This window comes from Corella eumyota, chromosome 1 (assembly GCF_963082875.1).
Source record: "Corella eumyota chromosome 1, kaCorEumy4.1, whole genome shotgun sequence".
Taxonomy (NCBI): Eukaryota; Metazoa; Chordata; class Ascidiacea; order Phlebobranchia; family Corellidae; genus Corella; species Corella eumyota.
In genome coordinates, this window is record NC_137490.1 from 832,456 (window position 1) to 964,840 (window position 132,385).

Below are 132,385 nucleotides of genomic sequence, written 5' to 3' on the forward strand. Positions count from 1 at the left end.
TTATAAAACTAGAATTATTTAGGTTTTTGAATGTTAAACGGCAAACTTAAAAGTACTTTTAGCAACATTATTTTTAACTTACAAAAAATAGTTTTTACCTTCAAAGTATGATTACACGACTTAATGTAAACGGGATCTTCCCATTTTCCATTTTCATCACAAAATCTATTTCCATAAAAATCTCCTCCTTAGTATAAAATAAAATCAATAAGTTTACCTCCGGTAAATAATATTTAAATGACACATCACATACTATCTCAAGCTTGTATAATTTACTTACCTTTTATGGTTTGTAATGGACAAGTTTGAACTGTATTTGCGCGGTAACCAGCTAATGTATTAGGAAATGTAAGAGTTATATTTTCTTCTCCATCAACGAAGGTTTGGTTGAATTGTTCACAGATATCTAAAAAGTTATTTTTAAATGTTACTTGTTTATATTATAATGTAAGAATAAGCATGGTTGTTATTTAAAAATAAATAATTTTGATTTTGCATAGCTAACTATAACTCCCTGTTGTAAACTTAAATTTAAAATTTTAAAACTAGTTACTTAGTTCACATCCATAAGTAGTTTGTATGTGGTCTGGTTTACAAAAACACAAACAGGTTTCGTTATCTTGTGCTTCACAAGGTTTAGTACAGCTTTCATTTTTGCATAAGTATTCACTATCGCAAAATTCAGCTTCTATTGTCGAGTTTTCAGGTTCCTGAAATAATTATTGTAATAATTATTAATTAGAACACTTGTTTTGCTCTTAGCTATCAAAACAATTTTAAGGTTTTCAATGTTTAAACGCTAACTTTAAAATACTTTTAGCAACAATATAAATATCTTAAAAGAAATCATTTTTACCTCCAAAGAATTGTTACAAGATTTAATGTAAACAGGATCTTCCCATTTTCCATTTTCATTACAAGATCTGTTTCCATAAGCAATTCCCCCTTAGTAAAAAATAAAAAGAAATAAGTTTACCTCCAATAAATAATGTGTAGTTGATACAATACTTAATATCTTAAGCTCGTATAATATACTTACCTTTTTCGGTTTTTAAAGGACAAGTTTGAATTGTATTTGCACTGTAACCAGCCAATGTATCAGGAAATGTTAAAACTAGATTTTCTTCTCCATCAACAAAGGTTTGGTTGAATTCTTCACAAATATCTAAACAGTTAATTACAATTTTTACTTATTTATAATATAATGTAAGAATAAGCATGGTTGTTATTTAAAAAAAATTTTGTTATTACAAAGCTGCAATTAACAGTTCTTTGTAAACTTAAATTTTAAATTTAAAACTAGTTACTTAATTCGCATCCATAAGTAGTTTGTATGTAGTCTGGTTTACAAAAACACAAACAGGTTTCGTCATCTTGTACTTCGCAAGGTTTAGTACAGCTACCATTTCTGCATAGGTATTCACTATTGCAAAATTCTAAAAAAAACATATTTTGTTACATTGTATAATGATTCAAAACATGATATCAATGTTAATCTTTAGTTAAAATACTCAATAAATTGTCGATAAATAAAGGGCTTAATTGCACGTTATTTTATTAATTAACTAGCGTTTTTAATTTACAGTTTAGACTTTTAATATAAAATAGTCGAAAGAAATGTACTAAACAAGTTTGACCTAGTTTTTGGCAGATATAACCCTTTATTCTAGCGTCACTTGGCCTTCCAATCCAACTACCAAATGGAACCTTTTGCCCATTATAAACCAACTTATTGGTTGCTAAAATTGCAAAATAAACTGTTTTGTTATGAGGTTCGGTGATGTACAAGTTCTCATAATTTGTTTCGGTCCCGCTTCCAGGTTTTGGTATAGGTTTGTCATCACTCCAGATATAGGTTGAGTCACCACTTGCACCGAGCCAATAACTGTTGTACCATTGCCCTACTGTCTTTCTTTCCCATTTCCACAGTTGGGCTTCAACAACTTGTTGGGTTAAGTTGTCTTTGATCATAAGAAGTGTGCCTTCCTCTTTTTGACATTTTATTTCAGCTTCAGGTTGGGTTAAACGAGGTGTATTGGAATGGAAACTGATCTCATATCCATTATGAGCAATCACACTTTCTTTGTAGGTATCTGCAAAAAAAAGTTTAAGAAATTTTGATTGCTTAAGTTTAAAAATCAATATCTTAAAATTTTATTAATAACCTTCAAATTATGTAAAAAAAACTTGGTATTAATAGGTCATTTATAAATAATAATGATGTTGCTATACATTCTATTATTACTTTGCTAATATTTAAACGCTTAACTTTAAGATATAACAAATGAAATCCCACCTTCCCGAGCTGCAAAATTCGTAATTAGGATAATTACAGGCAAACTTATAAACTTCCAAATCATTTTGTAAACTTAAGCTATAGAAATTTAAGTTAACTTTAATATATATCAATTAATTAAAAATATATATATATAGTAAGATGTATTAGGTAATATATCTTTGTAACACAAGCTAAAAAAAACGGCTGGAAAACTTAAACTTATATTCTATCTATATTAACCTAATATATTTATATTCTTTAGTCTACACGTTTTCTTTATCATGCCTAATTAAAAAAAAACGAAATTTACTTTCAGGTCATGATTAATTTACTTTTTATTTGCGACCTATTGAAATTATTAATTATAGCAAATTCTCTTTCTTTACGTAAATGCGTAAAACAACTTTTTGAATTAAATGCAAATAAAATTATTTTGATAAAACAGCCTTAATTTTTTAGAATTTTGATAAAACAGCCTTAATTTTTTAGAATAACTTCTAAGCAGGTTAATTTACCTAATTCACATCCTTTGGTAGTTTGTATGTAGCCTTGTTTACAAAAACACAAACAGGTTTTGTCATCTTGTACTTCACAAGGTTTAGTACAGCTCTTATTTTCTGCGAAATTATAAGATCTAATTTTAAAAAAATCATTATTTTAAACATTAAAAACAATACTAATTTGATTAAATTTTATTTTTTTTCTTAAATAAAACTATAACATTTTGATCGAGAATATTAACATAGAAATTTACTTCGATGTTGTATAAAACAAATATATTTATCAGTTACGATTTGTGTGTTAAAAACATTCAAATTAAAATATTAAACCGAAATACATAAATATAATCAACTTGTTTTTGGAAAATATATTTTACTGAAATCATTGATCTACATTTTTAACTTTTTAAAACTTTGAGCAAAATATGGCGGTTTACAAAATTAAATTTAGGCGTCGCTAGTATTGCTAAAGATATCGCGTTTTGTCTGATAGTGTGATTAAGCGGTCATAGTATCCTTCTACGGACGAAAAGGTTTCGGGTTCGAGTCGCACCAATGCCACACAGTTAGTACACCTTCACCAATAGTACAAACACATTAAAACAGCACACTTTTTTAAATAAGTACAGAACATATCACCTTAAAGTGAGTTATGGCATTCCTTCCCGTATTTCCGACCATGTAGTGTTAAAATAACGCCAGCACTAATGAGTATGCACTTGCTTCTGTCTTATTTTCCATTTCCATAGTTAAGCTAACAACCTGCTGAGTTTTTTGGTCTTTTGTTTTAGCAGTTTAACATAAAATTAACAGGTTTGCTGTTATAAATTATAAATGCATATCTTATACCAATAACTACTGAATTAGCGTTTTTTATCGTTGTCCTTAACCCATTTAGTTTTACTATTTGAACCACTACTTGTTTATGATTTTACGTCTACTTAAGAAAGTGATTTTTTTAAGTTAACTACATGCTTTTTACGCTACAAAAATGTCAAATCGCCGTCAAATCAAAAGCCTCTTGCGCCCTTGGCATGTTTAGAAAAGTAGACAAATTTTCAAGTGAGTTAGTGACGTCATTAATTTCAAAAAAACAGCTTTAATTAAAAAAAAGCCAGGGGTATATTTAATAATAAAGGCTACTCAAGTTGATATTTACTTTAATTTAAAGATATAAAATCTGTAATTTTTAAAAGCTCATTAAATTGTTTAGCAAATCAAGACTGGTTGAACTGTTTTTTGTTATAAACTAACAATTACTTAATAACTATTTCAATCAGTACAATAAATTCACAACACAAAAAACTACTATTTATTCAAATAGTACTAGAATAAAATTTAGACATGAAATTAAAAAATTTAATGGAAAGTAATAATATCACAAAAACAGTTTGACAATGAGAGTAAAAGTATGTAAACATGTTAAAATGGTTGATAAAGAATCAATTTTAAAACCAATCAGATATTTTTAGTGACAGAATTGTTTTTTTTATTTATTGAAGGTCATAGGACCTCGCGTACGAATAAATCACAAATTAAATACGTACGAGACAAGATTATAATTAGTTACGTTAATGAGTTAAAAGTCAGGATTTCAATAATCAATCTGACTACAACTATTAAAGGATTTTCCAATAGCATATATTAAGTACCTAGGACGACTTTTACTGCAGATATGCAGAAATTATTGCATTAAGAATTGTTATTAGCGTTAACGACCGCCAAGCGAACTTCGTTGTTTCTTATTGCCAACTTGATTTCGTTTCTTATTTCGGCATCACGAACAAAACGTAGCAGAAAGATCAGGAAACCTGAAATAAAAGTTTGGTGATTACTTTCGGGTAATTTCTTTATTATCTTTTATGTATCACTATTTAGTAATAGGTTTTTGTTTTTTTGTTAAAAAGGTGTGCTGTTGAGACATGTTTGAAGGGCGAGTTATGTAGCATTGGTGCGATTCGAACCCGAAACCTTCTGGCTTCAAGGTTTCGCCATTTGTGATGCGCGGATAAAAGTTGCAAGTTACAACTAAAATGCCGACCATTGGGTAGGCTATTTTGATTATTTAAACCAATGTTTTACCGTAATACACTTAAAACATTTATCCTAAAATCTAGCTGAGATAAAAGTAAAAGTGTTACCGAGCCTAGCTTTATACTTAAATTATACTAAGCAATAATCTACAATAATTAAATTTACTACAGCGGAGTTACAGTTATTAATAAACTTAATATAACAATAACTTACCCTGAAGTGAAATGAATACGGCAAATATAATCGCAAACACTAACCCTCCTTTTGTCACACAGAACCCTAATATCCAGGAGATTCCCAAGCTAACAAACAGCGTCAAAGAGAACCAGGCATCTCTTGTTCGGTTCTTCTTTACCTTAACCCAACAAAATGCATTTGAAATTTAAACTTTAAGCTACATATAAGTTATTAAGTAATGTTATGTTGTTTACAATTTAAGTGAACTTGATTGAAAAATAAAATTTTGATTTACCATAGCATTTCTGTTTCGTTTCCAGACATACTTATAGATAATTGCCAGATATAAGAACAAGTTGATGCCGATGTAAATAGCAGTAGGAATAATCACAAAGTACTTGACATATTCATGTTTTAGCCAGCATCTAAAATACATATCATATGTATTGAGTAAATAATACTTACGCCAGTTACAGTTAATTTGGTTCTGTACTTACACCAAATCTTTTCTCAAGTATTTTTTTCTACCGAAAATAAGGGGCAATGTTACCAAAGCAGGTACAAACCAAGCCCAAATCATAGAACTAACGTACAGTTTTTTGCAATTCAGTTTCACTTTCACGAAGACGGGCTAAAAATAAAATAATTTTAAAAATATTTTAAAATAAAATTTCAAAGTGATCTGTTTTTTTATAGCTTTTTAATATAAAGTATCTTCAAATACATTTAAATACAAAGCAACAGTTACTTACAAAGTAAATGGCCATAAATACCATAACTGCTTCTACCACCATCCAACTAAAGCTACTAAGAAGTGAATAGTAAATCAGAATCGCAAAGGCCGAGCAACCTGGAGCCGATGTTGTTACAATGTCTTGCTCACTTACAATTAAACTTGTGTTCAAGAGTATTAGGGATATGGAAAGATTTATGGAAATAAAAGTGCCGCGTCTTTTGCTCTTCTGTTTAGGGCCCCTAGAAATAGTACTTAACATTTTATACAGTTTAGATGCTGTATGTAAATAACAAAGAATTTAACTATGTTATATTAAGGAAGTTCAGCTTTTGCCCGCATAGAACTATGGATCAGCATATGACCATACATATAGAAGTATAGATGATGTTAGTTCTTTGGTTAAAAAAAGTTAAGACAAAGTTTGGGTTTAAAAAAACTTTACTAATAGTAAAACACTTACTTTAAACAGATGTTGGCTAATATTGCCAGCAAAAGACCAACAATGGAGACACATGATCCAACCAAGCTAATCGTTGAAAGAATTGGGTTTTCATGTAACATGTCATCAGTGTCGGAGTAATACTGAAATAAACAATGTCTTAATTTCGCATCAAACCTTGCTATAGATTTTATTAACATAGTAATATATACATAGCTTACAAAACGTATTCTTTAAATAGAAAATACCCAAAAAACACTTACAAATAAAGTAGCAAACTTGGTTAAATGCTGAAACGAACATTCGATATATTCTAGAGTTTGAGAAATAACTTCTGAGCCCTCTGAAGACCATTCGTTGATGGTTTCATCACAAAATACACATTGGGTGACAATTTTTATGTCTGCTGACAAGCTCTATAGAAATAAATCGAAATAGAGTTTTACAAAAACAAAAAAAATTAACACAAACTATATTGTTATAACAAAAAATATTGAAACTGTACATTTAATATTAAAAAAATAATATAATACCTGATTAAGATCAAATTTCAATAAAACAGGTTCCTTTAAACTTTGATTTCCAATCAATGTTGCAGAAAGAACAACGTGAGAGTTCAATTCTCCATTTAAACTTGGTTCAATAAACAATTTGTTGTTCAACATCGAATAAAAACTCACTCTAACATCTGAACGGAAAGAAGCAGTTTTTTTGCAATTTTCTTAATTAGTAACAGATAACACATATTAATAAAACTAAAACAAACCGGTAATAAGTTGAATGTACGTGTTTAAACTTGAATTTCCACGAAATACATTTACTTGGTCGCTTCTAAAGCCGCTTTTAGTCATTATCGGATCCCAATTCCCTTTCAAACCAATGTACGTTGCATTTTCTGATTAAAAGTTTATAATTTTACTAAAAGTTTTGTTTAAAAAATTCCTCGCCTTTAAGTAATGTCTCTTGCACTGCTTTATAAGGTTCTCTGATGGTTTTAAGATTTTCTGAGCATGTTTTTGCGATTGTTGTGTACATGAGTTGTTCACCACAACTGCTAGTTGAAAGTGCGACCGATGGTCTACTTTCGTTGCCATTTTTTGCCTAACTAATTACCATAATTCTAAGACTTTAGTTTAATTACCAAAGCATGTCGGTTATTTTAAATTTTCTGCAATAACTTAATCAAACCTGTTTTATTTGGTTGATAGACAGCTAAGGCAAGGTTGCTTCCAACTTGTTCAAATGTTTCTCCTTCTTTGAGTTCCACTTTTTCACCAACCTTGGTCAGTGTTTCTATAATGCTAAAAAAATTATTTTACGTTATGTTTTGTTTGTTTAAAGTTTTTTTTAATAATTAAATTAAGTTTACTTCATGAATATAATTAGTAAATAAAATTAAAATTAATTTAACAAAATTTTTAACAAATTCTGTCCAAAACATTGCATTATTAATACATTTACTGACCTTTGGGCAGAGTTACTTTTGGTTATTTCCTCTTCAGAAACTTTCAACAAGTTGTTTAAAGTCAGAACCAATAAATTTGTTACCTTTACAATAAGTTTAATTTATTACGCTTTATTTTATTTTTATACTATTTAGGCATCATAAAAGTTATTCAATACTTGTGTAGTAAAAACAAGGACTGTAACACAATAATTGTTATTAATAAAACAAATATCTTACATTTGTAGATAAAGATGAAGTGTTCACGATATTCTCCAAAACCCCAACAGCTGACGTCACATTTTCTGCTTGAATGTTTTCTGGGTTAGAAGTTAAAACCTGAACATTGTTAGCAACTTCTACGCGTTGTGATTCAGTTGCTATCGGCTGGTTTTCAAGATTCTAAAAAAAAAAATTTCTGTAAATTTTTTTACTTGTTTAATGAATTTCTGGTATTTTGTGCTAATTAAACTTTAATAAACAAAAGCTATAAAATACTATAAGTTTACCTTGAAAGAATGATCACAGGATTTAATGTAGACAGAATTTTTCCAATTTCCATTTTCATCACAAAATCCATTCCCATAAGGAATTTCCGCTTAATATAAAATAAAATTAATTATATTTATAATAGTATGTCTTATATCATATAAAATAAAAGGTGAACAATGAAAAATGATTTTTTTTCAATATTTGCTTGATTTTCTTACCATTCGTTGTATTTAAAGGACAAGTTTGAAGTGTATTTGTGCGGTAACCAGCTAATGTATCAGGAAATGTAAGAGTTAGATTAGTTTCTCCGTAGGCGAAGGTTTGGTTGAATTCTTCACAAAAAACTTAAACAAAAAAATTAGATTTATAAAAATCACAATCAATTCTGAAGGCTATTTAAATAAATATTACTCTTATGTTATATAGATATAAGCGACATCAAATATTAATTTACTTAGTTCACACCCTTCAGTAGTTTGTATGTAGTCAGGCTTACAAAAACACAAACAGGTTTCGTCATCTTGTACTTCACAAGGTTTAGTACAGCTTTCATTTCTGCATAAGTATTCGCTATTGCATATTTCTAAAATAAAATATTTTGGTAAAATTCACCAAATTTAAATATTGGAACAAAAATAAATCTATTATTTAAAAAAATAATAATTGTGAGCTGGTAGTACGAACAACGTTTATATTTTAATGTAAGTCAGTTTTAACAAATATTTTTGTAGATATTATAATAAAAATAGTTTAACTCATATTTACGTCTTTGGCAGATATAATTTGATTTCATAGTTAAAGAATACCAATAAAACCAATCTCCACATGCCCAGCCCGATAATTTATCTGTTTCTAATATTCTAAGATAACCTGAAATAGAATTGGATTTTCCTGAACCCCAATTTTCATAATTCCCAATAGGACTAAGACCACGTTGTGGTACTGGTGTACCATCGAACCATGTCCAGTTATATGGTGAGGAGTAACCACTTGCACCAAGCCAATAACTTTCAGACCCAAAACCCTCTGTCTCGCTTCCCCATTTCCAAAGTTGAGTCTCAACGACTTGTTGAGTTTGTGGGTCTTTGATCATGAGCAAAGTTCCCCCTATTTCCTGGCATTTAAGTTCAGCTTCAGTTGGGACTAAGAGAGGCGCGTTTTTATAGAACCTGATCTCATATCCATTGTGGATTATCACTGCATCTGCGTTGGTTGCTGTAAATAAAATTTATATTTAAAAAAAAATTAAATAGGTAAATAAGTTAGATTTTAGTTAAATTTAATACAGAGATTTATATATATTTAAAGTTGTGACCATGCTATGCAATAATGTACATTCATGTATAAATAATATTTATTATTTTGGGATGTTTTACACAGCATCATCGTTATTGATAGAGTGGAAAATTTTTATAATATATCTTTTTCATTGGTGCGTGAAGTTAAAAATTGCAGTTGGCATTTTTTAAAGAATAACTAGCAAACTACATGATAATGACAGTTGTTATAATTAATAACACAAACATTAACAATGTCTTACCTTTACATGGTCTTAAAGCAAAAACTAAAACGAAGAAACTTAAACAAATAAATTTTCTAATCATTTTTGCATTAAATGTAATTTTTAACCACCAGTCTATTTCTATAAACTTACTAACAAAAGCATTACATAAATTATTTGTCTTTAAAACCAATATCTAGTAAGTTTTAAAACAGTAACTGTTGTATTTGTAGAAGGTTTTCTTACTTATAACTTTTTTATAAATGAGGTGACAGCTTAATTAGAACTAGCTTTCGCCTATTTAAAAGCCTAATAATTACCTTAAAAAGAAACAGAAGTATATTGTTCAGTTGAAACACCTGATGTATTAGGCTAAAAAAAGAATTAAGTTCATTATAACAGTTTTAACTTTTACTTTTAAAGTAATTAGGGAAAATTATAACAAAAGGGCTACATCGTTTTTTCCAATGAATAAAAACAAAATTAAATGTTACGACCATGATTAAAAATCACTTTTCGTTTGTTTACCAAGAAAACAAAATTATAAACAAAACCACTTGGTGAATTATATTTAACTACATAACGATTCAGTCAAATTATAGTTTATCTATGTATATTTATATATTTTTGTATAATCTTTATCCTCGATGTGGAAAATCGAATGCGCGACCTAAACATAGAGTAACATCAGTTACCCCGACCCAGTCTCTAGTTGCCTGTGGCAGTTTGGGATATTATAGATTATAATTGCCCGACAATTTTGCTGCTGATTAATTGCTGGCTCAGCAGGAGTTCATATCGCATGAGATTTTTTTTATCGCCTTACTCAAGGGCGCTAAAGCATGAGATCAGTAGGGAATAAACTCACGACCTTATGTATGGTGTAGCAAGTATTCTTACCACTACACCACGCTGCCGGTCTGAAAATTACTTCACAAAAATATATGTTTTTATTTATTTTGCTTTTATATACGAAATGTATAAACTTTAAAAATGGTTAAAATATTCATTAGTTAAAATTTTACTATGTTTAAATCCTAAGTTTAGAATTTAAAAATATGTTATATAAACAACATTGACGTTCTTACCTATTTAGTGGTTCCTTGTTGCTTAGTAACTGCGTGACGTAAAGTGATTCCAGACTTTCACGTTTACATAATTTTAATTTTAAACTAAGCATTATCTTTTAAATAAAAATATTTAAAAAAAAAATTGATAAAAGTAAAAATCAACTTTTGAAGTATGCTGAAATACTTTGTACATAAACTTGTGCTTTTGCAACGCTGTGGCAAGATTAACAAATAAATGCATTTATTTAAATTGTCACTCCATATAACAATAACAGCTAAACTTTAAACTTGTCTAAAATCACATTTGCATATTTAAACTTATTTTAAAACTGTTGCTTTTCAACTAAACATACAATTTAACCACTACAAGTATTCTAACCTTATGAAGCTAGTTTGCTTTAATTTTATATCTTTATTTAAACTTAAAACTTAAGCTTAGAAGTTTACACAAAATTGCTTGCTAGAAAAATAAAGCCACTTACGCCTTTGGCATATTTAGGCAAAAGTAGGGCGGCGTATTTAACGTATAGTGACGTCATTAACACATTCCCGACTGACACATTTTAAACAATCTACATTAATTTACAACACAGAAAACTATAATTTATTTTAAAAACTACTGGAAAATGTATAAGCATAAAATGGTAAAATAAATTAAAAGAAATTAATATTCCATTAAGTTGAAATAGAGTAAACATGTTTTAAAATGATCAATGTTTATAAACTACCGAATTAAATTAATTAGATCTTAAAAAATAACAGAAATATTTTTTACTTTTGTTTAACGAAAGCGACGGTGAACCCGGTGTGCCAAATTAATAAAGATTATAACTTAAAACATAACCGCATACAAGGCAAGATTATGATCAGTTAATATAAGGTACGTTAAAAAGGCAAAATTCCAATCGTAAAGCTGCAACCATCCAACATCTTGTTGAATACAACACATAAAAAGGAAATCATCAAATAGTAAATAATAAACAACTAAGACGACTTTTACTACAAAGATGCGATCATATTACGTAAATATTAGAAATTAGCATTATTTTAACCATTACCAAAGTACCTGTCACAATTAATGCCAGAATTCAGCAAAATAAAACTATAGTTCATACATTTAAGTCCTAAATTTGAAAAAAAGTCAACTCAAAGAATAAATAACAAACTAGTCCTTCGTTAAGTTAATGCAATTTAAATACAAGGAACAATACTGAATACGATACAGTTATAGAGTGTGTTACGTAAATGGAAATACAATGCAAGTAATTAATGTTGAATATAAATGTGGGCACAAAACCTCTAAATCATAAATAAACAAAATAGAAATAATTATATAGACTTCGGTTTAAGTTAGATTTTAAAATCATTATCGGACTATCTTTTGTTTTATCGTGCTTTTGTGAATATAAGTGCGTGAATTTAATCTTTGCATAAAGCACAATAAAAAAATTGGCATTTTTTCAACCGAAATTTGTAACTGACTTTTGGCCCCTGGTAAACAACAGTTTGACAAAAAAAGTTTAACGTTTATAGATGGGTTCCATGGTAGAAATGTGCCCTACATTGTTTACCAAGAAGCTAAAACTACCAATAGTTGACTCAAAAAAGGTAAAATTAAGTTAATATTTATATAGTTAAAGCAATCAGGGTCGTAGTTTAAGTAAATAGTAGTGGTGGCAAAATAGACAGTGTGCGCTTATACAAATTTCGTGTTTAAATTAAATATTGCCTTTAACTGTTATCCACAATGTTACATGGTCTTTAATTAACCCAAATAACAAGAAATGAAGGTAACGCATTGTTTAATGTGTTATCATTTAGGATGAACGGTGCCTATATATATAATAATAAAGGTTACATCAGACATTAAATAGTAAACAATTAGGACGACTTTAGACAAAATTAAATGTTTTATGGAATATCAACGACTAGCATTAGACTTGGTATCATTAACAGCTTATCTTGTGTTACTTATTTCTTGCTTTATCTCGTTTCGTATTTCTCCATCACGAACAATACGTAGTAAAAATATCAAGAAACCTAAAAATTATATTTAAAGTTAATTTAACTTGATAATACGTTAGTTATTTAAAAATCTATGTTCATAAGGCAATACATATTAAATGTTATTTAAGTAAGTTATAAAACGAAAGTATAACGAAAGTAAGCTTTAAACTGGCTGTTAATTTATGTTAAAATTTGCCATCTAAAAGAAGTTTGATCAGCTTAGGAGAACTATAACTTACCCTGAAGTGAAATAAATACAGCAAATATGATCGCAAACACCAACCCTCCCTTTGTCACACAGAACCCTAATATCCAGCAGATTCCCAAGCTAACAAACAGCGTCAAAGAGAACCAGGCATCTCTTGTTCGGTTCTTCTTCACCTTAACCCAACAAAATGCATTTAGAATTTTACTTTAGGCTACTTATAATTGATTAGATAATGTACATTTATGTTGTTAACAAATAAAGTTTGTTTTAAAGTATAATTTTAAATTTTACCAGATCAGTTCTATTTCGTTTCCAGACATACTTGTAAATGATTGCCAGATATAAGATCAAGTTGATACCATTGTAAATAGCAATAGGAACAAACACAAAGTGCATGACATATTCATGTTTTATCCAACATCTTAAATGTACAACATTCGCATCAAATAATAAGTAAACAAATTACAGTTAATTTGATCCTGTACTTACACCATATCTGATCTCAGGTAATCTTTTCTGCCAAAACCAAGAAACAAAGTTATCACAGCAGGTACACACCAAGCCCAAATCATCGAACAAACAACCACTTTTTTGGTATTTAGTTTCACTCTTACGTAAAACGGCTAAAGACAAAAATCTCATTTAGTTATTTAAACATAAAACACTTTTTATCTTATAAATTTTCTGTACACCCAATTTATATATAAAGATATAAAATTTAACAGTAAGTTGATTTGTAAAAAAACTACGTTTAAAGTAACAGCTACTTACAAAGTAAATTGCCATAAACACCATAACTGCTTCGACCACCATCCAACTAAGGCTACTAAGAAGTGAATAGTAAATCAAAATGGCAAAGGCCAAGCAACCTGGAGCCGATGTTGTTATAATATCTTGCTGACTTACAATTAAACTTGTGTCCAAGAGTATTAAGGATATGGAAAGATTTATGGAAAGGAAAGTGCCGCGTCTTTTGCATTGCTTCCGAGGTGTTCTAAACAATTATTTTTAATATAAACCAAATGACAACAACTTAAATATATCAAAAAGGCCTGACATGGGCTTTATTTTAGCTGTAATGAACTAAGGCAACGTTTTAGACCACGTATAAGTAGTTTTAGACTACAGAAAACGCTTACTTTAAACAGATGTTGGCTAATATTGCCAGCAAAAGACCAACAATGGAGACACATGATCCAACCAAGCTAATCCTTGAAAGAATTGGGTTTTCATGTAACATGTCTTCAGTGTCGGAGTAATACTGAAATAAACAATGTTTTAATTTGGCCTCAAACCTTGCTAAAAATTCTAAAAACTTAAATATATATATATATATTCTTAAAAATGTAATAATTTAACACAAATCACGTAATAATAAACTTACAAATAAAGTTGCAAAGTTGGTTAAATGCTGAAACGAACATTCGATATATTCTAGAGTTTGAGAAATAACTTCTGATCCCTCTGAAGACCATTCGTTGTTGTTTTCATCCCAAAATACACATTGGGTGTTCTTTTTTAAATTTTTCTAAAAAAATCAATTATATTTATTTTTCTATAGAAAGAATATTGCAAATTGATACCCAAATTATAGAAAAAAAACAGTATTTAAACTTGTTAACAAATACTTAACAACAAAACCTATTTTATTCTATTTTTTTTCAAAACCTTAATTTTGCAATGAATTTTCTTTGTTTTATCAATTTATTACGTAGTTATAAGTAATATATTAGTCCAAAATAATACACCTGGTTTAGATCAAATTTCATTAAAACAGGTTCCTTTAAACTTTGATTTCCAATCAATGTTGCAGAAAGCACAACGTGAGAATTTACTTCTCCATTTAAACTTGGATTTTTAAACACTTTGTTGTTTAATATTGAATAAAAACTCACTCTAACATCTGAAACAATATAAGTTATCTCTAATTTATATTTTTGCCATATAAGCGTAAAGTTAAACCATTTTAAATTTAATTTAAACCAAAAATAAAACAAACCAGTTAAAAGTCGAATGTATGAGTTCCAAGTTGAATAACCATGAAATATTTTAACTAAGTTCCCTGTGAAACCTTTTTTAGGAGTTGTTGGATCCCAATTTACCTCCAAGCCAATGTAAGTTGCATTTTCTGATAAAAAGTCAATAATTTTATTGAAAGTTGCATTTTAAAACCAAAAAATAACTTTCTTACTATTGTTAAATGTTAATTTATTAAAAGTATATTAAATAAGTCTGATCGATGCTTTTCGTCTAATTACCAAACCTAGTGGTTTATTTAGCTAACCTGTTTTATTTGGTTGATAAACAGCTAAAGCAAGGTTGCTTCCAACTTGTTCAAATGTTTCTCCTTCTTTGAGTTCAACTTTTTCACCAACCTTGGTCAATGTTTCAAGAATACTAAATAATAAATCATGTAAATTAATATTTTATTCAGTTTGTAATTTTTTTTTGATTATAAAAAATTAACACTATTTTATTAAATTAAATAAAACATTGTATCATAAATATAATGACCTTTGCGTTGAGTTACTTTCGGTTATTTCCTTTTCAGAAACTTCCAACAAGTTGCTTAATGTCAAAACAACTGAATTTGTCACCTTTAATGTAACTTTATTTAAAAAAGATATTAACGTGTTGAAAAAATAAATAAAATTGTTACATACAGTCACTTTTAACAAAACTAAATAAATAGCTCACGTTAGTTGTTAAAGAGGAAGTGTTTACGATATTCTCCAAAACCCTAACAGCTGAGGTCACATTTTCTGCTCGAATGTTTTCTGGGTTAGAAGTTAAAACCTGGACATTGTTAGCAACTTCTACACGTTGAAAATCATTTGTTATCGGCAGGTTTTCTAGATTCTAAAATATTAATTGTTATATGTTATGAAAATCAGTATTTGCTTTACTTGAAATTATAAAACGAGATGTTTTAAATTGTTCAATAGTTGGTTAAATTATTAAACCTGGTTAAAAAACAATTTTGCATTTAAAATTCCTAATAAACTAAAACTAAAGTAAATTATTTTTACCTCCAATATATTATCACAAGATTTAATGTAAACGGGATCTTTCCATTTTCCATTTTCATCGCAAAATCTATTTCCATAAGGAGTTTTTGCTTAAAAGTAAACTTGTGCATTAAAAATAAGTTTTCAAAAAAAATGTGCTATTTAATTCATTAACAAATCATACATTAATTAATGTTTACATTTTACGATTCATATTAGCCACTTACTAGTGTTATTTTCTACGGGACAAGTTTGAACTGTGTATGCACTGTAACCAGCCAATGTATCAGGAAATGTAAGAATTAGATTTTGTTCTCCATCTTCGAAGGTTTGGTTGGATTCTTTGCAGATATCTGGAAAAATAATTTTTAAATAAGTTTGTGTTACGAATTATTGCGGTTTTATGAGTTTAGTATATTGAATATTTTTAAGTAATTGTTTACTAACATTTATAACCTTACCAAATTTAAATATTAACTTACTTAATTCACACCCATTAGTAGTTTGTATGTAGTCTGGTTTACAAAAACACAAACAAGTTTCGTTATCTTGTGCTTTACAAGGTTTAGTACAACTTTCATTTCTGCATAGGTATTCACTATCGCAAATTTCTAATAACAAAACAATTTTTTTAATCTACAATGTGGAAAAATCCTAAAAACGTTGTTAAACCCAAGTTAGACCAAGTTAAAAAAAATAGTAATAATTATTTTTTTGTTTAATAATGTAAGTGCTGCATTTATACAACTGTAAAATACTAAATTTTATAATAAAATAAGTAAATATTTTAAAAAATGTATTACAGGCATTTAAAAAAAATACTAAACAAAAAATTTTACTTTTCTGGCAGATATAATTTCTAACATAAAAACTTCTTTCTTCGTCATACCAATCTCCAAAAAAAAGGCCTTTTAGCTTATCCGTTGCTAGGATTCTAACATAACTTGGATTAGCATGGGGACGATTTCTTTGCCAATTTTCATAATTTTCGTTAGTACCAGAACCACGTTGTGGTATAGGAGTACCATCAAACCAAGTTAAGTTATATGGTTTGGAGTAACCACTTGCACCAATCCAAAATCCATACCACTTCCCACCCGTCTCACGTTCCCATTTCCGAAGTTGAGTCTCAACAACTTGTTGGTTCGAGTAGTCTTTAATCATGAGCAAAGTCCCCCCTATTTCCTGGCATTTTAGTTCAGCTTCAGGTTGTTTTAAAAGAATGTTTGTATAGAAACTGATTTTATATCCATTGTGAATTATTACAGCAGATGCGTTCGTTGCTGCAAAAAATCTTTTTTTTTACAAATAAATTAATTTAAAAAAAAAATCATAGTTTTTTTAAAATCTTGTATGAATTTAAATCATTGTTACAAGAGAAAGTGATCATGCCATATTCTATGAAATTAAAAACAAATATTTAATTATTCTGACATGTTTTAAATCTTAAAATTATTTTATTATTATTTTTCCACCGCACTAAATTTATTTTATTTAAAAACTTTTTTGTCACATTTAAGTAAAATTTAAATAAAAGAACAAACAAAAAAATTAAGTAATTTCTCACCTTTACATGGTGTAATAACAAAAACTAAAACGAAAAAACTTAAGCAAATCAACTTTCTAATCATTTTTGCATTTCAAAAATTTAACCACCAGTCTATTTTTATAAACTTACTAACAAAAGCATTACATAAATTATTTGTCTTTAAAACCAATATCTAGTAAGTTTTAAAACAGTAACTGTTGTATTTGTAGAAGGTTTTCTTACTTATAGCTTTTTTATAAATGAGGCGACAGCTCAATTAGAACAAGCTTTCGCTTAGTTAAAAGCCTAATAATTACCTTAAAAAGAAACAGGAGTATATTGTTCAGTTGAAACACCTGATGTATTAGGCTAAAAAAAAATGAGGTTCATTATAGCAGTCTTAACTTTTACTTTTAGAATAATTAATTAAAATTATAACAACAGAGCTACAACGTAATTTCCATTGAATAAAAACAAAATTTAAAGTCATATATTAGCGATATTTTTATACTTAAAAATTAATAAAGTTGGTGTCACCGAACACAAAAAAAAATTAAAATTAATTAAAAAAAAGAAAAGAGAAGCCCTGTTTGTGATGACGTAGAAAGTACTAGCGTGTATACATTCACTACGCTACTTAGTACTTCCTACGTCACACAAAAAGATGGTAACCTGGTTTTTTATGTTAGTCATTTTTCAGTAATTTTGAAAATTAAATTGTAAGTACCACAGACATTTCTTAAAGTTTCTAAATGCATTTTATAATTTATTGTCAACCATACTAACGTGCTTTATACATCACTTACAAAATTGCAAAACTATGTAAAATAACACTTTAATGTTATGACCATGATTAAAAATCACTTTCGTTTGTTTACCAAGAAAACAAAATCATAAACAAAACCACTTGGTGGATTATATTTAACTACATAACGATTCAGTCAAATTATAGTTTATCTATATATATATATATATATTTTTGTACATATCTTTATCCTCGATGTGGGAAAATCGAATGCGCGACTGAAACATAGAGTAACATCAGTTACTCCGACCCAGTCTCGAGTTGCTGCGGCAGTTTGGGATATTATAGAGACTATAATTGCCCCATAATTATGCTGCTGATTAAGTGCTGACTCAGCAGGAGTTTATACCGTTTATAGCGCCTTACTCAAGGACGCTACAGCATGAGATCGGTTGGGAATAAACTCACGACCTTATGTATGGTGTAGCAAGTATTCTTACCACTACACCACGCTGCCGGTCTGAAAATTACTTTACAAAAATATATGTTTTTATTTATTTTGCTTTTATATACGAAATGTATAAACTATAAAAATGGTTAAAATATTTATTAGTTAAAATTTTACTTAGTTTAAATCCTAAGTTTAAAATTTAAAAATATGTTATATAAACAACATTGACGTTCTTACCTATTTAGTGGTTCCTTGTTGCTTAGTAACAGCGTGACGTAATAAAAAATAATTCCACACTTTCACGTTCACATTAATGTAATTTTAAACTAAGCATTATCTTTTAAATAAAAATATTTAAAAAAAAAATTGATAAAAGTAAAAATCAACTTTTGAAGTATGCTAAAATACTTTGTACATAAACTTGTGCTTTTGCAACGCTATGGCAAGATTAACAAATAAATGCATTTATTTATATTGCCACTCAATATAACAATAACAGCTAAACTTTTAACTTGTCTAAAATCACATTTGCATATTTAAATTAATCTTGAAACTTTTGCTTTTTAACTAAACAAACAATTTACCCACTACAAGTATTCTAACCTTACGAAACTAGTTTGCTTGAATTTTATATCTTCATTTAAACTTAAAACTTAAGCTTAGAAGTTTACACAAAATTGCTTGCTAGAAAAATAAAGCCACTTACGCCTTTGGCATATTTAGGCAAAAGTAAGGCGGCGTATTTAACGTATAGTGACGTCATTAACACTGAAACGCAAGTTCGATTCCCGACTGACACATTTTAAACAATCTACATTAATTTACAACACAGAAAACTATAATTTATTTTAAACACTACTGGAAAATGTATAAGCATAAAATGGTAAAATTAATTAAAAGAAATTAATATTTCATTAAGTTGAAATAGAGTAAACATGTTTTAAAATGATCAATGTTTATAAACTACCGAATTAAATTAATTAGATCTTAAAAAATAACAGAAATATTTTTTACTTTTGTTTAACGAAAGCGACGTTAAACCCTGTGTGCCAAATTAATAAAGATTATAACTTAAAACATAACCGCATACAAGGCAAGATTATGATCAGTTAATATAAGGTACGTTAAAAAGGCAAAATTTCAATCGTAAAGCTGCAACCATCCAACATCTTGTTGAATACAACACATAAAAAGGAAATCATCAAATAGTAAATAATAAACAACTAAGACGACTTTTACTACAAAGATGCGATCATATTACGTAAATATTAGAAATTAGCATTATTTTAACCATTACCAAAGTATCTGTCACAATCAATGCCAGAATTCAGCAAAATAAAATTTTAGTTCATACATTTAAGTCCTAAATTTGAAAAAAAGTCAACTCAAAGAATAAATAACAAACTAGTCCTTCGTTAAGTTAATGCAATTTAAATACAAGGAACAATACTGAATACGATACAGTTATAGAGTGTGTTACGTAAATGGAAATACAATGCAAGTAATTAATGTTGAATATAAATGTGGGCACAAAACCTCTAATTCATAAATAAACAAAATAGAAATAATTATATAGACTTCGGTTTAAGTTAGATTTTAAAATCATTATCGGACTATCTTTTGTTTTATCGTGCTTTTGTGAATATAAGTGCGTGAATTTAATCTTTGCATAAAGCACAATAAAAAAATTGGCATTTTTTCAACCGAAATTTGTAACTGACTTTTGGCCCCTGGTAAACAACAGTTTGACAAAAAGGTTAACGTTTATAGATGGGTTCCATGGTATAAATGTGCCCTACATTGTTTACCAAGAAGCTAACTACCAATATTTGACACAAAAAAAGTAAAATTAAGTTAATTTTTATATAGTTAAGGCAAGCAGGGTCGTATTTTAAATAAATAGTAGTGGTGGCAAAATAGACAGTGTGCGCTTATACAAATTTCGTGTTTAAATTAAATATTGCCCTTAACTGTTATCCACAATGTTACATGGTCTTTAATTAACCCAAATAACAAGAAGTGAAGGTAACGCATTGTTTAATGTGTTATCGTTTAGGGTAAACGGTGCCTATATATATAACAATAAAGGTTACATCAGACATTAAATAGTAAACACCTATGACAACTTTAGACAAAATGAAACGTTTTATGGAATATCAACAACTAGCATTAGACTTGGTATCATTAACAGCTTATCTTGTGTTACTTATTTCTTGCTTTATCTCGTTTCGTATTTCTCCATCACGAACAATACGTAGTAAAAATATCAAGAAACCTAAAAATTATATTTAAAGTTAATTTAACTTGATAATACGTTAGTTATTTAAAAATCTATGTTCATAAGGCAATACATATTAAATGTTATTTAAGTAAGTTATAAAACGAAAGTATAACGAAAGTAAGCTTTAAACTGGCTGTTAATTTATGTTAAAATTTGCCATCTAAAAGAAGTTTGATCAGCTTAAGAGAACTATAACTTACCCTGAAGTGAAATGAATACGGCAAATATGATCGCAAACACCAACCCTCCCTTTGTCACACAGAACCCCAATATCCAGGAGATTCCCAAGCTAACAAACAGCGTCAAAGAGAACCAGACATCTCTTGTTCGGTTCTTCTTCACCTTAACCCAACAAAGTGCATTTAGAATTTTACTTTAGGCTACTTATAATTGATTAGATAATGTACATTTATATTGTTAACAAATAAAGTTTGTTTAAAATTATAATTTTAAATTTTACCAGATCAGTTCTGTTTCGTTTCCAGACATAATTGTAAATGATTGCCAGATATAAGATCAAGTTGATACCGTTGTAAATAGCAATAGGAACAAACACAAAGTGCATGACATATTCATGTTTTATCCAACACCTTAAATGTACAACATTCGTATCAAATAATAAGTAAACAAATTACAGTTAATTTGATCCTGTACTTACACCATATCTGATCTCAGGTAATCTTTTCTGCCAAAACCAAGAAACAAAGTTATCACAGCAGGTACACACCAAGCCCAGATCATCGAACAAACAACCACTTTTTTGGTATTTAGTTTCACTCTTACGTAAAACGGCTAAAAGTAAAAACCTCATTTAGTTATTTAAACATAAAATACTTTTTACCTTATAAATATTCTGTACACCCAATTTATATATAAAAATATAAAATTTAACAGTAAGTTGATTTGTTAAAAAACTACGTTTAAAGTAACAGCTACTTACAAAGTAAATGGCCATAAACACCATAACTGCTTCGACCACCATCCAACTAAGGCTACTAAGAAGTGAATAGTAAATCAAAATGGCAAAGGCCAAGCAACCTGGAGCCGATGTTGTTATAATGTCTTGCTCACTGACAATTAAACTTGTGTTCAAGAGTATTAAGGATATGGAAAGATTTATGGAAAGAAAAGTGCCGCGTCTTTTGCATTGCTTTCGAGGTGTTCTAAACAATTATTTTTAATATAAACCAAATGACAACAACTTAAATATATCAAAAAGGCCTAACATGGGCTATATTTTAGCTGTAATGAACTAAGGCAACGTTTTAAACTACGTATAAGTAGATTTAAGCAACAGAAAACGCTTACTTTAAACAGACGTTGGCTAATATTGCCAGCAAAAGACCAACAATGGAGACACATGATCCAACCAAGCTAATCGTTGAAAGAATTGGGTTTTCGTGTAACATGTCTTCAGTGTCGGAGTAATACTGAAATAAACAATGTTTTAATTTGGTCTCAAACCTTGCTAAAGATTCTAAAAACTTAAATACTTATATATATATATATCCTTAAAAATGTAATAATTTAATAAAAATCACGTAATAATAAACTTACAAATAAAGTTGCAAAGTTGGTTAAATGCTGAAACGAGCATTCGATATATTCTAGAGATTGAGAAATAACTTCTGAGCCCTCTGAAGACCATTTGTTGCTGTTTTCATCCCAAAATACACATTGGGTGTTCTTTTTTAAATTTTTCTAAAAAAATCAATTATATCTATTTTTCTATAGAAAGAATATTGCAAATTGATACCCAAATTATAGAAAAGTATTTGAACCAAGTATTTGAACTTGTTAACAAATACTCAACAACAAAACCTATTATAATTTTGTAATGAATTTACTTTGTTTTATCAATTTATTACGTAGTTATAAGTAATATATTAGTCCAAAATAATACACCTGATTTAGATCAAATTTCATTAAAACTGATTCCTTTAAACTTTGATTACCAATCAATGTTGCAGAAAGCACAACGTGAGAATTTACTTCTCCATTTAAACTTGGATTTTTAAACACTTTGTTGTTTAATAATGCATAAAAACTCACTCTAACATCTAAAACAATATAAGTTATCTCTAATTTATATTTTTGCCATATAAGCGTAAAGTTAAACCATTTTAAATTTAATTTAAACCAAAAATAAAACAAACCAGTTAAAAGTCGAATGTATGAGTTCCAAGTTGAATAACCAGTAAATATTCTAACTAAGTTCCCTATGAAACCTTCTTTAGAAGTTGTTGGAACCCAGTTTACCTCCAAGCCAATGTATGTTGCATTTTCTAATAAAAAGTCAATAATTTTATTGAAAGTTGCATTTTAAAACCAAAAAATATCTTTCTTACTATTGTTCAATGTTGATTTATTAAGAGTATATTAAATAAGTCTGATCGATGCTTTTGGTCTAATTACCAAACCTAGTGGTTTATTTAGCTAACCTGTTTTATTTGGTTGATAAACAGCTAAAGCAAGGTTGCTTCCAACTTGTTCAAATGTTTCTCCTTCTTTGAGTTCAACTTTTTCACCAACCTTGGTCAATGTTTCAAGAATACTAAATAATAAATCATGTAAATTAATATTTTATTCAGTTTGTAATTTTTTTTTGATTATAAAAAATTAACACTATTTTATTAAATTAAATAAAACATTGTATCATAAATATAATGACCTTTGCGTTGAGTTACTTTCGGTTATTTCCTTTTCAGAAACTTCCAACAAGTTGCTTAATGTCAAAACAACTGAATTTGTCACCTTTAATGTAACTTTATTTAAAAAAGATATTAACGTGTTGAAAAAATAAATAAAATTGTTACATACAGTCACTTTTAACAAAACTAAATAAATAGCTCACGTTAGTTGTTAAAGAGGAAGTGTTTACGATATTCTCCAAAACCCTAACAGCTGAGGTCACATTTTCTGCTCGAATGTTTTCTGGGTTAGAAGTTAAAACCTGGACATTGTTAGCAACTTCTACACGTTGAAAATCATTTGTTATTGGCAGGTTTTTAAGATTCTAAAATATTAATTGTTATATGTTATGAAAATCAGTATTTGCTTTACTTGAAATTATAAAACGAGATGTTTTAAATTGTTCAATAGTTGGTTAAATTATTAAACCTGGTTAAAAAACAATTTTGCATTTAAAATTCCTAATAAACTAAAACTAAAGTAAATTATTTTACCTCCAATATATTATCACAAGATTTAATGTAAACGGGATCTTCCCATTTTCCATTTTCATCGCAAAATCTATTTCCATAAGGAGTTTTTGCTTAAAAGTAAACTTGTGCATTAAAAAAAAGTTTTCAAAAAAAATGTGCTATTTCATTCATTAACAAATCATACATTAATTAATGTTTACATTTTACGAATAATATTAGTTACTTACTAGTGTTATTTTCTACGGGACAAGTTTGAACTGTGTATGCACTGTAACCAGCCAATGTATCAGGAAATGTAAGTGTTAGATTTTGTTCTTCATCAACAAAGGTTTGGTTGGACTCTTTACACATATCTAAGAAGTTATATTTAGACAAGTAAGTGTTACAAGTTATTATAGTTTTAAAATTTTAGTATACCTAAATTTATTAACATTTAAAACTGCTATTTACGAAATATTTAAATATAATTTTGCTTACTTAATTCGCATCCATTAGTAGTTTGTATGTAGTCTGGTTTACAAAAACACAAACAGGTTTCATTATCTTGTGCTTCACATGGTTTAGTACAGCTTTCATTTCTGCATAGGTCTTCACTTTTGCATATCTCTGATAACAAGACATAAAATACATTTTAATTTTATACACTTAAAATTTTTTGAGATTTTTATTCTACAATGTTAAAAAATCTTTAAAATTTAATAAAAACATGTTAAAAAATATTATTAGCGCTGCATTGAAACAGACATTAAAAAATTTGATACTGTAATAAAATAGGTAAATTTTTATTAAAAAAGAGCCTGTTTACAAAGATTTTAATTAAAAAAAGTATTTTATACAAAAATTTGACCTTTTTGGCAGATATAAGTGTCAACGCAACCTATGTTTCCGTCATACCATTCTCCAAGTACCCAGCCACCTCTCAATTTATTTGTTGCTAGCATCCTAAGATAACCTGTGCTTCTTACGGGATGATCTTTATGCCAATTTTCATAATTTTCATCAGTACCATTACCACGTTGTGGTATAGGAGTACCATCGGACCATGTCCAGTTATATGGCGATTTAGTACCCTTTGCACCGAGAAAATAACCGAACCATTGTCCACTTGTCTGGTTTTCCCATTTCCAAAGTTGAGTCACAACAGCTTGTTGGGTCGAGTTGTCTTTGATCATAATCAAAGTCTCCCCTATTTCCTGGCATTTTTGTTCAGCTTCAGGATGACTAAAACAGGGACTTCTTTTATAGAAACTAATCTGGTATTCAATATGGTATATTACAGCATCAGCATCGGTTCCTGTAAAAATTTCTATATTTACAAAACTACTCACTTTAAATCCCAAGACCATTATTTGGCTTTATATTCTCAGTTGATTATAAGAAAACCTATTTTAATAAATTATAGATGAATATGTAAAGCTTAGTGATTATGGCATAAACTGTGAAATTATGTGTAAATAATTAAGATTTCTGTAGAATCATCTTATTTTTTCCAACTCACCAGTATATCTATAATACTATATTTCGTGGTTTTCTTTTTTTTGATGCGTAAAATTCATAGTATAAAAAAATTAATTAGTGTTATAATAGCAGAAAAGTAACTAAACATAAATAGTGGCAGTTGTTTAATAGATAACACAAACAATTTTAATTTCTTACCTCTACATGGTGTTGAAACAAAAACCAAAATCAATAAACTTAAACAAGTTAATTTTGAAATAAAATTCATTTTTGCAAATTTTAAACTTTTATTCACTTTTTTACGGCAGCTTACTAAGAAAAGCAAAACATTAGTTTGTTAATTGTTTATTAAAACTTATATCTAGTTAGTTTTAAAACAGAAAATGCCGTCGTTGTAAAAAAAATTTTTATTCATAGCATTTTTATTAATAAAGATGACAGCTTAGTTAGAACAAGTTTTCGCTTAGATGAAAAATAAATCAATTTAAAAATAAACAAAAAAAGTTTAAACGTAAAACTAAAACACCTGATGTATTAAACAAAAAGTAAAAAGATTAAGTTTATTGTAAAAGTTTTAACTTTTAGTTTGAAGCAATTAATAAAAATTATAACAAAAGGACTAAGACGAAACTTACTTTGAATAAAAACAAAATTTAATGTTAAGACCATGATTAAAAATCAGTTTTCGTTTGTTAAAAGCTTTACTAAGAAAAACAAAAATTAAAAACAAAACCAGGCTACTTGGTAAAAATTTTCAAACTACTACGACACGATTTGGAATTAAAAATATGAATATAAGATTGGGTTTAACAAAAGTAAATAAAAAACTTTAACTATAGTTTAGTTAAAAAGCAACATTACAAAACATATATCTTATTTTTCTTTTATACGAAAAAAAATTTATTAAATAAAATTTTTATGATGTTTAAATCCCAAAAAATCAAAATTTAAAAATATGTTATATAAACAACATTGGCATTTTTACTTATTTAGTGATTCTTTGTTGCTTGGTAACAGCGTGACGTAATAAAAATGATTATAGCTAATCAAGTTTTGATGTAATTTCTAAACTGAAAGCATCATTTTGTAATAACCGAGTACTAAGTTCTTAATATTAATTCACAATTTTACAATATTCAACAGTTTCTCAATTTAATAACGGTAAACCCTTATTCGAATAGAATCCATTAATATTTACATAAACCAAATCATAATTAATCTAAAGCGACCTCAAATCTCAAGTCAACACTTTAACTAACATAAGAAGTGGCGGTAAGCTAAAAAAGGAAGTGACGTAAGGGTGAAGGCGTCAGAACAGAAAGATAATAGCGAGGATAATAAAACACAATACGTTACAATGCCCCTCCCCCGATAACAGTATTCTCCAAATACGATTCTAGCATACACAGAAAATAACAAAAACATAGTATTTACAACTGAAAATATACACGATAAATGAAATTGTTAACGATATCTTAATGGGCGGCGAATAGAACGTCCACCACGAGAATGTGAAGGCATATTTGTTTCTGGGTCAGATATATCAGATTCGTATAAATTAATAATATTATTATCACTTTGGTCAAACACATTATTACTAATATTGTTATTATTATTATGATAATTTTCATTAGAAATATCAGAATTAAACAAATTGGGCAAGTTTTGGCCACTGTAACGCCACAACCTGTTGCGATTTACAACCTTTTGGTTTGTTTTTACGAGATTTTTGTATACGATACACTAAGTCATTTATACGTTTTGTAATGACAAACGACTCTTTCCATGGCAGGGACAGTTTTAAACTCTTTCCCTTTTTTCTTTGAGGGCAAAAAAGCCACACAGCCTGACCCACCCCAAAAATGTCTTTAGCTGAATTCCAATCGTAGTATTTTTTCATTCGTTTTTCTGTAAAGTTTAGCCTTTTTCTTGCAAACTTATGTACATTATCCAATGTTTTTTGGTTCTTCTTTACGTAATCAATCGGTGAATATGTTGTTTTCTCAGGGCGACCAAACAAAAAGTCTGTCGGTAAATTCATTTCTCGGCCAAAAATAATCATGGCCGGGGTTAATTCAGTGCTGTCATGCACTGCGGTTCGATAAGCCATCAAAAGGTAAGGTAGTTGTAGATCCCAGTCTTGTTGATATTCGTTTATAAACATCAACAATTGTGCTAATATAGTTCTCTTAAACCTTTCGACCATACCATCGCTTTGTGGGTAATATGGTGTTGTATGGGTTTTTGTTATACCTTTACATGGTGTAATAACAAAAACTAAAACGAAAAAACTTAAGCAAATCAACTTTCAAATCATTTTTGCATTTCATAAAAATTTAACCACCAGTCTATTTCTATAAACTTACTAACAAAAGCATTACATAAGTTATTTGTCTTTAAAACCAATATCTAGTAAGTTTTAAAACAGTAACTGTTGTATTTGTAGAAGGTTTTCTTACTTATAGCTTTTTTATAAATGAGGTGACAGCTTAATTAGAACAAGCTTTCGCTTAGTTTAAAGCCTAATAATTACCTTAAAAAGAAACAGGAGTATATTGTTCAGTTGAAACACCTGATGTATTAGGCTAAAAAAATGAGGTTCATTATAACAGTCTTAACTTTTACTTTTAGAATAATTAATTAAAATTATAACAACAGAGCTACAACGTAATTTCCATTGAATAAAAACAAAATTTAAAGTCATATATTAGCGATATTTTTATACTTAAAAATTAATAAAGTTGGTGTCACCGAACACAAAAAAAAATTAAAATTAATTAAAAAAAAGAAAAGAGAAGCCCTGTTTGTGATGACGTAGAAAGTACTAGCGTGTATACATTCACTACGCTACTTAGTACTTCCTACGTCACATAAAAAGATGGTAACCTGGTTTTTTATGTTAATCATTTTTCAGTAATTTTGAAAATTAAATTGTAAGTACCACAGACATTTCTTAAAGTTTCTAAATGCATTTTATAATTTATTGTCAACCATACTAACGTGCTTTATACATCACTTACAAAATTGCAAAACTATGTAAAATAACACTTTAATGTTATGACCATGATTAAAAATCACTTTCGTTTGTTTACCAAGAAAACAAAATCATAAACAAAACCACTTGGTGGATTATATTTAACTACATAACGATTCAGTCAAATTATAGTTTATCTATATATATATATATATATTTTTGTACATATCTTTATCCTCGATGTGGGAAAATCGAATGCGCGACTGAAACATAGAGTAACATCAGTTACTCCGACCCAGTCTCGAGTTGCTGCGGCAGTTTGGGATATTATAGAGACTATAATTGCCCCATAATTATGCTGCTGATTAAGTGCTGACTCAGCAGGAGTTTATACTGTTTATAGCGCCTTACTCAAGGACGCTACAGCATGAGATCGGTTGGGAATAAACTCACGACCTTATGTATGGTGTAGCAAGTATTCTTACCACTACACCACGCTGCCGGTCTGAAAATTACTTTACAAAAATATATGTTTTTATTTATTTTGCTTTTATATACGAAATGTATAAACTATAAAAATGGTTAAAATATTTATTAGTTAAAATTTTACTTAGTTTAAATCCTAAGTTTAAAATTTAAAAATATGTTATATAAACAACATTGACGTTCTTACCTATTTAGTGGTTCCTTGTTGCTTAGTAACAGCGTGAAATAATTCCACACTTTCACGTTCACATTAATGTAATTTTAAACTAAGCATTATCTTTTAAATAAAAATATTTAAAAAAAAAATTGATAAAAGTAAAAATCAACTTTTGAAGTATGCTGAAATACTTTGTACATAAACTTGTGCTTTTGCAACGCTATGGCAAGATTAACAAATAAATGCATTTATTTATATTGCCACTCAATATAACAATAACAGCTAAACTTTAAACTTGTCTAAAATCACATTTGCATATTTAAATTAATCTTGAAACTTTTGCTTTTTAACTAAACAAACAATTTACCCACTACAAGTATTCTAACCTTACGAAACTAGTTTGCTTGAATTTTATATCTTCATTTAAACTTAAAACTTAAGCTTAGAAGTTTACACAAAATTGCTTGCTAGAAAAATAAAGCCACTTACGCCTTTGGCATATTTAGGCAAAAGTAGGGCGGCGTATCTAACGTATAGTGACGTCATTAACACTGAAACGCAAGTTCGATTCCCGACTGACACATTTTAAACAATCTACATTAATTTACAACACAAAAAACTATAATTTATTTTAAAAACTACTAGAAAATGTATAAGCATAAAATGGTAAAATTAATTAAAAGAAATTAATATTTCATTAAGTTGAAATAGAGTAAACATGTTTTAAAATGATCAATGTTTATAAACTACCGAATTAAATTAATTAGAAAAAAAATAACAGAAAACTTAAAAAATAACAGAAATATTTTTTACTTTCGTTTAACAAACGCGACGGTGTACCCTGTGTGCCAAATTAATAAAGATCATAACTTAAAACATAACCGCATACAAGGCAAGATTATGATCAGTTAATATAAGGTACGTTAAAAAGGCAAAATTTCAATCGTAAAGCTGCAACCATCCAACATCTTGTTGAATACAACACATAAAAAGGAAATCATCAAATAGTAAATAATAAACAACTAAGACGACTTTTACTACAAAGATGCGATCATATTACGTAAATATTAGAAATTAGCATTATTTTAACCATTACCAAAGTACCTGTCACAATTAATGCCAGAATTCAGCAAAATAAAACTATAGTTCATACATTTAAGTCCTAAATTTGAAAAAAAGTCAACTCAAAGAATAAATAACAAACTAGTCCTTCGTTAAGTTAATGCAATTTAAATACAAGGAACAATACTGAATACGATACAGTTATAAAGGTTGTTACGTAAATGGAAATATAATGCAAATAATTAATGTTGAATATAAATGCGGGCACCAAACCTCTAATTCGTAAATAAACAAAATATAAATAATTATATAGACTTCGGTTTAAGTTAGATTTTAAAATCATTATCGGACTATCTTTTGTTTTATCGTGCTTTTGTGAATATAAGTGCGTGAATTTAATCTTTGCATAAAAAACAATAAAAAAATTGGCATTTTTTCAACCGAAATTTGTAACTGACTTTTAGCCTCTGTTAAACAACAGTTTGACAAAAAAAGGTTAACGTTTATAGACGGGTCCCATGGTAGAAATGTGCCCTGCATTGTTTACCAAGACGTTAATTACCAATAGTTGACTCAAAAAAGGTAAATTTAAGTTAATATTAATATAGATAGGGCAATCAGGGTCGTAGTTTAAGTAAATAGTAGTGGTGGCAAAATAGACAGTGTGCGCTTATACAAATTTCGTGTTTAAATTAAATATTGCCCTTAACTGTTATCCACAATGTTACATGGTCTTTAATTATCCCAAATAACAAAAAGTGAAGTTAACGCATTGTTTAATGTGTTAACATTTAGGGTAAACGGTATCTATATATATAATAATAAAGGTTACATCAGACATTAAATAGTAAACACCTATGACGACTTTAAACAAAATGAAATGTTTTATGGAATATCAACAACTAGCATTAGACTTGGTATCATTAACAGCTTATCTTGTGTTACTTATTTCTTGCTTTATCTCGTTTCGTATTTCTCCATCACGAACAATACGTAGTAAAAATATCAAGAAACCTAAAAATTATATTTAAAGTTAATTTAACTTGATAATACGTTGGTTATTTAAAAATCTATGTTAATAAGGCAATACATATTAAATGTTATACAAGTAAGTAAGTTATGAAACGAAAGCATAACGAAAGTAATCTTTAAACTGGCAGTAAATTTACGGTAAACTTTGCCATCTAAAAGAAGTTTGATCAGCTTAGGAGAACTATAACTTACCCTGAAGTGAAATGAATACGGCAAATATGATCGCAAATACCAATCCTCCTTTTGTCACACAGAAACCTAATATCCAGAAGATTCCCAAGCTAACAAACAGCGTCAAAGAGAACCAGGCATCTCTTGTTCGGTTCTTCTTCACCTTAACCCAACAAAGTGCATTTAGAATTTTACTTTAGGCTACTTATAATTGATTAGATAATGTACATTTATATTGTTAACAAATAAAGTTTGTTTAAAATTATAATTTTAAATTTTACCAGATCAGTTCTGTTTCGTTTCCAAACATACTTGTAGATGATTGCCAGATATAAGATCAAGTTGATACCGTTGTAAATAGCAATAGGAACAAACACAAAGAACTTGACATATTCATGTTTTATCCAACACCTTAAATGTACAACATTCGTATCAAATAATAAGTAAACAAATTACAGTTAATTTGATCCTGTACTTACACCATATCTGATCTCAGGTAATCTTTTCTGCCAAAACCAAGAAACAAAGTTATCACAGCAGGTACACACCAAGCCCAGATCATCGAACAAACAACCACTTTTTTGGTATTTAGTTTAACTCTTACGTAAAACGGCTAAAAGTAAAAACCTCATTTAGTTATTTAAACATAAAACACTTTTTACCTTATAAATATTCTGTACACCCAATTTATATATAAAGATATAAAATTTAACAGTAAGTTGATTTGTTAAAAAACTACGTTTAAAGTAATAGCTACTTACAAAGTAAATTGCCATAAACACCATAACTGCTTCGACCACCATCCAACTAAGGCTACTAAGAAGTGAATAGTAAATCAAAATGGCAAAGGCCAAGCAACCTGGAGCCGATGTTGTTACAATGTCTTGCTCACTTACAATCAAACTTGTGTTCAAGAGTATTAAGGATATGGAAAGATTTATGGAAAGGAAAGTGCCGCGTCTTTTGCATTGCTTTCGAGGTGTTCTAAACAATTATTTTTAATATAAACCAAATGACAACAACTTAAATATATCAAAAAGGCCTAACATGGGTTATATTTTAGCTGTAATGAACTCAGGCAACGTTTTAGACCACGTATAAGTAGTTTTAGACTACAGAAAACACTTACTTTAAACAGATGTTGGCTAATATTGCCAGCAAAAGACCAACAATGGAGACACATGATCCAACCAAGCTAATCCTTGAAAGAATTGGGTTTTCATGTAACATGTCTTCAGTGTCGGAGTAATACTGAGATAAACAATGTTTTAATTTGGCCTCAAACCTTGCATTGATTTTAAAAACTAAGGAATATAAATATACCGTATGAAACGTATTAATTGAATACAAATCTTGTAATAATAAACTTACAAATAAAGTTGCAAAGTTGGTTAAATGCTTAAACGAGCATTCGATATATTCTAGAGTTTGAGAAATAATTTCTGAGCCCTCTGAAGACCATTTGTTGATGTTTTCATCCCAATATACACATTGCGTTCCATTTTCCATGCCTGTTGTCAAGTTCTGAAAAATAACAAGATAAAACATCACTAAAATCTAAAGCACCAAGACACATATATTGCTATTGTGTTACAAAGTTAAAACTGAAAAATAATAAATTACCTGGTTTATTTCAAATTTCATTAAAACAGGTTCCTTTAAACTTTGATCGCCAATTAATGTTGCAGAAAGAACAACGTGAGAGTTCAATTCTCCATTTAAACTTGGTTCAACAAACAATTTGTTGTTCAACATTGCATAAAAACTCACTCTTACATCTAGAATAAAAATCCTTATTTAGTTTGCAAACTTTAGTTTTACTGAAGTGTCATTGAAATCAAAACTAATACAAACCTGCAAAAAGTTGAATGTACGAATTTGAACTTGAATTGCCACGAAATGTTTTTGCTTGGTCGCTTCTGAAACCTTTTTCTGCAACTAATTGATTCCAAATAACTTGCAAACCAATGAGTTTTACAGTCTCTAAATAAAAATTGAATAAAGACATCTAACTAAGAAATGCATTCTAAACTTCTTTGGATCACTTGTACTTTTTGTTTTTCAAAATTTAAACCTTGAAAATAGGATCGTTAAAGCTCTTAAATACGAGTGATCCCATTTTTTTTACTTTTGTTTGGTGTATTAAAAGTGTTTTAATTTTTTTCTTGAGATTTTGGTCTCATAACTAAAACTTGACGGTTGATTTGATTTTCTACAATTACTTACAAAAAGACTACGTTAAAATTTATAGCTGCAATTACATGAACAAACCTTTTATATTTGGTTGATAAACAGCTAAGGCAAGGTTGCTTCCAACTTGTTCAAATGTTTCTCCTTCTTTGAGTTCAACTTTTTCACTAACCTTGGTCAATGTTTCCAGAATTCTAAATAATAAATCATCTAAATTAATATTTTTTTCGGTTTGTAAAAGACTTTGTCGATAATAAAAGTAATTTTATCACTTACACTAATTATTAAAGAATTAAGACTATTATCTAAATTTATTTTCCTAAAGTTTAAACATATTTAGTTTAAAACATTGTATTATAAATATAATAACCTCTGCGTTGAGTTACTTTTGATTATTTCCTCTTCAGAAACTTCTAACAAGTTGCTTAACGTCAAAACAACTGAATTTGTCACCTTTAATATATTTTTTATTAAAAAAAATATAAGTGTGTTGAACAAAATAAACAAGACTGTTATATTCAGTTACTCCTAACAAAAGAGAAAAAATATTTTACATTTGTTGATAAAGATGAAGTGTTCACGATATTCTCCAAAACCCCAACAGCTGACGTCACACTTTCTGCTTGAATGTTTTCTGGGTTAGAAGTTAAAACCTGGACATTGTTAGCAACTTCTACACGTTGTGATTCATTTGCAATCATCTGGTTTTCAAGATTCTAAAAAAAGTTTAATAATTTTCAAAAATTTGTTCCAATTTCACTTTGTTAAACAAGGGCAATAATATAAAATAAAAGTGATTTACCCCCAACATGTTTTCACAAAATTTAATGTAGACAGGATCTTTCCAATTTCCATCTTTATCACAAAATTTGTTTCCATAAGGAATACCCGCTTAATATAAAATAAAGATATTAATTAAATTATGTTTATCTGCCATATTTAAAAAAGTTAAACATAAAAAAGTGAAATTTAATTAATATATGACTGATTAGCTCACCATTCGCTGTATTTAAAGGACAAGTTTGAAGTGTATTTGCGCGGTAACCAGCTAATGTATTGGGAAATGTAAGAGTTAGATTTTCTTTTACATCTTCGAAGGTTTGGTTGGATTCTTTACACATATCTAAAAAGTTGTATTTAAACAAGTTAGTGTTACAAATTATTATGGTTATATAAGTTTAGTATATTTAATATTTTTAAGTAATTGTTTATAAACATTTTTTATTTACCAAATTTCTGAATATAAATTAACTCACTTAGTTCACATCCATTAGTAGTTTGTATGTAGTCCGGTTTACAAAAACACAAACAGGTTTCGTTATCTTGTACTTCACAAGGTTTGGTACAGCTTTCATTTCTGCATAAGTATTCACTATTGCAAAATTCTACAATAAAATATTAGCATTATTTTTTAAAAATTTAAACATAAAAATAAACATTAAGTGATACATCAAAAGGCTATATAATTAAAAACAGTTAGTACGTACATCATTTTTATTTTTATTTATTTTTTATGTAGGTTAATAATAGAAAAAATTTCTGTAGATATTAAAATAAATTAAGTATAATTGATAATTACGTCTCTGGCAAATATAATTTGGTTCTGTATCTTCTTCGTATAAATCATACCAATCTCCAAGTGCAAATTTCGAAACATTTGTTGCTACTATTGCAAGATAACCTGGATTTGTAATAGGACCACCTCCAAGCCAATTCTCATAATTCTTATCAGTACCATTACCACGTTGTGGTATAGGTGTACCATCAAACCAAGTCCAGTTATATGGGGAGGAGTTACCATTTGCACCAAGCCAATACCACTTCCAACCACTGATCTCACTTTCCCATTTCCAAAGTTGAGTCTCAACAACTTGTTGAGTTTGTAGGTCTTTGATTATAAGCAAAGTTCCCCCTATGTCCTGGCATTTTTGTTCAGCTTGATGTTGGTATGAATAATGTGTTTTGTTGTAGAAACTGATCTCATATCCATTGTGGATTATCACTGCATCGGCTTTGGTTGCTGTAAAAAAAAATAGTTTTTACAAAGTGATTGCAAAATATTTTATTACAATAATAAATATTTATATTCGACACAAGGACTCGTAGAAATTGCTGTACATGGCAGCGTAATTCAAATGTGTGATCAGATTGTTTATTGCAAGCAATCAAAAATATACTTAAAAACTGCTAAACTCAAGGGCGAATATTGTGGCTTTGATGCGGCTTAAACATAAAACGTTTTTGGGTCATAGTCTGCTGCCATGGCTGGCCTACCACGGTACTGGGCTTAATCTTTCTAATTTTTTATTAATAATTTTTTGTTGTAAATCGTTAATCGAGGGGCAAATATTTTGAGCCATTTTTCAATTAATATAATTTATTTTCGATAATCTTTTAACCACACCTAATTGTTAATACTTCTATTTTAACCTTACGTAACTTATTTTTCATTTAAGGTTTGATCTTTTAATTTAGATTTTCCGCAATTTTTTTTTATATATTTTAACACTTTAGATTGTTAAATATTTTTTATTTGTTAGGTTACAATTAAATCGTTTGTCGTACGGTACTCAAACTAATAAGACTATAGCTCGTCGTAATTTGTTTACAAACGGAATTTTATCACTAATACAAGCTAGACATGCATTCATACTTAGATATATATATATATATATTGTCCATTAAGTTATTTAAAAATTATATAATAAATAAATTTAACATATGGATTATTGTTTTAATAAATAACAATTATTAACAATTTCTTACCTCTACATGGTGCTAGAACAACAACCAAAATTGGGATACTTAAACAAATAACTTTCCGAATCATTTTTGCATTTTATTAATTTATAACAACTTTTTTCTGCAAATTTACTAAAAAAGCATTACACAAAGATAGTTAGGTAATAGTTTTTTTAAAATCAGTATCTAGGAAGTTTATTAAAAATAAATGCTGTATTTGAAAAAAGTTTTCTTATTTATAGCTTTTTTAATAAAGAAGATGGAAGCTTAGTTAGAAAATACTTTCGCTTAGATAAAAAATAAATTACCTTAAAAAGAAACAAAAAAAGTTTAAACGTAAAACTGAAACACCTGATGTATTAAACAAAAAGTAAAAAGATTAAGTTTATTGTAAAAGTTTTAACTTTTAGTTTGAAGCAATTAATAAAAATTATAACAAAACGACTAAGACGAAACTTACTTTGAATAAAAACAAAATTTAATTTAAAATTTAGGATTAAAAATCACTTTTCGTTTGTTAAAAGACAAACAAAAATTAAAAACAAAATTAGGCTACTTGGTAAAAATTTTCAAACTACTACGACACGATTTGGAATTAAAGATATGAATATAAGATTGGGTTTAATAAAAGTAAATAAAAAACTGTAGCGGCCCCTTAGGGACACGTGATTTTGCCTGATAAGAAGTCTGGGCTACAGTCTTATCTTTTGCCTTTTCTGTATTATGTTGTGTTTTATAAACCGACTACCAATTCATTACTTACTTAACTGTTTTTGCTTAACTGAATAATAAATTATATTGTTACAATTTATATACGCTAAATTGGTGACCCCGACGTTTTAAAACGAAAATTTTAAAACAATATGACGCAAGAAAATGCTGTAGCGGTTAAACTGCCAACCTTTTGGTCGCAACATGCCAAAATTTGGTTTAACCAAGCAGAAGCCCAATTTACTCTGCGAAATATAACAATCGACGAAACGAAATACTGCCATGTTATCGCAGCACTAGACCAGGATACAGCAAAACGCGTAATCGATTTTATGGAAAATCCACCAACAAAAGGAAAATATATTGCTATCAAAGAACGACTTTTAAAAACGTTTGAGCTTTCCGAGGAAGAACGAGCCCAAAGAATAATTGAAATGCCAGAACTTGGAGATAGAAAACCTTCTGCTGTGATGGACGAAATGCTGGCATTGATGGGAAATCACGGATCGTGTTTTCTCTTTAAACATATGTTTTTGCAACTACTGCCCGAGGAAGTGAGAGTTGGTTTAGCTACCGAAGAAACAACAGACATGAGAGAATTGGCTTTAAAAGCAGATAAATTATGCTTAGCTAAACCCCAATTTTCTGGGTTAGTTTCTAAAGTTTATAGATCCCATGAAACTGATTGGAAGTATAATAAACGTCAACCAAATAAAAAAAATCTATGTTTTTATCATCAACGTTTCGGAAATAAAGCCAGGCAGTGCTGTCCACCTTGCAGTTTTTCGGAAAACGAATATGCCGGTCGTCAATAACGATGAGGGCGGCCGGCAGCACGTTTAATTTATACTTCGTTAAAGACAAGTGTTCAAAACAAAACTTTTTAGTTGATACTGGAGCTGAAATAAGCGTATACCCACCAAGAAGAATTGATCGATATAATGGCTCTAACCAGAAAAAGCTTCGAGCCGCCAACGGAAGCGAGATTAAGACGTACGGCCAACGCCTATTACATTTGGATTTACCGTTTGGTAAATTTAAATGGATTTTCACAATCGCAGAAGTATCTCAACCACTGCTCGGGGCAGATTTTCTTCGAGCCAATTCGCTTTTGGTAGACATAAAAAACAAAACATTAATTAGCGCTAAATTAAACACAAACTGTTCGATTGAGTTGTTAGATGTCTCAGCCCCCAGAATAAATGCAATTGGTTTACATCAAAACCAATATGCTGCTTTACTCGCACAATTTCCACTGATAACAACTCCAAATTTCCAGCAAAAGCAAACCAAACACAAGGTGGAACATTTTCTTATAACAAACGGGCGACCGATTAGCGCCCGTGCACGTAGACTGCCACCAGACAAACTGGTACAAGCCAAGCGTGAATTCAACAAGATGGAAAGCATGGGTATTGTCAGAAGATCAGCCAGCCCGTGGGCATCTCCATTGCACATGGTTAAGAAATCCAACGGTGATTGGAGACCATGTGGAGATTACAGACGACTAAATGCTGTTACCACGCCCGATAGATACCCCATACCACATATTCAAGATTTTTCTGCGAATTTAGAAAACGCAAACATATTTTCAAAAATAGACCTTGTTAGAGGCTACCACCAAGTATCTGTAGCAACAGAAGATATTCCAAAAACTGCAGTCATTACTCCTTTTGGCTTATTTGAGTACATAAGAATGCCCTTTGGATTAAAAAATGCAGCACAAACTTTTCAAAGACTGATGGATTGTGTGTGCCGGAATCTTAATTTTGTTTTCGTGTACTTAGATGATATTTTGGTAGCAAGCAAGTCAAAAAGCGAACATTACCAGCATCTCAAAGAATTGTTTACGCGTCTGAACGAAAACGGTCTAATAATAAACGCGACTAAATGTCAATTCGGACAAACAAGTATTGAATTTTTAGGCCACCGCATTGACCACGAAGGAGCCAAGCCTTTACCAAATAAAGTGGAGGTAATAAACAATTTTCCACGACCAACCTCATTTCAAGAACTGCAACGGTTTGCTGGCATGATCAATTTTTATCATCGTTTTCTACCAAGAGTGGCTAACATCATGAGACCGATTTACGAAGAAATTAAAAAAAAAATCTAAACCTCTACTGTGGAGTGATCAACTAAATAACGCATTTGTTAAAGCTAAAAACATTTTAGTTAATGCCACTATGCTTTCCCATCCACAAGTAGGAGCGCCAACTGCGTTAACTGTGGATGCTTCCGATATAGCTGTTGGGGGAGTACTACAGCAAAATATATATGGTTTGTGGAAACCATTGGCCTTCTTTAGCAAACATCTACGGCCACCTGAAATAAAATACAGTGCGTTCGACCGTGAACTTCTAGCATTACATCTTGCTATTCGTCATTTTAGGTACTTCTTGGAAGGACGGCACTTTGTAGCTTTTACCGATCACAAACCACTTACTTATGCATTAACTAAAACTACTTCACCATGGTCAGCTCGCCAACAACGACAACTTAGCGCTATTTCGGAATACACTACGGATATCCGCCATATAGAAGGAAAAAAGAATTTTGTTGCTGACGCATTATCAAGACCTGGAATAAATGTCATACAGGCATCTTTAGGAATCAATTTTTCAGATATGGCCTTAGATCAAGAAAGAGATAAAGAAATTATAAATGAATTGAAAGCCAACTCTAGTTTAAAAATTGAAAAATTTTCTTGCGACAAAAACCAGACTTCGCTTTTATGTGACACAACAACTGGATCACCGCGACCGCTTGTTCCGGAATGTTGGCGTCGAAAAATATTTGATTTAGTTCATGGTTTATCGCATCCATCGATACGAAGCACAAAGAAACTAATTGCTGAAAAATTTGTTTGGAAAGGACTTAAAAAACAAATTGGCGAATGGGCAAAACAATGTGTTTATTGCCAAAAAGCTAAGGTCCACAAACGCACAAGAGCCCCACTGCACCACTATTCATTGCCTGTAAAACGATTTGATCATTTAAATATTGACCTTGTGGGACCTTTGCCGCCATCTCAAGGTTTTAGATATTTGCTTACTGTAGTTGACCGGTTCACAAGGTGGCCAGAGGCGTACCCACTGCAAGAAACATCGACGACATCATGTGCAAAAGTTTTTATTCAACAATGGATATCTCGTTTTGGAATACCGTCAACATTGTCGTCAGACCGAGGAGCACAGTTTACATCAAAACTATGGTCAGATATTGCTAAGTTTATGGGCACTTCTTTGCAATTTACCACAGCATTTCACCCACAGGCCAACGGCCTGGTGGAGCGATTCCATAGACAACTTAAGGCATCGTTGATGTCGCGACTTAAAGACAACAATTGGGTTGACGAACTGCCTTGGGTTCTACTCGGAATTAGAACCACACCCAAAGAAGATTTAGGATGTTCCTCAGCAGAAATGGTGTATGGAGCACCACTCACCATTCCAGGCCCTTTTGTGGAGGCTACCGACCACAACAACGCACCTGGAGATTTTTTACAAAAGCTCCGCCACGTTATAAAACAAGAAGCGCCTCAAACCTCGTGGCATTGTAAACCAAATAGCTACATACCTTCTGATTTAAAGAACAGCAGCTTTGTTTTTATTAAGAAAGTGGGATACAAGGCGCCACTTTGCACCCCATATGAAGGTCCATATAAAGTTATTAAGCACGGATTAAAAACTTTTAAGATTGATATCGGCGGACGTACAGAAATCATTTCGATTGACCGCATAAAACCTGCGTATCTGGATCGCAATATGCCTGTACAACTAGCCCAACCAAAGTTACGAGGCAGACCTCGTAAGCAAGTAATTCTAGAAGAAACGAACGTAAAAACCCATATAGAGACGAAAACAAACTGTCGAAGAGATGGTAACAAGCGTCAAATTAAACCACCACAACGGTTTACCCATTTAACGTAAATGAACAATTTTCCGCTTCTGGAGGGGGGTAATGTAGCGGCCCCTTAGGGACACGTGATTTTGCCTGATAAGAAGTCTGGGCTACAGTCTTATCTTTTGCCTTTTTTGTATTATGTTGTGTTTTATAAACCGACTACCAATTCATTACTTACTTAACTGTTTTTGCTTAACTGAATAATAAATTATATTGTTACAATTTATATACGCTAAAAAACTTTAATTATAGTTTATATTGAAAGCAACATTACAAAAACGTATATTTTATTTTATATTTTAAACGAAAAAAAACTTATTAAATAAAATTTAATTTTGTTTAAATCCCAAATTTCAGAATTTAAAAATATGTTATATAAACAACATTTGCGTTTACACCTATTTAGTGGTTCCTTGTTGCTTAGTAACAGCGTGGCGTAATAAAAAATGATTTCAGCCAATCAAGTTTACATTGATGTAATTTCTAAACTGAAAGCATTTTAAATAAAAAGTTGAGTTAAAAACATAAAGGTAAGATTTACAAATAGATTTATTTATCTATTGCTACTTAGTATAACAATTTTGTAAAAACCAAACTTTAAATTTCTCCAAATTGTGATTTGTATATTTAGATCTACACTTAAACTGCTGTTTTTTAACTTAGCATAAAATTAACTAATGCACATACTTTAACTTTATAACGTTTGGTATACTTAAATACTATATTTTAACTTGAACTTAAAACTTGAGCTTAAAAGTATGAAAAAAAGCAAAACTTTTCAAGTTTTTGGCATATTTAAGTTTAATTAAGGCGTAATTAACGTAGCGAAAAACACTGGAACGCAAGTTAGATTCTCGACTAAGGGCCCGTTCGCACGGCGTACACAACGCAAGGTAACGTAATGCAAGATTTTGCAATTATTTAAAATGAACAGAGCCGTTCACACGTACGAAAGTTTGCGAAAGTTAGGTGAGGTTTCGTAAAGTTTTGTGGCTGAAGCGAAAGTTACGCAAGATTTTGTAAGCGGTATATTTTTATTAGGTATTGTTTATTAAAATTTTAAAAAGAAATCCCTAGAACTCGTAAAGTTACGTAACGCAACGTAACGCAACGCTTCGGTACCTCGTCGTGTGAACAGGCCTTAACGCATATGCAAAAATCTTTAGTTATGTAAATAATTCAGCATTTTGTTGCATAATATTAAAAAATAGACATAGTTTTTGGCAGGCAAATTATATTGTAGTAGTATATGTTTGTAAACTAACCAAGTAAATTCTTAAAATAGAAAATATTAACAAAATAAAAAACTCCTTATTATTTTAATAACACTACTGATTAATTTAACAACCTAAATGTTGAATTTATTAAAAAATAATATCACAAAAGTATTTCTACAACTAAAATTAAGCAGTGTAAACATGTGCTTTTAATGCTGAGGATAAAACAGTAAAAAAAGTTTGCAAACAATTGAGAATGTTTGCGAACTTCAAAAAAAATCGTGAAACCAGAAATTTTCATTTTTATTTGTTGATAAACTTAATTAACAATTAAATGAAGCACAGAGTAAAATTTGTATTTAAAGTTTTAGGATTTTTATCAGAACAAAAATTTAATAACTTAAAACCTAAATTTTTGTTAGATACACCAATCTAATTGACTTAACTAAGCAACAAATTGAGGAAAATGGCTTTTACAGGATTCGGAAATAAAACTACAGCAACTACTGCAAGTGCTTTTAGCTTTGGGTACGTTTTTATAATAAAATTTTTTTAGACCACATTTATTTTGTAAACAAAAGTTTTAACCTTGTGACTAAATGGACTGACAGAAAATATGGATCTCTATTAGTTACGCACGCCCTACATAAACAGGGCGTGTAACCAAAATGCGGCACATGTAATTAAACAAAGAGGTTGCATAAATTAAACCCTTACCCTAACCCTCACATATTCAGTTTACCCATTAACACATCTGCCTCGTAAAGTGGACTTAGTTATACTCATTAAAACATATTTCAACTAATTTTTAATGTCTGGTTGAACAATTGCCATACTTAGGTTATAACGCCTTGTTAAATTCGGCCGTGCGAAAGTAATAGAGATCCGAAAATATTAACTAGTTAATTAATGAAGTTTATAGAAGGGTTTAAAAATAAAGCACTGGCAGCATGGTGTAGTCGTTAAAAAACTTTGCTCATTTATTTTATTTATTTTTTTGGGTAGTACTAAAATACGGGATGCGGGAAGTTGCGCGGTGCGGGAAATACTGAGGCCGTATGTAAACGTTAACAAAAAAACGCTGAATGCGGAAAAGGACGGAATTTTTATATCCTTCCCCAATCTCCCCTTGTGCTTTGTATTAAATTTCGCATTATTTCTTGGTTCCTAAAATCAATCCCTCATCACCCCTTGGCCTTTTAAATAAATATAGCAATCATCCCGCAAAAAAGTAAAAAATTCCGTTCCGTCCTGCATTCTGCGAATTTGTGTTAACGTTTACGTACGGTCCCGCACTATCCCGCATCCCGTACTTTAGTAGTGTCCATTTTTTTTGTATATATCTTTATCTTCGATGTGGGAAAGTCGAATGCGCGACTTAAACCTAGAGTAGCATCAGTTACCCTGTCCCAGTCTCGAATTGACTGTGGCAGTTTGGGATATTATAGATTATAATTGCTCGATAATTAAGCTGCTGATTAAGTGCTGGGTCAGCAGGAGTTCATACCGTTTATAGGGCCTTACTTAATGGTGCTACAGCATGAGAGCAGTGGGGATCAAACCCAGAACCTCATGTGTGGTATAGCAAGTGTTCTTACCATTACACCACGCTGCTGGTGAATTTAATTAGGTTCAGGGTTTGTTTCCCGCCCTCATGTTGTAGCAACCTCAAGTTACCACTTTGGTGTTATAAAATTAAATAAACTCTCGCTAAACTGAGCAATCGTGCAATTATTGTCTATGATATTTCAAGCTGTCAAAGGCAACTCGAGACTGGGTCGGGGTAATCTTTGTTACTCTATGTTTAGGTCATGAAGTCGACTTTTTTACATCAAGGATAAATAAATATATAAGGCTTTTTTAAACTTAGCAAAATAAAAACTTTGGTTTATTGAAGTGATATTAGCTTGTTTTAAAATTTAAATATGATTTTGTTCTTTTTTTGCTATGGATTGTATTACATAATAATATTCTCGTTCATTAATACATAAAAGCTTTAAAAAAATAATCGCATTTTGGTTACAACCCTTACTTAACATTTTAAGTAAAAATTACGTTAAGTTCAGTCTGTATGTAAGCTGTCCTACAAATATGCTAAATTTTTCTGAATAATTTTTTAGTTCAGGATCAAAACCAGCAGCTTCAGCATCTGGATTTTCGTTTGGTAATACTTCGAAACCTGCTGTGGGAGTTGTAGCACCAACTTTAACTAACACATCAGGTTAGCCGGGATTTATTTATTGATTCTTTTTGTATATTTTTATTCTCGATGTGACAAGGTCGAATGCGCGATCTAAACATAAAGTAACAACTTTTACCCTACCAAGTCTCGAGTTGCCTTTAACAGTTTGGGATATTATAGATTATGATTGCCCGATAATTCGGATACTGATTAAGTACTGGGTCAGCAGGAGTTCATACCATTTATAGCGCCCAACTCCAGGGCGCTACAGCATGAAAGCAGTGAGGGTTTAACCCATGACCTTATATGGTGTAGTAAGTGTTCTTACTAATTATATAATCTAGTATCAATTGTTTATTATGTCGGCTACTTTTATTGGGTAAGGTTTTGATTATGCTTAAACAGTCAAAAAATGTTTGTTTAAAAAAACATATATGACATCCTTTTATTTATTATTTTAAACTAGTGGTGTAATGGTTATAACACTTGGTATCTGCTTTCATGCCGTAGTGCCTTTAAGTGATGTAATAAGCAGTAAGAAGCCAACACTCTATTAACATTTAAAAATGGGTTGGTTTACATATGTTACTACATGTTAAGGCTGGTAAATTGGCCTTTAAAGAAAAAAATTATGTGATAAAATCAAGAAGTGGTCACCACGCTTATTTTCAGTTTTCTAATCAGTAATACAAACATTTTTTACGAAGGTATTTCTTTCAGTGGGGTTGGTAACCCAGCAACAACAAGTAACTTGGGAGGTTTAAACTTTGGGAAAACAACGACTACAACTAGTAGTGGATTTGCTCTTAATTTTGGTAACATCTTTTTAGGTCCTACTTATTACTACACAGAACCACCCAAAACGCATTGACTGTTTATTCTTCTAGAAAATGCCCTTAGTTGCCCATAAAGACAAAAATACAGTCTCCGCAATTTCTGCATTTTATTTATTTTTGTCAAGTGTGGGAAACGTTTTGTCCTTTTTGGGCTGTGTGGTAATTACAATGACCGATCTTTTTAACTTATCAGAAACTTTCAAAATTCTAAGTATTTTTCCTATTATATATCCAGTTTTTTTGTAATAATTGCATGATATGAAAACTGATTTACACACTCAATTAAAATAAATATTTATTTAAAAAAAATTCAGGTAGCTCAAATACAACAACCAGCAATCTACTTTCAACCCAACCTGAAAGCAAACCAACATTTACTGGGTTGGGAGGAAAGGATTTAAGTTCAACCAACGCTAATGCTGATAATGGAAACAAAAGTACGGGAATAAGTCAAGCTGTTAAAGATCAGGTTGTGCCAGATGAGATTGGGAAATATGTCAACTTGTTTGAGTAGGTTTCACTTTATTTTTTTAATCAAAATTTTAGTTAGTAAAATATATCTTTATCCTCTAAATGAAAAAGTCGACTTGCCAACCTAAACATAGAGTAATATTTGTTACCCTGACCCCGTCTAAAGTTGCCTTCGGCAGTTTAGGATATTGTTAAATATAGTTGTTCGATAATTATGCTGCTGATTAATTGCTGGCTTAGCACGAGTTCATACCTTACTTTAGGGCGCTACAGCATGAGAGCAGTGGGAATCGAACCCACCACCTTATGTAGTGTAACAAGTGTTCTGACTACTACACCATGCACACAGTTATTTACACAGTAAATTTGTATAATCTGTGTATGCTGGCACATTTTTGTCTACAATTATAAAATATTTTAGTTAATTACAATTTATAATACAACATTGAGATTTAACTGTATATATTTATTTTTAATTTTTGTATTAATTTTTAATGCCTGAATCACTATAACTATTACCTAAATTATCTAGTTCTGTTATTTTATTAATGACAAAGTTTAAGAAATAATATTTTTTTTAGAGAATATGTGAAGAAACAACGCGAAAACAGTAACGAAGTTGGAAAGTTTAGCGTTCACTCGTTAACCAAAATTAAAAGCGAAATCACGAGTTTAACAACTTCTCTTAATATTATATCATCAGCTGTGGAACGGTGAGTGGTACATTACATTTTATTTGTTCAATTAATCGATAGCCTGTCATTTAGACTGCATTTTTATTGTCATAATATGGTCACAAGTCTTAACTAATATTTGCCTGTGATAATCCACAAATGGCAGTTTTATTTTTTTTGTAGGCCTATAAATTGGACATATATGTATATCCACCTACTCAGATTAAATATATTAAAAATGTTGTTCGTTTTATGTATTTAAAAATTTAATTAATTGTATATTGTATTTCAAATGGCATTTGATTGTGTTATAATGATAAGATAAAATTTATTATTTTTTAACAGAAAAATTTTTTATTTTTTTAAACAACTTTGTGTTTTTATAGAAATAAAGTAGCAGTAGGAAAACTGAAATTAGAATTTGAAGAACAAATTAAAAACTCTGAGATGGCTCAACGAACACAAGATACCCCATCAGCTCTTCAACATGATAACATAGCCCCAATTCAGTAAATATTTATTTATATTTTTAAAATTTGTGTATTTTAGTACTTTGGGTTTGTAAGTTCAAACCCCAATGCTGGCATATTTTTTACTTTCAGTCTATGCTTTAGATCCTGGGTTCTTTTGATCATTTTTGTCCTCGGTTTGTTGATGTCGACTTTATGACCTAAACTTAGAGTAACATTTAATATTCTAACCCAGTCTTAAGTTGACTTTGCCAGTTTGGGATATTATCAATTAATATTGCTCGATAATTAATCTGCTATTTAGTTTGTGACTTAGCGTGACCTTGTTGCAATTACAGCCCCTTGCTCAAGGACACAATAGCATAAAAGTAGTTGGAATCAAAACTACAACCTTGTGTAGTAACGCTAGCCATTTTCTTCTAAATTCCCCCTATTTTTGTATAGCCTATATCTTTAACCTCAATGTGGAAAAGTTAAATGCGCGACTTAAACATAAAGTAACATCTGTTATTCCGACCCATTCTCGAGTTGCCTTTGATAGTTTGGGATAATATATAGATTATAATTGCCCGGTAATTATGCTGCTGATTAAGTGCTAGCTTAGCAGGAGTTTATACCGTTTATAGCACCTTACTCAAGGGTGCTACAGCATGGGAGCAGTGGGGATTGAACTCACAATCTCATGTGTGGTGGAGCAAGTGTTCTTACCACTACACCACAATCCTTACAACACTGCCAGTAAAAAATTGTTAACTTTGTCATGTTTAGATAAAGATTATGTATTAGGTTTGATGTTAGTGTAAAAAGATTATATACACATCTTAGTTACTTATATTAAAGTTACTTTTATATTCAGGTATTTTATCACTCTTGCGACAGAGTTTGGTAGCAGCATGCAAGTATGCAGACATCAGATTGAGGAGTTAGAAAATCATCTGCACGGCCTTCTACAACCTTCCTCAATAAATCCACAAGGTAATAGATTACTTATTTCCAATATAACAACTCTGACTTAACAACCTACTTCAGCCTGGTCCCAAATTGCTTTTGTTTTTTTTAAATTTAATTATTCCATTTTTAACTTATATTAATTCCTGATAATTTACCAGGGCACCACAAATGGCAGTTTTTTATTCTGTTGGCTTATAATTGGACATATATATAGTTTTTTAATATATAGATAGATTTGCTTGTTCGTTTTTTGTGATTTTTTACTTAAATTCTGAACTTATTTTAACAACTGAACTTAACATTACATAGACTTGCTAAGAGTGGGGATCAAACTTAGGACTTATTGTGCTATTTTTTTTTTGTATATATCTTTATCCTCGATGTAGGAAAGTCGAATGCACGACTTAAACATAGAGTAACATCAGTTACTCCAACCCAGGCTCGAGTTGCCTTTGGCAGTTTAAGATATTATAGAATAAAATTAACCGGTAATTAAGTTACTGATTAAGTGCTGGCTCAGCAGAGGTTTATCAAGGGCGCTACAGCATGAGATCAGTGAGGATTGAACCCACGATCTTATATGTGGTGTAGCAAGTGTTCTTACCACTACCCCACACTGAATTTAAGTAAATTAACCACTATTAGATGATAAGTTTAATTTGAACAAAATTGTGTAAAATTAAAAAAAAAATTCTTTTAAGTTTAAATAAACTCCAAAATTATTTATTTTTTTTGTGTAATTTTTTATTACTTTCATATTTGTAAACTTGATATAGAACTAAAATTTATTTTATTTTTTTACAAACCCTTTTTTTTGAATTGTTTACTTTTTTCAGATATATCAATTGCTTTATGCAATATGCAAGATAGTTTCATTAATTTAGCTTCAAACCTTCACTCTGTTCACCACAATATTAAGGTTGGTACTTTGTGTAAATAATATCAAAACATGATCATTAACATTTGGGGCAACTAAGATATAAAGAACATTTAAATATTGTAGTTTAATCTTATATGTTCCAGATTTTTTTAAGTTTTCCAGAGAGTAAACTATTTTTAAACAAATTTTTTCCTATATTTTGTTTTATTCTTGATGTGAAAAGGTTGACTTTACGACTTAAACTTAGAGTAACATTTGTTACTCCGACCCAGTCTCGAGTTTCCTTTGCCAGTTTTGAATATTATAGATTTTAATTCCCTGATAATTAATCTACTAATTGGCGTTGTAATATTAAAATTAAGGAAACCTAATTTTAATTATTTTGTGTACAAAATTCTTGTTGTTAAACAAATAAATTTAAAAATTTTTTTTTTAATATTTTGTATATTGTCCTCTAGGCTCAATTTTGAAGGTTAGCCTTATTTATTATTTTTATGTTTACAGCAATTGAAAGATCAATATTTAAACTATAGAAGACTTGTGATTGGAGATAGTTCTGATATATTTTTATCAACTAAGGAAAATCATATAGAAAGTATTTTTGTTTTAAGAATTTTATTTTAAATTTTCTTTATTTTTTAAAAGTTTTTTTAAAAAGTTTTTTTTAAATAAACTAAAGTTAAAAATACGTTGTAATTAAATCATGTTAAAACATATTTAAATTTAAATATAAATTATTTTTTTAATATAATTTTTTTTACCCCCCCCCCCCAAGAATCACCCCCTAAACAGACGGGACCCCCTCCATTTAGCAATATAAGCAAGGTGGCCGCACTAGCGATGGCTTCAATGATTCAACCCCAAACCACGGCACCTCCTCAACAATCTTTCCTTAAGCCGGGGTTCACTGGTTCAAACACCGGTATTTGCAACTTTTTTGTTTTTCCCTAATTTTATATTGTGTTCATTATTCTAGGTTTTTATAAACTCTTTTACTTTACAGTTTATTCTATTTTTCACTTGTACTTTATGATCCTCGTTAATTCTCTCTTGTACTTTACAGTCCTCGCTAATTCTCTCTTGTACTTTAAGATCCTCACTAATTCTCTCTTGTACTTTACAGTCCTCACTAATTCTCTCTCGTACTTTACAGTCCTAAGATTTTCTGAGAATGATAAAGTACAAGTGATCTATTAATATTTTAACTTGGTTAATCAAAACAAAGTAGAAATGTTAATAGATTTGTTAATCAATTTGTTAATTTTACTTTGTTAATCATTCTACTTAATTTTCTAATATTTTTCAGGAACTGGAAATATATTCGGAAACACTGCTGGTACTGGTTTATTTGGTTCTTCAACAACCAACAAACAACCAACAAATACTGGTCTTTTTGGGACCAGTAAACCAGCCACCACCACATCCGGTTTTGGTTCAAGTTTCAGTGGTTTTGGTTCTTCCAACACTGTTCTAAAACCAGCACTTAGTGCAGGTCAGTAAATTTGTGTAGTTAGCTTTATTCTGCCATTTGTTTTTAAATTAATTTATCCTCATGGTGGGAAGGCCAAGCTTACAATACAAACATAGAATAACATCAGTTACCCCAGCGTAGTTTCGAGTTGCTTTTGCCAGTTTGGGATATAATAGATTAAAATTGCCAGATATTTTATCTGCTGCAAGATTTTTGGCTGGAAAAGAGTTTATATCATTTATAGTGCCCTTTCCAGTCGCTACAGCTTTAAAGCGGTAGGGATCGAAGCTAGGGCCAAATGTGGTGAATCCAAGTGTTCTAACCAAACCGGAAGCATGGTGTAGTGGTAAGAACACTTGCTGTACCACACATGAGGTTGTGGGTTCAATCCCCACTGCTCTCACACTGTAGTGCCCTTGAGTAAGGGGCTATAAACGGTATAAACTTCTGCTGAGTCAGCCATTTATCAGCTCAGCAGCAATCAGTTAATTACTGGGCAATTATAATCTATAATATTCCGAACTGACAAAGACAATTCGAGACTGGGTTGGAGTAACAGTTGTTACTCTATGTTTAGGTCGTGCATTCGACCTTCCCACATCGAGGATAAAAATATATACAAAAAAAACACTTTTTCCTAGTTATTGTCAGACTGACTAAATTAGAAATTTGTCAATAAAATAAAAAAATACAGTAACTACAATGTAACACCATTTTAAACATTTAACCAACTAGACAATAACATTATTCAATTTTTAATTTTCTAGGTTACAATAAATCCACAAGTGGAAATACTTTTTTTGGCAACACAACTTTTAACTCCAGTGCAGGAGTAACTTTTGGTGGATCTGCTCTTAAACCTTTCGATCTTAAAACTCCTCTCAAAAGAAACAAAAAATAAAAATTTCTTAAAAACTTTTAAATTTTCTTGGATCTGAAAAAGTTCTTTTAAACTAAAAATCATTTTTTACGTGGCCTTGCAAGTAAATTGATCATTTTAAATTTTAAAAGATTTATCGAAAAAACAAAAGTTTTGTCGATTTTAGGGCAATAAAAATGTCAGCGCTTAATAATTAGATCATTAGACTTTAAATAAGGTTTTGGGTTTGATTCCCACTGCTTACATATTATGTCTGCTTCTAGACACTTTGTCTATTACTAGCAGAGATTAGTATTCTCAGACAATATCAATAAGCCAGTAATTAAAACAAGCAACCGGCAGCGTGGTGTAGTGGTAAGAATACCTGTTACACCACACATGAGGTCGTGGGTTCAATCCCCACTGATCTCATGCTGCAGCACCCTTGAGTAAGGCACTATAAACGGTATAAACTCCTGCTGAGCCAGCACTTAATCAGCAGCATAATTATCAGGCAATTATAATCTATAATATTCCAAACTGCCACAGGCAACTTGAGACTGGGTCGGGTAACAAATGGTACCTAATGTTTAAGTCGCGCATTCAACTCTCCCATATCGAGGATAAAAATATATAAAAAAAAACAATGGCAACTTGAGACCGGGTTGATAATTGTACTGTTAACCCCAAACTTTACCACATCCAGAATAAATTGAAATACGCCAAAAAATCCTGTTTTTAAATAGGGAATTTTTCACTTGATAAACACACGAATGTTTTAATTGATTTTATTAGTTTTAAACACAGTAAATTGACCACATTACAGCAGATAAAATGCGGTGGAAAGTTTATTAAATTTTGATTTTAAACACAAAGTGCGGAGACCTTCAAGTTAAAGAAAAAATTCAATCAAAAAAATGTACAACGACGATTAAATTTCAAGAAAATACTGTTTTTTTGCAAAAAGTAAACTTTCAACTAAAATGAAGTTCGATTTGTTTTTGTAACTACAAAACTCTAAGAAATTACTGCAAAAAATTAAATTTTATATTCTAATTTACAAAGATTTTTATATAAAACTTAATTGACAATGGAAAAATGTGCGTAAAAAACAGAAAAATAGAAATGTACATAAAACAAAAATAAAGAAAAAAAATAAACCAAACAATGTTGCATTTGGGACTTAATCAATACCCAAAAAAGTCTTTAAATTTAAATTTCCCAATTACGGTTCTATTTAAAATGTTGAGTTTTTGATAAACTTATATTTTTAACGTTCCTAAAATATTAAAGTATATAATTCGTTATTAGGTTTATAAATTAAATTTTGCAAGTGTTTGAATAGATGTTTATATCAAACAATATCCTTAACATATTTAAAGCTTTGTTGTAGGCTTAGTAGCCTTAAGAGGTTTGTAAATTATTATCGGACGATTATTAGAGATTGCAATAAAGTTAAACGATGGCACAACATAGATGACATCCACTTTCAACAACTTTTTCCCGAGTTTGCTTTTCTATAAATTAAAAATATTTGATTAAAATTAACATAAGTTACCTAACATGTAAATCAGGTATAAACCATGGGTAGTTAGAATAAAAGGGAAACTTAATCTTCAGGTATTTATTCAGTAAACCAATACTATTAATAATAATAAAAACAACTAAATATATACATATACTTTATTTAAAATGGCTTGGGCATTTTTAATTTAAGGAATCTTTAATCTAATAAGTCTTCAGGTATTTATTAGTATAAAAATTGGGCTATACTAAATTAATTTTAATAAAATAGTTAAAATTGCTTTGTCATCTTTAAGTTAAAAAATACCCAGTTTAAACTTTTTGATGAATAAATAGTAAACAATGTTACATCACAGTTAAATATTAACCAAGTTTTAAAGCAAATAAATACACAAGACAATTTTTTTACATATATATATATATAGATATGAATAAGTAAAAGTGTATATATACATTAATATGTGTTTTTGTTTTTATTTTATAACTAAAACATATATACTGGTCAGCTAAGAATGAATAATACAATGGTTTTGTTGATGATGCTTTTTTAAAAGCAATTTTGCTTATTTTTAGTAAATATGCTTTGTTGTATTACAATATATGAAACTGGATATATTACATTATTGTCTATATTTAAAAAAATGTTTCAAAAATTACACAGACAATGATATTGGTGGGTCAACAATTATTATGCCAGCATTATTACGTATTATAAGGAAATAAAATTCACTCAATGACAAAGTTGACCTTTTCACGCAAGTGACTAAGACTAGAAATTAATATTTTACCTTGTGAGTGTTGTTCTGGCAGAGTTTCTCGGGACACCATATGCATGACTGTGATTTTGCCTATCGGAATTTTTAAAGCTAAAAAGAATAAATATTAAAATCTTAAAACAAAAAATCTTAAATTAAGACGTCCACAAAGGAAATGTAAATATTTAAGAAATAAATAAATTGTCTCATAATATATCACAAAAATGTCATAATTTTATTCAATAAATCAAAAATAGATTAATTATATTATATCCCGCAAACTTTGATAAAGAATTGGCCGATATTAAATAATTTTTTTTTATTTTCTTACCACCAAGAGTAGCGTTGCCGTGTAAAAAACGGCCTTGATAAATTAATCGTAAAACTTCAGCGTTGTCAGCTAATTCCTCGTCCCATTCTAAAAATATTTAATATAAACATAAAGTTATATTTACAATAAATATGAAGCATAACAAGCTATCTTAAAGAGCCCAAAACAACAACAAAAATCGCGATTAAAACGTTCTAAAAAAAACTAATACACCTCTGCTTACCCTTACCCTTTTTATTAACTAGAAAACTTAGTGAGATCAATAATATTACACTTTAGTACAACTTAACAAAGCTCTAATAATAAACACATGAAATAATTAACAAACTACTGCATATAAAAAAAATAAGAAGGAATTAGTTGAACCTTCGGGCCAGTTTTGATAAACATGTTTAGCGACGTCAGAGGCTGAATCTTGGGGTAGAAAATAAAAAGTTGCAGTTTTTCCGCTGACTCTCATTAATTTTAAGCCAATCTGCGTGGAAAGTTTATTTCAACAGTTGTAGTGACAACTTAAACAATACATTTATCATTATTAAAATTAAATTGTCCTTAAGAATTTTAATTAAGTTGAATTTATAATTTAAAACATGTCACAATATTTTAAGGTTACTGATAAAGTTGGTCAATAAACAATTTAAAAGTTTAAAATGTTTACATAGGAGTTTCTAGTTTAAATTATTTAGTATAGTTTGTTTGTTTAAGTTACTAAAATAAAACATTTCAATATAATTACAAAAAAAAATAAAGTAAAGAATTGTTATTATTTTTTAGTCAATGCAGAGTAAAGATTTAAAGAAATTTTTTCTGGGTCATAAACTGTAAATAATAATTTTAAAATCTTAACTTTTTAAATTTATTTTAACCTTGTTTTTGTGGCGAGACTCTAAGTTTTTATTCGGTGATTTTGAAGGTGAAGCCATCTTCCTTACGAGTTCTGTAAAAACAATAAATTTATTAAATCCCATGATAAAACAACTAATAAAACTCCATTCTAAATTTACATACTTAAAGATAATATAGAATGAAGAACTAGCAATGTAAGTCATTACTGGAAAAACAATAAAATGTTAAACTTTGAAAGTACAAAATATTTATAACTTGTTAGTGTAAGGTGAATATAAATAAAAAAGCAACATGTTTATTACCTAAATAAAATCGAAATAATTGAAAATATTCCTTTTTTCTGAACTAAAGTGTCAACCTAGCCGACAGCTTTCATTTTTAATAACAGAATGAACTAATTAAATTATAAACCTATAAAACAGAACACCAGCTACATAAACTTATAAATATTAATATATTAACAAAGATTAAGTTCTAGTAGTAACACCACCAAATGCAGTGACCTAATTGGAAAAAAATCAATAAATATAATTAAAATCAAACAGTAAATACACTAAAAATATTATCTAAAATAAAAAATTGCCTTTTAAAAATATGATATTTTATATAATAAAACACAACAATTAATATACAGATATAGCTGTACTTTATTAGTTAAAAACAATTTTAAGAAAACTTAAAAAATATAAAAAAAAGACATAATTAGTAACATGTTTTGGTTTTTTTTTTTACTTTTTTATGTAAATTAACAGCTTTGTTTTAAAAAGTTTATTATTAATTCTTTATAATTTAAGTTTTTTTTTTTATTTTACTTAAACATAAACAGATTAAATTTATTTTTAGTCATTCTAACAATGGCTTTATATAAGTAAAAAACAGACTAAAATGGTGACAAAAACTAAAATAACAATTAAACTACTATTATATTACTTAATTCTACCGCTACAGTTTCATAAATACACCTTTTTATAACACATTTGTAATTAAACATTCAATAACTTTTAACCTAAATAATTTTACGTATTTTTCTAACAAAAGAGTAAAAAAACCATTAACTAATTATCGATGTTGCCAAAATTTTTTCTGGTATTAGCAAAATGTTTGTGGTGCACCACATTTTGTTTTGTGCATTGTTTTAAGTTTATAGTAAAATATTTTGGGGTTTGGATTATTTAAAAAAAAAATAATTTCAGTAATTAAAAAAAAATAATTTAGGTAATCAGAAATAGTTTAATAAACGAAATTAAACTAAACGTAAAAGTTACACATTTAAACCCGTATTATTAATTTTTAAATTAAACTATTAAAAAATTAGTTTTAAAATTTGAAAAAATAAAATTATAAAAATATGTTTTGTAATAAAAATTTAGAAAATAAAATAAAAACAATATGTTTGTGTCCGGTAGGTGTCGTAACATGACGTAATGTGCAGCTGAAAAATATTGGGTCTTTTACTTAATGAGAGTTTTCATGTGAGTTTCATTGCTAAGAAATCTTTTTAAATCGATCTTTAGGCTAATTAATATATTAAAAACTTAATTAAATAATTAAAACTATAACAAATTGAAGCATATAAACATAACATATTCCAAAGAAAGTCTTTAAAAAAGTTTTAATAGTAAGATTAAAGCCGCCAAAGTTAGACAGATTGTAAAACAATTTATTTTGTTTTCAAGAGAGCGCAATAATGGCTCCACGTAAAGCCAAAGCCGAGAAAACCGAAGAAGTCGTCCAACTAGGACCTCAGGTGCCCGAAGGTGAAAATGTTTTCGGAGTTGCGCATATTTATGCCTCGTTCAATGATACTTTTGTTCACGTGACAGATTTGTCAGGAAAGTAAGTTAAACTAATAAATTAAAGTTTCATATTTAATTAAAAACTGCCATTTTATTTGTTATAACCTTTTCCCTAATCTTCTCTTGTACATTCCGCCTTTTCTGCACTTATTTTAGGACTACCAATTTAAATCTGCGGACAGCGCTAGTAGAGCTTCAATGTTTTCTATTTTTAAGTTAAATTAAACATACGGTCAACATCGAAGCCAGATATCTGTCTGACACGAGATATTCTGGTCATAATTCGACCAAAAATAAATTGTCTTGTGACGGTCGCTAACTCAAATTTTTCACTTGTTTTGGCATCACAATCCGGGCATACAAAATCAATGCAGAAGTTGAAAATAAATTTATATATATATTAGGGATGGGCTGAAATCCAAATTACTCGGATTCGACGAGCCCGAGTATTTTGTCGCGATACTCGGCCGAGTCCGAGTACTCGGTTATGACGTCATTTAAACGTATATAACTGTTCACGAGAATCTTTCCCGCATAATTTTAAAACTGCAAAATTTGCCAAAAAACACGTATTTATGGATTATAAAAGGTTTAACGTTGGCAAAACTAGTTACCGCTGATAGCAATATCATTTTAAGTCCAAACGAAAATGTTTAAGTCTCAAATTTATTATAAAATTTAGTAAAAAAGTGTAGTAAAAAGTGTATTAGTTGCGCAATTGTTGCTTAAATAACGTAATATAATTGAGAGTAGATTATAAATTATTAGAAAAAGGCAAACCCCGTGTTTTTTTATGTTTAGTAAATCGTATACCATCTTAAATGACAAATTATTACTCGGCGTCCGAGTACTAAAAAATGCTCGACGAGCACGAGTATTAAAATATGCTTAATACTCGGGCCGAGTACTCAAACTCGGATTCGATTGGCCCATCCCTAATATATATATACACTAAATCATTTTTTGTTAACAATTTTAAAAATGTATATATACTTGTTATAGTTTCTATTGCAGCACATAATTGTTTAGTACATATGTTGGATTATTTTTATCTATCTGTAGCCAATACTGTAGTGCTCTAAATTTATACACTAGAGATTTATGTCAGTGAAAATTTTAGAGGATTTTATGCCAAGTCACACATTTAAGTCATAACTTTAAAGTTTCACGAAAAATTATGTCATATTTAGTGTTACTTAAGCTACATATACATGATAATGCTAAGAGTTCTGCAAACAGATCTATGTAAAACCATATAAAAATAATCTTTATTTTTTTCTTTTCTCCAGAGAAACAATTGTTCGGATTACAGGAGGAATGAAAGTGAAAGCTGACAGAGATGAAGCTTCTCCTTATGCTGCTATGTTGGCTGCTCAAGATGTTGCTGTCAGGTACAAATTGATGTTTTTAAGTTGTTGTTTTTTGACCATCATGATGTATCAGAATATTAGTTTAATAGAGGGTACATATACTGAATCAAATGGATGGAATATATCAAATGATTAAAAAAAAAAAACTTTTAACCATGCAAAATATACTTAATACATAATTCATATTATATATATACATCAATATATTTATAGTTTATATTAAAATGCACTTTCTTAAATTAGAACTACCCTGTTTTGTTGTTTACTTGTTTTATAATAAATTTAAAACGGTCAACATCGAAGCCAGATATCTGTCTGACACGAGATATTCTGGTCATAATTCGACCAAAAATAAATTGTCTTGTGACGGTCGCTAACTCATTTTTTTTTCACTTGTTTTGGCATCACAATCCGGGCATACAAAATATTAATTTAAAAATCTAATTATATACATTTAAAAAAAGTGTTTTATAGTAGGCATTATATATAAATAATAAATCTTTGTTTTAATAATATAATTATGGAGTCAAAGAATGTACTTTAAAATTTCTTATAGAATGTTTTATTTAAACATAATTTAATAATAATCTTTTGTTTTAAAAAACATTTTATATATATATATACTATTTGTTTTTGTAGGCTATATATATTTTTTTAATAAAACCTTAATTTTTTTTCCTTAATTTTTTATATAAATTTTAATTATTAAAACTTAATTTTATCCAGATGTAAGGAAATTGGAATTAACGCGATTCATGTTAAACTTCGAGCGACCGGAGGAACCAGGACTAAAACTCCGGGTCCCGGTGCCCAAAGTGCTCTTCGAGCTCTTGCAAGATCTGGGATGAAGATTGGAAGAATCGGTAAATTTTTGTAGTTGTTTTAATAGTAACTTGGCCATAGCAGTTTAACCTTTTCACCATTTAAATAATGTTGATATGCTATGTTACAACAACCCAATATTTTGGTTTAAATATGATCTTTTTTGTTAAATTATTGTCAGACAAAATCATGAAATGGTCACCCAATTTTGGGCATTTATTTTTAGCAATTATCAATTAAATTTAATATTTTTTCTTTACCAAAAATTAATTTTAGCTTATGTTTTTAAAACTGTTTTAAATCAAATTATTTTAACTGTTCAAAATTAACAAAAAAGCAGTCAAGTAAAAAATAGTGTTTGTAAATAAAACTTAAACGTACGGTCAACATCGAAGCCAGATATCTGTCTGACACGAGATATTCTGGTCATAATTCGACCAAAAATAAATTGTCTTGTGACGGTCGCTAAATCAATTTTTATCAACTTGTTTTGGCATCACAATCCGGGCATACAAAATAATATAAATTTTACCTAATTCTAATATGTAGTTATTTGGTCATTATAAAACACTTACAAAAAAGCTTACTTTTTAACTTTTGTGTTTATTTATTCTTGGTGTGGATAGGTTGACTTTATGACCTAAACATAGAGTAACATTAGTTACCTTGACCTAGTCTAAGTTGACCTTGGCAGTTTGGGATATTATAGATTATAATTCCCCTAATAATTATAACTGCCTATTAAATGTTGGCTTAGCAGGAGATCACATAGTTTATAGCACCTGACTAGTTTTAATTTAAAAAAACACTTTTATCAAAAAAGTTTATAACTTTTAGCAAACATAATTTCTAATTAAACTGTATTTAATCCATCACTCTGTTATATATTACAGAGGATGTTACTCCAATTCCATCTGACAGTACAAGGCGAAAGGGAGGTCGAAGAGGAAGACGTTTGTAGATGAATAAAATCTTGAAAACTTATAATTTGTGTTCTACTATTATTTATTAGACAGGTTAAGCAGTTTATACTTACATGGAAAAAAAAGAGTTTTTAAATTTTTTTTGGTTGTTTTTTAAGGTCTATTTACCATACATGTTAGGGTTCAATTACAAATGCTGGCATGATGTAACATCCCAATTTTAAGGGTCTGACAATTGTTATCTATTTTTGTTTACTGAAAATACAATTTACTCTAGTAGTTTGGTATAGTGATTATGGCATCACACTGCGAGCCGAAAGGTTTGGGGTTCGAGTCGCACCAATGCCACATTATTCGCCGTTGAAATCGGGTGTTTACAGAATGCTTCAACGTGTCACAACAGCACACTATTTTCCAATAAAAATGTAAAACCTATTATGCTTAGGTAAAAAATCACAATTTAGCGTTAACTGTTCCTGTTACATTTAACTATAATTGAAACTTAAAATTCAAGTATTTTTATTTACAATATTCAACATTTAATATTTATAAAAAACGAGAAAAATATTTTAACATCACGATAAGCAAACCACCACCTCTTAAAGAAAAAGTTTTTAAAGTTAAATAAATAATTTGAACTACAAAAGCTCGTCGTCTGTCGATTGATTCGTTGAAGAAACGGATACTAAAGAACAATTCGAAATTTGGGAATCCATTTTTTCTAAAAACAAAAATAAAATTGAATATTATAAAGTTAAATAAAGGTTGTAACATTATCTGTAAGTTAGACTCTAGTGCTTTATGGTTTTTACTTTACCAGTGTTACATTGGTGCGACTTATAGTAAAGACCATTTGACCTTATGCCATTTTAGTTGAAATAACACAAATAGTGTAATCTGGTAAAAGTTTTGTCTTTTTCCCTATCTTAAAACTGCCAGTTTTAGGTAATATTATTAATCACCTAGATTTTGACTTGTTTTGTTTGTTATAACTTGGGTCATATTATATTTTTATTAACATGGTTTTTATGTTTTTATTGGAAGAAAATGTGCTGTTGTGACGTTTTTAATCTATTTGTAAACACCGGGCTAAAGGGCGAATAACGTGGCATTAGTGTGGCTCGAACCCGAAACCTTTTGGCCCTTAAAAAGTGTGCTGTTGTGACGTGTTTTTAAGCTATTGTACGGGCAAATATTGTGGCACTGGTGCGAATAGAACCCGGGACCTTTGTAATTATTATATATATATATTTTTTTGTATATATCTCTATCCTCAATGTGGGAAAGTCGAATGCGCAACTTAAACATAGAGTAACAACAGTTACTCCGACCCAGTCTCGAGTTGCATGTGGCAGTTTGGAATATTATATAGATTATAATTGCCCGATAATTATGCTGCTGATTAAGTGCTGGTTCAGCAGAAGTTCATACCGTTTATAGCGCCTTACTTAAGAGCGCTATAGCATAAGATCAGTGGGAATTAAACCCACGACCTCATGTGTGGTGTAGCAAGAGTACTTACCACTACACCACGCCACCACGCTGCCGGTTTATATTGTATAGTTAAGAACATTAAATACAAAATAGTTTAACTCACCAAGTCGTTTCTTCTCCGCTCTTCTTTGCTTTCCAGACTGCACCGTTGCACCGGGAATTATGGGTAAGTTGGTGGGCGGAGTTGAAGATAATGGAGATTGACGACATTCAAGTAGAAAGTGGCGATTGTACATTATACGACGGGTTCCTAAAATTTAGGTTTTTTGAGTGAAATATTCTTTTTATTAATCCAAAAATTTGAATATTAAAATTTGAGGTTTTTAATAAAATAAAGACATTTGAATAAGATGGGTTTTAAATTAGGCATAGCACTAGAAATGTGACTTTACTTTTATTTTTTAATTGCCAAATTAACACCATTATAAACGTGCTACTTTTAAAGTGAAATTAAGGCTCTAGATCTAGAGTTTGAATCCTAATAACCGAATTTTATAGCGCACTTTGCCATTACTTTACTCCCAGTTTTAATTTTAATATTTTATTGTATTAGAACATTATTCGATTAAGTCTTAAAATTCATTAGCAGTTTAATTATATGGCAATTATAATTATGCAGCGTGATGTAGTGGTAAGAACACTTGCTACACCACCGTAAGGTCGTGGGTTCAATCCCCACTGATCTCATGCTGTAGCAACCTTGAGTAAGCCGCTATAAACGTATAAACTTCTGCTGAGCCAACACTTAATCAAGAGCTTAATTCAAGCAATTATAATTTATAATATCCCAAACTGCCACAGTTAACTTGAGGGTCATGGTATGTTACTCTATGTTTAGGTCGTGAAGTCGACCTTTCCACATCGAGGATAAATTAATGCAAAAATATATTCTAGAATAATTAAATTTAATATTTACCCCCAGGTGAGAGACGACTAATTCCTACGCTGTTTACCCTCGTTAGTTCTTGTTTCTCGCGCCCTTTATGACGTAGGGGAATCTTTATCGGGACGGAGGTCGTCCGGTGAAGGGTTTCGTGTTTGCGGAACAAAGTTGTGGCGTTTACCGATTTACCTGAAAAAAAATGTAACATTTTTCTGGTAAACGGTTAGAACAGAATAACCTTTTTTGGTACAACAAGGTTTATTATGAAAATAAATTAAAGTTTTGAGTGATATTGAAATAATAATTTTTATTAATTTAAATGACAACAAAGAATGTAACGTCAAAACTACCAAAAATAGTAAAAAAACAACTAAATTTGTAACAGTTTTAAATATTATTATGGTCAAGTAAGAAATAAATCCTGGACAACTTTAATTTAGTCAAACCAATCTAATAACACTAGATTTTTGTTTATTTTAATCAAAAAAATCTTGAGTTGAACTATATTTAAATACAGTTGACCTGGCTAAAATATTAGAACCTATTTTTTAATTGTACAACTTGAGGCTGGTTTTAGCCAAGCAAATGGTTTATACCGATTATAGATAGCGCCTTACTTAAAAGTACTACAACGTAGAAGAAGTGGGAATCAAACCGTAAACCTCATGTAGTGGGAAGCTTGTTTTAAATACACCCCCTTTTTTACCCTTTTTTTACCCTTTTTTTTATTTATTTCAACCAAATTCTTGGCCAAGTTGTCATTAGGTTGAGTTATATTTACAATTTACCAGCATCATTATTAGAACTTATTTATATTAAAAATTAATAATAATTAAACTAATTAAAACCTGTGTTCGTTGGTTTTTGATGATTTTTGTTATTCTTCTGATTCGATCCTTTTCTATGCAAACCAACCTTCGTCCAATTTTGTTTATTTTGAATTTCATTTATTTCTAAGTTTTGAATTTCTTTCGTTATCTCGTCTGTGTTGACTTCGTTTGAAAGTTTTGTAACTTTCGTTAAGGTAACTTGACTATTTTTCATTCTCAATATTTTAATAAATTATTTTTTTTATGATTTCTGCAAGAAAAAAATCCCAAAATATATTTTTTTGACTTTAATATCAATATTTAAGTTTTTTAAATTTTATTTTAGTTATCTTCAATTTTTTTAACAACAACTAATTTTGATTAAAAACAATGAGCATTATTCTAAAGATAATAAACTATTATCTTTTATATGAATTGCTTGTTATTAGTTAACATTGTTATTCTAACTCTCACGTGCACTATTACGTCATAACGTTAGAAGAATATACCATTGTCTATATTTCTTATAATCAACAAAATTAATTGAGAAAATTCTTGAACTGTTTTTTAACTTTTTACTATATCATTGTTACGTCATACTTAACTATAATTAATCCATTGTTCATAACAATTGTATTGTCTAAACCAACAAAATATATCTTGCATCAGGTATAACACTTTAGCTTTATGACGTAATAAAGGCCACGTTATAACAATTGTTGATATAGTTAAACGTGTGATAATATCCATGTGTTACGTGGTGTTCGGTAAACAATAGGAATTATTGAAGATAATATTTGCAAATAATGAATAACAAATAAACAATCATCAACAATTAAACATTTAAAATTAATTTTTTTTTGTTAGAAATATTAATTTTATTATTTTTATGGTTTTTTTTAGTTATTTTATGAATTTTTTAAATATTTTCTACGTCAAAAAATTTTTTTAATGATTTTTTTTAACTGAAGTCATTGCAAGTTTGGCCTAAATAATCCACCGTTGGGTGGGGCTACAGAACTACTCTAATTTAAATTGCTTAAAATAGTTTTAGTGCAATAGCGTTGTGAAATAGTCATGGCGTCGAACTACGACTCGGAAGGTTTGGGGTTTAAGGCCCACTAATGTCACACTATTTACCCTTGAACCCAGCGTTTAATAGCTCAAACACGTCACAATAGCACAGTTTTCCCAATTAAATATAAAAATCTATCACCTTAAGGTAATATGGAAAAACGCTTAAATTTATTTTAAATAAATTCTACAAATTTTTAAAACAAATTTTTAATAAATCATTATTAACAAACCGGCATTGATGACGTCATAAATAAAAATTACGATAATTACCCTAAGAAACGAAACATGACTTAAATCCACTTTAATGTAGTAATTAATAATCGTTTGGTTTAACAAACATAATTGAGATAAACATGCGCTAATTACTGGGATAAAGTGAATTAATTGTGTAAACAAATCTTAATGAATTATATTTTAAATGTGTATTCTGTTTTCTCACGGCAATTAAACACTAAACCTCCTAATAAGTGTTAAAAACATTAATATAAAAGTAATATGTTATTAAATTTATAAACAAGGTTTTTTGTATTGCTGGATATATTATTTTAACCCAGTCCCAAGTTGTACAAGTTTAAGATTTTATTGACCTCATGATATTACCCCAACCCAGTCCCAAGTTGTACAAGTTTAAGATATTATTGACCTCATAATATAACCCCAACCCAGTCCCAAGTTGTACAAATTTAAGATATTATTAACCTCATGATATTACCCCAACCCAGTCTCAAGTTGTACGAGTTTAAGATATTTTTAACTTTATAATATAACCCCAACCTAGACTTGAGTTATACAAGTTTAAAATATTAACACCGTTTAATTAAACTGTCTTTAATTTTTTTAAACCAATTTTTTGTATTTTTTAAAACTGTTAAAATTTATTATTTAAAATTGTTTATTTTCAATTTAGTTTATTGGATTATCGACTTGTCTAAGGTGGATTTATATTTTAATATTTTTGACAGATTTTGTCAAACAATATTTATTATTTATGAAGTTTATATTGATCATACAATAATCAATTGATTTTTAAAGTCATATGTTGTAAATAAGTGATTGACAGGGAATTCACTTTTTTTGATTGTCGTGAAATAATGAAGTAATTGTTTGTCTTATTGTGAAGATTTATGACGTCAGAAATTAAAGCTGTTTGTTAGAAAACGGAGAAGTTGCTGCAAAATTAAGATCATAAATTTTAGAATTTTTTAGTTTTTTTTTACAATTTAACTTTTACCCTAAATTTGAATAGGATAAAAAAAGTAAAATTATTTTTTTTTTGGTATTTAAAATTTTTAAATATATAATATTAAGTTATTCAAAATTATTTTTTACTTATTTTTTTGCAAATTTTAAATTTAAAAAAATTTTATTTTTAAATTTTTTTTTTATTTTTACAAAAATATATTTTCGTAATAAACATAAATATGCAAATTAAGTTAAAATTTACAACAAAAACTTTGGAATAAACAAATACAAAATTTCAAGGAAAACGCATTAAGTTTACGTTGCTCGATTATGACGTAGTTATTACGTAGACAATTAACCCGAGGCCATTTTCTTAGATAGCTACAACGTCGCTCGCGAAAGCCATCAACAATAAAAAGTAATTAAATTTATGAAATTCGCAGAAGATTTTTTCTCAGCAGGTATAGAAAAATTTTAAAGATTTTTTTTAAGTTTCTGCTTGAGTTACCTCGGTTAGGGCATATCATAAGATCGTTTAAAAGATTTTAATTATTCTGTCCGTTTTACATCGTTTTAAATGACCGGTCAAGGCTATAAATCACAGAATTAAAGTTAGGTTGTTAAGTTTATAGCTACATTAAGCACATAGTTATTTTAAACTGTCAAATTTTGTCGACGTTTTGACATCTTTTTACTGTTACTTAAAGGTCTTATTATGGTTTATTATATGATGTGTAGTCAGACTATGTCGTCATAATAATCTTTAGTGTCGTGCACAAGGAAGATTTTTTTAAGATAAAGTTGCATTGTTAGATTGAGTAAAGGAGAGTTAGGTTTTACAAAACCAGTTTACAAAGCCAGGATAGTATTAAAAGTTGTTTAAAAACTACCTACTAGTTTAAAATATGCAAAAATTGTGCAAACTAGTAATTAAACACAAAATTCAACCAGCATAAATAAAGATTAGGTTAATTTTTATCCATTATGCGGTAAAGAATGATTAACAATTCTATAAATCACAAAATTATGAGGTAATAATGTAAAGGACAAAGTTAAGATATAGTTTAAAACATTTTAAAATAGGTTATTCACTAATTTTTCTTTGTTATTATACCCTAAATAACGTGGTTAAAATATATATATTGAGAATATTATATCCTTTATCTGTAATTATATTATTTATCTGTAGTATTAACATTTTTATATTATTTTAAACATAATTTGTCGGTAAGAATGCTAAATTTCATTTAATATTTAAGTTTAGAAAACTTCTTTTTTACGGAAGCAAATTGCAAGTCATTAATATTTTATAAACAATTAAAAATATAGGAAAGAAATAAAGGTTATTTTCGAATTAGAGTTAGATTTAATTCTACGTTCTAAACATCTTAGCAACTGGCTTTTTAAAATTAAATTAAATAAAATTAAATTTGGGTTATATAATTGGAATTTAAGTAGATTTTAAGTAGTTTGAAATTGCTGTGTTTTTGTGTATTCTAGTTTTTATTTAATTATTAAGTTTTTTAAAATTAAATAATTAGATTTTTAATTCTCAATTTTTTTTAAATTTTTTAATTATTTTTCGGAAATTTTGGTTGTAAAGTTTTATTTGTTGACCTGTGGTATTATGTCGTAATAGTTAAGCTATATGACGTCACAGTTAATTAACAGGTTAAGTTGTTGTAATTATTTTATTTTTATTATAATTAGTTCCTGCAAAATTGTTAAATTTTTTATTTTTATTTTATTTTATTGTTTTTTAAATTGATTGAAGGGTTTTTAAATTGGTTAAAAACGATTTTGCAATTTGCTTTAAGCGAATTTGTCAATTAAGTTTAACGAAATTGGGTTTTAATTTAAAAGAAATTTTATTTAAATTTCAACTAAAACCTAACTGGCATTTTCAAGTTTTGAACTTATTTCAACTTAATCTGTGACGTCATAACTGTCTTTATTAATACTGAATGGTTTGATAATAAAGATTGGAATTGTTTATTTAAACAAAGGGTTGTATGATGTCATAATAATAAAATAAAAACCAGTTTTTACATTTTAAAAAAATTTTTTTTTAAGAAATTTTTAAATATTTAAACAAAACACGTTGAAAACTGCACGGTTTTGTCACGTGACCTGACCGCCTATTCTAAATATTTTAAAACATGTGGAAACTCTATCTAAAATATTTAGTCCTATAATTTATATTTGATTATTCATAATTTATAAAACTTTGACAAATAAAAAATAAAAATGGATGACAATTATTATTTCGATTAATAATATTGATTTTTATTGATAAACAAAATCACAATTTAATAACTATAATAAAAAATCGTTAAAAAATAATTTAAAAAATAATCGATATATGTTCATTGAGCAAAGTTTAGATTTAATGAATTTTCTTTTTAAAACATAATTTACAACCGATTTTTTTATCGTTCATTCGAGTATTGCTTTAAATTCGTGATTGGATTTAAATGTCCCTCGAGACCACGTGGTTATTACGTTTGTACCGTTGTCTAAACTCCTATATTAAAGTTGCTAAAGGTATTAAAAGGGAATAGATGCTTTAAAAGAAAAGAAAAAGGGATTTGAAAGAATATAAAATGTTGTTTGATTTAGATATAATTTAGTTAAAGATATTTTAAATTTGCAATCAACTTGTAATAAAGATTTAGTCTGTAAGTAAGTTTAACAACTATGTAGAAACGCAGAGTAAGGGTTATAATTGTTTGGTTTATTTCGTATTTGTTTTTTTATGTATTTTAAATGGGTCTAAAAAGCATTTTTAAAAAGGGTAAAATGATTTGGTTAAAAATGTAAAAGTTTAATAAATTACTGTAATCAAAAGCAGTTAAATAAACATAATTTGTTAATTATAATACTTTTTGAATTTAAGATATTGCTATATTTTACTGCTGTAAATAGCATTTTTGGGGCTATAAATCTGTAAAACAATGTTTTGTGCGTTAGAATAATAAATTAAACAGTTGCAATAAAAAGTTAAATGTTTGAATTTAATTAACTTAACTTAATTTATATTTAAGCTAAATGTTTATTGAGTTTTATAACTTAAAAAAAACAGCAACACAGTTTTCCCTATCAGCAAATTTATATCGACTTTTAAGAAAGGGTTTTTTGCATTTTATAACTTGAAATAACTAAACAAAAAGTAGTAAAAACTTAACATTCTTTTAAAAGGTCGATTTCAGTTTTATTTATATTTCTAACCTGACAATTAACGTTTGTTCGTATATATTAAGCAGGTGTGTTAGCGGTTACTCTTAAATTGGTTGTGGTTTTAATAAGTAGATCGAATCAGATTAAAAGCAAGATATGAGAAGATGTATATTCGTGTATCTAATATATTAAATTCTAAGTAAGATCAGTAGCTAATTTAATACTTTAAATTTTTTCTCATAAAACTGGTATTTTTGCTCTGCTAGAAATAAGTTTAATTGTATATTATTAGAAATGTTCTTGAAACTCTGACATTTATATTAAAACACGTTATATAATTATGTAAATTAAACAGCATTTAAATTCATTTTGTATTAGTTTTTTAACTTTATTACAAGATTTAAGCACAAATTAATTGCTTTTGAGAAAAATTGTTAAGGAAAATGTCTTTAATTAATTTTTTTTTAATTTTTTTTTTTTTTTTTTAATTTTTTTTTTTAATTAATTTTTTTTAACCTTTTAACATTATTTTTGCCTTTTTTTATATATGATATTCTTAGTAAATTAGAATTATAACTTTTTTTATTTATGTTTAGATACAGAATTGTTTAAATTATCAGATATCGATATATCAGGATAATATGCCAACAATAATGGAAACAGGACAAAAACATCGAAAAAAGGAGAAAAGGATTGAAGAAAATGAAGATTCAGAAGATTCGAAAAAGATTCGAAATCTTGACTTAATGTTGACTCAGTTGTGTACCTTAGATCTTGCTTTAAAGAAAAACAGCAAACTAAAACGAGAGAGAGATAAAGGAGAGAAGACGAAAAAAGTGCGTAAGAAAAAGGACGACACCCGGGAGAAATCGCATCATCTAGCGGACGGTAAACACCGCCATGGTAAACCGCATGTGACAAAACATGAAATGTCACGTCCTAAATCGAAGAGCCCACGGCCCAACGCGGTTTTAAATTTCGAAGATCTGTGCACAGTTTGTGATAACAACGATAATATCAAAGCGCTCGACGCTAAAGTTTCAACTAAGAGAAATAAAGAAGTTAAAACCAAGGATGCCCGGGGCAGTGATCAGTTATCAAAGACTAAGGGGGATGTCGTTCTAACCGATTTGGATCAAGTTCAATTATCCGCAACCGAGCAATTTGCATCAAATTCTCCGCGTTCTGTTTCCCCGAACTCGTCACTGGAAAAACGGGCAAAAAAATCGAATAAAACAAGAACTAAAAAGAAGAAAATGGAGCCAGTCGTGCAAGATTACAGCAACGAAGATATATTAAGGGACCAGGTCAGTGTTATAAGCATTGGGAACGACGATGAATACGATTTAATTAAGAAAGCGTTTACACAGATTAACTCTGAAAATATGAACGATAATATCAACAAAAAGTCCTCAAAAAAATCCAAAAAACATAAAACTCAGACGGAGGAGAATAATTCCGACTCACCTGACTTAAATGGATTGCCTGAAGGGCTCCAATTATCCCAAATTAGGCTCAAGTCGCAGAGCAATTCGAAATCGGATCTGACTGACATTCAACCTTCCCACAGAGCTAGTTTTGAGATAATTCAAAGCATTTCAAACGGAGCTGACGTTGGCAAAGAAAGCTGTCATGATTTAAACACTATTGGACAACCTGAGAACGATGCTGAAGTTAAGAAAAGTGAAGATTCTGAGTTAAATACGATCGAGAACTTGGAACCGTTTCGAGTAATTAAGATAAAATCCTCGAAAATCCGGCTCGACGAAAATCGAAAAAATTCGCGCAAGAAAAAAATGTCGACTCGACAGCGAACTGAACCCGCGAGCAATCTAACAAATAAAAATAAACAGACAACTCGACCTTCTGCTATCGTGAAACAATCAACTAACGATGCCACGCTTAAAGCTCAACAATTTGAGATAAGTAAAAGAAAACAAGCCCTACCCTTAGCTATAGGGACCAGCAAGACGATTCATAAAGAACGTGAAAAATATTCAGCAACGAAAAAGAAGAATTTTGAGCAGAATAGAAACCAGGATATTAACAAATACGATAATTATCATAACTCAGCGAAAGTTTCTTCGGATATTTCGTATAAAATGCATCAAAGAAAAGAAAATAAAACAAATTCGGATGAAAATAGTTATTCTAGAAATCACGACCGACTACGTCATCACAGAAACAATGAAACTCGACAGGATTCGCAGGATTTCGGTGTCGAGGGCTTTAGGTACGAATCCCGTCGCCGCGCTGAGAAACCCGACAAACATGTGACGTCACAGAAGGCGCGAAAATCGACGAAAAACGAATCCCGAACTAAAACCCCAGCTCTCAAGATCGACCGCGTCATAAATGTTGCAAACCACAACAATCGTAATTATCAACATTCCAAACCTGTGACGTCATCAAAACGTAACGGGTTGACGGACACTTTGAGTTGGCACCAGAAAGCCAATGACGCACCAAGTGGAAACATGACGTCACGACCTGAGAGACGGAGCAACAAAACAACGAAGTACCGAAGTGAGAATCAGCGATCGTTGTCGAACTCGACGACCTCGACTTCTTTCTCGTCTGTGAGTTACTCGTCACAGTCATCGGGTTCGAATACCGGCTCCAGCAACTCGTCGGAGAATAATTATTCACCTGAGAGAAGGGATAAGAAATATAGACCAACAAAAACCCGGCAGAAGTCCTCTAGTGACAGCACAACTAAGAACGAACCACGAAGTTTGAACGAGAAAAAGAAGTTGGAAGCCCCCAAGTATAAGAGATCTAACTCAAGTTCTTCAAGTTTTTATCCCCACTCGATCACGGTCGAAGAAACCAAGCACAAAAAGGAGAATTCAAAGAAACACGAGGTTCTAAAATCGCGTCAACAGCGGCGAATAATCGACGAAAACTCAGCTCAAGAAAAACCGAGCGAGTTAAAGTTCGGAGCTCGCAGAAAACCAAGGTCAAAAGGTTCGATAAAAGGAGAAGGCGAAGACGGGCAATCACTATGGCAACATCAACAGCTCGTCGTCGTGTCACAGAAGCCTGATGTCACAAAAAGTGATCGTGACTTCACAAAGGGTCAAGCAGCAAAGCAAGCTTACAAACCAGCGTCGTCGTTTAACGCGAACAGTGATAAGAGATCGCTAACAATACGGGATTTATATTCCTTGCATAATGTTTTGTCGGACACTCAGAATGGAACGGTAAGACTTAAGTTTTTGATGATTACAACTTTTGTTTAATTTTGGGTAAAACACTTCTCTAAATTTACATAACCTACAGTTAATATAAATGCTTTAGAATTTCTAACACAAGGGTGTTAGGCTTAAGTATTACTAACGCCACTTAAAATCGTGAACCCCAGGCTAAACGGCAAAAAAATGTGGCATTGGCGCGGCTTAAACCCAAAACCTCATGGCTTATAGTCCATTGACATGATCTGTATAACACAATACCGGAAGATTTGATTTATGCAATTTGATTATAAATTTATTTTTTCAATAAAAATAAAAGCTTTAACAATTTTTGTTTTTTCAGGTGATCTCAGGTTATCGAAGGAACGATGGAATGAGGGTTGCCATTAAAAGAATCTCAAAAGTTGGCACCACTAGATGGGGTTGGTTGGGCGGGAAAGTCGTTCCGCTTGAGTTGGCACTTCTTTGTCAAGTTAACGAGGTAGAAAAAAATATTAAAATTAAAAAAAATATTTTTGGTTTCCCCACTAAAAATAAAAACTTTTTTTTATTAAAGTTTTAAAAAATGTTAAATTTTTAAACAATTTTTTTAGTTAAATACTTGGTCATTTTTTTTTAACTCTTTTATCACAAAATTATATAGTTATACATTAAATTTAAAGCTTATTTTAATTTATGTCACAAGCTTAAGTATTAGCTGTCAAAAATGTTTATTTAAAAACATAAAAATATTAAAAACCAGATACCCAAATTTTTCGTAAATTGTGGTTTAAAATCTCATGGTATTATGTGGTTTAAAAGTAATTAATAGAACTATAAACAAATAAATAAATAAAGGTCGTAAAGTTTTGAATAGCGAAAACTTTTTTTTTTATAATTATAATTAATATAATAATTAAATTAAATAACGAATTTGCATAATTTAAAAATTGTTTTTCTTATATAAATATGCATGACTACACAATTCTTTATTATGACGTAAACAATCCTCAGGCGAAGTTCACTTAAGAGTTATGTTGCGGTAATCGTGATAAGTTAATAAGAGTCAACCAAGTTTAAGTTTCAAAACCACTTAAATTCTTAATTTCTGGTTCTTCAGTTACATAAGGCAATAACAAAGCAATTTAAAAAACAATATTGATTGTTCTTATAACAATGCATAATACAATTAGTAATATAAAAAACAAATAAACAATGCAATTTGTTTTAAACAAACAATGGCCGTTTGTTACTAAGTAAATAAAATAAGTATTATTAAAATATTAATTTTTTGCAAATTTTAGTTTTCAATTTGAGCTTCACTATCTAAAATTTCGAAATTTAAATTTAAATTTTAGCAAAAAATTACAAAATTAATTTTTTTTTGTCAGATTAAAATTCAAATTGTAGAAATTTATGAAAGTTTTTTTTTTCCAGATTCGCTGTAGCGGAGTTGTTGAAATTGTGGAATGGCATGAAACCAGTGAAGCGTTTCTTCTCGTCATGGTACGGCCCCACCCAGCGGTCGATTTGTACGATTACGTGAGCAAACATAAGAGAGTAAAAGAATCTTTAGCAAGGTTTGAAATATTTGTGTTTAAATGTTGGGTTTTAATCAAAGGGTCTTGGGTTCGAATTTCACCAATTGTACATATTTATAATTTGATTTCCATGACAAAATAATAACAAAAAATAATTTTTTTAGTTTACACATTTTTTCTTTTTAAATTAAAAGTTATACATTCATATTTAACCAACTTGGGAAAATAACCACTTAAATTATATTTAATAAATAATAAATTGTCAAAAAAATAAATACGCAAAAAAAATTTGAATACTATAAAAGTTTTTTTTTAACTTAAATTGTCATTAAATATATAATTTAATAATAATAAAACGCCTAAAAACGGCAAAAAAATTCACCAAGTTTAAATAAAATTCACCTAAATTTTGTCATAATATTATAAACTATTAAATTAAACCGACCACAAATTGGAAATTATAAATTACTATAATGCAACCAATTGAATAGTTTGAAAAATTGGAGCTAATTTTATTCATGACGTTATAATTCTTACCTCATAATGTCATCATATTTCGTCATAATGTCATTTTTTCAGAAATGTTTTTTTAAGTAATTTGCAAATTGCTTCGATCTTATCAAAAAAATTTAAAGTTTTTGATTTTTTGATAAAAACTAAATTTTTCAATATTTAATGTTGAACTTATATTTGTTTTTACACCTTTTTTAATCGTGTATCTTTGATAAAAAGTTTATAAATTGCGTATTTGCCTATTTATTACAATAATAAATATTAATTTTTAACATAAAATTGAAAAAAAAAAATTAACTGGATGTAACATAATTTACATGTTAAACTATTTAAAAAATTAAAAACCTAAAAAACAAAATTTTTAGAGTTTCTTAAATTTAAAGTTTTTGTTAAATTCTCAAATTAATTTTTTTGTTAATAGTTTTTTGTTTAATTCTTTAAAAAAATAATGTAAAACATAACCCACTATCTCATATGTTTTTTCTTTAGATTCCCGTTTTTTAGTTCAATTTGTCTTTAAAAAAAACTTAACTTAGTATTACGTATTTTATGTTAAAATATTTAGAGTTAAAATAATTAAAAAAACTTTTATAATTTTGAAATTCTTTTCTTAAATTCTTAAATTTAAATTTTTCCAGTTTTTTTTTTTAATTTTTTTCTTAGATTCTTATTTTTTGGCCTTTATATTTAAATTGCCCTATTTATGTTTTAGACACATTATACGCAAAGTAGTGGAAGCTCTACTTCATTGCATCACCCGCGGTGTTCTACACAGAGATGTGAAATTAGAGAACGTTTTATTTAACCCCGAGTCCTTGGATATAACTTTGATCGACTTTGGTTGTGGTGATTACGTCAGAAATGGTCCTTACAAAGGTAAGCACTTTATTTTGTAATCTAAAAAGTTACTACTCTTTTGTATGTCTACCTGCATTTATAATTTTTTTGTATATACCTTTTTCCCCGATGTGGAAAAGTCAAATGTGCGACTTAAACATAGAGTAACATCAGTTACTTCGACCCAGTCTCGAGTTGCCTGTGGCAGTTTTGGATATTATAGATTATAATTTCCCGGTAATTAAGCTGCTAATTAAGTACTGGCTCAGCAAGAGTTCATTCCGTTTATAGCGCCTTACTCAAGGGCGCTACAACATGGGAGCAGCAGGGATTGAACATACGACCTCATGTGTGGTGTTAAAAACAATTTTACCCAAAGGATTTGCTTGTACACTTTTTCCACTCTTTTAATAAAAATATAAAAACTTATTACTTTAGGTTGATATGTAATAAAAGATAGTTTCCAATATAAGTTAACTGTTTTAGGCATAATAATAATATTAGTAAAGTTTTTTTTGAATTTAAATTTTTTTTTGTTATTAATATTCAACTAACGCAGACATTTTTGTGTTTTATCAAGTTTTGAAAAATAAAAAAATGAAACATTTTTGACCTTTAAAATTAACAAATTCATATTCTAAATAACTTGCGTACAAGCAAATTTCAGTGCATTTTAACTAATCTAATCTTTAAGGTTAACCTTTATGTTAGTTAGGTTTTATTGCATGCTTAAACCTGTAAAGGTCATCAGGGATTACTTGGTACCGGTAACTCTTAAAAAAAACGTTATAACTATTTATAAAATTTGCATTTTATTGTTGTTTTATTGTTTTATTTATCGCTTGTTTAAATTTAATTTTAGAGCACACAAATAGTATTGTAAGTTTATACACAAATATGTGTATTAAATATAGGAAAGTTTTATATAAATTTGTTTTTAATTATATCAAGTTTTAAAAATTCCATAAACTAAAAATAGCTTTAAAAGTTTTTGGAGTTATTTAAAAACATTCTCCTAACTTTAAATATATTTTTCTGGATAAACAACTTAATCTGAAAATAAACAAATTTAATATATGACTTCATAATTATTATTTTTTTTTAGAATTTGCGGGAACTCCCGAATATTACGCCCCCGAGTGGTTCACAAGAAAGCAGTACAACGGTGAAGCCATGACGGTTTGGAGCGTCGGAATTCTGTTATATTCTCTGCTCTGCGGTTCGCTTCCATTCCGTTCCTCCAAAGATATCACAGAAAAGTAAAAACTTTTATTTACATTTTTTTATTTTATCCTCGATGTTGGAAAGTTGACTTCACGACCTAAACATTGAGTAACATCAGTTACTCCGACCCAGTTTTAAGTTGACTTTGGCAGTTTGAGATATTATAGATTATAATTGCCCTATAGTTATGCTGCTGATTAAGTGCTGGCTCAGCAGGGGTTTTTGTTACCCCATCTTAGTCTTGATATTAAAAATTGATTGATTATATTTGCTCGATATTTAACGCAACACTTTTGTTTAATTTTTTTAAACTTTAATTTAAAATTTTATGTTATTTTTAACTTTTGCTTAAGCAATATGATTTAAAGCTCAAAAAATACTTCTCATATTTTGTTATATAATTTTAAACACTTTTTTAAAAATCCTTTTTTTAATGCCAGGATAAAATGTTTATCTTTTGTGGTTTCTGACACTTTGTATCCAGTCGTTTAGGGGAAGTTTAACGTCGCCATGAAAGCTTAAAATCTTATAAGTTTTTGTTGACAAAATAAAGTTTAAGATTTGGACCTCACGCATTGAGTTAATTTAACAAAAAAATTTGTACATAATTAAAAAAATAAATTAGATACAAAAACATTAAAAAAAACGGTTTTGAAATTAAAATATTTGCGAGTTCGACCCATTTTTTATAATTTTAAATTTGTGTTATTTTTACTGGATCATTTTACATAAATTAAAATATTTTAAAACATTTTCTCGACCGTCAACTTTCTAAAATGCAACAAATTTTAAAAGTTTTTAAACAAAGTTGACCAAATTACAACCATGCCAAATTTAATATAAACTCGCATGAACAAATTAACTGAGGTAGCCCCGCCATTAAAGTTTAATATTACCGCATTTCAAACCGGTTTTTGGATTGAATTTCTGCGATAAAATAAATGTTAAGCCAGAGATTTTCGGTGTGGACATTCTAGAATACTTTTTCTTGGAAATATTTAGCAAAAAATATGAAAAATTTTATTTGAAAAACTTGTTTTATTTTATATATTTTATTTAAACAAAATTTAATTATTTTTACTCAGTTTTTTTATGATTTTTTAACAAAATTTAAATTTTGAAGTTGATGTTTATGATTTCTTTATTTTAGAGAAATCTTGAAATTTCCTAGTGACGTCACTCAGGGCTCACGTGACCTGATATCCGAAATGTTAACCAAAAATCCAAAAGAACGAATTCAACTAAACTCTGTTTTATCGCATTACTGGTTTCACAAAATGAAAAAAAGATCGACTTAAGCAAAAATATTTTCATTTGCGCAAAATTGTTAAATCTTCATTTTCAAAATATTATTATTTTTTTACTTTTTTTATAGAATAATAATAATTCTTGCCTGTATTTTATGTGTTTTGAAATTATATTTGTTTAATTAGGTAATCTACAAATGCACTGGCTGCAAAAATTGTTTTAAATGTTTTGTTAAAGGTATACAAACATTCGTGATTAAAAAATTGTATTTCTGACTATTTATAACCCTTAAAAAATGTCAAAGCCATTTCAAAATGTCGTTAAAATGATTTCTCATTCAAAGTGTTAAAGCAATAAACAAATTTCTTATCGATTTGTGCTTTCTTGGAAAGTGTTGTTTTTATAATGTACTGAACATTAGTCGTATAATTTGCGCAGTAAAAATTTAAAAAATATACTTTTGAAAACATAAAAAATGTTGTTGATTATAAATGCATTGGTTTTATTTCGAGAAAATATACGTTTTTTTGTTTTTAAATAAAATAAATTAGACTTTTTTGTTTTTAAATAAAATAAATTAAATAAATTGACAAATTTGTGCGTTTATTGTTAGAAAAATCAAAATATTATTACATTTAAAAATATATTAAAGTTACAAATGAAATAAATTTAACTACAAAAATTTCTATTTAAAAGCAAAAAATATTTTTATTTTTAAAAATAGCTGACGTATTGATAAAATAAAATAGCGCCACTAGCGTTAGTAAACAGATTACAACTTCATGTGGCAACTGGTCACGTTTTTGTTAATTTAATCAAGTTTTCGTCAATTTTTAAGACGTTTTTAGTTCCTAAAACAAGATTTAAGGACTATTTTATTTAGGTCTATTATAAATATATTTACCAAAGTGTTAATGTTTGTGTTATTGTAATAGTAGAAGTTAATATTTAAATCTTAAGACTTCAAAATTTGTAAATATCTAAAATATATAGCTTTTAAGTTAAACACTATAAATCGTTTTTGTTTGTCAGTTTGTTAAGATATTAAGTTTTCCAGTCTGTCAGTTTGTTATAAATTTATATTTAAGTTTTTTAAAATATAACCCATTTTGTTTACAGATAATATCTTATTCAAAATTTAAAAATCAAGTTTTTTTCAAAAATGTCGTCATCAGCTAAGGAAAATGAAGACTTGAAGGCAGGTCACGCTCCAGCAGTTAAAGCCGGAGGAATGAGGATAAAGGGAGCAAGAGTTCACGAGGAGAAGATCTCGAAGGAGGATGCAGAATCGCCGTGGGAATCTGAGGTTAAAAATTTTTTATAAGTACGCGCACCAATAAACCAGTCTGGAAAGTAGGGCAGCGTGCACACACGAGATTTTTTTCATTAAAAAAAATGCACGCTTGGAATTAGCGTCGTTGAAAACTGCCCTACTTTCCAGACTGGCCAATAACAAGGAATATTTTACAATACATAATACAATAATGCTACAGAAAAAATAAGAAATCAATTCCATAATTTAAAACATATCATAAGTATTAATGTTAACATAAAGATTTTTTAGTTTGACTTGGTCACCCCTTCTAAATATAGTTGCTTGGTTTGTATATTTATATGTAAAAGACGATTGCCTGCTCCATAGGTTGCAAAAAGTGCTTCGTATGTAGATATAATGATTGTATATATATGTTTAAAAAAAATACAAATAGCGCATTGGCAGCATGGTGTATTGATTAAAACACTTGGCTTCATCATAGCAGGTTCTGGGTCCGATTCTAACTATTTTGATGCTGAAGTGTCTATATAAATAATGCTATGAACTCTTGCCAAACCAAACCCAATCAAAAAACTAATTATTAGGCAATTTTGGGCAATATAATTTATTATCTATCTAAATTATTATTTACCCCTTCTTTCACTTTTCAGGTCCCGAAACCGGCAACCCAGAATGTGGTGATATCAGGGGTACTTACCCACGGGGATAAAGATTTTACCCCTGCTTCGGTGAAGGTGGCTCATGAGAAACCTCAACCAACGCACATCAAACCAGTCATGAACAAACAAATCAACCGACAAATTCAACAACCACGATAGACTGGAAAAAATTCGAGCTAAAAATTAATAATTTGAGTTTTTGGCTCTGATAGACTACTTGGACTTATTGTAATCTCTGGACTTTGTAAATAACTGGCTTTGGTGTTGTTATTAAATTTGGGGTTACTTTGGGTATGGTTTATGTATTTGGTTGAATAATATTTTAATTTGGAAAACTTTAAAAGATTAAAGTTAAAATTGCTTAAGGTTTAAACATTGAATTTGGTCAAGCTTTTTTTAGTTTTTAAACCCTAGAAAAAAGTGAATTTAAAATACAAGAAAGGAATCTAAAAATTAATTTTATTTTTAACCAAAACATATTTGTACCTTGAAAAGTACCATTTTAATGATAATAATTGGTGTTTGGTTGCAAAAATGGTGAAAATTTGGTGTTTAAAAACCTGATTCTTAAAGTTCCAATAAGTTTTTTAATTTTTTTTGTTGCAATAATTGCTGTTAAATTCCCAAAAATTTTGACCAATTTTTTTTATTATTTTAATGTTTTCATAATCATGATTTTAATGTCATAGTACATACAAAAAAATTCAATATTTAAACCGAACAATATTAGTAAAAAGAGGTCCCAAAACTTTTGGTAAATTGTACATTTTTCTTAGTTAATACTTCGTAATTATTTGTCTTCTGAATTTAATATTTTCTGTGATATAATCTTAGTTGAATGTAGCAGTTGGCATTAAATCTAATTCAAAAGTTGTTAAATTTTATGCCTATCTTATTTGGTAATCGTGGTTTAATTTTAAAAATTCCTTCTTTAGATATTTTAGGATTTTATTTAAAAATATGGCTGAACTTGAAACTGCAGCGGACAGAAATGTTGAAATTTGGAAAATTAAAAAACTTATTAAAAGTTTGGAAGCTGCAAGAGGGTAAATAACTTTTAATTAATTTTATAAAATTTAAGTTTTTTAAAAGTTTACTTTGTGTTTAACATTTATTTATGACTGATGTTTATTATTAGGGATTTATAAACAGTACGAATTTCTTCCTAATTAAGTACCAATCCGTGATTAATTATCGAACAATTATATCATTAGTAATAGCCCATCAAAGTCAATATAAGACTGGGTCAGTTTGATGTTACTTTTTGTTTAGGTCATGCAGTCGACCTTTCCACATCGCGTACAAATACAACTTAAAATAATTATGTAGTTATACCATAAGCATCTTACTAATGATGCCACAAACTGCAGTAGTTGGAAATTAAACCTAACCTTTAAATGGTGATTTTTAGTGCTCAAAATCACCAACATCACAAAGCAACCATTTTTAAATCTTGTTAATATTTATCACAGTAATGGAACCAGCATGATCTCCTTAATCATCCCACCAAAGGATCAAGTATCGAGAGTTGCTAAGATGTTGGCGGATGAATACGGGACAGCATCAAACATTAAAAGTAGAGTGAATAGGTTGTCAGTGTTAGGAGCTATCACCTCTGTACAACAAAGACTGAAACTTTATAACAAAGGTATTTTATTTTAAAATTATTTCTGTAGTTAAGTTATTGTATTTTATGTAATAAATGTTGCCTTTAAAAACTTATAATAATAGTGATTATCTTATAATATAACTCGAATAAAGGTATATATATATAATGTTTTACTTATGTTATAAATATCGTATAAAGTTTAATGTATATATATATACTTTTTTTTTTGTTACATTTATATTTTTTTCTAACATAAATTTATTTTTTGATTTTACACATTAAATCAAATGTAGATTTTCTTGTAAACAAAGACTTTATTATTATTTATACATGATTCACAAAAAATATGTCACTAGAACATGAATAAGCTATTCATAACACTAGGTTTAAAGTAAATATTTCTGTATACATAAGTTGTCAATTTTTAACACTTGGCTCAAGGACTTTTTGTGGGGCTACCTATGTTTGAGTTTTCGTTAACTTAATAAAATTCCATGCCAACCACAATTAACCTATGCTTACACATTAGAATTTAACTAAATAATATGATTATTGTTGTTAGTTCCATCCAATGGGTTAGTTGTTTATTGTGGAACAATTGTAACTGATGAGGGAAAGGAGAAAAAAGTAAACATTGATTTTGAGCCATTTAAACCAATCAACACTTCACTTTATCTGTGTGATAACAAGTTTCATACAGAGGTAAGTGAAAACTTTAGATTAAATTTATAAACAAATTCTCCTAAAGTATTAAATTTTTAACATTTTTGTTAATTACAAATCTATATTAGGTTTTTCTACTGCATTAATTTTTCAAGTTTTCATTCTTTTACAAATTAGTAATGAATTGGTAGCATACATATATATAAAAATAGCCTAATAAATTTAAAAAATTTAAATATAAGAAAACACCTAAATTTTATTGTAAAAGCAACATTGTTTTTAAAAGTAGGAAGATGTATTGATGATTAATTATAATTGGTTTTTAAGCTAAATTACTGTGTGGTTATTAATAAATGTCCAACAATTAAATTTAATCTGCTGCTACAGCAAATTTTAATTTCCTATGCTAGCATTTATTTTATTAAACCCATATAAGTTTAAAATTAGCTAAATAATGAATATGTTGTATCTTAATTTGTTTTACTTTAAAGCTTTTAAAACCTAGTTAATACTACAATATTATATATTAAATGCGTTAATGTGGCTTTTAGTTGATTAGTTATTTTTCTGTATATATATTATATATATTACTTTAAAAAAATAAAAATTTAAATTTCAGGCTCTGACAGCATTGTTATCAGACGACAACAAGTTTGGATTTATAATCATGGATGGAAATGGGGCCTTGTTTGGGACCTTGCAGGGAAATACAAGGGAGGTTCTACATAAGTTTAATGTGGATCTACCCAAGAAACATGGTGAGTTATATTGTATTACAATTAAATAAAAACTATGACATGTTTTGAACCATGAAATTGTTTTTTATTTTTTGGCATCATTATTTGTCTATTTGTATCTTTTAAATTGGTACCACTAAAATATAGGATGTTTTGGTGTTAAATTTCCAAAGTGTTTTTGTAGTAAATGGTATTTGTGTTTTCTATTATGTTTGTTTACAAGTTTGATTGATTTTTGTAAAACTGATAAATAAACTACACTTTATTTGTTTTTAATTAATCACAATCTGTGTCGAAAACAAAACATAAAAAATTGTTTTAATATTTTTTTTTCTCAAACCACTTTTACCCCTTTTAAGTCACTTTTAACTTTTTTAATTTTTACATTATGTTTTTATTTTAGTTTAAATATAAATTATTTAGTTATCTTTTGCTATTTTACTTTTATATATAATTAATATTGGCCTTAATTTTTAGCATTAAATTTTCTACTAACTATATTTTTATAATTCAAAGTTTTGAAATTTAAAGATTTAAATTTTTTTTAAATATTTGCCAAATTTAACCTTATAGGAAGGGGAGGTCAGTCTGCACTTCGATTTGCCCGACTTAGAATGGAAAAACGTCATAATTATGTCCGCAAGGTGGCAGAGACGGCCGTCACATTTTTTATCACAAACGATCGTCCGAATGTGACTGGCCTGATCTTGGCTGGCTCGGCAGATTTTAAGACAGAACTTTCACAATCTGACATGTTTGATCAGGTAAAAAACTTAAAAATTTTAAGAAAAAGTTTTTGTTGGTTGTTGAATCAATCTTATACTTTATACAACAATAAAAGTATTAAATTTTTATACTCCTTTTATAATGTGTTTAATTTAACAATATTTGATCTTTGTAACTATTTGTTAGAATTCTAAAATTGTAGTTTTTAAATTACAATATGATTCGGTAATTTCATCTTTATATTCCTTCAAATTTTTTTTCAACAAAACCAAAACTTTGTTTTATTTCCAGCGTTTACAAGCAAAGATAATAAAGTTGGTTGATGTTAGTTACGGAGGAGAGAATGGTTTCAATCAAGCCATTGAGTTGTCAGCTGAAGTGCTTTCTAACGTCAAGTTTATACAAGAAAAAAAACTAATCGGTAAGTTGACAAAAAATTTAAATATTAAAACAGTTGTTTCTGTTAAACTTCTAATTTTGTTTTAAACTTTATTAAATATTAAAAATGCATGAAATATGGAAAATACATTATGTTTAAAAATTGTCAAAAGCTATAAAATAGGTTAAATTAATGTACCAACTTACAAAATATTAAAAATGTCAAAAATTTAAATTTAAAACCTTTTTTTAACTAAAATTTTATAACCATGTAAAAAATAAGCTAATTATTATATTTTCTAAACAAAAAAAAATTTAATTTCAATGATCTAAATAAATACTTCAATAAAATCAAGCTAAACAAGTATTCGCCAATACAAAAAAAAAATTTTTTTTACAAAACAAATAATTTTTAGGTCGATATTTTGATGAAATCTCACAGGACACCGGAAAGTTTTGTTTTGGGGTCGTCGACACTTTAAAAGCACTCGAAATGGGGGCGGTAGAGATCCTGGTGGTTTGGGAAAATTTGGACACCATGAGATATGTGCTTAAGAACCATGCAACTGATGGTAAGTTGGTGTTTTTATGTTAACCATTTATGGTGGTTGGTGTTTTTATGTTAACCATTTATTGTGGTTGGTATTTTTTACCATTTATAATATTTTGGTGTTTGATTTTTACTATCTTGGATTGTATTTTTTTTTAATTTTTACCAATCATAGCATGTTAAAGTTTAAACTTTACCATTTTTGGTATGTTGGTGTTTTTATTTGTAACCATTCATGGTATGTTGGTGTTTTTATTTTAACCATTGATCGTAAGTTTATATTAACCAGGTTTGGTATGTTGGTTATTTTATTTTTACAATTCTTGGTTTGTTGGTGCATAAATTATTACCATTTATGGTATGTTGGTGTTTATGTTTTTACCATTTATGGTACGTTGGTGTTTTTATTTTTACCATTTATGGTACGTTGGTGTTTTTTATTTTAACAATTTATAGCATGTTCGTTTTTTAATTTTGTATTTAGGCTACTATGGTTTAATGGTGTTTTTATTTTTACCATTTATAAAATGTTGGTGTTTTCAACTTCAATGTATACAGTATTAGGTTGTCTTATTTTTGTGTTATTTTAAAAGGTTATAAAATTTACCAACTTTATTATTTTTTCCTAGTCCTTAAAGTAACTGTTTTCATCACAAACATAAAACATTTGAAAAAACACATATTATTTTATATGTTGTGTGCTTCTATTTACACTGTACTTACATTTTTACATAAAAGTATGAGGGTATGCAAAAAGTGACATATTTTATTATTTTTACAGAGGAAAAGATTTTATATTTGAGGCCTGATCAAGAAAAAGATAAAACTCATTTTACTGATCAAGATGTAAGTAAAAAAACAATCTTTTAATGATTTGATTTTTTTATTTATTTTTTTTTTGTATACATATATCTTTATCCTCGGTGTGGTAAAGTCGAATGTGCATCAGTTACTCCGACACAGTCTCTAGTTGCCTGTGGCAGTTTGGGATATTATAGATTATAATTGCCCAGTAATTATACTGCTGATTAAGTGCTGGCTCAGCAGAAGTTTATACCGTTTATAGCGCCTTGCTCAAGGGCACTACAGCATGAGAGTAGTGGGAATTGAACCCACGACCTCATGTGTGGTGTAGCAAGTGTTCTTACCACTACACCACGCTGCGGGTTATTTTATTTAAATAGAGGTAAACTAAAGTGAAGTTAAATTTTATTGCAAAAATTTATAAATTTTTAACATTAAAAAAAAACATAAAAAAATTTACAAAAACTTTGTTTCTAATAAAAAGTGTTCCCACAGACCCAGGTTGAAATGGAGATGACTGAGAGTTGCCCCTTGCTTGAATGGTTTGCCAACAATTACAAGAAATTCGGGGCAACGCTGGAAATTGTGACAGATCGGTCACAAGAGGGCAGTCAGTTTGTGAAAGGATTTGGTGGAATTGGAGGTCAGAATTTTAATTGTTAAAATAGTTTTTGATGTAATAATATTAACTTATCATTTTACATTTTGTGGGTTGTGCGAGTTTTTTTAATATCAAACTAATGTTATTACATAATGTTTATGATCTTTGGTCTATTTCAATGAAGCTACAACATTCTTAAACCCAGAATTTTTTTCTATATTTAACCATAGGGCATATCATCTTTAGCTTTTAATCCTATCTCAAATTTACAAGCCTCTTTTTTAAAATTTTTACCCGTTTTCAACTTTTTTAGGTATGTTGCAAAAAAAGTTGTGCAAGTTTACTTTATTATTAACCTGATGTTTTTACCTTATTTTTAACTTGCATATAAAGTTAAATCTTGTTCTACAAAGCAACAACATTTGCAAATAAACCCAGAAAATCCCCCTGTATACAGCCATAGTGAATATCGTCTTAAGCTACTACCCCAACCCTAATTCACCCCCTTTATAAAAAAATATTTACCCAATTTCCATATCTTTTTATGTTGTCCTAAACAATAACCACAAACACAAAGCTAAAAACCCACTTATTTAAAATATTTTATATTTAATTATCGAAGAATTTAAACTACCCTATCTTAAACTGCTATTCCAACCCCAATTTTACGAACCCCCTTTTCTAGAATTTTTATCCAATTTTCAATTTTTTTCTAGGTATGTTGCGTTACCGAATTGACTTCCAAAGTTTGGAATTTAACGAGGATGACGATTATTTTAACGACTATTGACTTCTACTCAAGCGTGCAGTCACGTGGCCAGTTTTCCGGTGTCTCCCGCCGAGCGTATTAAAGTGGTTTTAATGTTAATAAAGATTTTGTATTATTTCGTGGTTTGGAAATAAATTGAACATTTCATGGTTTTGCTTTCAACGAAATGTTTTTAATTTTTAAATAAATATTCAGATTCTGTTGAAAAATTTGTTAAGGTTTTGACAACAAAATGTCGTTACGGGGTGGTTTAAATATACAATAATTAATTTTTTTGGTAAATTGACTAAAATGTTGTTTTGGGGGTTAAAAGAAATCGATTTGTTTACATTTTGTAAGATGAACGTAAGATTGTGACGTCATTGACGTATTTGCCCTCAATCGAGTAATTTTGATTTCGTTTCCTTTGTAACTTAATTTTGACAGACGTTAGATAATTAAGTACAGTTAAACATAGTAAACAAATGTGACTACTAAGGGTAAACTGTTGACATAAAAAAAACTGTTAAATTAAACATGCTAAACTATTCTAAAAAATAGTCACCTTATGCTTAGTTTTAAAACATTTTTAATCATTCGAAATGTTTATAAAAACCTGGTGTAAGTTAAAGATTTATTGGATTTATAGTCAAGTGAGATCAAACATGAAAATAAGAAGTAATTAGCGAGTGAGTAAAGTTATAATAATATATATATATATATATATTTAAATGTCGTGATAGTAAATTTAAAATTAATTTGTGTTTATTTGTTTATGATTAGTTTCTAAAAAATACAAAGGTTATAATATATTTTTTTAAATTACGAAATTTCAAAACCTAAAATCAAAAAATTTACAGAATCGCATTAATCTAATTAACATTTCACTAAATCAAAAGTTTTAGCTAATATTTTTTGGGGAGTTCATTTATGTCACGTGATATTTTTGGACAATGATATTGCATACAAATTTTTCTGAAAAAAAATAAAAAATTTTAGTCAAAAAATAATTGTTTTGTTAAAACCGCGCAGGTCTAATTATAATGTTTACAAAATATTATTTTTTAATTTTAATATTCATAAAAGTTATGACACTTTTAATAAAAATTTATAAAACTTTAAAACTTGAAATAACATATTTTTAGACGCGTTTTGACCTAACTAATATTTAAAATAAAACATTTCAAAAATATTCAGTAGAACAAAGGTTTGAGGTAATTTTTATTTTGGGTTTAATTAGGTCACGTGATATTTTTGGTCAATAATATTGCATACAAATTTAAAAAAAAATTAAAATTTTAAATCGAAAAATAATTATTCTATGAAAACTGTGATATTTTTGGCCAATGATATTGCATACAATTTTTTTTTCAAATTAAAAATTTTACATCGAAAAATAATTGTTTTGTTGGAACCGCACAGGTCCAATTACCGTGTTTACAAAATATTTTTGAAAATATTAATATTCAAAAAGTTATGATACTTTTATGAAAAATTTATGAAATCTCAAAACCTAAAATTTTGTATTTTATTATACGCGTATTGACATAACTGACATCAAGATAAAATAGTTCGCGAATATAATCAGTAGAACAAAAGTTTGAGATAATTTTTATTTTGGGTTTAATTAGGTCACGTGATATTTTTGGCCAATGATATTGCATACAAATTTTTTGAAAAAAAATAAAAAAAATTTAAATCAAAAAATAATTTTTGTGTTAGAACGGCACAGGTCCAATTACCGTGTTTACAAAATATTTTTCGAAAATATTAATATTCATAAAAGTTATGAAACTTTTACTAAAAATTTATGAAATCTCAAAACCTAAAATTTTGTTTTTTATTAGACGCGCATTGGCCTAACTAACATTCAAGATAAAACATTTTGCGAAAATTTTCAGTAAAACAAAAGTTTGAGGTAATTTTTATTTTGGGTTTAATTAGGTCACGTGATATTTTTGGCCAATGATATTGCATACAAATTTTTTTTTTTAAAATAAAAAATTTTAAATCGAAAAATAATTGTTGTGTTAGAACCGCACAGGTCCAATTATCGTGTTTACAAAATATTTTTCGAAAATATTAATATTCATAAAAGTTATGAAACTTTTATTAAAAATTTATGAAATCTCAAAACCTAAAATTTTGTTTTTTATTAGACGCACATTGGCCTAACTAACATTCAAGATAAAACATTTCGCGAAAATTTTCAGTAAAACAAAAGTTTGAGGTAATTTTTATTTTTGGTTTAATTAGGTCACGTGATATTTTTGGCCAATGATATTGCATACAAATTTTTTTTAAAAAAATAAAAAAATTTAAATCGAAAAATAATTGTTGTGTTAAAACCGCACAGGTCCAATTACCGTGTTTACAAAATATTTTTCGAAAATATTAATATTCATAAAAGTTATGAAACTTTTATTAAAAATTTATGAAATCTCAAAACCTAAAATTTTGTATTTTATTAGACGCACATTGGCCTAACTAACATTCAAGATAAAACATTTCGCGAAAATTTTCAGTAAAACAAAAGTTTGAGGTAATTTTTATTTTGGGTTTAATTAGGTCACGTGATATTTTTGGCCAATGATATTGCATACAAATTTTTTGAAAAAAAATAAAAAATTTTAAATCGAAAAATAATTGTTGTGTTAGAACCCCAGAGGTCCAATTAACGTGTTTACAAAATATTTTTCGAAAATATTAATATTCATAAAAGTTAGGAAACTTTTATTAAAAATTTATGAAATTTCAAAACCTAAAATTTTGTTTTTTATTAGACGCGCATTGGCCTAACTAACATTCAAGATAAAACATTTCGCGAAAATTTTCAGTAAAACAAAAGTTTGAGATAATTTTTATTTTGGGTTTAATTAGGTCACGTGATATTTTTGGCCAATGATATTGCATACAAATTTAAAAAAAAAAATAAAAAATTTTAAATCAAAAAATAATTTTTGTGTTAAAACCGCACAGGTCCAATTACCGTGTTTACAAAATATTTTTCGAAAATATTAATATTCATAAAAGTTATGAAACTTTTATTAAAACTTTATAAAATCTCAAAACCTAAAATTTTGTTTTTTATTAGACGCGCATTGGCCTAACTAACATTCAAGATAAAACATTTCGCGAAAATTTTCAGTAAAACAAAAGTTTGAGGTAATTTTTATTTTGGGTTTAATTAGGTCACGTGATATTTTTGGCCAATGATACTTGCATACAAATTTTTTAAAAAAAAATAAAATATTTTAAATCAAAAAATAATTGTTCTGTTAAAACCGCACAAGTCCAATTACCGTGTTTACAAAATATTTTTCGAAAATATTAATATTCATAAAAGTTATGAAACTTTTATTAAAAATTTATGAAATTTCAAAACCTAAAATTTTGTTTTTTATTAGACGCGCATTGGCCTAACTAACATTCAAGATAAAACATTTCGCGAAAATTTTCAGTAAAACAAATGTTTGAGATAATTTTTATTTTGGGTTTAATTAGGTCACGTGATATTTTTGGCCAATGATATTGCATACAAATTTAAAAAAAAAAATAAAAACTTTTAAATCAAAAAATAATTTTTGTGTTAAAACCGCGCAGGTCCAATTACCGTGTTTACAAAATATTTTTCGAAAATATTAATATTCATTAAAGTTATGAAACTTTTATTAAAAATTTATGAAATCTCAAAACCTAAAATTTTGTTTTTTATTAGACGCGCATTGGCCTAACTAACATTCAAGATAAAACATTTCGCAAAAATTTTCAGTAAAACAAAAGTTTGAGGTAATTTTTATTTTGGGTTTAATTAGGTCACGTGATATTTTTGGCCAATGATATTGCATACAAATTTTTTTTAAAAAAATAAAAAATTTTAAATCGAAAAATAATTGTTGTGTTAAAACCGCACAGGTCCAATTACCGTGTTTACAAAATATTTTTCGAAAATATTAATATTCATAAAAGTTATGAAACTTTTATTAAAAATTTATGAAATCTCAAAACCTAAAATTTTGTATTTTATTAGACGCACATTGGCCTAACTAACATTCAAGATAAAACATTTCGCGAAAATTTTCAGTAAAACAAAAGTTTGAGGTAATTTTTATTTTGGGTTTAATTAGGTCACGTGATATTTTTGGCCAATGATATTGCATACAAATTTTTTGAAAAAAAATAAAAAATTTTAAATCAAAAAATAATTTTTGTGTTAAAACCGCACAGGTCCAATTACCGTGTTTACAAAATATTTTTCGAAAATATTAATATTCATTAAAGTTATGAAACTTTTATTAAAAATTTATGAAATCTCAAAACCTAAAATTTTGTTTTTTATTAGACGCGCATTGGCCTAATTAACATTCAAGATAAAACATTTCGCGAAAATTTTCAATAAAACAAAGTTTGAGATAATTTTTATTTTGGGTTTAATTAGGTCACGTGATATTTTTGGCCAATGATATTGCATACAAATTTTTTGAAAAAAAATAAAAAATTTTAAATCAAAAAATAATTGTTGTGTTAGAACCCCACAGGTCCAATTAACGTGTTTACAAAATATTTTTCGAAAATATTAATATTCATAAAAGTTATGAAACTTTTATTAAAAATTTATGAAATTTCAAAACCTAAAATTTTGTTTTTTATTAGACGCGCATTGGCCTAACTAACATTCAAGATAAAACATTTCGCGAAAATTTTCAGTAAAACAAAAGTTTGAGATAATTTTTATTTTGGGTTTAATTAGGTCACGTGATATTTTTGGCCAATGATATTGCATACAAATTTAAAAAAAAAAATAAAAAATTTTAAATCAAAAAATAATTTTTGTGTTAAAACCGCACAGGTCCAATTACCGTGTTTACAAAATATTTTTCGAAAATATTAATATTCATTAAAGTTATGAAACTTTTATTAAAAATTTATGAAATCTCAAAACCTAAAATTTTGTTTTTTATTAGACGCGCATTGGCCTAACTAACATTCAAGATAAAACATTTCGCGAAAATTTTCAGTAAAACAAAAGTTTGAGGTAATTTTTATTTTGGGTTTAATTAGGTCACGTGATATTTTTGGCCAATGATATTGCATACAAATTTTTTGTAAAAAAATAAAAAATTTTAAATCGAAAAATAATTGTTGTGTTAAAACCGCACAGGTCCAATTACCGTGTTTACAAAATATTTTTCGAAAATATTAATATTCATAAAAGTTATGAAACTTTTATTAAAAATTTATGAAATCTCAAAACCTAAAATTTTGTATTTTATTAGACGCACATTGGCCTAACTAACATTCAAGATAAAACATTTCGCGAAAATTTTCAGTAAAACAAAAGTTTGAGGTAATTTTTATTTTGGGTTTAATTAGGTCACGTGATATTTTTGGCCAATGATATTGCATACAAATTTTTTGAAAAAAAATAAAAAATTTTAAATCGAAAAATAATTGTTGTGTTAGAACCCCACAGGTCCAATTAACGTGTTTACAAAATATTTTTCGAAAATATTAATATTCATAAAAGTTATGAAACTTTTATTAAAAATTTATGAAATTTCAAAACCTAAAATTTTGTTTTTTATTAGACGCGCATTGGCCTAACTAACATTCAAGATAAAACATTTCGCGAAAATTTTCAGTAAAACAAAAGTTTGAGATAATTTTTATTTTGGGTTTAATTAGGTCACGTGATATTTTTGGCCAATGATATTGCATACAAATTTTTTGAAATAAAATATAAAGTTTTAAATCAAAAAATAATTTTTGTGTTAGAACCGCACAGGTCCAATTACCGTGTTTACAAAATATTTTTCGAAAATATTAATATTCATAAAAGTTATAAAACTTTTATTAAAAATTTATGAAATCTCAAAACCTAAAATTTTGTTTTTTATTAGACGCGCATTGGCCTAACTAACATTCAAGATAAAACATTTTGCGAAAATTTTCAGTAAAACAAAAGTTTGAGATAATTTTTATTTTGGGTTTAATTAGGTCACGTGATATTTTTGGCCAATGATATTGCATACAAATTTAAAAAAAAAAATAAAAAATTTTAAATCAAAAAATAATTTTTGTGTTAAAACCGCACAGGTCCAATTACCGTGTTTACAAAATATTTTTCGAAAATATTAATATTCATAAAAGTTATGAAACTTTTATTAAAACTTTATGAAATCTCAAAACCTAAAATTTTGTTTTTTATTAGACGCGCATTGGCCTAACTAACATTCAAGATAAAACATTTTCGCGTGTTAAAACCGCACAGGTCCAATTACCGTGTTTACAAAGTATTTTTCGAAAATATTAACATTCATTAAAGTTATGAAACTTTTATTAAAAATTTATGAAATCTCAAAACCTAAAATTTTGTTTTTTATTAGACGCGCATTGGCCTAACTAACATTCAAGATAAAACATTTCGCGATAATTTTCAGTAAAACAAAAGTTTGAGATAATTTTTATTTTTGGTTTAATTAGGTCACGTGATATTTTTGGCCAATGATATTGCATACAAATTTTTTTTAAAAAAATAAAAAATTTTAAATCGAAAAATAATCGTTGTGTTAAAACCGCACAGGTCCAATTACCGTGTTTACAAAATATTTTTCAAAAATATTAATATTCATAAAAGTTATGAAACTTTTATTAAAAATTTATGAAATCTCAAAACCTAAAATTTTGTTTTTTATTAGACGCACATTGGCCTAACTAACATTCAAGATAAAACATTTCGCGAAAATTTTCAGTAAAACAAAAGTTTGAGGTAATTTTTATTTTGGGTTTAATTAGGTCACGTGATATTTTTGGCCAATGATATTGCATACAAATTTTTTGAAAAAAAATAAAAAATTTTAAATCGAAAAATAATTGTTGTGTTAGAACCCCACAGGTCCAATTAACGTGTTTACAAAATATTTTTCGAAAATATTAATATTCATTAAAGTTATGAAACTTTTATTAAAAATTTATGAAATCTCAAAACCTAAAATTTTGTTTTTTATTAGACGCGCATTGGCCTAACTAACATTCAAGATAAAACATTTCGCGAAAATTTTCAGTAAAACAAAAGTTTGAGGTAATTTTTATTTTTGGTTTAATTAGGTCACGTGATATTTTTGGCCAATGATATTGCATACAAATTTTTTTTAAAAAAAATAAAAAATTTTAAATCGAAAAATAATCGTTGTGTTAAAACCGCACAGGTCCAATTGCCGTGTTTACAAAATATTTTTCGAAAATATTAATATTCATAAAAGTTATGAAACTTTTATTAAAAATTTATGAAATCTCAAAACCTAAAATTTTGTTTTTTATTAGACGCGCATTGGCCTAACTAACATTCAAGATAAAACATTTCGCGAAAATTTTCAGTAAAACAAAAGTTTGAGGTAATTTTTATTTTGGGTTTAATTAGGTCACGTGATATTTTTGGCCAATGATATTGCATACAAATTTTTGGAAAAAAATAAAAAATTTTAAATCGAAAAATAATTGTTGTGTTAGAACTGCACAGGCCCAAATACCGTGTTTACAAAATATTTTTCGAAAATATTAATATTCATAAAAGTTATGAAACTTTTATTAAAAATTTATGAAATCTTAAAACCTAAAATTTTGTTTTTTATTAGACGCGCATTGGCCTAACTAACATTCAAGATAAAACATTTCGCGAAAATTTTCAGTAAAACAAAAGTTTGAGATAATTTTTATTTTGGGTTTAATTAGGTCACGTGATATTTTTGGCCAATGATATTGCATACAAATTTAAAAAAAAAAATAAAAAATTTTAAATCAAAAAATAATTTTTGTGTTAAAACCGCACAGGTCCAATTACCGTGTTTACAAAATATTTTTCGAAAGAATTAATATTCATAAAAGTTATGAAACTTTTATTAAAACTTTATGAAATCTCAAAACCTAAAATTTTGTTTTTTATTAGACGCGCATTGGCCTAACTAACATTCAAGATAAAACATTTCGCGAAAATTTTCAGTAAAACAAAAGTTTGAGGTAATTTTTATTTTGGGTTTAATTAGGTCACGTGATATTTTTGGCCAATGATACTTGCATACAAATTTTTTAAAAAAAAATAAAATATTTTAAATCAAAAAATAATTGTTCTGTTAAAACCGCACAAGTCCAATTACCGTGTTTACAAAATATTTTTCGAAAATATTAATATTCATAAAAGTTATGAAACTTTTATTAAAATTTTACGAAATCTCAAAACCTAAAATTTTGTATTTTATTAGACGCGCATTGGCCTAACTAACATTCAAGATAAAACATTTTGCGAAAATTTTCAGTAAAACAAAAGTTTGAGATAATTTTTATTTTGGGTTTAATTAGGTCACGTGATATTTTTGGCCAATGATATTGCATACAAATTTTTTGAATAAAAATAAAAAATTTTAAATCAAAAAATAATTGTTGCGTTAGAACCGCACAGGTCCAATTACCGTGTTTACAAAATATTTTTCGAAAATATTAATATTCATAAAAGTTATGAAACTTTTATTAAAAATTTATGAAATCTCAAAACCTAAAATTTTGTATTTTATTAGACGCGCATTGGCCTAACTAACATTCAAGATAAAACATTTCGCGAAAATTTTCAGTAAAACAAAAGTTTGAGATAATTTTTATTTTGGGTTTAATTAGGTCACGTGATATTTTTGGCCAATGATATTGCATACAAATTTTTGGAAAAAAATAAAAATTTTTAAATCGAAAAATAATTGTTGTGTTAGAACTGCACAGGTCCAAATACCGTGTTTACAAAATATTTTTCGAAAATATTAATATTCATAAAAGTTATGAAACTTTTATTAAAAATTTATGAAATCTCAAAACCTAAAATTTTGTTTTTTATTAGACGCGCATTGGCCTAATTAACATTCAAGATAAAACATTTCGCGAAAATTTTCAGTAAAACAAAGTTTGAGATAATTTTTATTTTGGGTTTAATTAGGTCACGTGATATTTTTGGCCAATGATATTGCATACAAATTTTTAAAAAAAAATAAAAAATTTTAAATCAAAAAATAATTTTTGTGTTAAAACCGCACAGGTCCAATTACCGTGTTTACAAAATATTTTTCGAAAATATTAATATTCATAAAAGTTATGAAACTTTTATTAAAAATTTATGAAATCTCAAAACCTAAAATTTTGTTTTTTATTAGACGCGCATTGGCCTAATTAACATTCAAGATAAAACATTTCGCGAAAATTTTCAATAAAACAAAGTTTGAGATAATTTTTATTTTGGGTTTAATTAGGTCACGTGATATTTTTGGCCAATGATATTGCATACAAATTTTTTGAAAAAAAATAAAAAATTTTAAATCAAAAAATAATTGTTGTGTTAGAACCCCACAGGTCCAATTAACGTGTTTACAAAATATTTTTCGAAAATATTAATATTCATAAAAGTTATGAAACTTTTATTAAAAATTTATGAAATTTCAAAACCTAAAATTTTGTTTTTTATTAGACGCGCATTGGCCTAACTAACATTCAAGATAAAACATTTCGCGAAAATTTTCAGTAAAACAAAAGTTTGAGATAATTTTTATTTTGGGTTTAATTAGGTCACGTGATATTTTTGGCCAATGATATTGCATACAAATTTAAAAAAAAAAATAAAAAATTTTAAATCAAAAAATAATTTTTGTGTTAAAACCGCACAGGTCCAATTACCGTGTTTACAAAATATTTTTCGAAAATATTAATATTCATTAAAGTTATGAAACTTTTATTAAAAATTTATGAAATCTCAAAACCTAAAATTTTGTTTTTTATTAGACGCGCATTGGCCTAACTAACATTCAAGATAAAACATTTCGCGAAAATTTTCAGTAAAACAAAAGTTTGAGGTAATTTTTATTTTGGGTTTAATTAGGTCACGTGATATTTTTGGCCAATGATATTGCATACAAATTTTTTGTAAAAAAATAAAAAATTTTAAATCGAAAAATAATTGTTGTGTTAAAACCGCACAGGTCCAATTACCGTGTTTACAAAATATTTTTCGAAAATATTAATATTCATAAAAGTTATGAAACTTTTATTAAAAATTTATGAAATCTCAAAACCTAAAATTTTGTATTTTATTAGACGCACATTGGCCTAACTAACATTCAAGATAAAACATTTCGCGAAAATTTTCAGTAAAACAAAAGTTTGAGGTAATTTTTATTTTGGGTTTAATTAGGTCACGTGATATTTTTGGCCAATGATATTGCATACAAATTTTTTGAAAAAAAATAAAAAATTTTAAATCGAAAAATAATTGTTGTGTTAGAACCCCACAGGTCCAATTAACGTGTTTACAAAATATTTTTCGAAAATATTAATATTCATAAAAGTTATGAAACTTTTATTAAAAATTTATGAAATTTCAAAACCTAAAATTTTGTTTTTTATTAGACGCGCATTGGCCTAACTAACATTCAAGATAAAACATTTCGCGAAAATTTTCAGTAAAACAAAAGTTTGAGATAATTTTTATTTTGGGTTTAATTAGGTCACGTGATATTTTTGGCCAATGATATTGCATACAAATTTTTTGAAATAAAATATAAAGTTTTAAATCAAAAAATAATTTTTGTGTTAGAACCGCACAGGTCCAATTACCGTGTTTACAAAATATTTTTCGAAAATATTAATATTCATAAAAGTTATAAAACTTTTATTAAAAATTTATGAAATCTCAAAACCTAAAATTTTGTTTTTTATTAGACGCGCATTGGCCTAACTAACATTCAAGATAAAACATTTTGCGAAAATTTTCAGTAAAACAAAAGTTTGAGATAATTTTTATTTTGGGTTTAATTAGGTCACGTGATATTTTTGGCCAATGATATTGCATACAAATTTAAAAAAAAAAATAAAAAATTTTAAATCAAAAAATAATTTTTGTGTTAAAACCGCACAGGTCCAATTACCGTGTTTACAAAATATTTTTCGAAAATATTAATATTCATAAAAGTTATGAAACTTTTATTAAAACTTTATGAAATCTCAAAACCTAAAATTTTGTTTTTTATTAGACGCGCATTGGCCTAACTAACATTCAAGATAAAACATTTTCGCGTGTTAAAACCGCACAGGTCCAATTACCGTGTTTACAAAGTATTTTTCGAAAATATTAACATTCATTAAAGTTATGAAACTTTTATTAAAAATTTATGAAATCTCAAAACCTAAAATTTTGTTTTTTATTAGACGCGCATTGGCCTAACTAACATTCAAGATAAAACATTTCGCGATAATTTTCAGTAAAACAAAAGTTTGAGATAATTTTTATTTTTGGTTTAATTAGGTCACGTGATATTTTTGGCCAATGATATTGCATACAAATTTTTTTTAAAAAAATAAAAAATTTTAAATCGAAAAATAATCGTTGTGTTAAAACCGCACAGGTCCAATTACCGTGTTTACAAAATATTTTTCAAAAATATTAATATTCATAAAAGTTATGAAACTTTTATTAAAAATTTATGAAATCTCAAAACCTAAAATTTTGTTTTTTATTAGACGCACATTGGCCTAACTAACATTCAAGATAAAACATTTCGCGAAAATTTTCAGTAAAACAAAAGTTTGAGGTAATTTTTATTTTGGGTTTAATTAGGTCACGTGATATTTTTGGCCAATGATATTGCATACAAATTTTTTGAAAAAAAATAAAAAATTTTAAATCGAAAAATAATTGTTGTGTTAGAACCCCACAGGTCCAATTAACGTGTTTACAAAATATTTTTCGAAAATATTAATATTCATTAAAGTTATGAAACTTTTATTAAAAATTTATGAAATCTCAAAACCTAAAATTTTGTTTTTTATTAGACGCGCATTGGCCTAACTAACATTCAAGATAAAACATTTCGCGAAAATTTTCAGTAAAACAAAAGTTTGAGGTAATTTTTATTTTTGGTTTAATTAGGTCACGTGATATTTTTGGCCAATGATATTGCATACACATTTTTTTTAAAAAAAATAAAAAATTTTAAATCGAAAAATAATCGTTGTGTTAAAACCGCACAGGTCCAATTGCCGTGTTTACAAAATATTTTTCGAAAATATTAATATTCATAAAAGTTATGAAACTTTTATTAAAAATTTATGAAATCTCAAAACCTAAAATTTTGTTTTTTATTAGACGCGCATTGGCCTAACTAACATTCAAGATAAAACATTTCGCGAAAATTTTCAGTAAAACAAAAGTTTGAGGTAATTTTTATTTTGGGTTTAATTAGGTCACGTGATATTTTTGGCCAATGATATTGCATACAAATTTTTGGAAAAAAATAAAAAATTTTAAATCGAAAAATAATTGTTGTGTTAGAACTGCACAGGCCCAAATACCGTGTTTACAAAATATTTTTCGAAAATATTAATATTCATAAAAGTTATGAAACTTTTATTAAAAATTTATGAAATCTTAAAACCTAAAATTTTGTTTTTTATTAGACGCGCATTGGCCTAACTAACATTCAAGATAAAACATTTCGCGAAAATTTTCAGTAAAACAAAAGTTTGAGATAATTTTTATTTTGGGTTTAATTAGGTCACGTGATATTTTTGGCCAATGATATTGCATACAAATTTAAAAAAAAAAATAAAAAATTTTAAATCAAAAAATAATTTTTGTGTTAAAACCGCACAGGTCCAATTACCGTGTTTACAAAATATTTTTCGAAAGAATTAATATTCATAAAAGTTATGAAACTTTTATTAAAACTTTATGAAATCTCAAAACCTAAAATTTTGTTTTTTATTAGACGCGCATTGGCCTAACTAACATTCAAGATAAAACATTTCGCGAAAATTTTCAGTAAAACAAAAGTTTGAGGTAATTTTTATTTTGGGTTTAATTAGGTCACGTGATATTTTTGGCCAATGATACTTGCATACAAATTTTTTAAAAAAAAATAAAATATTTTAAATCAAAAAATAATTGTTCTGTTAAAACCGCACAAGTCCAATTACCGTGTTTACAAAATATTTTTCGAAAATATTAATATTCATAAAAGTTATGAAACTTTTATTAAAATTTTACGAAATCTCAAAACCTAAAATTTTGTATTTTATTAGACGCGCATTGGCCTAACTAACATTCAAGATAAAACATTTTGCGAAAATTTTCAGTAAAACAAAAGTTTGAGATAATTTTTATTTTGGGTTTAATTAGGTCACGTGATATTTTTGGCCAATGATATTGCATACAAATTTTTTGAATAAAAATAAAAAATTTTAAATCAAAAAATAATTGTTGCGTTAGAACCGCACAGGTCCAATTACCGTGTTTACAAAATATTTTTCGAAAATATTAATATTCATAAAAGTTATGAAACTTTTATTAAAAATTTATGAAATCTCAAAACCTAAAATTTTGTATTTTATTAGACGCGCATTGGCCTAACTAACATTCAAGATAAAACATTTCGCGAAAATTTTCAGTAAAACAAAAGTTTGAGATAATTTTTATTTTGGGTTTAATTAGGTCACGTGATATTTTTGGCCAATGATATTGCATACAAATTTTTGGAAAAAAATAAAAATTTTTAAATCGAAAAATAATTGTTGTGTTAGAACTGCACAGGTCCAAATACCGTGTTTACAAAATATTTTTCGAAAATATTAATATTCATAAAAGTTATGAAACTTTTATTAAAAATTTATGAAATCTCAAAACCTAAAATTTTGTTTTTTATTAGACGCGCATTGGCCTAATTAACATTCAAGATAAAACATTTCGCGAAAATTTTCAGTAAAACAAAGTTTGAGATAATTTTTATTTTGGGTTTAATTAGGTCACGTGATATTTTTGGCCAATGATATTGCATACAAATTTTTAAAAAAAAATAAAAAATTTTAAATCAAAAAATAATTTTTGTGTTAAAACCGCACAGGTCCAATTACCGTGTTTACAAAATATTTTTCGAAAATATTAATATTCATAAAAGTTATGAAACTTTTATTAAAAATTTATGAAATCTCAAAACCTAAAATTTTGTTTTTTATTAGACGCGCATTGGCCTAACTAACATTCAAGATGAAACATTTCGCGAAAATTTTCAGTAAAACAAAAGTTTGAGGTAATTTTTATTTTGGGTTTAATTAGGTCACGTGATATTTTTGGCCAATGATATTGCATACAAATTTTTTGAAAAAAAATAAAAAATTTTAAATCGAAAAATAATTGTTGTGTTAGAACCCAACAGGTCCAATTAACGTGTTTACAAAATATTTTTCAAAAATATTAATATTCATAAAAGTTATGAAACTTTTATTAAAAATTTATGAAATTTCAAAACCTAAAATTTTGTTTTTTATTAGACGCGCATTGGCCTAACTAACATTCAAGATAAAACATTTCGCGAAAATTTTCAGTAAAACAAAAGTTTGAGATAATTTTTATTTTGGGTTTAATTAGGTCACGTGATATTTTTGGCCAATGATATTGCATACAAATTTAAAAAAAAAAATAAAAAATTTTAAATCAAAAAATAATTTTTGTGTTAAAACCGCACAGGTCCAATTACCGTGTTTACAAAATATTTTTCGAAAATATTAATATTCATTAAAGTTATGAAACTTTTATTAAAAATTTATGAAATCTCAAAACCTAAAATTTTGTTTTTTATTAGACGCGCATTGGCCTAACTAACATTCAAGATAAAACATTTCGCGAAAATTTTCAGTAAAACAAAAGTTTGAGGTAATTTTTATTTTGGGTTTAATTAGGTCACGTGATATTTTTGGCCAATGATATTGCATACAAATTTTTTTTAAAAAAATAAAAAATTTTAAATCGAAAAATAATTGTTGTGTTAAAACCGCACAGGTCCAATTAACGTGTTTACAAAATATTTTTCGAAAATATTAATATTCATAAAAGTTATGAAACTTTTATTAAAAATTTATGAAATTTCAAAACCTAAAATTTTGTTTTTTATTAGACGCGCATTGGCCTAACTAACATTCAAGATAAAACATTTCGCGAAAATTTTCAGTAAAACAAAAGTTTGAGATAATTTTTATTTTGGGTTTAATTAGGTCACGTGATATTTTTGGCCAATGATATTGCATACAAATTTTTTGAAATAAAATATAAAGTTTTAAATCAAAAAATAATTTTTGTGTTAGAACCGCACAGGTCCAATTACCGTGTTTACAAAATATTTTTCGAAAATATTAATATTCATAAAAGTTATAAAACTTTTATTAAAAATTTATGAAATCTCAAAACCTAAAATTTTGTTTTTTATTAGACGCGCATTGGCCTAACTAACATTCAAGATAAAACATTTTGCGAAAATTTTCAGTAAAACAAAAGTTTGAGGTAATTTTTATTTTGGGTTTAATTAGGTCACGTGATATTTTTGGCCAATGATATTGCATACAAATTTTTCGAAAAAAAATAAAAAATTTTAAATCAAAAAATAATTGTTGTGTTAGAACCGCACAGGTCCAATTAACGTGTTTACAAAATATTTTTCGAAAATATTAATATTCATAAAAGTTAGGAAACTTTTATTAAAAATTTATGAAATTTCAAAACCTAAAATTTTGTTTTTTATTAAACGCGCATTGGCCTAACTAACATTCAAGATGAAACATTTCGCGAAAATTTTCAGTAAAACAAAAGTTTGAGGTAATTTTTATTTTGGGTTTAATTAGGTCACGTGATATTTTTGGCCAATGATATTGCATACAAATTTTTTAAAAAAAAAAAATTTTTAAATCAAAAAATAATTTTTGTGTTAGAACCGCACAGGCCCAATTACCGTGTTTACAAAATATTTTTCGAAAATATTAATATTCACTAAAGTTATGAAACTTTTATTAAAAATTTATGAAATCTCAAAACCTAAAATTTTGTTTTTTATTAGACGCGCATTGGCCTAACTAACATTCAAGATAAAACATTTCGCAAAAATTTTCAGTAAAACAAAAGTTTGAGGTAATTTTTATTTTGGATTTAATTAGGTCACGTGATATTTTTGGCCAATGATATTGCATACAAATTTTTTTTTAAAAAATAAAAAATTTTAAATCGAAAAATAATTGTTGTGTTAGAACCGCACAGGTCCAATTTCCGTGTTTACAAAATATTTTTCGAAAATATTAATATTCATAAAAGTTATGAAACTTTTATTAAAAATTTATGAAATCTCAAAACCTAAAATTTTGTTTTTTATTAGACGCGCATTGGCCTAACTAACATTCAAGATAAAACATTTCGCGAAAATTTTCAGTAAAACAAAAGTTTGAGATAATTTTTATTTTGGGTTTAATTAGGTCACGTGATATTTTTGGCCAATGATATTGCATACAAATTTTTTGAAAAAAAATAAAAATTTTTAAATCAAAAAATAATTTTTGTGTTAAAACCGCACAGGTTCAACTACCGTGTTTACAAAATATTTTTCGAAAATATTAATATTCATAAAAGTTATGAAATTTTTATTAAAAATTTACGAAATCTCAAAACCTAAAATTTTGTATTTTATTAGACGCGCATTGGCCTAACTAACATTCAAGATAAAACATTTCGCGAAAATTTTCAGTAAAACAAAAGTTTGAGGTAATTTTTATTTTGAGTTTAATTAGGTCACGTAATATTTTTGGTCAATGATATTGCATACAAATTTTTGGAATAAAATAGAAAATTTTAAATCGAAAAATAATTGTTGTGTTAGAACTGCACAGGTCCAAATACCGTGTTTACAAAATATTTTTCGAAAATATTAATATTCATAAAAGTTATGAAACTTTTATTAAAAATTTATGAAATCTCAAAACCTAGAATTTTGTTTTTTATTAGACGCGCATTGGCCTAACTAACATTCAAGATAAAACATTTCGCGAAAATTTTCAGTAAAACAAAAGTTTGAGGTAATTTTTATTTTGGATTTAATTAGGTCACGTGATATTTTTGGCCAATGATATTGCATACAAATTTTTTTTTAAAAAATAAAAAATTTTAAATCGAAAAATAATTGTTGTGTTAGAACCGCACAGGTCCAATTTCCGTGTTTACAAAATATTTTTCGAAAATATTAATATTCATAAAAGTTATGAAACTTTTATTAAAAATTTATGAAATCTCAAAACCTAAAATTTTGTTTTTTATTAGACGCGCATTGGCCTAACTAACATTCAAGATAAAACATTTCGCGAAAATTTTCAGTAAAACAAAAGTTTGAGGTAATTTTTATTTTGGGTTTAATTAGGTCACGTGATATTTTTGGCCAATGATATTGCATACAAATTTTTTGAAAAAAAATATAAAGTTTTAAATCAAAAAATAATTTTTGTGTTATAACCGCACAGGTTCAACTACCGTGTTTACAAAATATTTTTCGAAAATATTAATATTCATAAAAGTTATGAAACTTTTATTAAAATTTTACGAAATCTCAAAACCTAAAATTTTGTATTTTATTAGACGCGCATTGGCCTAACTAACATTCAAGATAAAACATTTTGCGAAAATTTTCAGTAAAACAAAAGTTTGAGATAATTTTTATTTTGGGTTTAATTAGGTCACGTGATATTTTTGGCCAATGATATTGCATACAAATTTTTTGAATAAAAATAAAAAATTTTAAATCAAAAAATAATTGTTGCGTTAGAACCGCACAGGTTCAATTACCGTGTTTACAAAATATTTTTCGAAAATATTAATATTCATAAAAGTTATGAAACTTTTATTAAAAATTTATGAAATCTCAAAACCTAAAATTTTGTATTTTATTAGACGCGCATTGGCCTAACTAACATTCAAGATAAAACATTTCGCGAAAATTTTCAGTAAAACAAAAGTTTGAGATAATTTTTATTTTGGGTTTAATTAGGTCACGTGATATTTTTGGCCAATGATATTGCATACAAATTTTTGGAAAAAAATAAAAATCTTTAAATCGAAAAATAATTGTTGTGTTAGAACTGCACAGGTCCAAATACCGTGTTTACAAAATATTTTTCGAAAATATTAATATTCATAAAAGTTATGAAACTTTTATTAAAAATTTATGAAATCTTAAAACCTAAAATTTTGTTTTTTATTAGACGCGCATTGGCCTAACTAACATTCAAGATAAAACATTTCGCGAAAATTTTCAGTAAAACAAAAGTTTGAGGTAATTTTTATTTTGGGTTTAATTAGGTCACGTAATATTTTTGGCCAATGATATTGCATACAAATTTTTGGAATAAAATAAAAAATTTTAAATCGAAAAATAATTGTTGTGTTAGAACTGCACAGGTCCAAATACCGTGTTTACAAAATATTTTTCGAAAATATTAATATTCATAAAAGTTATGAAACTTTTATTAAAAATTTATGAAATCTCAAAACCTAGAATTTTGTTTTTTATTAGACGCGCATTGGCCTAACTAACATTCAAGATAAAACATTTCGCAAAAATTTTCAGTAAAACAAAAGTTTGAGGTAATTTTTATTTTGGATTTAATTAGGTCACGTGATATTTTTGGCCAATGATATTGCATACAAATTTTTTTTTAAAAAATAAAAAATTTTAAATCGAAAAATAATTGTTGTGTTAGAACCGCACAGGTCCAATTACCGTGTTTACAAAATATTTTTCGAAAATATTAATATTCATAAAAGTTATGAAACTTTTATTAAAAATTTACGAAATCTCAAAACCTAAAATTTTGTATTTTATTAGACGCGCATTGGCCTAACTAACATTCAAGATAAAACATTTCGCGAAAATTTTCAGTAAAACAAAAGTTTGAGGTAATTTTTATTTTGAGTTTAATTAGGTCACGTAATATTTTTGGCCAATGATATTGCATACAAATTTTTGGAATAAAATAAAAAATTTTAAATCGAAAAATAATTGTTGTGTTAGAACTGCACAGGTCCAAATACCGTGTTTACAAAATATTTTTCGAAAATATTAATATTCATAAAAGTTATGAAACTTTTATTAAAAATTTATGAAATCTCAAAACCTAGAATTTTGTTTTTTATTAGACGCGCATTGGCCTAACTAACATTCAAGATAAAACATTTCGCAAAAATTTTCAGTAAAACAAAAGTTTGAGGTAATTTTTATTTTGGATTTAATTAGGTCACGTGATATTTTTGGCCAATGATATTGCATACAAATTTTTTTTTAAAAAATAAAAAATTTTAAATCGAAAAATAATTGTTGTGTTAGAACCGCACAGGTCCAATTTCCGTGTTTACAAAATATTTTTCGAAAATATTAATATTCATAAAAGTTATGAAACTTTTATTAAAAATTTATGAAATCTCAAAACCTAAAATTTTGTTTTTTATTAGACGCGCATTGGCCTAACTAACATTCAAGATAAAACATTTCGCGAAAATTTTCAGTAAAACAAAAGTTTGAGATAATTTTTATTTTGGGTTTAATTAGGTCACGTGATATTTTTGGCCAATGATATTGCATACAAATTTTTTGAAAAAAAATATAAAGTTTTAAATCAAAAAATAATTTTTGTGTTATAACCGCACAGGTTCAACTACCGTGTTTACAAAATATTTTTCGAAAATATTAATATTCATAAAAGTTATGAAACTTTTATTAAAATTTTACGAAATCTCAAAACCTAAAATTTTGTATTTTATTAGACGCGCATTGGCCTAACTAACATTCAAGATAAAACATTTTGCGAAAATTTTCAGTAAAACAAAAGTTTGAGATAATTTTTATTTTGGGTTTAATTAGGTCACGTGATATTTTTGGCCAATGATATTGCATACAAATTTTTTGAATAAAAATAAAAAATTTTAAATCAAAAAATAATTGTTGCGTTAGAACCGCACAGGTCCAATTACCGTGTTTACAAAATATTTTTCGAAAATATTAATATTCATAAAAGTTATGAAACTTTTATTAAAAATTTATGAAATCTCAAAACCTAAAATTTTGTATTTTATTAGACGCGCATTGGCCTAACTAACATTCAAGATAAAACATTTCGCGAAAATTTTCAGTAAAACAAAAGTTTGAGATAATTTTTATTTTGGGTTTAATTAGGTCACGTGATATTTTTGGCCAATGATATTGCATACAAATTTTTGGAAAAAAATAAAAATCTTTAAATCGAAAGATAATTGTTGTGTTAGAACTGCACAGGTCCAAATACCGTGTTTACAAAATATTTTTCGAAAATATTAATATTCATAAAAGTTATGAAACTTTTATTAAAAATTTATGAAATCTTAAAACCTAAAATTTTGTTTTTTATTAGACGCGCATTGGCCTAACTAACATTCAAGATAAAACATTTCGCGAAAATTTTCAGTAAAACAAAAGTTTGAGGTAATTTTTATTTTGGGTTTAATTAGGTCACGTAATATTTTTGGCCAATGATATTGCATACAAATTTTTGGAATAAAATAAAAAATTTTAAATCGAAAAATAATTGTTGTGTTAGAACTGCACAGGTCCAAATACCGTGTTTACAAAATATTTTTCGAAAATATGAATATTCATAAAAGTTATGAAACTTTTATTAAAAATTTATGAAATCTCAAAACCTAGAATTTTGTTTTTTATTAGACGCGCATTGGCCTAACTAACATTCAAGATAAAACATTTCGCAAAAATTTTCAGTAAAACAAAAGTTTGAGGTAATTTTTATTTTGGATTTAATTAGGTCACGTGATATTTTTGGCCAATGATATTGCATACAAATTTTTTTTTAAAAAATAAAAAATTTTAAATCGAAAAATAATTGTTGTCTTAGAACCGCACAGGTCCAATTTCCGTGTTTACAAAATATTTTTCGAAAATATTAATATTCATAAAAGTTATGAAACTTTTATTAAAAATTTATGAAATCTCAAAACCTAAAATTTTGTTTTTTATTAGACGCGCATTGGCCTAACTAATATTCAAGATAAAACATTTCGCGAAAATTTTCAGTAAAACAAAAGTTTGAGATAATTTTTATTTTGAGTTTAATTAGGTCACGTGATATTTTTGGCCAATGATATTGCATACAAATTTTTTGAAAAAAAATAAAAATTTTTAAATCAAAAAATAATTTTTGTGTTAAAACCGCACAGGTTCAACTACCGTGTTTACAAAATATTTTTCGAAAATATTAATATTCATAAAAGTTATGAAACTTTTATTAAAAATTTACGAAATCTCAAAACCTAAAATTTTGTATTTTATTAGACGCGCATTGGCCTAACTAACATTCAAGATAAAACATTTCGCGAAAATTTTCAGTAAAACAAAAGTTTGAGGTAATTTTTATTTTGAGTTTAATTAGGTCACGTAATATTTTTGGCCAATGATATTGCATACAAATTTTTGGAAAAAAATAAAAAATTTTAAATCGAAAAATAATTGTTGTGTTAGAACTGCACAGGTCCAAATACCGTGTTTACAAAATATTTTTCGAAAATATTAATATTCATAAAAGTTATGAAACTTTTATTAAAAATTTATGAAATCTCAAAACCTAGAATTTTGTTTTTTATTAGACGCGCATTGGCCTAACTAACATTCAAGATAAAACATTTCGCGAAAATTTTCAGTAAAACAAAAGTTTGAGGTAATTTTTATTTTGGGTTTAATTAGGTCACGTAATATTTTTGGCCAATGATATTGCATACAAATTTTTGGAATAAAATAAAAAATTTTAAATCAAAAAATAATTGTTGTGTTAGAACTGCACAGGTCCAAATACCGTGTTTACAAAATATTTTTCGAAAATATTAATATTCATAAAAGTTATGAAACTTTTATTAAAAATTTATGAAATCTCAAAACCTAGAATTTTGTTTTTTATTAGACGCGCATTGGCCTAACTAACATTCAAGATAAAACATTTCGCAAAAATTTTCAGTAAAACAAAAGTTTGAGGTAATTTTTATTTTGGATTTAATTAGGTCACGTGATATTTTTGGCCAATGATATTGCATACAAATTTTTTTTTAAAAAATAAAAAATTTTAAAACGAAAAATAATTGTTGTGTTAGAACCGCACAGGTCCAATTTCCGTGTTTACAAAATATTTTTCGAAAATATTAATATTCATAAAAGTTATGAAACTTTTATTAAAAATTTATGAAATCTCAAAACCTAAAATTTTGTTTTTTATTAGACGCGCATTGGCCTAACTAATATTCAAGATAAAACATTTCGCGAAAATTTTCAGTAAAACAAAAGTTTGAGATAATTTTTATTTTGGGTTTAATTAGGTCACGTGATATTTTTGGCCAATGATATTGCATACAAATTTTTTGAAAAAAAATAAAAATTTTTAAATCAAAAAATAATTTTTGTGTTAAAACCGCACAGGTCCAACTACCGTGTTTACAAAATATTTTTCGAAAATATTAATATTCATAAAAGTTATGAAACTTTTATTAAAAATTTACGAAATCTCAAAACCTAAAATTTTGTATTTTATTAGACGCGCATTGGCCTAACTAATATTCAAGATAAAACATTTCGCGAAAATTTTCAGTAAAACAAAAGTTTGAGATAATTTTTATTTTGGGTTTAATTAGGTCACGTGATATTTTTGGCCAATGATATTGCATACAAATTTTTTGAAAAAAAATAAAAATTTTTAAATCAAAAAATAATTTTTGTGTTAAAACCGCACAGGTTCAACTACCGTGTTTACAAAATATTTTTCGAAAATATTAATATTCATAAAAGTTATGAAACTTTTATTAAAAATTTACGAAATCTCAAAACCTAAAATTTTGTATTTTATTAGACGCGCATTGGCCTAACTAACATTCAAGATAAAACATTTCGCGAAAATTTTCAGTAAAACAAAAGTTTGAGGTAATTTTTATTTTGAGTTTAATTAGGTCACGTAATATTTTTGGCCAATGATATTGCATACAACTTTTTGGAATAAAATAAAAAATTTTAAATCGAAAAATAATTGTTGTGTTAGAACTGCACAGGTCCAAATACCGTGTTTACAAAATATTTTTCGAAAATATTAATATTCATAAAAGTTATGAAACTTTTATTAAAAATTTATGAAATCTCAAAACCTAGAATTTTGTTTTTTATTAGACGCGCATTGGCCTAACTAACATTCAAGATAAAACATTTCGCGAAAATTTTCAGTAAAACAAAAGTTTGAGGTAATTTTTATTTTGGATTTAATTAGGTCACGTGATATTTTTGGCCAATGATATTGCATACAAATTTTTTTTTAAAAAATAAAAAATTTTAAATCGAAAAATAATTGTTGTGTTAGAACCGCACAGGTCCAATTTCCGTGTTTACAAAATATTTTTCGAAAATATTAATATTCATAAAAGTTATGAAACTTTTATTAAAAATTTATGAAATCTCAAAACCTAAAATTTTGTTTTTTATTAGACGCGCATTGGCCTAACTAACATTCAAGATAAAACATTTCGCGAAAATTTTCAGTAAAACAAAAGTTTGAGATAATTTTTATTTTGGGTTTAATTAGGTCACGTGATATTTTTGGCCAATGATATTGCATACAAATTTTTTGAAAAAAAATAAAAATTTTTAAATCAAAAAATAATTTTTGTGTTAAAACCGCACAGGTTCAACTACCGTGTTTACAAAATATTTTTCGAAAATATTAATATTCATAAAAGTTATGAAACTTTTATTAAAATTTTACGAAATCTCAAAACCTAAAATTTTGTATTTTATTAGACGCGCATTGGCCTAACTAACATTCAAGATAAAACATTTCGCGAAAATTTTCAGTAAAACAAAAGTTTGAGGTAATTTTTATTTTGGGTTTAATTAGGTCACGTGATATTTTTGGCCAATGATATTGCATACAAATTTAAAAAAAAAAAAAAAAATTTTTAAATCAAAAAATAATTTTTGTGTTAAAACCGCACAGGCCCAATTACTGTGTTTACAATATATTTTTCGAAAATATTAATATTCATTAAAGTTATGAAACTTTTATTAAAAATTTTTGAAATTTCAAAACCTAAAATTTTGTATTTTATTAGACGCGCATTGGCCTAACTAACATTCAAGATGAAACATTTCGCAAAAATTTTCAGTAAAACAAAAGTTTGAGATAATTTTTATTTTGGGTTTAATTAGGTCACGTGATATTTTTGGCCAATGATATTGCATACAAATTTTTTGAATAAAAATAAAAAATTTTAAATCAAAAAATAATTGTTGCGTTAGAACCGCACAGGTCCAATTACCGTGTTTACAAAATATTTTTCGAAAATATTAATATTCATAAAAGTTATGAAACTTTTATTAAAAATTTATGAAATCTCAAAACCTAAAATTTTGTATTTTATTAGACGCGCATTGGCCTAACTAACATTCAAGATAAAACATTTCGCGAAAATTTTCAGTAAAACAAAAGTTTGAGATAATTTTTATTTTGGGTTTAATTAGGCCACGTGATATTTTTGGCCAATGATATTGCATACAAATTTTTGGAAAAAAATAAAAATCTTTAAATCGAAAAATAATTGTTGTGTTAGAACTGCACAGGTCCAAATACCGTATTTACAAAATATTTTTCGAAAATATTAATATTCATAAAAGTTATGAAACTTTTATTAAAAATTTATGAAATCTTAAAACCTAAAATTTTGTTTTTTATTAGACGCGCATTGGCCTAACTAACATTCAAGATAAAACATTTCGCGAAAATTTTCAGTAAAACAAAAGTTTGAGGTAATTTTTATTTTGGGTTTAATTAGGTCACGTAATATTTTTGGCCAATGATATTGCATACAAATTTTTGGAATAAAATAAAAAATTTTAAATCGAAAAATAATTGTTGTGTTAGAACTGCACAGGTCCAAATACCGTGTTTACAAAATATTTTTCGAAAATATTAATATTCATAAAAGTTATGAAACTTTTATTAAAAATTTATGAAATCTCAAAACCTAAAATTTTGTATTTTATTAGACGCGCATTGGCCTAACTAACATTCAAGATAAAACATTTCGCGACAATTTTCAGTAAAACAAAAGTTTGAGGTAATTTTTATTTTGGGTTTAATTAGGTCACGTGATATTTTTGGCCAATGATATTGCATACAAATTATTTAAAAAATAAAAAATTGTAAATCAAAAAAATTTTTTTGTTAGGAACCGCACAGGTCCAATTAACGTGTTTACAAAATATATTTCGAAAATAATAATATTCATAAAAGTTATGACACTTTTATTAAAAATTTATGAAATCTCAAAACCTAAAATGTTATATTATATTAAACGCGCATTGGCCTAACTAACATTCAAGATAAAACATTTTGCAAAAATTGTTAGTAAAAAAAATTACAGCAAATTTTTATTCTGGGTTTAATTAGGTCACGTGATATTTTTGGCCAATGATTGACCAATGATACCCGCGCACCGGCCTAACGGGCATTTAAGATAATACAATATGAGTGTTACGATTTTTAGTTTGGCAAAAATAATTTTTAGCAGGAATCAAACCAAAAGAGTTTGTATTGTAAACCGAATATACTAACTGAAGCTACGAAACAACTTCGTTAAAACATTAATTCATTACCACTGCATCATTCTTTTGAAAAAAATTAAAGCAAAAAAAAAAACGTTTTAACAAAAGTTAATAAAAAACTTTTGTTTAAATTTTTAAAAATTCAAATCGTTCGTTCGTATAATTTCAATTTTTTGCGCTTGATCCTTCAAGTGATGTGATTTCTGCAACCACAATTGTTACGTCGTAATCACTTTGTTTCACTTATAGTAAGTGAGATATTAAACCTGAAAAATAAAAAAAATATTTCAAACTCTTTCTTTAACGTTTTTTTAAATAAAAATAAGGTTATAACAAAAAACTCGAATTTTAGTTTTTACAAATATTAATATTTAACTAAAATATTTAAAAAATTTTGACCTTCTAATTTAATATTTAATTTTCAATTTAATATTTAATTTTTTTTTGTTTTTTTTTGTGTGTACAATATTGTTGGCCCAAAAATGTCACGTGACCTTTTAATACCCAAAATATAAATTTTCTTAAACTTTTATTCTACTAAAAATTTTCGCGAAATGTTTTATCTGGAATGTTAATTAGGCTAATACGCTTCTAATAAAATATGTAATTCAAGGTTTTAAAATTTTGTACAATTTTAATAAAAGTGTCATAACTTTTAAGGGAATTAAAAAAAAAAAATTTTAATTTTGGTACACAATATTTTTTTTAAATGTTGATAAAATAATATGTTTCCAAATAAAAGGGTATTTCAAGTTTCAAATTATATTTTTTTTTAAATAAAAGTTTATTTATATTTTTTCTGAAATATTTTAAAAATATCTTTGTTATTCTACAGATGCAGTAAGTTATCATTTCAGAACTTAAAAAGCTAAGTATGGTCAAGCGACATAATATGTTATGTTTTAGATCTTAGATCAAATTACTTACCTTAAACCATAATTTCATTTTTATTTTGTCCAAATGAACACAATTTCGGATTCTTTATGTTTTTCTATTTTTTTGTTTTCTAATTTTTTTTAAATTTTTTAATTTATTTCATCTGTTTTCATTTATTTATCATCTAATCTGCAAAAATTAAATTCGTATAAAAAACAGAGTTTGTAACAACATTTTTAAACAATGTTAGTCCCAATTGCAAATTTTTTTTTTAAATGACTTTCACTAAAACGTAGCTATATATTTAGTCAACCACTATAGCCATTATTATTAATTAAATATTTTGCGTCTTTGTATCCAGAAATTCCATTACTTTAAATCCAGTTTAGCCTTAATTTAATCCAATTTTCAAATTTTTTGTAATTTATTGAATCTAAAATTAAATATAAACAGATTACTTTGTAATAGAATTTTTATGATAATATCGCTAGTTAGCTTCGTTTTTAAAAATCATCTATATATTAAATAGTTACTTTTTCTACTTTACCACTTTTGATCATAGTTTAAATTTTGTTTTTATAAAAAAAGTTTCTTGTTTATCTTAACTTTTGTTTACATTTGTTTACTATGTTAAGCTGTATGGTATTTTTTTCAAATGTGTTAATGTCAGGTCTGCCTTCTTTATATGTAAGTAACCAATGAACCAAATTAAAACAAAGCGTCGCAAAACAACTTCTCGTTGATTACTCGATTGAGGGCAAAAACGTCAGTGACGTCACAATCTTACGTCCATCATTTAAAATGTAAACAAACACACATTGTTTTGTATTTTAAAGGCTTGGTTCAAGGTTTAAGTCGTAAATGTATTGTTCAAATATACAATAAATAAAATTTTTGTTTTGTATATTGTTAAACCTTGGTACATTAAATAAATTGTAGTATTCTTATGTCTTATAAAGAAATAATTAACAAAATTTTTTTTATTGTTTTACTTTTAAAAGTAAAAAATTTAATTAAAAATGTTTAAATATATAAATTGGCGCTTAAATATCGTATAAAGAACGGTGAGATGTAGTTTATTAACCTTCTTTCACGGTAGAACTTATGTTGTTAGTAATAATATAATTAATACAATTTTAAATGTAACTACCTTACTAACAACTACCTAACTTCATACTAACAGCCGAAAGGTTTCGGGTTCGAGCCGCACCAATGTTACACTATTTGTACCTAAGGCCGGCGTTTACAGATACCTTAAACACGTCACAACAGCATACCCTTCCTAATGAAATCGCTTAAAAGTGATAAGGAAATAAACTTAACTTGTTCGTATTTTAAATTTTTTTTCTTCTAATATTATTTATTAGAACAACATTTAACAAACGGGTCAGAGAGGGCAAAATAAGGTTATTTTCCTATGTCTGCCAGCATACGAACTTAGGACGATGACGTTGTGCATCACGTGACCCGCGGGCGTAGGGACTTTCCCTATTTACCTTCAAATCCCGATATCTTAAAAACTACTTGACCAATTTTTAAAATAATGGTATCCTCGTGCAAGTTAGAAAAATTCCAACATAATTAAAAAAGAAGCTCTACGACCGAACTATCTCTTTAAGTAAATTAATGTTGTTCTTGTTGTTGGACATTAAGTTTCGTAAATTACTTTTTAAAGTGATCCAAGTTAAGTTAAAAAAATCTTGCTTAAAACCCCTAAAATTTTACTTCCACTTAAAAATAATAAACACACATCAAATAATGTATCAACATTTTATTATATTACGCCGACGCAATAAACACGTGTTCACCACGTGTTCAGTCACGTGACTAAGAGACACGTGGTCTTGGTTGTTGTTGTTGTTGCTGGTTTTGACCTCCGGGTCGGAATCTGGGAGGAGGAGTTCGATCTTTTCGGGCAAGTCGGGATCTGTTCTTTACCAAACTAAAGAGAAAAGAGATTGGTTTATTTTAGAGGAAAAAAGCAAATTCTGAGATCTCGTTCAGGAACTATAAAATGAACATAATCGAATGTATCAAATGAATCACTTGTATTAAGTGTATTCCGAGTGTGAAAGGGTTTATTTAATGAAAGAAAATATAAGCTATTTTCTAAGTAAGGTTTGTTGTTTATATAATATACAGAATCGACTAAAGATCAAATTGGTCATCGTATTTATCAGTTATATTTTAAATAGGTTGGTTTGAGGTTAGGGTTCAATCCAAGCAATACTTAGGTTTTACTTAAAATAATTTAATTTATTTGGTCCACTTGTTCCAGTATATTTTATATTTTACTCTTTATTGTCTACTTAAATTTAAATTTTAAAAATATTTACAAAAACTAAAATTGCTTTAATCAAAAAAAAAACAAGTTTCACAAAAGTAACAAAAAACATACTGAAAATATGTTTATGTTTAATGTAATTAGAAAGAGATTAATAAAAAGGTTTTAAAATGTTTATAATACATGGGTTCTGTTGTTTAATAAACTTATACCTAAAAATGTGGTTTAAATAGACCTATATATATATTTATAAACATTTTAACAAAGTGCAAATAAAATAAATTATTACTACAAATTGAAAATATATTCTTTAAACCCAAAATAACAAAAAAAGCAATTAAAAAACGACCTTAGAAACAAGTGATTTTTGAGTTTCTTAAAATTAAATGTCATATCAAACAAAACAAAAACTTTAATAAAAAACTGGCATGTGAATATTTACCAATTTTAAAACAATATTTTTTAATTTTGACCCACCGTAAATGAATAGCAGCAGAGACACTGTAGTAAACCTTGTAATACATTTTAGGGAGAGCGTAAGATTCATAAACACTTGCTTCCGATAAATCTCTCATACCAGCAGCGTCTACAATGTTTCTGTCAAGTAATAATATTGATTAATTTACAAAAAATATAAATCTTGTTATTTTTTACTATGTTTTCTTAGAATTAAATATAAAAAAGGTACAGTATAATCTTTCAAAATAGTATATATATATTGTAGCAATAACTCTTTAATACACTCTTTCTTAAAGGTTATATAAAACTAATTATATATATACAATAATTGAGTTGGTCGCTTAAATAAAGAGAAAAAAGTTTTATAATGTATATAAGTGAAAAATGTTAAATAATCGCCCTTTTAAAACATAAATCTTGTTAACTACAAAAAAACATGAAAAATTCTAAATAAAACCTTTTATGTATGCACAATATAATCTCTGCCAAATAATATTTATACATTTCGTTATGAAATTATGTTGGTTCAGTTAGAGGCCATTCAATTAGCATAATTTGACATTTAAGAGTTAATCATGTCTTGATTTAAGTTCACAATTCATTAAAGATTACCCAAAACATGCCAACCTGATAATGTATTTCTTGATCGCTTTATCTTTAGGAACCCGAGCTCCTGAAGACTCACATCGAACATATTTGACGTGACCTCGACCTTTCTTGTTACGACCTCCGTTTCGACGTTTAGCTGTCATTTTGAGTCAACCTGGAATTAAAAAATTTAAAAAAGTTTAATCATGATCGAAAAATTATAAATTAAATATTTTTACAATCATGATCAAATTTTGGGTTTGGTGACCATGTCATAACATACTTAAAATCTTTGCATAAACATTGATACTTTTGGCATGTTTTAAATCATTAAATTAATTTTGTCATTTTTTCCCGTTGCATTGTTGTAATATTAATTGTATATCGTATTTATTATTTACTTTTATCAATGCGCGAAAAACCAAAATAATAAAAAAAAAAAATTATGTATTTATAACAGGTTTATAGATGGATATATAGGGCTTAAATAAACCAATTGGTTTGTTGTATAAGTCTTAAATATCATATTAATTGGCAACAATAATGTCAGAATGTAACATTGACTGCAAAACTTATGGATTTTGTCAAATATATCCGGCATAAATTACTCAATAATTAAGATAAATTTTATTGATATTGAAAAAAGTTTAATTATTAAACATGTTTAAATAACATTGTTTATAATTTAACTAACATAAACAAGTAAAACTCTAAATTCTGTAGTATTAGAACTAACTGATTGGTTAACTTTTTATAAACTTGAGGGGCAAACTGACAACACAATTATCAAAAATTTATGACGAATAGTTTGTAATGCTATTATTTTAGTCTGAACTTAAAATCTCTAGTCTTATACCATTATTGTTTTACAGTTACATCTATCATTTTGTTAAATATAAAAACTTTTAATAAAATGCCAAAATCTTGCCGTGTAACTAATTTTAACTTTCGGTAAAAATAACATTTTGTAAAAAAAATTGTCTTAATTTTCGTCTACATTTAACTCGTCTAGGAATCTTTTTGACAAATTTTTATTTTTTTTTTGATTCTTTTTAGATTATTTATAGTAAATACAACTTCTTTTTATTCAAAAACGTTATAAAAACAAGGATTTAAGCAGATTTCTAATAAAAAAATGAAATTATTTTTCATGCAATACCTTGTCTTATTTTCCAAACCAAAAAGAAACAAAACTCGTAACACACTTATGTCGACAACTTTGCACATAGAAATCATATATTTTAAATAAATCTTTTTTAAATAAAAAAAACTCTAAAAACGTAAAATTTAATTTTTGTAGGCCTAATTATATTTAATTTAATAAAAAAAATTAAAATTTTATATGATTTTGGTAATAAGCTTTAAATAAGGGGCTATGCGACCAAATAAAATAGTTTTTACCAAGATACAAATACTAAACTTATATGCCTTTATATATATTTTATTTTTTTAGATGTAAAACAACAAATTTAATTCCTTTTTTACTCGGGCACTTTCTTAGGTTAAATTTTAAAGTTTTTGTTACGTAGTTGCACATATATCGCCTAAGCACCAATCTTTTTATTAGGGACGACTTTTTTAACTATATGTATCGCCTTACTTGAGTCCCCCGCGACATAAAAACAGTAAAAGTTATCCCCTTTAGTTATATTTAACATTGCATCACGTAGCCAAGCTTTAAACAAAAAAGTTTTAATTTTGATGTAAAGTTTAATTGGCAGCGTAGTGTAGCAGTCAGAACACTTTCTACACCTTCATGAGGTCGTGAGTTTGATCACCATTGATTTCATGCTGTAGCGCCTTTGAGTAAGGCGCTATAAACAGTAAAAACTCCTGCTAACCTAATACTTAATCAGCAGCATAACTACTGGGCAATTCCAATCAATAATATCCCAAACTGTCATAGGCAACTCGAGACTGGGTTGGAGTAACTGATGTTACACTATGTTTAGGTCGCGCATTTGACCTTTCCACATCAAGGATAAAAATATTTACAAAAAAAATAAACAAGTAAAAAAATAAAAAATGTATATAGAATTTCATTAAAATTTAAACTTTTTTATATTTAAAACATTGGTTGTATTTGCCTATTTTGTCATTTTAATGATACGAAATATTCTATTGTTTAATATTTTATTCATTTTTTCAGTTTGTAAAGAAAAGTAAATAAGTAAAAGTTTGCAGACCAATCTGTCATAATAACTAAAATGGGAACGTGCTTTACAAGCTACTTAGTCGTTGAAATGTTTACTTTTCTTGATTTTGTGCCAATCTGAATAGTACTTGACGTTTAGGCTCGCCTAAGTGAGTCCCATTACGTTTCTGTAAGAAGGAGAGTTTGCAATATCCATTTAACATTTCGTTAATGTTTGTTGCGAAGTTTTTGTGTAGTTAAGTGCTTGAAATATGAAATACTATAAAGCTGTAGTTATTGGTTTCAACATGTTTTAAAAACAGAAATTGTATTACTTGATTAGAATAAAGTAAATTAGGTTTTGGAGAGGCAAATATAGCATTTTTAAATATTATTTTACTATTCAATTTTTAATCTTTTATTTAACATTTAGTTTTTAATAAATTTATCCTAGAGCAAAACACTAAACTATTTAGGAAGAGCATAATAGGTACAGTAGTATTGCAATTAAAAAAATCAATCAAAAATCAAAGTTTTAAGATGTCGGTTGGAATATTACCCCGTCGCTGCAAAAGTCAAAACAATCAACGTAGATTAGGATTGGTGCGCAATTCGTACCCGCAAACATCCATGTTTAGTTCAAGCTATAATGCATTTACCAATAGAATGTTTATTGGGACGAATCAACCGAACCAATTCGACCGAGTTTCGTTGCTTCATTGCAAGGAGAAGTTAAATAAATTGAAGCAAGTTAGACAAGACAACGCAACGTTAAGATTAAAGGTTGGTATTTTACAATTACGTCATCTCCTTTCCCTTAAACTTTATTCTTTATTTAAAAAATTAAAACTGTAATTGCATTACAAACTAATGTATTGTGTATGTATAAAGGAAATGCTGCCTATATATATTTTTTGTTTTAAAGGTCTAGATTATTTAGTATTTAGAACTCTTAATTATTTGCTCTGTTTAACAAATTAGAAGAGATAGATTTAATTTTGAATATATTTATACTTTTAGTTTATAAATCGTGCAACAGATTCATAATCCATAATAGATTCATAATTTGACCGGCAGCGTGGTGTAGTGGTAAGAACACTTGCTACACCCCATAAGGTCGTGTGTTCGATTCCCACTGCTCTCATGCTGTAGCGCCCTTGAGTAAGGCGATATAAACGGTATAAACTCCCGCTGAGCCAGCACTTAATCACCAGTATAATTATTAGGTATTTATAATCTATATAATATCCCAAACTGCGACAGGCAACTCGAGACTGGGTCGGAGTAACAAATGTTAATCTATGTTTAGGTCGCGCATTCGACTATCCCACATTGAGGATAAAGATATATACAAAAAAAAATAATCCATTTTGTAATTATCCGTATTAATTATAATAATTTTATGACGTTAATTTATTTTTTAACAGATGGAAATCTATCAAAAAACAAACTCACAAACAAAAAAACCTAAAAGCCCAAACAAAGAAATAAACGAACCCTATTTTACCCCTGTTTTAAACAATTTAAATAAAACCCAATTCGTCCCAAAAAGACCCCAAACAGATAAAGTTCGAACGATGACAACCCCTAATTTTTCAACTTTAAAAAACGAAAAGAAATTCGATGCAGATTTATATACGAAGCAAAGCGGTAAATATCTTTACATCTATTCGGATATTTATTTTTAACAAGTTAATAACTGGCTGCATCTTATTTGTTTAAAAATAGTCATAAAAAGTTTCTTTTAAAACCCCAAAAAGTGCATCAATCTCCATTAAATTATTAATATAAAAAAAAAAAATAATTTTTGATATTTAATATACCAATGTGGTTGGTTATTGTAATATATCAATTTTAAGCTGCACCAATGTCACTGTTCTGGCTTAAACACGTGACAACGACACATTATATCTTAATAAAATGTAATACCTATCACCTTAAAATTATACTAAAAAAATGTTTTAAAATTAGAATCAAAAATCATATTTTAAGGGTATTAGCTTTAAATAAATCTCAACAACATTATTTTTAGCACATGACAACTTTCGACCAGTATATCAACCATTTATCGACTACAAACCACGCCATCTAGCAGACAACAAAAACTCGATTTTATTCTACAGCAACAAAATGGAAAAACGATCGAAACTCGTTCGTTCCGGTTCAGCACCCACAACTACGTCATCAAAAATATTATTCCAGAATCAAAGAAATTCTAACACTAACAAGTCGAGTTTGGAGGCAGAATATTGTTACCGTAGCAACGATAACACTTTTCGTAATATAGTCAAAGTGCTGAACAAAAAGTTTCAAATCAACGAAAATAACAACGATACAAAAAAACTCGGGAAAAAAAGTGGAATTCTGATTCGACGTCAATCTCCAGGGTTGAGATCGAATAATAATCATTCAACACGGAGCATAGTCGAAAGCCAAGGTCACAAAGTTCTCATATTCGACGAAAAACCGCTAGGTATAATAGGTGAGCACTGTAAGCCTACAAGACCTAGTACACCAGCTAAACTAAATCAAGCTGTTATTGATATACGAAAAATAAAACCCACACAAAACAAACACTCTAACAGAAACGTGTATATGCCCTCTGTTAACGTAAACGTAACGAATCCAGCGCAAAATTCACAAAATATTACCGAGAAAAATAATTGTAATTGTAAATCAAGATCGGTGAGGTTTTCTTGTACTGAAAACAAGGTTCATGAATATGAAACAACTGAACCAGTTTTAACAACTTTTAGTCCGAATAATTTAGATGGTTTATGTATTAACGGTATCTCTAAATAACTTTTGTTACGTAATAATAAAGCGAGAAATTTTTTTTCTATTTAATACGCGCCGTTGGTTGGCGCTGAAGAGCGGTAACAGAGTTTAATAAACTTTAAATGTGAGTTTCAATCTTCTAAAATTCAATTTTTTAAATGTAATCAACTTATATCATAGCACAGCCATAAAATTTATTAATTTAATTATTTTTTTATTGTTTATTATTTTTAAGTTACGTTTTTTGTAAATTTTTTTTATTTTTACGTAAATTGTGAAAAAAATAAAAATAAAAACAAATTACTTTAATAATTAACAACAATTTTTAGAATTAATAAATTTTAATATATTACATAAGTTAATTTATGTAAACATTATTGTTCAATATTTTGTACTTTATTAAAATTATTTTAATTTAAAAGTTATTACGTTTCAATAGCTAATTATGTTTATTAAAGAGAAATTGTTACGCACTAATTACAATGAATCAATATTTATTTTACTGAATATTTTTTATTTTGACAGATTTTAATATTATTATAACTTAATGATTGAAATTTTTATTTATTTTTATAAATTTATTCAAAAAAGAAATATATAACGACACCTGTGATAATATAAAGATTTATTGTGACGTCATACCTTAATGATTTTGAATAGAAATCGTTGAATTTATATTTTTTAGTTTCATTTCAATATCTTTATTGACAAAATTTAATATAAAATTAAATTTTTTTTAAATTTGTTCAATATTATTAATATATAATTACTTTAATTATAAAAGGGTAATTTATATTTTTCAAAAACAGTTATAAATAGATAATAAAATGGTTAAAAATGTCATAAATTTTATAAAAATACAATCTTAACTATGCTTTTAAATTGTACAATTTTAAAATTTTAAATTCATAAATAAATCATGTTTTAAATTGCAATTTAAACATTGTTTCATATTTGAGCCATCGCAATTTACATATTAAATTCATTTTACATTTTAAATTATTCATTTTTGCTTTGATTTCAATAATTTTCTAAGAAAACCCAAATAATTGATGACAAAAATTGAAATTGTTTTTATATTGGCATCTGGGAGATGGACTATTTTATCATTTCTCTAAAAAGGTGAAAGGTTGGATTTTTATCGAGGTTTTTATTAAAGATTTAAGGCCGGGTGGTTTGCTAGAGGTTTTATCCAAAAATCGATAAGAAAATAAATCGTTTAAAGGCCTGTTTACACGACAAGGTAACGTTGCGTTGCGCTGTGTTGCGTTACGTAACCTAACGAGTTCTAGGGATTAACAAATACAACATATCTAATAAAGTATACCGCTTACGAAATCTTGGGTAAATTTCGCTTCGGCTACAAAACTTTACGAAATCTTACGTAACTTTCGCAAAATTTCGTACGTGTGAACGACTCTGTACATTTTAAATGGTTGGAAAATCTTACATTACGTTGGGTCGCGTACGCCGTGTGAACGGGCCTTTAAATCGAGAAACAATTTGATTTTTTCAAGTTTTTAAAAAAAAATAACATGAATAAAACCTAACAAAAAATATTTTTTATTTATTGTCATTTAAAAAATTACTTTTATACTTTTAAAACTTTGTAATCTATATATAATAAAGCTTATGTTCAATTTAGGCCCTTTCATTTATATTTAAAAGACCGTACAATAAACGGTTTTATTGACTATTTTAGGTTAGCAAATATCAGTTAAAATATAAACGCCTTTTATTAGTTATATATTAACCTTATACTACTTTGCATTTCAAAAGAGGTTTCAATAAACTAACAATTTAGGTGAAAGTGTTTAACACACCTGCTTACAGTTAAAATTTAATTAAAAAACAAACATTTAATTAAATCAAAAATTTAAAACCAATATTTAAATGTCTATTAATAAATAACTAATTTTTATTAAATAAAATGAAAAAATTGATGTGTAAATACAATAAATTAATTATTTTATTTAAATATTAACCATTTTTCTAACAATAAAAAACCCCTATATCTCAAAGTTAATAAAGAAAAAAATACCACGGACAATAAAAAAATTCAGCTCTAAAATGATTATAAAAAACGAGTTGTGATGTCATAACGCGATAATGACGTAAACAATCACAAATTAGACCAAGTAAGAGACCAAATAAAAAGTTAAACCCCATAGACAGGTTAAGGCATGTTAGCCACATAAGTTGAATGTAAGTATTATGTTGAGAGCCTGATTGGGCTTTTAACTAAGGCAAGCCCAGACCCGCCTTATACCGCTCTTAACTGAGCGAGAGCGCGGAAAAGACGGAACGAGAAAAGCGCGGAAATTCGCGGAATAATACCAAAATTAAAAAAAAAATTAATTTATTCACAATTTTTTTATTATTTTTAGTAAATTACCGATTTTTTTAATTAGGGTTATAATTGGTCATTAAATTCCGTTGGTTCCGCGTTTCTCCGGCTTAGCTACTTCTCCGCGTATTGCACCACTCTCTTATCAAGATGGTGTAATTATCAACAAACAAATAAGTATCAACTACGGGAAAGCACCTCGCAAGACTAGAAAATTAAATTTTAACGACTTTAATCGTAATATGCCTGAGGCAGTATAAACGTAAATTACAATATTTATAACTTTACTACAGATTTATTTTGTAGGTTTCGTTGGATTTTATTTATTAGGTTTGAAGTAGTTTTACTACATTACCACGACCTATAAAACCAACGTTTTAAACGTTTATAAAAAATGAATTTTTAGACAAAAATAAGGGAATTAATGGTGTTTAAAATGCCCAAAATATCCAAAAATTTAGACTAATTTATCTAAAATTAAATTAAAATTCTAATAAACTATTAATTTTAATTAATTTATGTCAAAAAATGCCAAAAAAATATTTTTTTGTTTTATCTGCAAGTACTTGAATTTTTCCTGTTTATATTTCCCCGTTTAACAATTCCTTATTTTGACGTCACAACCCGGGTTTGTTTACCTGTCTATCCTGTTTTCCGGGTCACAATAAATCAATATGACGTCACATAGAAGGGTTGTAGTTAATTTAATTACTGAGTTTTATGAGTTTTTATTTGTGGGAAAAAAAAAAAATTTTATTGTTTTTTTCACTAGGGAAAAAGTTAGCGATAAAATCTAAAACTATTTTTAAAAAATCGATAAAAATAAATGTTCCAATATTCATAACTTTAAATGTATTTTGGGTTTGGTGACCATGCCATAACATACTTGAAAATCTTTATGTAAACATTAATATTTATGACATGTTTTAAATCAATAAATTGATTTTGTCATTTTTTCCTGTCGCATTGTTCTAATATTAATTGTATATCGTATTTATTATTTACTTTTATCAATGTGCGAAAAACCAAAATAAAAAAAAACACCTAATTTTAATCAATTTTATGGTTTTAATATAACTTAAAAATGACTGACATTTATATTTTTAATTTATTGTTAATTGTATCAACTTAATCTTTTAAAATAAACAAAATTTTAAATCAAATTTAAAACGAACAGAATATACAAAAAATAACAAATATTTAAATAAATCGCATTATATGACGTCATAAAACCCCGATTTTAAGGGAGTTGTTCATAAACAAACCAACAAGTTGTGATGTCATAAGACGATTATGACGTAACAGATAAACAAACTCAGTTTAATCTGTTTTCTAAACAGTAAAAATTCGTTTATTTAAATTAAAATCGGATTAGAATCAAGAAAATCAAAACTTTAAACTTTAGTTTAACTTAAATCCACAAAATAATATAGTCAGCAATAAATTAACTAAAACCAACTGTTTATTTTAAATCTAAAAATATCATTTTTGTTTTATTTTGGTTTTTCGCACATTTATAAAAGTAAATAATAAATACGATATACAATTAATATTACAACAATGCGACGGGAAAAAATGACAAAATCAATTTAATGAAACATGCCAAAAGTATTAATGTTTAAATAAAGATTTTAAGTATGTTATGGCATGGTCAACAAACCCAATTTTTTTTGTTAATAATTTTAATAAAGTTTTCTTTTAGTTTTTTTTTAGTTTTTGGTGTAAAAAATTGGTTAAATTTGGTGGTTTTTGCTTTATTAACACTAGCTGTCCGGGTCCACTTTTTAAAGTGTTATTATTAGCATTAAATGTCGGATAAATTAGGGTACAGTTTATGTTATAACTGGATGTGAAAATTTTCGTAAAATATTGAAAGCGTTTTTAGTAAAATTTAAATAAGTAAACACGAATCATTGAATTTGTAAAAAGTTGGCAAGTTGAGAGAAATATCAAAAACTAAACCAAAAAATTAAAAAATAAGAAATTATTTTAAAATTAATTCTTATTTGTTAAAAATCAAAAATTTATTTTAATTTAAAGAATTTTTTTAAATTATTTCAAAATCTTAACTTAGTAAGTTGTAAAAATTTGAAACCCATTACGTTAATGTATTGTGACGTCATAAATAGATATTGATCCTCATAATACTTTAATTATGACGCAGGGGAGTTAACAAATGCACCTGCCTCACACGCGCGAGCATTAATGGATTTATTTTAATATTAATCCGCGGTTTTCTGCCGCGCCGTCGAAATTTATCGATTTGAAACCGGTTTCGATTTTGGCGCCAATTTTAATCACGTGACCTCGTCTGTCTTCTAATCGACGACATGTTTACGATTCGCGATTATATTCGCTACGACACGAACTCTCTATGACGTCACAATTTCAAAACAATGCAAGTCACCTCGGCCCGACTTTCGACGTCTCGCGGAGCGAATTTCTCTAGTGTTTTATGACGTCATAAGCGATATTATCACTGGGGAAAATGGAGATATTATGAGCTAATAATAAAAGTGTCAAGTTTTGATTGATGGGAGATGTTGTTGTTTGTTGTTTAAATGTTTTAGTATTTTATGATGTTTATTGTTTAAATAAAAAAAGATTTTGGGTTTGGTGACCATGCCATAACATACTTAAAATCTTTATTTAAACATTATTACTTTTGGCATGTTTCATTAAATTAATTTTGTCATTTTTTCCCGTCGCATTGTTGTAATATTAATTGTATATCGTATTTATTATTTTCTTTTATCAATGTGCGAAAAAACAAAATAAAAAAAAGAAGAAAAATAGATTTAATAATTTTAAAAATGTGTCATTTAGTTTTAATAAAACTTTAATATAAAAATTAGAAAAAAACTTTTTGAATTTGGGATATAAAGTTTTATTTTATATTAACAAACTTTTTTTAAAAACTTTTAAAAATTTAATTGTTTTACATTTTTGCAGGCAAAAAACTTTTTTAAATTATCATAAAAAATTGTTATTGTTTAAATAAACAATCTTAAATTTACTTAAATATTGCAATCACATGAAATTTTTTTCAAAAAAAATAACTAAAAAACCTTTTTTAATATTACCAAAAAATTAAAAACGTAAACAACACAAAAACCCGCGAAAAAAATTTAATTGAATATGAAATTTAATCTTCAATTTAATTAAGGTTTTAAATATTGAGGAAATTAGAATTTTATCATTTTTTATGTTAAATATTCAACCCACTAATTTCCTTTGTAATCTAACACATTTTGGTCAGTTAGGACATAGTGACGTATCAATAGCTTCATTGTGTTGTCAGAATTTTTTAATAACACATAAGATTATTACTATAAAATTTAATATTTTAAATAATTAAAATAATAAAAATATTAACTAATTAAAATTTTGATAAAACTTAGATAATTGTATTTTGATTTTTTATTAAATATTAGGTCAAATAAATTAACCTTTGCCAACTTAAACCAATGTTACTATAATATTTACAACTTAATTTAACTCAGTAAAAAAAATTAAATTTTACAATAAAGTCAATTTTTAATTTAATTTTAATACCAAAGTTTACACTGTGATAATATGACGTCATAAACAAATAATTTGTGACGTCATATTATTAGTTATGCACCCTATACTATAAATAACCTTCTAACCACTAAACAATTTATTATTATGACGTCACAAATTAATTTCGCGCCAAAATCTTTTCGTTTTTAATGATCTCCTGAAACGATCGAGTTACAAATATCATATGACGTCACAAACCACGTGTCACGTGACGTAATATAAAACCGTTCAACTATTTCCTTGTAATATTCGGACATTAATTAAATTAATTAGAAATTAATTTATTTTAACTAATTAAAGTTTTAAAATATTGTTATTCCATTAGATTTTTAATAATTTTCTTATTTTTTTGTTGTTATTTAAACAATTTTTGATGTTCTAAAAAATGTTAAGATTTTTTAACCATTTTTTTAAATAAAATTGTGTTAATTTCTAGATATAATGAAAAATCTACAATTTTATTAAATTTTATGATTTTTTAATAGCATAAAAATAAAAAATAATAAAAATTTTCCAGCAGTGGAAACTTAATACGAAAAAAAACAACAAAAATCAGAAAAAATTTGATTTCAAACCAGTTTCAAAATGGGCAAGAATATGAGATTTCATTTAAGGAAAAATACACAAAATAGAAAAAATATGATTTAAAAAAATAATCGATAATTAGTAGAATGATTGGAATATTGATTGGCAGCTTAATAGGTCGTAATTCATGATTTAAAGTTGGCAGTTTCAATAAATATTCAAGTGGCAGAATAACAAAAAGTAAGCAGTTGTTGAGATCTGAATAAAAAGAACAATGATTAAACATTTGTCAAGTCATTGTTAAAAGATAATGGGAATTGTTAAATATTTTGACAATTGACTGATTTGTGGAAACTTTTTTAATAACTACGTAAAAGTTTAAAACGTCATAATTGATGTTTCCAGATAATTATTTCCGCGTGAATTTTTAATAATTAGTTTGTCCCCAAAAATACAAAAATTTTTGATTATCGATTTGTTAAAAAATACCAAATGTTTTTTAATCACTTTTAAACAGTTTAATTCTTGTAGATTTTTTAATTTTTTTAGCGCCTGTTCTAAATGAATTCGCTAAATTTTTTTTAATTGTTAATTTCCACCGAAAGTCGTTTAAATTAAATTTTCCCATGCCATATAAACAAACAAACAGGCGTCTAATTAGTTGTAGTAAACCCAGGAATGTGAAACCCAATCCGGTCTTCCGTTAAACGACCCGACACCGAAACATTATTCGTTTAACGACAAATTCGTGAGAGAAACCTCCGCGGCACCAGCTGTGGTATTATGACGTCATACTTTCAATGTTTTTAAATGGACACAAAGGAAAAACGGTTGGTCGTGTTTTTGTACTAAAAAATCGCTCAGTTTTAAAGGGAAAACGATTTCTATTCAACAAACATTACTACAGCTTTGTAGCGCGTTCTACTACAGCGACATGGGCCCCAAAACAGAGCAAAACATGAGCGCCACTAGAAGCACCGGCACCTGTCCTTATTCATTCCCACGGTTAAATATATAGATCGTTTAAATAACGCAGATGTTAACTAACAATGAGTTAGATCGGAGTTATTAATGTTGGTTTTGCAAACATGCAATTTTTTGCAAATGCTTTAAAAATAGCGGCAATTTTATCAAAAATTACCCTTATTAAATTTTAAAAACGCATTTTGCTAAAATTATAAATTTAAACATTTTTTTTTAAATAGTTGGTAAATAAGCGCAGTAAATTAAAATCCAATTCGTTCGAAAACAATAAAATATTATCTTTTAAAACCAAACTCCTTAAAATTATCAAAATACTCGAATTATTAAAACGCTTCGTCGACAACTTTTAGGTTTTGATTTGCTGTAAATTAAACTCCCAAAAACTGGACTCGTGCTGTGCAACCAACCGTAGAAAGGTTGTTTTTACTTATTCCCACTTAAGTCAATGCAACTTTGTGTTTGTACAAGTAATTCTATTACCACAAGGTTATAGCGAGTTATTTTAAAATTTTAAATACGTGTTTACTATAGCGGGAAAAACTAATTTAAACTCACAATTTAAACCCCTTTAAAATTTGGCAAAAAAATGCGTTTTTTTTTTACTATTAAAATAAAGTTAACATAAAACTTAAAACTTACCTAATTTTAGGCTTGCGTTTCGGTGGTCACGTGACCAATATTCTGTTGTGTTTCGTTTAGTTTGTTGTTTTGGTTTCTTGTCTTTCTTTGTGGGATCATATCTGTAAAACAATTCGGTTTATTACGTCATTATCACAAGTTGTTATATCATATAGACAAAATTTTGACAAATTTAGTAAATTCTTAATGTTTAAAATATATTAAGTTTTTGCATGTTTTTGTATAAAATAAGTTTGTAAATTTAATTAAAAGTTTGTCGATATATTTGTGCAGCTGTAGAGGGTAATAAATAACTAACATTTGTCCTGGAGTTATCAACAGGGGGCGGTATATACATTGCATTTGTTTAAAGTTTATTGTAAAGTATTATAGATTAAAAATTACTTAAAATAGGTCAACTAGAAAAATTAGTATTTTGTTGTTAAACAATCGATCAACAATCCTGTTTGTTTGATTATTATTCAAACAATGATGTTTATTATTGTCATTGTATTCAAACAATTAAGATGTAATTCCGCTTATTTTGAGCACTATTTTGTTAATTGAATTAATATTCCCGTAAGTTCTGCCAACATTTAAACAACATATGTGTGAACGATATCCTCAATTTAAACACACAAGTTATAATTAAACTGAGTTTACATTTGTATTTAAGGTTTGATTTTCAAGCTTATAATGACCGCAGGTGTTTTATTAAAACATAGTAAACGTTCCCACATAAATAATTCATCATTTAACGTCAACCAATTGAATTTTTAAGCCCTATATATCCCTATAGTTAGATGGTTAACTTTGATGTTATATTACGTATAAAAATAACTTAAAATATTGTGAATTTTACCTGATATTTTAGGTTGGGACATTCTAGTTCTTTTGGCAGCCTGTCTCGTGTTTTTGGCTGCGAAAAGTTGTCGGGACGCGACCCTCTTAATCGACGACGTTCTAGAACTTTTAACCTCGGCTTTCGAGTCGCTTTTATCGACCGGTGACGTCATAATGGTGGTTGCGGCAACGTCGTCGGTTGATAACGTTATATTGGTTGGCGAGATGACGTCATCGACTTGAGAGGGGGTTAAAGTTGGTGGGATTCGAACGGCGGTCACAAGTCGAGTAACAGCGGGGTTTAAAACTTGAGAGACGATCTTGGGGGGACTTGTAAAGGTGGGTTGACATACCCGGGGTTTTCGGACCATTTTCGGTGATAACGTCACAATGTCAGGGGTCGCGTTCTCGTCGCGACGTCCTAGTGGAACGGGTGAGCTTCGATGGCTTCGATTTTCGTGAAGTTTTTGAATTTTAAGACTTTTCTTGGTCGCGTCTTCGTTTTTGGCTGGGTTAAGAGCGATTTGTCGTTTATAGAAAGTTGGAACCGATTCGTTCCAGATCTGCCAATCAAATCTTTTCGGTCGAGACAACATCGGTGAGTTCCTCATTTCCTCGCCGGAATTCTTTCCTTCATCGCCCGCCGATTGCGACTTCAAAACGTCGAAGTTCCAGGAATTATTAAACCTCTGTGCCTCTATTGCCAAAGTGTTTTTCAGCATTTTTTTCGTTTCAGTTGGGTCAGAAAACCCAAATAAACATTTACAAACTGGACTTAACGGTTTTTGGATCGGTTTGCAAAAAGCGGAAAAGGCGGAATCACGGATTTGCTTTTGTGGGTGAACCATGATTTATGATGGAATATAATAAGCAGTAAAAATTAAAGATAATCTAATATTTAATATCTGTTTAAAATAAATAAATTTAGTTAAAAAACTGCTTCAAATACCAACTAAAAAAAGCGTTTTTTTCTAGCTATTTTTAAAAGCGAATTACTGCGTCAATTTAACTAACCTAATTCTAAATTTGTTTAAGGTAATTTTTAAAACTAAAAACTACAGAAGCTGTATATTGCCTGTTTAAATTTAACACAAAAATACGAAATAATCACCTTTATTATTCTAGTATTTCTTTACAGTATATTAAACATTGTTATTCTAACTATTCTTTACTAAAAACGTGCCTTAAAATACCCATTAAAACTTGAGTTAAATTTAGTTTAAATTTACTTAAAACTTTAAATTTACGTGACCTGTTACCAGCTAACCGTCGAACTTATTTACTACCTACTACGAGTTATAGGACTTGATAGTAAAGCAAGTCCAGACTTGGTCACAACAACCGTTAATCTTTCATTCTGTTTCTTGCTCGCTCTTCGCTCGTTATTTATTCTCTCCTCTCTCTCTTTCCTTACACTTTTGCCTTTTTCTCGCGCCAACCGAAATTCTCTCGCATTGCGTTTTTTTTGTCGCATCTGTCGAAACAAGCGACAACTGTTACGACAGATGACAAGCATTGTGACGTGGTTAATGGATAACAGTTGTGTATTGTTCCACCTTTCAACGTAATAATCGATAAATATTCATTTTTTATCGATTGAAAAATCAATAAAATTTATTTTTATAATTAATCAATATTTTAAAATTAATAATTAATAATTAATCTAAATTTTAATCAATCTTAATTAAACTTCCCAAAATTATTAAAATTTCAAATTGAAAATATTGGTTTAAAATATTAAAACTTTAACTAACTAATTATTAATTTAAAAAACGGTTATAATTCAGGATATTGGCAATCCATCTTTGTTATTTTAGTGATTGTTTACTCAACTTTAAATAAAACTTAATTTAAATAGAAAAACCAAACCGAAAATTATAAATATAGAGCTTAGAATAACATCGGCCTCGATTATTTCTTGAAGATTTTAAAATTAGTTGAAAATAAAAACAAACTGAAACACTTCAGAATATCCGGGAACGTGCCAGAAATTCAAACCTAACGTTTGTTTATTTCGATGTTTAGCGCCCCAACAAATTTAATAAATAGCTATATATTAAATATTACAATAATGCGACTTAAGTTAATAATTTAAAACATGCCAAAAGTATTAATGTTTACATAAAGATTTTAAGTGTGTTATGGCATGGTCACCAAAAGGTTCAACATTTGAAAAATCAATTAAATTTACTCAAAAAAATCTAAAAACCCAATAAATTAAACGAAATTTACAATAAAAATAATTAATATTTTATCTTGTTCAAAACCTAATCCTTTTAGATTTCAAATCCTATTATGACGTAATAGACGTGTGACAATCGGGTTATTATGTTATTTCAAGGTGATTGTCACTAAGAGAATCCATCATTATGACGTCACACATGGCATTAACATACGGACAATAGAACCAACATGTCATAAAAGACATCTGTGGCAAGCACGCGTCAGTCGCGTATTATATTGTGACGTCATAATGAACATATGGTGGCGTATGTGCAACGAAGCGTGCAAAAGCGGGAACGCGATTCCAAATGTGGCGAAGTGGATTGTTTGATAACAATGGAGAATAATGAAGAACAATGGATTTAACTTTTATTTGAACTCAAGGGAATTTCAAATACTAGAATGTTGTTGTAATCGAAAACTTTGAATTTATTATTGGGCGTAAAATAAAAAAATTTTAATATTTAAATTGATCTCAAAATTTAAGTAAAAAAAATTTAAAAAAATTGGCAAAAAACACATTTCTATTTCTCAAAAAAATTAAATATTAGAAACTTATTTGAAAACAATTTTATATAAAAAGTCATTTTTAGTCAATATAACAAGCTTTAAAATTAAAGTCTAGTTTTAATTAATACAAAAATCACAATTACAGAACATTTAATTCAAGTAAAATTTTCGATTTCTTTTTTAAGAGCGAGAAATTAAAATTAACTTTTCCTAAAATCATAAAATTAATTTTCCATGCTCTTAATTTGTATCCGTTCAAGTTGTTTGTTTAAAGAACAATGCTCATTGTTAAAGTTATTGTAGTTCAACAATGATAATCTTATTTTCATTTCCTTTTTTATAAAACAACGGATTAATCGTTTAACAATACAAATACTTCAAAGCTTTATTACGTCATCATTAAACAAATACTTTTTGCTATGACGTCATAATGGAAATGAAACATATACTGCTAATAGCATTAAAACATAATAAAAACAAACAAAAAGAAACAATGGCGTCACGATATTAGTTTTATTTGCAAACTAGATTATATATGATTATGACGTCATAATAAAGTTAAATAAATCCCAAAACATCCTAATTTAAAATAAATAAAAAAAGTTAAAATACAAAAATCAAAGTGACATAACTATTCCAGGTTTATGACGTAATAGATCTAGTTTGATGACATCATAAAGGTTAATTGTTACGAAGAAGGTTTCGCACTACAACGCGAGGTTGTTAAAATTGTCGCAAACTTGTTAAATTTGTTATTAGAAGTAGGTCAATACAACCAAGAAAATTTCGCTTTAAAAATATCTTTGATTTTAAACTTTAAATAATTCAAATGATTTCACTTAAATTTGTTTTTTGTTTTTACTAAATTTAAATTAAAATAACTAGATTAATTTTTATTTAGGTTTTTTACA

The 132,385-nt window shown here is 27.7% G+C and overlaps 11 protein-coding genes across 12 annotated transcripts; 7 read left to right on the forward strand and 4 right to left on the reverse strand.

Moving 5' to 3' along the window:
• The first annotated feature begins 37,145 nt into the window (after positions 1-37,145).
• LOC145763861 (uncharacterized) lies at positions 37,146-38,936 on the forward strand. The gene is made up of 2 exons (XM_082575396.1): positions 37,146-37,671; positions 38,843-38,936. Exons 1-2 carry the CDS (start codon positions 37,199-37,201, stop codon positions 38,934-38,936), a joined length of 567 nt encoding a protein of 188 aa, XP_082431522.1. The 5' UTR covers positions 37,146-37,198.
• Positions 38,937-42,502: 3,566 nt separating this feature from the next.
• LOC145743600 (nucleoporin p58/p45-like) lies at positions 42,503-51,821 on the forward strand. 2 transcript variants are annotated; one of them, XR_014281027.1, is made up of 13 exons: positions 42,503-42,697; positions 44,290-44,390; positions 45,059-45,166; positions 45,502-45,697; positions 46,240-46,371; positions 46,719-46,841; positions 47,659-47,777; positions 48,590-48,672; positions 49,138-49,228; positions 49,409-49,555; positions 49,940-50,125; positions 50,872-51,087; positions 51,790-51,821. XR_014281027.1 is itself a non-coding variant. In XM_082561604.1 (12 exons), the coding sequence occupies exons 1-12, from the start codon at positions 42,636-42,638 to the stop codon at positions 51,003-51,005; spliced, it is 1,482 nt and encodes a 493-aa protein (XP_082417730.1). In that variant the 5' UTR covers positions 42,503-42,635; the 3' UTR covers positions 51,006-51,182. The 2 variants fall into 2 exon arrangements, 1 of the variants encoding a protein (XP_082417730.1); XM_082561604.1 differs by lacking the exon at positions 51,790-51,821 and having other exon boundaries at positions 50,872-51,182.
• LOC145743612 (ubiquitin-like protein 3) lies at positions 51,753-54,905 on the reverse strand. Its single transcript, XM_082561618.1, has 6 exons — positions 54,722-54,905; positions 54,440-54,510; positions 53,940-54,048; positions 53,574-53,660; positions 53,276-53,353; positions 51,753-52,480 (listed from the first exon to the last, which is right to left on the reverse strand). The coding sequence occupies exons 2-6, from the start codon at positions 54,494-54,496 to the stop codon at positions 52,419-52,421; spliced, it is 393 nt and encodes a 130-aa protein (XP_082417744.1). The 5' UTR covers positions 54,497-54,510; positions 54,722-54,905; the 3' UTR covers positions 51,753-52,418.
• Positions 54,906-55,842: 937 nt separating this feature from the next.
• Positions 55,843-59,394, forward strand: LOC145749339 (small ribosomal subunit protein uS11). The gene is made up of 5 exons (XM_082565090.1): positions 55,843-55,891; positions 56,096-56,255; positions 57,505-57,606; positions 58,312-58,448; positions 59,301-59,394. Exons 2-5 carry the CDS (start codon positions 56,107-56,109, stop codon positions 59,366-59,368), a joined length of 456 nt encoding a protein of 151 aa, XP_082421216.1. The 5' UTR covers positions 55,843-55,891; positions 56,096-56,106; the 3' UTR covers positions 59,369-59,394.
• A 445-nt stretch (positions 59,395-59,839) lies between these two features.
• On the reverse strand, positions 59,840-62,783 carry LOC145763553 (uncharacterized). Its single transcript, XM_082575021.1, has 4 exons — positions 62,556-62,783; positions 61,741-61,896; positions 60,928-61,074; positions 59,840-60,051 (listed from the first exon to the last, which is right to left on the reverse strand). Exons 1-4 carry the CDS (start codon positions 62,749-62,751, stop codon positions 59,969-59,971), a joined length of 582 nt encoding a protein of 193 aa, XP_082431147.1. The 5' UTR covers positions 62,752-62,783; the 3' UTR covers positions 59,840-59,968.
• A 5,785-nt stretch (positions 62,784-68,568) lies between these two features.
• LOC145752936 (uncharacterized) lies at positions 68,569-76,898 on the forward strand. The gene is made up of 6 exons (XM_082569314.1): positions 68,569-71,155; positions 71,490-71,627; positions 72,563-72,705; positions 73,892-74,055; positions 75,122-75,275; positions 76,391-76,898. Exons 1-6 carry the CDS (start codon positions 68,594-68,596, stop codon positions 76,536-76,538), a joined length of 3,309 nt encoding a protein of 1,102 aa, XP_082425440.1. The 5' UTR covers positions 68,569-68,593; the 3' UTR covers positions 76,539-76,898.
• A 713-nt stretch (positions 76,899-77,611) lies between these two features.
• Positions 77,612-79,359, forward strand: LOC145740702 (death-associated protein 1 homolog). The gene is made up of 2 exons (XM_082558533.1): positions 77,612-77,794; positions 78,415-79,359. Exons 1-2 carry the CDS (start codon positions 77,651-77,653, stop codon positions 78,580-78,582), a joined length of 312 nt encoding a protein of 103 aa, XP_082414659.1. The 5' UTR covers positions 77,612-77,650; the 3' UTR covers positions 78,583-79,359.
• LOC145740701 (eukaryotic peptide chain release factor subunit 1) lies at positions 79,359-85,438 on the forward strand. The gene is made up of 10 exons (XM_082558532.1): positions 79,359-79,469; positions 79,896-80,071; positions 80,595-80,734; positions 81,315-81,453; positions 82,006-82,196; positions 82,450-82,579; positions 82,953-83,108; positions 83,868-83,932; positions 84,386-84,533; positions 85,208-85,438. The coding sequence occupies exons 1-10, from the start codon at positions 79,384-79,386 to the stop codon at positions 85,279-85,281; spliced, it is 1,305 nt and encodes a 434-aa protein (XP_082414658.1). The 5' UTR covers positions 79,359-79,383; the 3' UTR covers positions 85,282-85,438.
• Positions 85,439-113,373: 27,935 nt separating this feature from the next.
• LOC145755705 (small ribosomal subunit protein eS26-like) lies at positions 113,374-116,164 on the reverse strand. Its single transcript, XM_082571957.1, has 4 exons — positions 116,108-116,164; positions 114,988-115,123; positions 114,379-114,498; positions 113,374-113,559 (listed from the first exon to the last, which is right to left on the reverse strand). Exons 2-4 carry the CDS (start codon positions 115,110-115,112, stop codon positions 113,445-113,447), a joined length of 360 nt encoding a protein of 119 aa, XP_082428083.1. The 5' UTR covers positions 115,113-115,123; positions 116,108-116,164; the 3' UTR covers positions 113,374-113,444.
• A 1,381-nt stretch (positions 116,165-117,545) lies between these two features.
• On the forward strand, positions 117,546-119,931 carry LOC145763481 (uncharacterized). Its single transcript, XM_082574937.1, has 3 exons — positions 117,546-117,865; positions 118,510-118,732; positions 119,115-119,931. The coding sequence occupies exons 1-3, from the start codon at positions 117,623-117,625 to the stop codon at positions 119,882-119,884; spliced, it is 1,236 nt and encodes a 411-aa protein (XP_082431063.1). The 5' UTR covers positions 117,546-117,622; the 3' UTR covers positions 119,885-119,931.
• A 6,307-nt stretch (positions 119,932-126,238) lies between these two features.
• LOC145754916 (uncharacterized) lies at positions 126,239-129,667 on the reverse strand. Its single transcript, XM_082571087.1, has 3 exons — positions 128,761-129,667; positions 127,920-128,020; positions 126,239-126,554 (listed from the first exon to the last, which is right to left on the reverse strand). The coding sequence occupies exons 1-2, from the start codon at positions 129,587-129,589 to the stop codon at positions 127,926-127,928; spliced, it is 924 nt and encodes a 307-aa protein (XP_082427213.1). The 5' UTR covers positions 129,590-129,667; the 3' UTR covers positions 126,239-126,554; positions 127,920-127,925.
• Positions 129,668-132,385: the final 2,718 nt, after the last annotated feature.

What these genes read in the sequence shown, in the direction of transcription:
- LOC145743612 (XM_082561618.1), bottom strand. Translation starts at nt 54,496, where the DNA reads ATGGCTTCACCTTCAAAATCACCGAATAAAAACTTAGAGTCTCGCCAC. An exon ending in AGTCTCGCCACAAAAACAAG is followed by an intron (nt 54,049 to 54,439) that starts GTTAAAATAAAT and finishes CTTTCCACGCAG; the next exon opens with ATTGGCTTAAAATTAATGAG. An exon ending in CGGCAACGCTACTCTTGGTG is followed by an intron (nt 53,354 to 53,573) that starts GTAAGAAAATAA and finishes TATTCTTTTTAG; the next exon opens with CTTTAAAAATTCCGATAGGC.
- LOC145755705 (XM_082571957.1), bottom strand. Translation starts at nt 115,112, where the DNA reads ATGACAGCTAAACGTCGAAACGGAGGTCGTAACAAGAAAGGTCGAGGT. An exon ending in ATCAAGAAATACATTATCAG is followed by an intron (nt 114,499 to 114,987) that starts GTTGGCATGTTT and finishes ATTACTTGACAG; the next exon opens with AAACATTGTAGACGCTGCTG. An exon ending in TCTGCTGCTATTCATTTACG is followed by an intron (nt 113,560 to 114,378) that starts GTGGGTCAAAAT and finishes TTTTCTCTTTAG; the next exon opens with TTTGGTAAAGAACAGATCCC.
- LOC145740701 (XM_082558532.1), top strand. Translation starts at nt 79,384, where the DNA reads ATGGCTGAACTTGAAACTGCAGCGGACAGAAATGTTGAAATTTGGAAA. An exon ending in CTCATTTTACTGATCAAGAT is followed by an intron (nt 83,933 to 84,385) that starts GTAAGTAAAAAA and finishes GTGTTCCCACAG; the next exon opens with ACCCAGGTTGAAATGGAGAT. An exon ending in AGGATTTGGTGGAATTGGAG is followed by an intron (nt 84,534 to 85,207) that starts GTCAGAATTTTA and finishes ATTTTTTTCTAG; the next exon opens with GTATGTTGCGTTACCGAATT.
- LOC145763861 (XM_082575396.1), top strand. Translation starts at nt 37,199, where the DNA reads ATGACGCAAGAAAATGCTGTAGCGGTTAAACTGCCAACCTTTTGGTCG. An exon ending in TTAAAAGCAGATAAATTATG is followed by an intron (nt 37,672 to 38,842) that starts CTTAGCTAAACC and finishes TAGATGATATTT; the next exon opens with TGGTAGCAAGCAAGTCAAAA.
- LOC145752936 (XM_082569314.1), top strand. Translation starts at nt 68,594, where the DNA reads ATGCCAACAATAATGGAAACAGGACAAAAACATCGAAAAAAGGAGAAA. An exon ending in CGGACACTCAGAATGGAACG is followed by an intron (nt 71,156 to 71,489) that starts GTAAGACTTAAG and finishes TTGTTTTTTCAG; the next exon opens with GTGATCTCAGGTTATCGAAG. An exon ending in TTCTTTGTCAAGTTAACGAG is followed by an intron (nt 71,628 to 72,562) that starts GTAGAAAAAAAT and finishes TTTTTTTTCCAG; the next exon opens with ATTCGCTGTAGCGGAGTTGT.
- LOC145763481 (XM_082574937.1), top strand. Translation starts at nt 117,623, where the DNA reads ATGTCGGTTGGAATATTACCCCGTCGCTGCAAAAGTCAAAACAATCAA. An exon ending in ACGCAACGTTAAGATTAAAG is followed by an intron (nt 117,866 to 118,509) that starts GTTGGTATTTTA and finishes ATTTTTTAACAG; the next exon opens with ATGGAAATCTATCAAAAAAC. An exon ending in TTTATATACGAAGCAAAGCG is followed by an intron (nt 118,733 to 119,114) that starts GTAAATATCTTT and finishes CATTATTTTTAG; the next exon opens with CACATGACAACTTTCGACCA.
- LOC145754916 (XM_082571087.1), bottom strand. Translation starts at nt 129,589, where the DNA reads ATGGTTCACCCACAAAAGCAAATCCGTGATTCCGCCTTTTCCGCTTTT. An exon ending in GTCCCAACCTAAAATATCAG is followed by an intron (nt 128,021 to 128,760) that starts GTAAAATTCACA and finishes ATTGTTTTACAG; the next exon opens with ATATGATCCCACAAAGAAAG.
- LOC145743600 (XM_082561604.1), top strand. Translation starts at nt 42,636, where the DNA reads ATGGCTTTTACAGGATTCGGAAATAAAACTACAGCAACTACTGCAAGT. An exon ending in GATAACATAGCCCCAATTCA is followed by an intron (nt 46,842 to 47,658) that starts GTAAATATTTAT and finishes TTTTATATTCAG; the next exon opens with GTATTTTATCACTCTTGCGA. An exon ending in TAAGGAAAATCATATAGAAA is followed by an intron (nt 49,229 to 49,408) that starts GTATTTTTGTTT and finishes CCCCCCCCCAAG; the next exon opens with AATCACCCCCTAAACAGACG.
- LOC145740702 (XM_082558533.1), top strand. Translation starts at nt 77,651, where the DNA reads ATGTCGTCATCAGCTAAGGAAAATGAAGACTTGAAGGCAGGTCACGCT. An exon ending in AATCGCCGTGGGAATCTGAG is followed by an intron (nt 77,795 to 78,414) that starts GTTAAAAATTTT and finishes TTCACTTTTCAG; the next exon opens with GTCCCGAAACCGGCAACCCA.
- LOC145749339 (XM_082565090.1), top strand. Translation starts at nt 56,107, where the DNA reads ATGGCTCCACGTAAAGCCAAAGCCGAGAAAACCGAAGAAGTCGTCCAA. An exon ending in GTGACAGATTTGTCAGGAAA is followed by an intron (nt 56,256 to 57,504) that starts GTAAGTTAAACT and finishes TCTTTTCTCCAG; the next exon opens with AGAAACAATTGTTCGGATTA. An exon ending in GATGAAGATTGGAAGAATCG is followed by an intron (nt 58,449 to 59,300) that starts GTAAATTTTTGT and finishes TATATATTACAG; the next exon opens with AGGATGTTACTCCAATTCCA.
- LOC145763553 (XM_082575021.1), bottom strand. Translation starts at nt 62,751, where the DNA reads ATGAAAAATAGTCAAGTTACCTTAACGAAAGTTACAAAACTTTCAAAC. An exon ending in TAGTCGTCTCTCACCTGGGG is followed by an intron (nt 61,075 to 61,740) that starts GTAAATATTAAA and finishes CCTAAATTTTAG; the next exon opens with GAACCCGTCGTATAATGTAC. An exon ending in AGCGGAGAAGAAACGACTTG is followed by an intron (nt 60,052 to 60,927) that starts GTGAGTTAAACT and finishes TTTTGTTTTTAG; the next exon opens with AAAAAATGGATTCCCAAATT.